At 42.5% G+C, this 144,179-nt stretch overlaps 1 protein-coding gene across 1 annotated transcript; it reads left to right on the top strand.

Moving 5' to 3' along the window:
• Positions 1-1,963: 1,963 nt before the first annotated feature.
• LOC143386921 (alpha-1,6-mannosylglycoprotein 6-beta-N-acetylglucosaminyltransferase A-like) lies at positions 1,964-117,518 on the top strand. The gene is made up of 9 exons (XM_076841694.1): positions 1,964-2,052; positions 51,938-52,014; positions 53,401-53,490; positions 68,799-68,948; positions 76,503-76,649; positions 91,889-92,005; positions 98,588-98,662; positions 110,826-110,983; positions 117,479-117,518. The coding sequence occupies exons 1-9, from the start codon at positions 2,043-2,045 to the stop codon at positions 117,492-117,494; spliced, it is 840 nt and encodes a 279-aa protein (XP_076697809.1). The 5' UTR covers positions 1,964-2,042; the 3' UTR covers positions 117,495-117,518.
• The last annotated feature ends 26,661 nt before the right edge of the window (positions 117,519-144,179 follow it).

Genomic DNA, 144,179 nt, shown 5'->3' on the forward strand with positions numbered 1-144,179 from the left:
ATGTCCATCTGTGTGGATTTATAATCAACTTTTCAGGAGATATTTTTCCGGAATATTCATTTTCTTGACATACATATTCATTTTGGAATACTCAAGATGAACTTCAGTGAATATTGAGTGCTAACCCTAATATTTCTACAGTAAGTGACCCAGTTTAACATCAATGAAAGTATATTCATATGGGACATGATGTGTATTTTGAATTAAATTTTTATTCAAAATTGTTGTATTCTTATTTCTTCAGTATATATACATCATAGGATGTATCATTTCATCCACAATTTACAAATTGATATGCATATGATTCACTTTCATTCACTCCCTGTATCAGATCCCATGTATTTCTCCATGTTGCTTTACTTGCTTTTTCATGAGATTTCTTTTATTTCACATAACTTTTGAATTCCTTCATCATTTTCGAAGCAAAACTCAAACACAGTTTGTTATAATTAGTAACCCTAATATTACCACTACATGTATAACTACTTGGATTGAATGTTTGTATGTGAATACTAGATTTTATGTATTTTTTAAAATATCAATTGAATATTATTAAAATATATTACATTATTTAAAATAGTAACCTGTTATATTTTTTATTCACCATATGGTCTATTTATTCATCATATCTATATACATAAACCCAGGGTACACCTATTTTTATCCCCAAACTCTAAATGATAGGGTTTCAAAACATGCTCCCAGAAATGGTGGAAGAAATATGCATGTCACCTGCTGCATATATTCCTTTCATCACCTCATGTTCTGGACACAAAATGCAAAACTCACATTTTTCTAATTCTTCTCCCAAAGCCTCATTTTAAAGAGAGCATGATTACTAAAATCATCTATGTCTGCATTGCCTATTGTTTTCAAATTTCACTCTTATGGTGAGTATACACTTGATTCTTTCAAGGATAGTGCATTCAACTACCCCCCTGTTAAATTATCCCTGATCTTATCACTCATTTTGTACTTTGCCTGATCTCCTAACATCTTTATTGATATCTATTTCCCCAAGTGCCTTGTTGTGACTGACTCTTCATGTGTGCTGACATTCTCTTTTACACTTCTTCTCTGCATGGTCAGACAGATTTACAGGGAATTGTTGGGCGGTGTGCTAGGTAGGACTTTTGGGTGCAGGTAGACATGGGGCAGCTGTTTTCCTGTGGACAGTGGCTGCTTCAACCCCAAAAGCAGCTGGTTGTTCCCCACCAGAGCTGTCCAGAGTTATGACCTTTTAATTTTATTATCAGGATCATGAGGCTTCTAGCTGGGATCACACCTCCCTAAGAGGTTGTAAGGAATTTCTGTGAATAGAAATCCACATAGTGGTGAAAAGATCTCAGACCAGCAATCCCTTGGGAGGTGGAAGTTAAAGGTTAGTTTCACTCAGTTGGCAGAAAAGTTTTGAGGGAAAAGTTCATTTTCATAACGTTTCTTTTGGCTGGAGATAGGATAAATGGGGCAAAGATGAATGTGCTTTTGTACATTGGGCTAATTGGGTTAGATTGATGAACGTGGTCACATATCCAGGGCACAATATGAGCTACTTTTGTATGTACAGATTCTTTTACTTCCCACTATAATCTCAGAGGGTAGACATCATCACTCCCCAGTTCTTACAGATGAGGAACTGAGATGTGGAGAGATTGAGGAGCCGCCCAGATCACCCAGATGGTAAATGGCAGAGCTAAGATTTGAACTGCAGTCTTGTGACACAGTCTCTGGTTGTGACCAGTATACTGCATTACCTGGACATGCAGGGAGGGTCTAGATAGTATGGCTGGATATGTTCCTGATCTCTATGGCATTCTGTGAAGCAGTGTCCCATTGGGTGTAAGTCATCAATTGCATTTCATCACTTCCAGTAGCCTCCTGGAGGGAAGGGTTCAATTCTGTGTCCTGGCACCCTGCTTGATGCCTGCCATTTAGGACCTGTATCCATTTGCAGATCTCCATGTCAGCAACCTGGTTCAGAGTGGAACATGAAGGCAGAGGGCTTCAAGTGGTCTCCATGACTCTTGCCAGCTCTTATCAGGATGAACAGAGGTAATGTCTTGGATCATTGTTTAGGGTTCACTGATATCAAAGCTAAAAGATGATCTTAAAAAAGAAAAGCACTCATTTCTGATGTGTTTGGTTGCTCTCCCTCTTTATCATTAATGTTTTCCTTTTTCTGGAACCATGTACAGGCAGCCAACCTCCCCTGCTCCTCTGTAAAAGTTAAGCCAGCAAGGTGTTTGGTTATCATTGCCAAATAAATTAATTGAGAACTACTATTATCATCTTAAAGCTTAATTCTTTCCCTTTGTACTTTCTGGATGCTTATAGGATGTTGATTCCTCTCCAATCTGCTGGGCTTCTGCAGGAGTTCCAGATTTTTCTCCCCACTGTGAGAGTTTTGTGCATTGAGTGTAAAGCTTCAGTTATCAAGTGCTTAGTTTAGGTGTGGTTTGTCCACCCAGGGTTCCTGTGTTGGAAGCTTGCTCCTGAGTGTGGTGATATGGGGGATGGTGAAACCTTGAAGAGATGGAGCTAGTGGTAGGTCACTGAGGACACTGCCCTCAGAAAGGGAGACCTGAAGATGCTGCCCTTAGAAGAGACTCTGGTTAGTTCTTGCATCTTGAGAGTCATTATGAAAGAGTAAGACTTCTCCACAGTCTCTGGCTTCCTAGCTCATCATGTGATCTCTCCTTTTTGCTTGTATTCCTGCAACAATGCGATCTGCCATGATGTTATATAGCCAAAGAAGGAACCCTCATCAGAGGCTGAATTAATAAGAATATCTAATTTTTATTTTTTCAGCTTCCCAAACTGTAATATATAAACCTCTTTTCTTTATAAAGTACATAGCCCACAACCTCAAATATACGGGTCACTGGCGGAACTCAGAAACACCATGGAGGAACCCAGCAACACCACCAGGGTAGTGCCAAGGACACATTATCCATCAGATCTCTCATCAGACGAACCAGAGGGAGCACAGGGTTGGACATCTGCACCTTCACCAGCACAGTACTAACACCAGAGATGCGAGTTCAAATCATTCTCACAGGAGTAAAAGGACCTCTTCCCCAAGGAACAGTAGGCTTATTTTGGGGACACAGTTCTTCTACTACAAAAGGACTTATGATAAGTCCTGGGGTAATTGATCCCGATTATGAAGGTGAAATAAAAATTATAGCTAGTTCTCCAAAGGGTATATCAGTAATTTCACCAGGAGACAGAATAGCACAGTTATTAATAATACCCAGCCTACATGATAAATTTTCCAGTAGTACAATAGAAAGAGGTTCCAGGGGATTAGGCTCCACAGTTGTAGATTGGTCTCTGCTGTCTTTAAATTTAGATTCTCGCCCAATGCTAAAACTAAATATTCAAGGATATGAATTTAATGGGCTACTGGTCACATGCAGACCTTAGCATCATATCTCATCAAGAATGGTCAAAACATTGACCATTACAACAAGCCAGTCAAACACTTTGAGGCCTAGGAGTGGCAACTAATCCCCATAGAAACACAATGGTGTTAGATTGGAAGGATCCTGAAGGATGTGAAGGAACTATACAGCCATATTTATTGGATCATCTTCCTATAAATTTATGGGGACGAGATATCCTAGATCAATTAGGTTTGCAATTAACAAATAATAGCAATCCAAATGCGCCCACTATTAGGGCTAGACAAGATTTTAGGAAAGAAAAAAGATTAGGAGAACAAGAACAAGGTATAGCAGCACCAATTCAAATATATCAAGAAATAAATAGACATGGATTGGGTTTTCAGAAGGGGTCACTGAGACAATAAAAATTACTTGGAAATCAGAAAGACCAGTATAGGTTTCTCAGTGGCCCCTGAGTAAAGAAAAGATACAAGCAGCCCATGACCTGGTCAAACAACAATTAACGAAGGGACATATACAACCTTCCATATCTCCCTATAATACTCCTATTTTTGTCATTAAAAAGAAATCTGGTAAATGGAGATTATTGCAAGATTTAAGAGCCATTAATAATGAGATGCTTATTATGGGACCTGCTCAATCAGGGATTCCCCAATAGTCTGCTTTGCCAAAAACCTAGTATGTTTTAGCTATAGATATTAAAGATTGTTTTTTTTTCAATTCCAATTCATCCTGAGGATAGTCCACATTTTGCATTTACTATCCCTGCACTAAATCATGAAGTTCCTATTTGAGATATGAATGGAAAGTACTCCCTCAAGGGATGGCTAACAGCCTAACTATGTGTCAAATTTTTGTTAACAAAGCAATCCAGCCACTTAGAAATATTTCACTATATGGATGATTTATTATTAGCACATAAACTTAGAAACACGTTGCTAGAATATTATGCCACACTTACAAATTTAGTAAAAAATTATAATCTAGAGATAGCAATAGATAAAGTACAATTAAATTTTCCAATTAATTATTTAGGAGTTCTATTATCTTCAACCATGGTGCATTCACCAAAAATTCAAATACAAGTAGATCAACTCAAATCACTGAATGACTTTCAAAAATTATTAGAAGACATAAATTGAATAAGACCTTATCTAGGCATACCAACAGGAGAGTTGCCTGTGTGTGATGGCCTGGGATTCTGCAGCTACTACTTAATCCAATAGCCACAGTGTGACCCATTTGTCCAATAAAACATTTTCCACAGCGGCAGGGAACATAAAGTTACTGCTGTGGGTAGTAGAATATGGTCTTTTGTTAGCCGGAGGTGACTGGAGATTTTGGATGAAGTTAGAATATTATTTTTGTTTTTGTGGGTGCTTTTGAAGATGGTATTGATCCACCTTCTGAATGTCTTGACATGGGGTGCAATTGCTCTTCTCTCATGCCTTGTTTTCCTTTCCTTGTTAGTGACTTCACTCTTGGTCACGACAGAGGATTTAATAAAATAGTTGGCTGTGTATCCACTCTCTGCAAGGGTCATATAAAGGATATGGATTGTCTATAGGCATAAAGGGGATTCAGCGATAGCACTGGCTTGATATATTAACCTTAGATTCTACCTTTGTAGTTTGAAATTCAACTTAAAAAAATAGTTGGTTAAACAAATCCAAGTCACATTTTTCATTAAATGCTGCAAATAACAACACATGATTTGCAGAAAGCATGAAAGAAATGGATTTAAAAACCTTTTTTTAGCATGAGAATATTGGTTAGAATAGATACTTTGAGAAGTGACACTTTTATCATCAGGGTGTCCAGTTGGGATTCAGGTTCTTTTTGTCCTGAACAAAGAATTGAGCAAGACCCAAAGAAGTAACAGACAAGGTACAAATTAAATAAAGTTGAAGTTAGAAGTAGCATTTCATAAAGTAGAGTGCAGCGGACCAAGCAAGAGAGGCTCAAGACCCCAGTGTCTGGGAATTATCTTATATACTGAGCTGTGAAGCCTTTTCTTCCCTATGTGGACTGGATTGAGGACTGTATCCCATTTGCTCTCATTGGTTACCTCATGATACCTGAATAGAATATTGTCCAATATTCCCTTATTGGTTACTTTAGAATGCAGCTCACTTTACCCCCATTGGCCATTTTAAAGTATAGAAACTATGGCAGGAGTTGTCATGGTGATAGCCCTCAATGGTGGGAGTTGTCATGGGAATGGGACTAATCTTAACAGGGACATGATGACTTGTTTGCCTGTCTTGTCCTCCAGTGGCATCTTCTTACACCCTGCCTCCACCAGCTTGGCATTTCTGAACTCTTACCTAACACCATCATTTCTTACATTCTTCTCAACCTCTTTTTATCATACTCACTGTTTATAATGCATTCCAGGCACTCAGGATAAAACAATGGTGCTGGATTTGAGCAGGAGTAGGGATAGGCTTGACCCTTGCTTAAATAAGAAATAAGATCACCAAAAATCTAATTTAGAGTGTTGTAAGGAAGTTCAAACAATTAACCTATTCAAGGAGGTAAGAGAATCTATGTGCAAGAAAAAATGTTTAAAATAGGAGATATGCAGGAGGTAGGAGAAGTTAAGATAGCTTATTGCACTAAGTTTTATAAGTTTCTCACTGTCTCCCTCACACCTTCTTCTTTTTTTATTCCCCAATAGAAATGACTATATAAAATACAGCTACAAAATTCCAGTGTGCATTTGATATATTAGGAAACTGTGAATCTTGCTTTCCAAAGATCCACAGTCATTTTAAAATCATGGTTGTAGTAGGTTGGGGGGAAAAAAAGATAGCAAGATAGCACTCAGAGATCTAGCTTAGTCTCCCCATGGAGTGAGTGACCGTTGTATATCATGATTCTTCAGTGTAAATGGAGATAATGCCCAACTAATAGGTTGATTGTGCAAACTCATGGAGAAAGTGTGTATACAAAATCCTCATAAAATACCTGTTCATAATGTACAATTATTAGAACTTCTACTCCTCCACCCACTCTCTATGTAACCCTGTTTGAAGACTCACATTTGTATGACCATGTTCTTATGTATTCTGTTCTCAAAAGCCAGTGCCTTATAGGCCACCCTGCAGAAGAATGCTATTGAATGCTTCATCTTTTCCATCATAAAATTTATTTTCTTAAATCATAATCTTTCTACACTGAAGTTAAAGAAGGGAGTGTAGTTTACTTTTGTAGTGACAGACCAATTAGGAAGCAGAAAAACTCACCTCAAGAAAACACAATTGTTAGATTTTCTTGAGACCTACCTGCTTTCTAAATATACAACTTAAATATGGAATCATCTATATCATTCCAACTAACTGGTCTTATGACTCCCTGAGGCACTTTTAATAAATTTTATTAATCTCAACAGGTTTCCAGTTAAAACCCAAAACTCATCAAGAGAGATTCCTAGGAAGCTGGATTCTTAATAAAATTCCCTTGGTGATTCTTATTTTCAGTTTAGATTAGGCTACAATGATGTATGTAAAAAGTAATTACAGAGTTCAAGATGCTTAGCTTCATATGTAAATGTATACTATATTTATTCAATTTATTCATTCATTTACTTAGCAAATACAAACTGAACTCTGAATATATCAGGTACTATCTCTGGAGATGAAAAGGTAAATAATGGTCCTTACCCTCAAGGAGACCATATCTGATAGTGACAGATAAAAGATTCAAATAAGTAGGTAAAATAGAAGCATACAGGAAAGAATGTTTGAGAAAATTAGGATTTAACAGAGTGGTTAATGTTTTCATAATATTCTTCACATGCTTTTCATCTGACTTTCTTCTGACTCTTCCTTTGCCCTAATTACAATGGATATATGATCCAACACATTTTTTTAAAAGAATACATTATCTCAGGCAATTGAAATGCCCTATTGCTGAGTGTAACATTAATTACATCACTCAAGGTACCATTCTAGGTTTGAATAATTACATTCTTTTCTGCTGAATAATGTTGGCATTGTATTGGTATCTTGCTGAAGACCTCATCAGCTACACGAATCCTGTGGCTTTAAAAGTAGGATAAGAAAAACTAATAAAAATATTTTAATTTGAATTACTATGGCTTTAATTACTTAGAACAGTTTTTCTACTAAAAGCAGGAGATAATTTTTTTAATTCAGTCCCCTTTTGATAACTAACATTTGTGAAAATTAGATAGAGAAAATAAATGATATTAAAGTTTGGCTTTGTATTTTCCTTCAAGTATAACTATAGTAATTTCTTAAAATAATGTTGGGTATGATCAGTAGCTATCTGTTGACATTTGAAGATGCATTATTCACTTCTTGGAGTGTCATTTTTCTCATACATGTTAACTGATTGTTAACATTTCTCTTAATTTAAAGGTCTACAATATACTATCTACTCAGATATTACAATATTACACATAAAACTGGCTTATAATAAACAAAAATTGTTTTGAATTTAAAAAAAACACTAGCTGCTTTTAAGAGTTTTCAAATGAAGATTTAATTACTGTGTGAATAGCTTTCTGTGGACAATAAAAATTGATATTACATACTAATTTTATTCCATGCAGTCATTGTATGTCCTACATAGAAGTCTAAACATGTCTCTCTATATTCCTGGTGAAGAAGGAATGAGACCTATATGACATTTTGTTTTCTTATCACCCTAGGCTAACTGTGGAGGTCTCAGATAAAAATATGATATACTCAGGTAAAACTGAGAGTATTTGAATGTAAGCATGACCAGTTTGCAAACAACTTGCCATGAGAAGGAGGGATTACTGCCACAAAATTAAGGAAGATAAACCATAAGCAATGAGAAGGAGATGAAGATATGTGGAAATCACTCCTTTTTAAATTAATTAACAAAAGTGTTTTCTGGAATTCTTTTTTTTTAAATTAATTTTTATTGTAGGTTGTTCAAAACATTACATAGTTCTTGATATATCATATTTCACACTTTAATTCAAGTGAGATATGAACTCCCATTTTGGAATTCTTTGTAATATGAATAATTTTAAAAAGATAACCCTTTGAGGAACTTAGTATACAATATTCACAAATGATTGCTTATATGTTGCTCACAAGTGATTCATATTAACTATACAATCTATTTTACTGCATTAGGAAGAATGTCTGTTTGATTAATTCAGAATTTATTTAGCTATAGTCCATGTTAACATTAGTGTTTTCCTGAAGTTTTTTTTTTCAATGTTGGTTTAAGTTGCCATAACTTGAGAACAAGTTTTTAAAATGTGCCTTCCTACATATTTTATAAAGTATCTTTAGAAAAAAAATGGATACTTTCATTCATATCTGCCTTTTTAAAAATTATCTTATTTCCAGCTAGACTTGCCATGGTCTTCAAGGACAAGTTGATGTCATTCTGAACTATATGTGTTATACTGATAATCAGCATCATTGCACCTGAAATGCTGCCATTTTTCTTTTGTGTGATTGACCTTGTTATTTTAAAGGTGGTAGCAGTGGGGGGAGGAATTTGGAAAAGCATCTAAAAATCAAGCACTTCATAGCTCAGCAGTTCATTGTAGACACTGAGGTCAGATCAGGTGCCAAATAACCTGACAAATTTGGAATGAGCAGAGGGACAGCAACCTAGAGAATGTCAGAAGTTCACAATGTCACCACAGCAGCAGAAAATAGGGTAGCTACTAGCAATCCTTTTCATTATTTGGCTGGTATTATTAGTGGAGACAATGAACTCTTCCTTTTTACTTTCCAAAGACACTGTATAGATACATAAAGCATCAATAAAAATGGATTCTTACAAAGTCCTGGAATAGTTAATGCAGTCATTTGTAATATGAATCACATTACTGATGCAATAGCAAGAAGTTGAGGTTCAGAGGGCAGTTTCTAAGTAGATATATTGAAAGATATGTACCAGCACTTCATATTACCTGCTGATGTGCAAGTTCTAACAAGGAAGTTAAGTGCAGTAATTGACATGAAAGTCACATAAATCAACCAGAATCCATTTTATCTTTTTTCCATTTTTTAAAAAAAATGTACCATTCTAAAGTCTATAGAAAGAGTCAAACATTGGATACATGCTACTGTCTATAGATGAGTAATTTAAAGATATAATGTAGAATTTTGAATTCACGATTTTTCTCTGACACTTGAAACTAATTAATTAGGTGAATTTTCTTCCCTCAAATGAGAATGATGAATACAATTTCAGTTATTTTGTTAAGTCTAATCCTCCTCCACCATTTTCTTTTACACATATCTAAATATTTTGCCTGTTCTCTTATGTTTACATCAAGTTTAGAAACTCAAAACTGTGAAAGGGACACCTATAACAAAATTATGAGAAGAACTAATCCACAATTTCTGCCTTCCTGGAGTAGAGAATACTGACTAAACCTAAATATTTCAATTTAGTAAAATTTTTATGAGAATAATATAGTACTGAGATTTATTAATTCAAAACCCCCTTAATGTTCACATCTGACACTTTTCTATGATTAGTTTAATTCTACTCCTAGTTTGACAATATATGTCATAAGATCATTGACACCTTTAAAATGAATGGAACAAACTTACATAATATCTATAATAAAAGCTTGCCTACATTTATCTGTACATTTAATTTTACCTATTTTGTTATTTTCTATATTTCATGTTTTCATAAATACAATAGGACATGGAGAGAACTGATAATTATTTATATTATAAGAAATAAGTAAAATTACTTTTTAAATTCATAAACATTACTTTTCTTCCTTTAACTTATTTCTTCCTTTATCTTATTTATCAATTGAGATTAGCTTTTGAAACGTTGGCTCAATGGCATTGTTATGAGCATTAATGATCATTTAGTGTATTGTCAACATATATAATTTCACATGTACCAAGGTATGTACCAAGCATGAGGGAGAAAGCTCACCATTTACTGACTGAAAGACAATCCTAGCATTGTACTTTTTCAAATTCCAGTCTTGATGTAAACAAAGATCATCTTGCTATGGTCTGGTTGTTTTGTTCTCCTGGGAATGCATGGCCTTAGAGTTGAACAAATGAGAAATATACCTTTTTTATTAAAAGGTTAATGAAATTCTTTCTGACTTTTTGGAGGAAAGTTCAGTTTGGTTTTTTTTGCCAATGTCTGGAAACTTTCCCAGTATGTCCAACTAACCTGAATGACACAAGCCACTTTAAAAATCAATAGTATAACCAAGACTTCACCCAAAAGTGTTCTCCAAAGGTGTCTTCATTTAAATGTGTCAAGTAAAATGAGCGATAAAAATAAAGGAAAAAAGGAGAAATGATAATTATAGGCACAATAAAGATTTTGAATTTTGATCATTTTAATCATTAATTATATATTAATTTTATGACATTATTTTAGCATGAATAATTTTAGTAGAAAAATGATTCTATAAAATATATACTAATATAGTCAGTGTAATTATTTATGAAAAGTCAGAAAATTATTTTTAACTCACTGAAATAACTTCATCCAAAAATAATGTACATGGAGACTTCATAATTTTCTTTTAGTATCTTATATGCCTGGAATGAAGTTCCAGAGAAAAGAAAAAAATCTTTATTTCTTTTGCCAAATGCCACTTCTATTTGTTTTGTGATGTAGGGGAATTAAAAGTATCATCTTTTGAGAGATGCAGCCAGTCATGCCTTTATCAATTGTTACAATAATTAATGTTATGTAACAGTTGGGCAAAAGGCTGTTTATGGAGAAGGAAGCTATATGTCACCAAATGCCCATTTACTAATTTTTACTGGAGTCATTGAATGAATATGCAATGTATTGATTTTAAAATTAGAAACTTATAAGTAGAATAAAGTAATTATGGTAAGCAATCATAAACACTCATCCCTTTGTTCTTCTACCCAGGATGGTTTTTGGGTTAGTGGACACTTGTTCTCACCATAGGGAACAAGGAGAACTTATGCTTTCCTAGGAGATAAATAGCACTGTACCCCTGTGTTTTTTTTTTCCAATTTAATATCATGTCCCAAAGGATCCATCCTTTTTTATTTGTGGGCAAAAATTGCTGTTTTTCTACTATTGTTGAACTAAACTCCAGATAATTTGAACTCGTTAATTCACAAATATTCTTCAGTTTTTAATAACTTCTTTTTAATATGTAGTTGATTATCATACTTTTTAAAAACAGAAAATTTCCTAATGCATATTTAAGTGAAACTAATTAAATTATGATGCACATTAATTGAATTACAGAATCATTTTTAGCTTTTCTTCTCGTCATTCAAATATTTCCCCTAGCTATTAATTGTCCATTGTCTCTCATATGCACAATTTATCTATTATTTTTTTAAGCCTGACAATGTCCCAAGCTCTAATCTGGATATGAGTTCACAATACTGAATATTAGCTCCTCAGGGTCTTAAAGAGTTCACAAGTTACCATGTATAACTTGACTATAAAAATAAATGAGAACTGAGTATGGTAACAGAGACAAGGAATGGGTTGAACCAACATTGTCTATTTAAGATAAAGTTATTTATTTATAAGAAAGCAATTCCCCAAAAAGCTCAAGAAAAGCAACTCAAAGTGAGGATTAGGATAAAAGTTTTAAGGACACAGGTATCAAACAGGTTAGGAAAATCAAATACTTACTGATTAGAAATCAGTAGGACTGTGAAGGGAGAACAGGTCTGTATTGAGACAGCCCATGGGGATCACAGCAGATGAAATCATTGAATCTTCCTCATAAGTTACACTTTAAGGTTACTAACTCTAACTCCACAAGAATGTTTCTGTCTTGCTATCAAGTTGTTATGACTTCCTCTTTATATCTTAGTTAAAATTCTAATGTGAAAAAAATAAAATGATTGGCATTGTTCACACTCTGAATAAACTTCTTAAATTCAATTGGCTAGTTTAATTCTATCAGATGGGGTGCAGACAAGTGGCATTTGCCACCTGGCTCCATATATTCAGCAGGGACTCTGGACAGCAGGGTCAGGCACGATCAGGACACCACAGCTTAACTAGGATGATACCTAGCAACTGAGCAGATGATGAACACTACTCCCAACTGCTCAGTGAGTCTAGAATCTGGCAACTCCTCCACATCAATCATTTCAGCCTGATCTAATGCTGTGTTCTTCTTCCTTGGTCTAGTATTCTCAGAATCAGTGTCCATGTGTATCCCTCAGATTGGTGCTTTTACAAATTAGCAGGATCTCACAACTCATGGATGAATAAGTTTTTCCCTTTCTAGTTTACCTTTTCAATTGACCTCTTGGAGCATGCTGGGATCTGAGGTTTCAAGACCACACCCTCTGCCTGCTTGTTATAGGACCTCAATCAACACAGCAAGGACCTCATTATTGCCTTCATTTGGTAAGGGAAGCCAATGTAGAATTTGAGGGGTATGGAATACACCCAGTCATCTGAATTCTCCTATGTGTCTCCAGTCTGTCCTCAGTTCTACTCTGTTCTAATTGGTGTCTTTGGTTTCAAATTTGAGAGTGACTGTGAATTCAAGAAAATTGTAATTTAGTAACCCATGGTATCTATTTCTTTTTTACCTGTCTTGGCCTCTAGTTGCTAAAAATAAGTTTTATTGTTTATTGTTGTTAGTTTTTGGTTTGTCTGTTTCAGAAGTCATAGACAATCTCTACTCTATATGTACTTTGACCTGAAAATTCAGGACTTTGAGCTTATTATTCTTTCTTTAAGTTGTCCAACTGCATAAAAAACAAACACCTTTCTTTCCCAGTCCTTACATTCCTTAGCTGCCACTTGGTTTCTCTAAAACTTGATTTCAACAAGTACTTTATTTTGGGTAACTACAGTTGACATTTTAATGAACTCTGTGTTTGTGTGTGTGTGTGTGTGTGTGTGTGTGTGTGTGTGTGTGTGTGTGTTGATGCTGGGGATTGAACCCTGGGGATTTAACCCAGAGCCTTGCACCACCTCTAAAACTGAGCTACATCTCCAGAGCTGAATTTAATAAATCGTTGCCACTACATGCCACAGCTGCCTGCATCAAAAGCTTTTAAACCCACTGGGTTTTCTTTATTATTATTATTTTCCCATTTTTTAAATTGGTGCATTATAATCATACATGGTGATGGGTTTTGTTGTTACATATTTGTACATACACACAATAAAGAAATATAATTTGGCCAATATCATTCCCCACTGGGTTTTCAGCCCTAGCAGGCCTTAATGAGACTAGATAACCCATCCTTGACCCCCCACCCCCCACCAAGTCCTGTGCCTCTTGATTCTAATGTCTGCATCCCTCTGGTTACTTCAGTACTAACAACTGAAACACTCTGATTGTTATTAGGAGACAAGGAATTTATTTAAGGGAAAATGGAGAGTAAGGCTCAGAGGCATGCATCTAGAAACAACTCCTAAAACTGTGTCATAGAACTGGTAAGGTGAAGATGCTGTCACCTTCACCACTAAGTGCCAGACATTGCAGCCTACATCCTCATGCTATGGATCAGTCTCTGGGTACTGCTGCTAGCAATGGTGCCCTAAAAACTTGGTCAGAAGCTTCACCTTCTACTAGGATTATGTAACAGATAATTCCTCCAGCCATTAAAGATAGTCAAAGTCCTAGGCAGGAAAAACATATCATTTGTTTATTTCAAAGAGAGCTGTTCCAAGACTGAGTTACATGGGACCCAGATTTTTAAGATTTACAAACATAATTGTTGCTTATAATTTTCATACAATTTGAATAGACCAAGAAATGTGCTTTAGAAAAACTACTTTAGAGTAGTTTACACCCTAATTTTCATTTCTTACATGTTGTCTAATGTGGGCAGTATGGTGTAAAAGATTCTGGACTTTAGAGACATACAAACTTTGGTTTCAATTCTCGCTCTGATCTTTATCAATTGTGTCTATTGATGAATATATTATTTATCTTTTAAAGTCTAGTATGCTGTTTGTATCAAATGTGTATCATAAAATCTACTCGTAAATTATTATGAGGATAAATGTAACTTACATAGAGATGCTGAAAAACAATGGACTTGATTGTATGGACAGAGATGTTTTTTATGATTATAATTGGGCAATTTTCTAACATAGAGTACCTGTGACAAGTATATGGGAAGGCATGGAGCAACACAGAGAAGATTTAGCAATACCAAAAGATACTGTGGTATTGTTGTGAAATAATTCCTAACATCTCTCTTCTTTTAACCTAACACTTGTTGCTCATAAGTGGTATACTGTTAGAAAGAGATACCTGTTCACCAGGTATGACCTTGACCATCACTTGTCAAGATTTTCACTATTGAAAGTCCACTGTGTTATTTTCTTCCTAAGTTTGTAACGAACCCTCTCTTGAAAGGACACGATGAAACAGATAACTCCATCCTAGTGAGCATCTTTATATCTATGAGCAGTGTCCTTTGGCAGTTATTAGTATAACAAATTGCAATACTAACTTTGTGGGGAAAAACAATTGAGAAAGTATTAATTTCTTCAAAGGTGTTGCAAGTATATTATTTATATAAATAAGTAGACTATATAATACAAATATAGAAAATTCATATACATATACAAATATGGATTTACACTGTTTTGTTCTCTCTCTACGTATACATATACTTTTTGTAAAAAAAAACTTTCTGAGAAAACCATCTGTAATAACCATAAAGTTTAAATGATTAATGTATTTTAGAAATCTTTAGGCAACCAGGTGGTACAATTAACCACCTGTGGGAACTTGGCTTCCAAGCGAATCTGTAATGATTAGAATCTGTACTATCCATATTCATCACAGAAAGGCCTAGCCACCAGATGTCACCATTCTTTTATTTCCCTCCTGGTGCCTGAAGCAAGCTTGAGACATTATTTTCTTCCAAGGGACTAAGGGAAATACGTGCCTTGGGATTCCTGGGATTTCAACAAAAGGTCTTTTTCTTATGAAGAGGAATTGTTTTGTCCATGCAGATTTCCTTGTGGTCCTTGAGCACTACCTGGACAATTCCTGACAGCTGAGGACCCAAGTGGCTGATATTTTGTGGCTCATCTGATGGGGAAAAATTCCACTTATTTCTTCCAGGTTCAAGTTATAGGGAAAACTGACCTGGTGCCTCAAACTCTCTGTGCAAGAGAGGCCACAGGGTGTGTTAAGGTCCTGGAGTCAGGAGACCTCCCTAACTGGGTGTGTGGTCCTGAGAAATTACTTACAATATGAAGATGAATTGAATTGTTTCTAGAGTTTAAACTTTCTACAATCCTCTCTCTCTAAATGCTTCTGCTGAAAACCCTGAGCAGCAGGATGGGGTGATCTTAGTCCAAGAATGAAGACACCCAAGGAGGACAGGGAAATGGGATGGAGAAATCCTGCAGGGAAGGTTCAGAGGAATTTAAACATAAACTCATTCACTGTAACCTGAAGTAGTGTTAAAAAACCTGGAACATGCTGGGATTACAGACCTTGTCATTTTCACCCCTTGGTAATCCACCAGCCCACTCTTTCTCCATTACAGATATGACTTAATATGGATCTGTAATGCTTAGTGAATGTAAGGCATTCTCTCTGGAGGTTCAGAATTAACATTTCATGCCCGTCAGTGTTCTTTGTGGTCCCTTCAGGGCATGGGATGTGTTTCATTTCTTTTTGAATTTACAACAGTATAATGGTTGGGTATATGTCCAGAGTGTTCCTAAAATCAGGGGCAGGAAGCAGGGCAGAGAAAGAGGAACCAAACTCATTATCTAGGTGCCTACTATATGCCAGGTATTACTAAATACTTTACATTTATTTCATCTTCACAATAGCCTCATGAATCTGTATTTATTATGTTCACAGATAAAGCAGCTGAATCCCAAATGGTTAAGTGGCTTGCACAAGGTCACAAAAACCAAGCGGTAGCAACTCTGACGGCCTCATTTAAACCATTCTACAAAGGAAGTAACTGAGCCTCAGGGCATTTATTAAAGTTGCCTGCACCACTAGACAGTTGAACCTATAATCTCATCCTCATTGGATTTCACCGCTGGATGGCCACAGGTCCTTACAGGCTTGGACTGCACCACTCTGGAGGATACATGGTCATATCAGCATTTGCACGCTGCCCCTAGAACATTATTTATGGCTACAATTGGTCTAGCTCTCTCTTGTCTCCCCTAAGGCGGCGGAATTGCGAGGCTGGAAGTCCTCCTCAACAAGATTGAGAGTTTGCAGACAACCCCTGAAAAGCTGGGGCGTTCCGAATTGGAATTGGCTGAGCGCTCCTCTGGGGAGGGCGGGGAGTTTGCCGAATGTCCCTGGCCGGAATCCCTGCCTCCGCGAGCCAGGAGCTCAGAAGCAGAGAGAAGATGGAGAGGTCGGGTTGCAGAGGGTTTGAAGAAATCGCGGGCAGACTCCCTTGCCCTAGTCCACTGGACCCAGAGGACTGTCTCTACCGCGCATAGGCCTAGTGTGGACGCGCTGTGCGCGGCCCCGCCAGGGCTGGGAGTTTGCAGACCGTCCCTGCCGCGGCCTGCTCAGCTGCGGCCCTGCAGCTCGGAGGCGGCGGTGGCCACCCCGGGCGCGATCTAGCCCAGGTACCCACGCCTCAGGCTCCGGGCGCCACGACCCCCAGCCCAGCTGCGCCTCGGGCCCTGTGGGCAGGGTGGCGGGAGGTGATCCCGGCTGCTGCTGCTCCTGCTCAACAAGAAGGTAAGAGCTGCTGGGTCGGATGATCATGTCGGAGCTCGCCATCCCCGGGGGTGGGGGGAGATGCACACAGAGGGGACCGCGGGAGGATGGGGAGTCGCACACCTGTGCGCTGGAGAACCTGCACCGGGGGCGGCACAGCCCCAGGCTTTGCCTGCCTCCTCTCCCGGGCTGCATGGGTTCCCCGGCCGCAGCCGATTTGCGGGACCCAGGAGTGCAGCCGGGGGGCGCGCCGTGAGTCTCCCACCTGCCCCGGGCAGCCCCTCCCAAGGGGAGAATGAAGCCCTCCAGGCCGCGGGTGGAGGAGGCTTGAAAGCTTTCCTTGGACCTGTTCAGAGGAGGCTCCGATGGCACAGGCTGGAGGCGAGCGGCCGGGAATGGCAGATGGGCGCTCGAACCTTGGAGGAGCCCGATGGGGTCACGCTGCAGGCGTGGGCCGTGCTGGACTCCCGGGGACTCAGGCGCGCAGGGTGGGTTCGTCTATGGGCCAGTGGGGGAGAAGAATGAGGGGGACTGGCCCCGGGCTCCTGGGGAGGAGGGAGGAGGCGAGCAGGCTCTCTGGGCCAGGAGATCAGGCAGGCCCTTCGGGCCCCAGGGCCCCTTGGGGACTAAGGGTTGGACCACAATCCGGCCAGAGCTCTGAGCGCGGCTGCCGGGTCGCTGAGGCTGAGGGAGCAAAGAGCCCACACCCGCGCACACACTCCCCAAGAGCATGCTCAGTGCGGTCTTGTGAACTTCCTGCCGAGTAGCGAGCAGCCCTGGCCCCCAGCTCCAAAAGTTGGGGGCAGGGGGGTGCGTGAGTCGGGAGCGCTGTGCCCTCCTGTCGCCCTTCTGTGCCCCTGACCCCTGCCTCGCCTTTGCTGAGCTCCGGGTTCTGCTCTCTCCGGCCATCCCTGCGGTTGGGCACTGGGGCGTGGATGTCATTCCCTACTCCCGAGGCCGTGTGGCCAGAGGCCTGGTGGCGCGGCTGTCTGCCAGGTGGATCCTGTCTCAGTGCGCCCCTCGCGCGCACAGACCGGGAGCTGCAAGCAGGCTAGGTGGAAGGGGGTGTGTGAGCCTGGGGAAGTTCGCGCACGCACACTCGCTGTCACACACAAAGCCGCGCTTTCCTAGCCACCCTGTCGAAGAGCAAAGGGGTGGCGCTTGCATTGTCCAGCAGCGTTAAGAATAGCCAAGCATCTCTGGGCGGCACAGACAAGGTGATGCTATGGTTTTCTGAGACGCTAGTGGAGGTCTAAGGCCTTCACTACTTCTAGCTCTGCCTGCCAGGACCCAACACTGGGAGGACGCCAATGTCTGCACCCGGCCCTGCTGGCCCGGTTAGGAAATGTTGGGCATTACTGGGGCTGTGAAGTTGGAGGGGAGGCAAACTGTTCCTGTGGGCTGGCAGCACATCTGTCAACAAAGGGTTAAGAGTAGGATCTTGTTCTAATAGTCTGTAAGTGGAGAACAAGTTAATTAAACCCAAAGCTCCCCAGCTCTTTGTCAGGACCTGAGCGACTTGGTTGGTTATTACTCCTATCGGATATTGGCCTCTGTCACCCACATTTTGATTCTTGACGTGGGATCAGAACTCTTGCCTGATCCAAGAAAATAACAACCTGGGATAAACCATCTCAGTTCATTCATCTGAAGGGATTTTCACTCCTTTCTCCTTTGCTATAAATTATTTTTGTTCTGATTGTTCAGGGCTGAGATGGACACCTTTAAATTTATTTGACAGTATAGGATCAGAGTGAAACTCCTCCTTTTAGAGGATTTTATAGTTTTCTTCAGTTTTCAACTTAATGTACCTGTGATCAAAGTGTTGAGGGGGACCCCTGAAAATCAAGGTGGGAAGAGAGTGACCTTTTTGACCTTTTAAGGAACTGAACTAGAGGAAGGAAGTTGCTCTGCCAGCCTACTGTTTGTGGTGGAGATGGGTGTCTGGAGATAGGGCTTGGGCATTTTCTTTCCTCTCCTTCCTTTTTTCCAGCCTGAACTTCTGACTTTTGGACACTGGTGACTAGAATCACTAGGAGAAAGCGTCTATGGACTTTTGCAGGGTTTGCAGCTACCCAAATGGCCACCAGTCAGTTGGTTTTAAGGTGAACTGCAATGTCAGGAGAGCTGCTAGGCTCTGCCCAGATCTGTCAGTGGTATCTGTGTGCTTCAGTCCCAGCTGCTGCAAAGCAGCTCACTAGCCTTTTGATCTCAGCAGTGTGCATTTCAAGTACTTTGTGTTTGGAAGTGTGAATACTGTACTCATTTATATATATATATATTCACACACACACACACACACACACACACGCATCCGTATACATTTTTATAAAGAAGCGTGTGCATATGTATGTGCATATGCAGTGTTCCTTGGGAGAATCTGGAGGCTGGAAGGGGCCTTAAGAGATCACAAGAATTCAGGTTTTCTCCCTTCCCATTCAGTTTTCTCAATTTAAAAATAACCAACCAGTCTTCTGCTCATCTGGTCTCCAACGGCATTGAAATGCCGGAGTCCCCCCCTCCCCTGTGGCCCTAACTGGGGGTGGGGAGGGTGGGGAGTTGACTCCTCTCCTGAGAAGTATAGCTGCTCAGGATTTGTCCCAGATAGCAAACTGACATTTGACCTTTTCCTTATGTTCCACAGGTTTGGGGGTCCAAGTCACTGCAGGGTCACAATGGAATAAGTTTTGTCAGGAAACACGTGTGTTCCCTGCCAAGATGCCTGGAAAATCACAAAGAATAGTCATCAGTCATCAAGCCCTCTGGGCTTGGATGTGTGTACCCTCTCTCACTCTGTGATTATCCTGATTGGGTTTTACCCGATTCCAAGAGGCTTAAAGAGCACCAGGGATTCATTTTCTTCTCTCCTGTCCTCCTGTTTGTCCTGTCCTCCTGATTCTATGAGGGGTGACGGGGCTGGGTGGGGTGGCCGTCTATGTTGATGCTATTATAGTGAGTCTCAGGAAAGTGGTTCCTTCAGGTTTGTCTCTGGGGGGTTGCTATGGTGACTGTCAGTTTGTAGAAGTATGTATCCTGGTGCCAGGTGAACAGGTGATGACTGAAGGAAAGTAGGTATGTTCCAAAATACAGGTACTTTAAAAAAAGGGAGGTAAAGATTTTATATTTTCTAGGGGCAGAATTGCCATGTAGGTGACAGTGGAGCATTAGGAACTTGTCAGTGCAGGTTTTATTAGGCTGCCTTTAAAGTTAATAATTGCTTTGAAGTATAGAGTCACTCCTAATAGTCTGAAGATGGCTCTACTTTGAAATTTCTGTTGAAAATTCAGTAAAAATCTTCTCGACCCTTAAAGTTTTATAAAGTTTCTCAGCTAAGCTATTGTCCTGTATGCACTTTACAGCCTGTGTCCATATCACTAACACAAATACGTGCATGACCCTGATGTTGTCTGTAAGTGCACTCAGTATATATCCAGTCTTTACCATGTGTCATGCATTCTGCTGTTGCTTAGTATGAAGATGTCCTTTCTCTGAATTACCTTCTCACTTTTAATTCATCTGACCTTCTCTTTCAGTGTGTTAATGCAAACTAATAGCTAATAGCTCTTGGAAAGCCACCAAGGTGAGTCCCAGGAGCCTTTAGTACTGCGACCATGCTCTCAGCCGAGAGTGGGGACTTAAGCTGTGTTTGCCCATTTAGGCTATTTTATTTTTTCCATTGCCAGAATTAAATGGACCTTTCTCTGACTTTGTTCTGTATGTTGTATGCATGCATAAGAAGGGTTGAAGGATTCGACTCTCTTGTCTACACACACAGTCTCTGGAATCAGAGTGGGGCCTTCATCTTGGGGCTCTTTGTCTAGCCTTGAAAGTCTGGAGAAGCAAGGGCTGTAAGCTATTGAGTCAGGTTTGGAGGGAGCAGTTCTCCTTGGAAATTAGCACTATCCCTTTGTCACCTCCACTGCCAGGCCCGTGTTAATGCCTGCTGGACCTTGGCCCTGCTGAGGATGGATAAGAAACTCTACCACTGAGCTACATGCCCCAAATCCCCTTTCCATACATATTCTTTTAAATTTTGTTTTGAGACAGGATCTTGCTAAGTTGCCCTGGCTGATCTTGTATTCACAGTCCTCTACCCTATTGTCTGTGAGTTCAGAGGTGAGGTGTAGCCCAAATATTTCATTACTAGTAAGAGTTCAGTATTGCTGTTTGCAATATACTTAAGAAGTCAGCCTTACAGTGTTATCCCTAGAATAACAAGAGCTCACTTGTTTGCTTCCTCTGTGGTTGCGGCTGGCCCTGGAGGTGTACCAGCCCCTACTCCTGTCTGAGCTCCTTAGTGTTGTACTTCTGCACACGAACTGCTTATGGGTCCTGTCATGCTGGTATAAAATTCTTTTTATTAGTATCTCACACAGAAAAGTCTTCCACTCTGACAGTTTTGGTTCTTTTCTACATCTCTGTCCCTGCCATGGAAGTATGTTGTAATGGTGATTGTCAAAAAGATTATATGTCTTGGTAGAAAAATGTCAAGAACAGGTAATCAAGAAAATAAGAATGATAACAATGAAAAAGATTTATCTTCCATAATTGACATTAGTCTCCATGCTTCCTTTGTATTATCTCATTTAATCCTTATTACAACCCTGAGGCATTGTTGCTCCTAGTTTTTATACATAGAAAGACTGTAACATGCAGGATCATGAAATCTGGCCAAAGTCTTGAACAGCCTCAGGAGGCAGTGTGAGGATTTGAACCCAGAACCCATGCAAGATGGACCATGTCTAGTTACTAATGCTGTCAAGGATATCATATACTTAGCAGGGCCTCCTTTATAATCCCAACCAAGAAGTCTTAAGACACTTGGGGTTTGGAAGGGCAGCAGTGGAGTTCTTCTGGACCCCCTTCCTGTCTAGCTGAGAACACAGACCTGCAGAGAGGTTGACAGACTTGCTTACCAGCAGTTGGAAGTGGCAATGCTGAGCCTCAGCCCTGACCCTGGGTCCCCTGGAAACAATTGATATCAATGTGTGCCTGCTTTGTTTATAGAGATGTTCTGGGAAGAGAATGTGCTGGACTTTTGGGTCTTCCTAGAGTCCCCAAGTGGACTCACATCCAGCTTCACTTTGGAATATGGTGGGGGAGCAAATATGGGAGTGGCACAGTTCTCCCCCTCCTGGGCTGGGGGTACGTAGGTGATTTATGTCCCTTTGAGTGATATGTTCTCTTGTTGCTTTTCCTGTGCAATTTGACATCTTGTTTTGCCAGGGATAGAACCCAGGGCCTTCCACAGGCTATGCATGTGGCACTCTACCACTGAGCTACATGCCCAAACTCCCCTTTCCACACATACTCTTTTTAAATTTTGTTTTGAGACAGGATCTTGCTAAGTTGCCCTAGCTGACCTTGTATTCGAAGTCCTCTTGCCTCAGTTCCTGACATAGCTGGGATTACAAGTGAGTTGCTGGGATTACAGGTGTGTTCCACCCTAGCAGTCTGACATTTTAAGGATACTGTCTGGGCTGAATGTTATGTTTTACTCTTATTAATTAATTCTCTCAATGTGTCATTGGGTTCCTGCTCCTCTAGGCATTGATTTTTCACCTTTAAGAGCACAGAGTGATGTGGCAGTGGTGTCAGAACTGTTCCTGGACCAACTAGTAAAGGTTGCCTGTGAAGGCAACCCCACAGTATGAGGAATCCTAGAAAGAGTGCAGAGGCCCTGCAAGATGTTCCTCTGATCCCTGAGATCACCCACTTGGTGGAGTTTTGCTGCTGGGTCTACCAGTGGGCTCCATTTCCTTTCCTTCTAGTCCCTTCTTGTGCTTAGGAATGGATCCAGCATCAGTTCTCTCACCTGCTCCTGACGTCAGAATGTTTCTGCTCAATGAATAGAACTTAGCTGCTCAAGGGGTTTGGAGTTCCTTGAGAAGCTCTGTGGTTAGGTCCTACTCCAAGAGTTAAGTTCAGTCATGAAGACAAATGCAAATGTGAATACACAGAGTCAGCCTGTATGACCACTTTGGGCCTAAGGTTGGAAAGTAAGGGGGTTGAATGGACTCCAGAGATCTGTTCAGTGCTGATGTTGTCTGATTCTACACCTCTGGCAAAAATGGGTGTAGAATAAACAAATTCCCTCAATGAATTAAAAAAAAAATAAAAAAAGATTGAGAAAACATTCAAGATTCTTTTGTTCTTGTATAAACTCCCTTTAGCAGACCGTGAAATGCATACCTAAGAACCAACCCTTTATTATCGCTATCTTTTGGGATGTTTACTTTTATATGTTTAGAAATGAAAAGCCTTGATCCTGTATCTCAGCTTAGAAATAACCTCCCTTCCTCTAGTGAAGCAGTATTTTTCCCTGGGGAAATTGAAGTCCAAAGACCAGAAGATGATTGGGCTCACAAAATTCTGTGGTTCTGTGCCACAGCATCCTGGGAAATGTGACTCTGCATTGACACAGCCACGAGCCGGGCCAAATCCTGTTTACATGACTTCTATGCATCCCTGTGAAGCAACTACATTTAAAGGATAAGGGTTTTATATCAGTCTCCTTGAAGCTGATTTTTTTTTTTTAGGAAATTTGTTATTTTCAACTCTGATTTTTTTTTTAAATTTACTAGTATTCATAGCAATGAGTTTTCTAAATGACCAATTCTTTATGTTGCACATCTTCTTTAGGGAAGCACTTTCTGATGCCCCTGTTAATCTCATCTTTCATCTTTCTGTTTTCCTTTGGTACCTTTGTTAGTATTTCTGGTTGATATATTTCTGTCATTCCTTCTTTGTATATATATTTTTTTCTTTAGGTACTGGGGATGGAACCCAGGTGCACTTTAGCAACGTCTTTTTGTTGTTGTTTGTTTTTTTAATTTTGAAACAGGGTCTCATAAATTGCAGAGGCTTGCCTTGAACTTGTGATCCTCCTACTTCAGCCTCACAGTCACTGGAATTGCGGGCCATGCCACCACACCCAGCTTCCTCCACTATAATTGTTAGAGCTAGTAGAGGTAGAGGCAGCAAAATGTGGAGGGCATGTAGGGGAAGGGGAGCTTTTTTCTATCTTCTCTCCTAGTAATGTACACTATGAAGTCTCTGCTGTCCTCTGTGAGACCCCTGCAACACAGTATCAGGCCTCTCTGTTGCTTTCCCCCTTTAATGCAATTTTCTACTCTCCCCTAAGAATGATACATCCTTCCCACTTCTCTTTTATTTTTAATCATTATGCTTGCTAGATGTAAAGATGACATCCATTGTTAAGTGGGCAGTCTACACTGTACATTATTTTGTAGGTGCAAGTGTCCTTCTCTTGGGTAAATACGGTCACTTTTCATAAGTTCACCAGGCCTTATTTGTTATTCAGATATTCAAAAACTCCCACAAGGGCAAATTTTTCCCCCCACTAGGCTTGTTCCAACAAAACAAAACAAAACACCCCCCCCCAAAAAAAAACCCACATCTAACCCAAGAAATACACAGAGAAGAGTTTGGAACTCGAGTAGGCACAGACTGAGAGCTCATTGCCTGGCACAGAGCCTGGCATGCTGGAGTCACGAGAGAAGCCTGCTGGTGGGGTTGGTGAGTGAACCCCAACTCTGGCTGGTGAGGCCTCTGAGCTGGGCTGCTGTGGCCCTGTGGGCTGGCTCTGTGCTCCTGAACCCAGCTTCTCATCTGTCAGATGACCTGTCACTCAGCTTCTCCTGTCCTGGGGGTGTGGGAGGTTTTACTAGTGTATCCTTCAAGGGAACTCTAGCTTCTCTAATCTATCCTTACAAATATTCTTAGGTGTGTTCCTAATTTTAAGGTCCTATGTGATCTTTGTGCCTCTATAAAGTTCTGTTTTTCACAAATCACTCTGTGGACTTTTTGTTGACATCTGCCTCATTCACAGTGCATGTAATACATGGGCTCATGAAGATCAACAGATTTAAACTCTCTCTCTCTCTCTCTCTCTCTCTCTCTCTCTCTCTCTCTCTGTGTGTGTGTGTGTGTGTGTGTGTGTGTGTGTGTGTGTTTAATACTTAACCAGGGGTTATAACCTTATTGTCATCTACAAAAAAAAAAAATGGAGCAGTAAGTGTTGTAGTTCAGGTCTGGAATAGCATCATATAAATGAAATCTCCAGAGTTTCTGTGGAAGACTTTATTAGTGAGGCCTTTCCCCTAGTCATAAGTAGGGGGTGCTTAGATGCTGAGGATGATGATTTTTATTGTATTTTCCTATAAAGTGTACTAGAAGTTTTTCCATGATATCCTGAGTTGCTATTTCTATCATATTGCCTTTTCTCTAGCTGCCCCTAAAATCAGAATCAGAAACAGCTTCCATTTTTGATGCCATGTCTAGTTAATATTCTCCAAGTTCCAGAAATTCTTCTTACCAGTCCTTTTGTTTCAAGAGGGACTTTTCTTTCCTTTTTCTTTCTTTCTTTTTTTTTTTTTTTGGTACTGGGGATGGAACCCAGGTGTGCTTAACCACTGAGCCCCATCCTCAGCCTTCTTTTGTATTTTATTTAGAAACAGGGTATCACTGAGTTGCTTAGGGCCTCGCTAAGTTGTTGAGGCTGGCTTTGAACTAGCAATCCACCTGCCTCAGCCTACCCAGTGGCTGGGATTACAGGCTTGCACCACTGCACCTGGCTAAGAGACTTTTCTGCTTCCTCATTGTTAGATTACATCATCCTTGTATTGCTGTTGTAACAACCACAAACCCAGGAGCTTAAAGCAACACTCTGTCACTTTTAATTCTGTAGGTAAAAGCTTTAATGGGATTCTCACCAGCTAGCATCTTTTCTGTTGGCTCCATGGGCAAATCCATTTCTTGTCTTTCCTAAAATCTAGGGGTTGCCTGAATTCTGAGCTTGTGTCCCCTTCCTTCAGCACCACCAACCCTGAGCTGAGACCTGTGCTCTGCCCCCATGCTGGTACTCTGGAGAGAGCTGAGAAAGGTTCTTTTCTTTTATGGATCCAAGTGATTAGATTAGACCAATCAGGATAATCCACGATAATCACCCCTCTGAAGGTCCTTAATTTAATCACATCTGTCTTGTAGGGTAATATGATCATAGGTTCCAGGGATTCTGTTATGAATATCTTCAGGGGACATGTTTGTGCTTACCACAGTCCTCAAAATTCTTTGAAAGGAAACGATTCTTTACCCTTTATGAAAACTAGCTTTTTGTGAGTGTGTTTGTGTGTGTGTGTGTGTGTGTGTGTGTGTGTGTGTGTGTTTGAAGGTGTTTAACTGTTATAGAAAATTTACCTGTTTCCTCATTCCCCTTTTTGAAATAGTCACACCAACTGTTTGCAAAGCATTTTAGTATCTAAATAAATTTTGAGTTCTGCTAAGGCTAGAGAGAGAGCCAAGTACTCTTACATGTCACACAGTATGTAATTGTCCCTGAACCTTTTATTATAATGAGTAAACGGAGGAGTGAAGCAAACTTGTTCAGGGTTACATAGCCAGAAGTGGAAGAGCCAGGTTTCAAAAGCCTACATTTTAAAGCTGTTCATTCTTTTCATTCTGCTTTTCTGCCTTACAAGTGATTATGAACAAACAAAATGAGCAATAGTAATGGAAAAACCTGAAATAATGTCAGATCTCTGTGCTTCTGCCATAATAAACAATGAATATCACTGGTGGTAGATTGATTGCACTAATGGCTCTGATTAATGGCCTGTCTATAGCCACATTCTTCCCCCAGTAGCTTTGTAGTACTGCTTCCTTCCCGTTCCCCATCCCTGGTATTGGTTATGTGACTTGCTTTGATCAATGGAATGTTAGTAAATACTGTGTATAAACAGTTTTAAGAGCTCCTATGTGTTTCTGATTGGCTTTGTAAGTACTGGGTTTATTCTCAGATCTCTGCCCCTACCATGAGAATATGCCCAGACTAGCCCAGTGGGGTGAGCCAGGATATGCCAGCTGATTCCATCCTAGAACATCCAGCTTTTTTCTGACCCATCAGCTGCTCACAGTCTCCTGAGCATGTCTGGCCTAGATCAGCTCAGCCTGGCCTGTGTCAGCAAAATCACCCGTCTAGCCTGTACCTTTGTGTACAAACATGCTTGTTTTAAACCACTGAGTTATGGAGAAATTTGCAACAGTTGATACACAGCTCCTATTAGATATTTGAAAAACATGAGAAGTAATTTTAGTGTCCTCTGGAAGATCATTTTGTATTAGTTGTAACTAATTAATATTCTTTTAAGATTATAATTTTAGCTGTATGAATGTCCCATGATATCTGCTCTTTCCCTGTTTTTAGCACAACATTAAAGTTCTTTAAATTCTCACCAGTTTCACTCAGAAGCAGACTCTGTTCTTGAATAGTTAAGAGATTTTTTTTACTCTATATGCTATTATTTTTTAAAATATATTTTTATGTGGTACTGAGGATCGAACCCAGTGCCTCACATGTGCTAGGTGAGCATTCTACACTGAGCCACAACTCCAGCCTCAACAATGTATTTTTTTTCAAATCTTCTATTCTGGCAGCTTTTGATTTGAATCTATAGTAACACATATATTGACTCAGAATTCACATATGTAACAGCAAGTAAAGTTTTACGAAATAGTACTTATCTTTATTAGTATGATGTCCTCCAATATTTTCTATTCTCTTTTTATTGCTTTTAAAAAAATGCTGGTCAGGGATCAGCAGACTATGGCCAGCTGCCCCTGTTGTAAATAAAGTTTATTGGAATGGGGCCCAGGCTTTCTAGTGGAAACTAATTGGAATTAAAATGGACACAAATTCCATTCCAGTGCTAGTTATTTATTCATTAGATTCCAGCAGGGCCTTTTTTGTGATATAATGGAGTCCATTAGTGGAAGAGGTAGAGAAACAGTGATCCTGCCTTCTTTTAAGAACATCTCTGGCAAGTGGTCCTTATTGCCACATTTCTGATTTATGGTGGTAGTATTTCTGAGCATAATACAATTTAGAGACATTAAATTATGAACTTTTGCAGTTGAACAGATTTTAGGAAAAAAAAAAAATTTTTTCACTCAGACCTAATTGGGCCCTTAAAGGCCAACTTTCTTTAATACCTACATTTTCCAAGCTGTTAGGAAGGACGACATGGTTATTTATGTTGTGTGGCTCATGGAATTGATGAGCAAGAGCTGAGGCAGAAAAGACTTCAGAATGATCTGGATATGTCTTTTTAGAATCTGAAATGCCAGATGATGAGTGGCCACTGACTCATTTCTTTTATTGGCAGTGAGGGTAGAATCAAAATGCATGAGGTTTGACTATAGCATGAAAAGCTTAGGTAAGATCTGAGGGACCTTCCTCAAGAAACATAGCTTCTTTGACAGCAGAGTAAGTTCCCTTGAGCATTTATGTTGTTGCTGCTGTCCCCTTAGTTCAGGTAGGTGGGTGGCTTTCCCTCTAGGTGGTTGGGTGTGTGTAATTAATAAGGATTCTTCTGGGCACCAGCAGTAGAAACCTTTTGGAGCTTGTTGCAGCCAAAGTGGAGAATTCACATCAGGGACTGGGAGAGGTTCCAGGAGCCACCTGCATCCTGGGATCTAGGCTCCTCCTGCTTCCATTTGCCTGGCTGCTTATTTTCTCTCCCTACTATATTCCGCTTTTCTTCTCCCAAGGGCAGAACTCTGGGTAAAGGTACCCGCTATACAAGCCTAAGGTTTCTCTTGTAATGCCTGCCCCAGTCACCCAGGGAGTGTCCTCTTTGTGCCAGCTTAAAATCACTCAGAGGTAGGCAGGGTTGGGACCTAAAGATGGGACTCTAGTCTAGCCTCAGACCCAACAGTGTGGTTATAGGCATTTCAGAAATTTGTGGGGGCAATTTTCATTGTCATTCCTTGAGAATTGCTATAGCACTTATTGGGTGAGGACCACGAGTGCTGTGTTAGTCAGCTTTTTATCACTCTGACCAAAATACCTGACAAGAACAACTTAACAGGAGGAGAAGTTGGTTTGGGCCACGTGGCTTCAGAGGTCTCAGTTCATGTCAGCCAGCTCTGAGATAGAAATATTATGGCATAAGGGATGGTATAGGAAAGCTGCTAAACTCATGGCAGATGGAAAGCTGGGAGAGATGGGTTGGGGGAGACGAATATGATGGGACCACAGATAGATTAAACCCAGGGCATGACCCCCAGTGACCTACTTCCATCTATTTGATGGATTACTCCACTGATCAAATGGAGTAATCCGCTGATGAAGTCAGATTCCTCATTATCTAGTCATTGCCTAAAAATCTACCTTTGAACCTTCCTGCATTGAGGACCATGCTTTTTAACACATGAGTTTTTTTGCGGGGGACATTCCAGATCCAAACCATTATAGATGTAAAACATCTATGTGGGAAGAACAGTCTTGTGCCACAAGCTGTATGCTACAACTAGGTTATCATGGGCAAGCAAACTTCAATCTACACCTAACTTCCATATAAACATCATTTTTGTATATTTTAAAAAGGCATCGACTTTTCCAGTCAATGAAGAAAAAGATTGCTCCCTGTTTTGTTGGGGAAGTTACCCTTGGAGATTCATACCACCCATATAGCATTACCTCATCTGCGATGATTTTATAACCTCTCAGTTGGTTGTGACTCTCCATTTCACATTTCACATTAACATTTTCATCTGCCCCCCCTCCTTTTTTTTAACATAAAGTGCAGGCATCTAACAATGCTATTATGCTGCTAGAGTAATCCTGCCCAACTAATTTCATATTGAAATACATTAGGTTTGTCATAATTACTTTTATTCCCATTTATGTTATTCTTATGGCATTCAGCAAGTATGTTTGAAACTATGTCTAGATAGTTTATGTAATAATTTGACTTTAGACAATAAAGGAGTATTGGAAATTTGCTATAAGCTGGAGGCTTTGGGGTCCCATAGGTTTCAGTGTTAGGGGAGATGGTTTATAAAATAACTTTTCCCTTCTAGTCAATACTTCAGCTGAATTACTACTGCTAATGTCAAGCATTTTAAAGAAACAACCTGTGACCCATACATTGGATGCATCAGTAATATAATATAGATGTTGCTCCCAGTCATACTGCTTCTCTCCCAGTCACACATACATGTCATAGACTCTCCTTGGTGCAGACCTTCTGCTCTCCCACATATGTGGTTTAATTGTTGTTTTTGGACAAAGGCTCCCTTGTGGGTATTTTCATTATTCTGGTAAGACCACAGGAATGGGAGGTTATATTAGTCCACATTGTGCTGTTACAACAAAAATACCTGATGATTGGTAATGCATAAAGAGGATTTGACTCACATTTCTGGTGGCTGCAAAGTCTAAATAGCATGGTGCCAGCATTTGGTGAGGATCCCCTGAGTGCATCAAAACGTGGCAGATGGTATCACATAGTGAGAGCACATGGTGGGAGTGTGTGAGAGAGCTCACATGATGGAAAAGGAAGCAAGGGAGTGTGAGCTGAGAAAGCCAAACTCACTTTTGAGCCAAACTCACACAATCCATTCTCATGGGAAGGAATCCAGTCCTATGAGACCTGACCACTCTTTTGAGATAGCATTAATCCATTCACTGGGGTAGAGCCTCCTCTTACTTTTCACTAGGCTCCTCCTTCACTGTTCATTTCTACCACTTGGACAGTGGGAAGTGGGGGGGACCATTGTGAAATCATAGCAAGGATTAAATCAGATTATCACATGATTTTTCACATGAGCCCACTGCAAGGCTTCAAGGAGATCTGTGAGCTTTGGTGGCAAATTATTGCACTTTGATGTTTACTAATTTGTAGCAAAATTTAGCAAGTCCTTCATTTGTTGTTGTTGTTTTTCCATACTGGGGTTTGAACCCAGGGGCACTTTGCTACTGAGCTACATCCCCAGTTCTCTTATTAGGACTGGATCTCCTCAAATTGCTGAGGAGATCCTCCTGCCTTAACCTCCCAAGTCTCTGGGATTATAGGTTGGCACCACTGCACCCTGCTGCAATTCTTTCACCTTTAAATGTTGGCCTCAAATTGCTGCAGTATGAGTGTTATTTGTGACTTTTTCACCAATAGATATACAATATTTTGATTTCACACTGTACATGGTTAGCAGATATCTTAAAATATCAATACTCATCGCCACTTGGAAATTATAGTGGTTGTTAAACCTGCTGCTAGACAGTGTTATTAATGTGCTAAATAAACATGTATATGTATTACTATATCATAATTTAAAAAATATTTTGTCAACTTTTTAAATATAATTGATTTCCTCTTGAGATCCTATGTATTTTATGCATTGAAAAAAATCCTTCTGTGAGGGGGTCCATATGCCTCTTCAGTCTTCTGGGGGGGGTGGTATAGAAATTGTAGAGCATTGTGAAACATTCAGCCTGCTGCTCCCCTGTCCCTTCCTGTCACCAGGAGTCCTTCTCTTCCTTGGCTTTCCCCAAGGCTGTCAGACAAGGGTGTGGAGTGGGTGTGAGCTTATCTCCACCTGGCTAGTTTTCTTCTTAGACTTGGTCAACCAGTTGAACTATATTTGTGACTCACTCTTCTATCATATTTTGAGGAGGAAAGTTTGTTAGAATATTCCCTTGGTGAAATTGACAAGTTGTATAAGGTACATGAAGCATTTACTTAAAAACATACTGATTATGTGAATTCTAACCAGAAGTGTGATTTCTGCTTCAGTTTTTCAAGGGGAGAAAAACCAGACATTTTTTTCTTCATATGCTTCTAAGTTACATAATAACCAACACAACTGTAAGAAGTTACTCTGTTTTGCAGATGGCTCCTTGCCTGTGAATGTGTGTAGGGGGTTGTGTGTATGGCTTATGTGGGAGAAGAATGTTCTCTAGAAATTAGGACTCAGGGTAGAGGTAGACAGGTCCATAGGTATGTACTTGACTTGGTTGCTAATTTGCTACCCAGTGAGTCCAGCTTGCAAGGTGCTGTGTTGCAGCTATAACTGGATTTCTGGAGTGCTGTCAGCCCTTTTCTGTTTCTGGAAACTTCTGCTGATAGGAAGTGACTTTGTCAGAATAGCTTTCTGCACTGTTTCTCACTGTCCTCCAGACACTAAGCTATTGTTGCAATGCCATGAGCATCTTTTTCTTCTTATAGCTTCTAAGTCTGTGTTTAGAGCATGAAAATGCTGAACATTTCCTTTCTAATTCTTTAGAAGTTATGGTAGGCAAGGACCTTCACATATTCAACACAAATACCTTGGACAATTATATTAAATGATAATTGGAAGAATGACTTTTCATTTTTGTTTCCAAAAATATTATGCTGAAAATTGGGATCAAATAGTCTCATGATTTTTTTCTTCATTTTTCTATTGGTCTAGTTATTACTCACATTTCTCCTTGAGTATAAATCACCTCTTAAAGAAGTGGAAATTGTTACTATTCATTTGAAATAGGGAGAACATATGTGTATTTAACAAGCTTAGCAATGAAGTGACAGCATCTCACCTCTCTCTCTCTCTCTCTCTCTCTCTCTCTCTCTCTCTCTCTCAGTGGTAATAACAAAATTCTATTGTTTTCTGGACCCACTGATTGATAGTACAGATTCATGTTTGAGACTGTGAATGATTAGGCCTCATTTTTAAAGTGCGGTATCTAAGATCCTTTTTTTTTTAAACAAGCTGTTCTTCCATGGGATCTATATAGCCAGCTGTTTTTGGCTTAAAAAAGCAAGAAACTCACCACAGTCAATTGACTAAGAGGTGGTAATCACACTTACTTCAAAGGACCTCTTAGCCTTCTGTATCTGTACCACATTCACTTAGCCTGTTTTATAGAGGTTTGATTTGGGTTGACTTGATCTTAACCCCACCTTTGTAGATTGAGTAAATAAAATCCAGATGATCTAGAATGTAGGCATTTAAATATCCATGAATGAGTCATCTCCTAGTCAGGTGGATGATGGAATTAATGTGCAGCTGTGGACCCAGATCTCATTCCTATTTTATAGATATTATTGCAATAAAAAGTGGGAAATACAGGTTCTATATTCAACCTGCCCGGAAGAGGTGAGTCCATGATGTGTATGGATAAACACTTTCTCCTGAGAGCTGACCTTTTGGGCATGGAAACTGGTATTCTGGGGAACACTAGACACTCTGGAAACAAGACTTGTGCACATTGTCTGATTTCATGCTTGTGACAGTTAGATTCCCTTGTTTTCATTTAATAAACTTGAGACTGTGTGAAGAGTCTTATCTGCAGTAACTCCAATAATAAGCAAGGTGACCACATAATTTATCATTGAAACCTGGACTCTTTGAGAGGTAAAAGTGGTGCTATTAATGTTTAGGCTAAGATAACAGACATAAAAGGATATAAGATCACCTGCAAATCAGGTGCTGATTGGGGGTTCAATGCAGATCTCTGATTCTAAAGCCTGCCTGTTCTCCATCACAGGCTGTTGACTCAAGCCACCCATCTACAAATGAATTCATGTGGTGCATGTCAAATGCCCTTCTGAGGATGAGTCCTGTTCTAAGTGTGGAGCCAAAGAAAAACACCCCTAAGCTAGGTAAAAGGTTTTTGGCAAGAGAAAGATGTACTAGAGGTCTTTCGTGTAGAAAGTGTTTTATCAAGAAGGCAGGTAATTTTTCTTTTTCTAAAATAAATGGTTTTTCATTTATTTTTTAAAAGAACAGATCTGCCTTAGCATTTACAAGAAAAACAAAGTAAGACTCCTAACATCTCATATCCAGGGCAAACATCTTTATAGCCAGTAGTAAGACAGTGACATTTGGTTGTCCCTTGGTGTCCAGAAGTTATTTGTTCCAGCACCCAAAACATAAAGTAGCATAGTGTCTATATCTCACCTATGCACATCCTCTCCATGCTTGAAATAATCTCTAGATTACTCATAAAACCTAATACTATGTAAATAGTATGTAAATAGTTGTTATATGGTATTATTTGGGGAATAAAACATGAAAAAAAGTCTACATGTATTCAGGACAGAATTTTTTTTTTCCAAAATGTTTTTTTTTTCTGAGTGGCTGAGACTTGAACCCAGGGCTTCCTGAATGCTATGCACATGCTTTCCTACTGAGCTATACCCCCAGCCCTTTTTTCAAATATTTTTTATCATGGATGATTGAATCCACAGATGTTGAACCCAAGGATTTGGATTGTAGTAAATTCTTAAGTAGTAAGGCATGTGCATACAAATTTACCACCCACTTTTAGCACTGTGTCCATGGCTGTTATTGTCAAGGCAAATTTGTGTGGTATAATCATTTCTAAGAGATGTAGTCTAAAAATCCCAGCCCTTCAACGTAACTACATTCCCCGTCTTGCCCCACTCAGGCTTGTGATGAGCTTTGTGCTCTGGTGAATGTCAGACATGTGCATGACAACTCAGCAGAGGCTCAGCCTTAAACATACATGAAGTGCAAGGCTTTTTAAATGCCATTATAACCCAACCATGGAAAGTAATCAAGAGCTTTATGCAGCATACCAGGATTTATTTGTTCACAGTGTTAAGTTCACTGGCTGCCTTCTAAGCCTATGGAAGTGTCCAAGCAGAAGTTTCAGAGTAGAGCAGTTCTGTAAATACCACAGCCTGAAAAAAATAAAAGTCCTGTTGGAATGCCACTTGTCATCAGTCTGCAGTGCCAAAGTGACAGGCCATGTAGAGGCCACTTCTTGGAAGCTAGAGCAAAGGGGTGGATGGGCGAAATTTATGTATGTGGTTGAAACTTTAGGATACAGTTTTGAACTGAGAGCCATTACTTGCCCTTTGTTGTATATCTAGATTAATGTGGGATCTGCATGTGTGTGATATGCAGGAATCCCTGGGTTCAAGCCTCAGCCATTCAGAAAAAAACTTTTTGGAAAAAATAGTTTCTGTTCCAAACATGTGTAGACTTCTTTTTCTTGTTCTTATTCCCCAAACAATACCATACAACAACTATTTAGGAATCTTGGAGTATCTAAAACATCTGAATCCCAGAGTAGCAAAATGTAACTTTCTGGTGATGAAGAAAAATCTCCCTCCCATTGGGAGTGATCAGGAAGTCCTGGAGGGGGACTGGAAGGCTCAGGGATTGCACCTGCCCCATGCTTTGTTTGAGCCACATCATGAAGAACATACCCATATCTGGTTCACTTTGTGAAAGGGTAGACATTTCTTTGGAAGAATGAGAACCCCCAACCATAAGACAGGCAGAAAAACAAAACTAGTTTGGAGGAGAGGCATGAGAAAGGGAACCAAGGGAAGAAAAGAGCATGGGTGGTGAGCAGCGGCCGTTCAAGAGGGAGACTGAAGATGTAAAACAGCTGGGCTGCTGGGGTGACATGAAGCTGCTTGCATTAGGCCACCACAAGACACCCACCAGGAAGTCAGGAGATCTGGAGGCCGGTCCCTATGACTAACTAGCTGGTAAGCCTCTGCCTCTTTTGCCAAAGTGGGAGGGTTGGGTCAGATGTTATCCTGTGTGACTTTAAGCTCTGAAAGTCTTTGGTGCTAAGCCAATGAACTATTCTTGAAGGGCTCTCCAAGACCTGGCTGGCTCCATAAACATTTCCCAAGGTCTTATACTTAAGACACTGGCACAAAGGCGACTACAGCTCCAGAATCCCCATCCAGAGTGCGACCCGCCATAAATGCTTCCCATTGCTCCAACTACAGGAAGAATAACTAACTCTTAGAAAGCAGGCATGATGTACCAGACTGTTTTATAGATCCTTTCTGTCAATTTACATCTCTTAGCTCTCAATCTTACCAAAAAAATGAAAGTAGTAGTTAGGCCCTCCTGTTCTAATTTTACACATGAGGAAACTAAGGCATTTAGAGGTGAACTAATGTACCCCATGTTTCATTGCTAATCTGGCAGACTCTGGTGGAAAGGCATTGTAGCAGAGGGGGCTGTGTGGGCTGACTCTAGCATTGCCTTGAGCTGTCAGCATTCCCAGAGCACCTCATAGATGGGATACTTTAGGGACAGCTTTCCCTGGGAAGGCATTTGGACTTGATCCTGAGAACAGTGGAGAGTAGACTCCTGCAAGAATTTAAGGAGGAGTGTGGCTTGGGCAGATTTGGAGTTTGGATGGCTGTTCCTGCCACTGTATGCAAAACAGGGTACAGAATACGATGGGACAGGAAGGGCAGGCTGATGTCTTGGTGAGAGATCATGGAAAACTCAAGTCAGGAGGGGAAAGGGTGGCAGGCAGGGAGGTGGTGAGAAGTGCAAGGTCAGGATGATTCTTAATTCAGGGAACGCTTTATTCAAGGCACTCTGGGGGTGCTAATGTGTGCAGAGGTGTTCCCATATAGGTGCAGAACTGAGCCCCGGAAGTAAAGACAAGAATAAATGGGGGGTTGTGGCCTTGTCAGCATCAGGTAGCAGTGAAAGCCGGGAGAATGGATGATATCACCTTGAAAAAGTGTTACCCTGGAAGAGCCAGTCCTTTGAAAAATTCTTGCACTTATAGGCTACATTGAAAAGAAGTTGGCCACCAAAGTTGAAAAATGGCTGCTAAAGCAGCCATTCCTGAGCAAGCAGGGCCAAGGGTTTTATGAGATAGGTAATCCTGACCCTGGTGATAACATTTTTGAACCCTCACTGCATGCCTCACACATTTTTTTTGAGCACTTTGGGTACTCGGTATACTCATCTACTCTTCAAAAAGACCCAATGAGGGGGCTGTGGTTTTGGCTCAGTGGCAGATAGCTTGCCTTGCACAAGTGAGATACTGGGTTCCATCTTCAGCCCCACATAAAAATAAACAAACAAAATAAAGATATTGTGTTCATCTATAATTTAATTTAATCAGTAGTATTCTGATTCCCATTTTACAGATAAGAAAATTGAGAAGGCATGGAGACACTTCATCACCAGTTATCCATGGTCACATACATCATTTGACCAGAGGCACCTGGGAGATATGGTGGTGTTGTTTGGATATGAGGCGTTCCCCCAGAACTCTTGTGTTAATACAGGACTGTTCAGAGGTGAAATGATTAGATTATGAGGAGCTGTGACCTAATCAGTGGATTGATTCATTCGAAGAATGAATAATTTGAATGGATTACTGGCTGCTAACTGTAGGCAGGTGGGGCGTGGCTGGAGGAAATGGGTCATTACAGGTGTAATTTGGGGATTGTATTTTATACCTGGACACTGGAACTCTTTGCTTCCTGGCTGTCCTGTACTAAGCAGCAAAGCAGCATTTTTTTTTTTAACCATGCCCTTCAGCCATGATGTTTTCACTTTGGGCTCAGAGCAATGGATTTGGCTGACCAGGGACTGAACCTCTGAAACTGGGAGGTTGGAATGAACTTTTGCTCCTCTTTCTGGTCAGGTATTTTTGTCACAATGATGAAAAGCTGACTAACATATAAGGCCTTCGAGTTTTTATTGCTTGTGTCCATTTGGAAATCTTTGAGGACCTTCCCAAATTCTGCTGAATGAATCAGAGGCTGAGAAGGGAAGGAAGGTGTTGGACCTGTACTGACAAGAGGAAGAAGGTCAAAGGAAGTATGGGATTGTTTTTAAGGGGTCAGAGAATTGCTCATAGGCAAGATCAGTTCACAGGGAGATTTCCAAGGCATAGGCAGGAGGGGACTGGGCATTTCTGGACAGATGTGAGACGCGGACCAAAAGCACTGAAGAGAGAGAGACTGGAGGAACAAAGCAGGAAGGGCAGAGCTGTTTCAGAATTGGAGAGGGCATTGCTGACTTCATTGATATAAAATGTCCAGGAAAGATAAATTCACTGACAGGAAACAGATGAGTGTCATTCCTGGGCCTGGGGAGGAAGACTAGGTTCAGGGATTCTGAAACTAAACAGAGGTGATGGTTGTACAACAAGGTGAATGTACTACATGCTACTGAATTGTACACTTTATTTTTTATTGGTATTGAGGATGGAACCAAGAGCCTCATGCATGCCAGGCACATGCTCAACCGTTGAGCTGAACATCCCTCCCCCATATGAATTATACATTTCTAAGTATGTTATTTGAATTTTAATGCAAATATTTTTTTTAAAAAATTGGAGAAAGCAGAGGTGAGCAGGGAGTAAGGTGAGCCCTACCTCTGCCCATGCTTGCTCCCTATTTTGTAAAGATCTATATTCTCAGCATTGCCTAGTCCCTGGTACTTTCTTGCTTATGGAGAGGAAGCACTGTGAGATTTGGTCCTGTCTGGAAATGCTGACCATACAGTGTGTGCTCAGAGAATGTTTTAACACACAAGAGAATGAGGGAGATCCATTAATTAGCAGGTGGGAGGAAGGAAGGTAGTGCATGTTCTGCTTGGCTGAGGAGGAAGGGAAATGGAGTTGGCTGAGGACAAGAAAAGTCCTGAATTATTATGCGACCTGGGGAAAACCAGGGCCTCATTAACCTGGTCACATTGTTTATGTAGGTACTCTATATTCATTCATTTATTTTTATTTTATTTTTTTGAGCTCCCTGAGTGCAGAAGGGAAGTTAGATTGTGAAGCAAAGCCATAATTTGTTGTTAAAAGGTGGGGATTTTGGTGGGGTGATCAGAGAGGTAAGATAAGGATGTGGAGAAGAAGGCACTGATAGTAGATGGTCCAGGGGGCTAAGAGAATATGGAGGGGAGAGGCGTGGATGACTATAAAATGGAAAGGAATGATTCCAGGACTGTCATGGTGAAGAGCAAGTCACTGTCATTGGCAGTGGAGGTGGCTCAGGTGGAGGGAAATCATTGGGCCTAAGACCTGCATTGTTGCATGTCCAGGGCAGTGAATTCTAACATTTAGTGCTCAGGGGAGAAGAAAACTTGCATTTTTTCACCCTTAAAAATTAAAATCTTAAATTTTACTTAGTTATACGTTGGCAGTAATACATATATATATATAAATATATATATATATATATATATCTATATATATATCTATATATATATCTATCTATATATATATATATATACATACATTTTTTTTTAAATGTGTTAGGGTAATGCTTATTTGGGACTGAAGGGATATATGATCAAAATGATTTTGAAGGAGGTTTTGAAGGTTGGGAGGGCCTTAGATGTCCTTGGGCCATTGAGAGTGATGTCTCACAGGCGACCATGTCGGATGGCTTGTTGAAACAGAGACCATGAGTCTGTACCACCTCTAGGTTGACCAGGCTAAGCATCCCTTCCAGAAAGGACCTGGGTTTACCCTGGTGTGCCTGGCTGTTTACCAATTATTCTTTGTAGGATCATCTTTTCAAATGTTCACAAATGATTTGCTAAATATTCCTGTTTAGAAATTGAATACTCAGGATGTATAATTTCTGGGCTCCACCTCAACCTCCCTAATTTTATTTTATTTTTTAAATCAATCAGTTTGCTTTTATCTCCCTCCTCTTCTCCCTTCCTGGATATATGTTGATATTTCCCCTTATCCTCCAAGAGATAATGACCTAGGAAAGTTCTCCCCCACCACTCCCATCCTTAAGAATCTGAGATACAATTTTCCCGAGTCTTAAAATTTGAAGTGAAAATAACTAAGAAGATCTGAGGGGAGTGGGGGGCAGGAGAAGGAGCCTCAGGAGAAGGACATCCCTTTCCAATTCTCATTTCTGTTACTGACCATGTTTCTTCTGGGAAAGTTGCTTAATTGCTCTAACTTTCAGTTTCATTTATAAATTGGAGAGGTGATTACTGATCTGATAAGGTTTTGGGAAAAAATAAAGGAGTTATGCTTGTGAAAGTCCCTTAAACTTACTAGGACTTAATAATGCCTGTTCTTTCTTGACATACCATTTCTCCATTTGTTTTTAAGCTCTGGCCTCTTCTACATTTCCACCCTGGTGGGATAAGTGGTTTGAGAATATAAGGTAAGTGCTGTGATTTTTCTGTAAGACTGTCTTCAACATGTCCATGTTATTGGTGAGTCTGGTCTTTTCCGTGTGATCTTTCTTTCCTGATTTCGTTTCTCAACTCTTTATCTGGCATTACGGAGGGTTTGGGGCATTCTTAGTTATGTTTATAGTTTTGGTTAGTGTTGAAACAACTCATTAATGATAAGTTGCCACAGTCTGGCTCGGCACAAAATAACTGAGCCACCACAAAAGCCTTGTAGATTCAAACAGCAACTCTTTATTCCCGAACTCTCACCGGCACTCTACACCCACGTTCTGGGAAAATCCACACCTCCACTGGGCTCTGCATCCCAAATACTCTCTGAATCCTGCGGGAACTCAAGGAGCGGGTGCCCTATTCCCAGCAGGATCCACCCTAAACCCGGATCCACTCTAAACCCGGATCCGCCCTAAACCCAGATCCGCCCTAATCCCTGAGCAAGGTCACCTTTCATGGAATGTCACTGCAAATGACCTGGGTCCAAGGCAAGCCCATTTCCACAATGGAGAGTCCTCCCTCTAAACAACATTGGGTAGGCTGACAAGGAAATTGCCATGCGTCTTTCCTACTTGGCTATGGCTCTCAGCAATAAGTCTCCCCCTCCCCATTAAATGGTTAAATGAAGAACTGATTTCATAGCGGGCATAAAGTAAAACTGATGTAACTCCACTTCATCCTGCCCCACTTCTTTTATCATGATGAAGGGAATGAGTTCTGAGAACTTTTAGAATTAAAGTGTTTGAGTAGGGTCATTTTTAAAGTCTCTTAGTAGTGATGAATGAGAACCTTCCTGTTGTCTTTGATGGACATGAGACATTGGGAACCTCCCTAACTTGTTCAAGACATTACATGGGCCAGTGTCTCCTGGTCTATTGGGCACTAGCGTCTGCAGCTGACCTTCTTTGGCCTCTGCAGGGTGGTGACTGCTGTTTTGACTGCCATATGCCTGCATTCTGGGTCTGACAATGCCATTGACTCTTGAATTTTTATAAGAACATTGTATTACTCATGAATGGAAGAAATTTGAGAAGACATTCTACAGTTAGGAAAGTTTGGCTATGAAGAAAGATCAACTTTTGAGCCACTTAATTCTGTCTGCTTCTAGGAAAAGTGAAGTGATGTCTCCTTCCTACCCCAGGACAATATTTTATTATTTACTTACTTAAAAATAAGTACCTTTTAATTTATAGCTGGAATTTCAAACACGAATTTTAATGTAGCTTGGGTTCTCTCTTTCATATACACACTGTTTTTCTCAGAAAATGATTTTGTAACATCAACTGTTTTGAAATTCTTAATCATTTTATTTCTTCATTAGTAAGATGAGATGATGGATGTGAACATTAGAATAATTTAAGAAAAGAGCCTAGTGCCGTACCCAAAGTATAACAATCATTCAGTACATGGTTAATGCTATTTTAAATTCAGATTAAATGGGGGAAAAAACATTCAGAATCTATTCAGGCAGCATAGCACTATATGAAAAGGAGCCTATTGATTAAACACTTAGAAAGTTTCAAAAAAACCCCTTTTAAGTCCCAAGATATCAGCACTTGTGTGATGGATGTCTCCAGGCAGATAAAACAGTTGAGTCTTTTTAGTGGAAGAAACAGGAATCTTTTCACATGACATGGCACTTGAAAAATATTGCTGTAATTAAAACATACAGTATAGTTAATTTTCAGTAAATGTACATTTTTCATGTCTTGAAGAAACTTTACGGAGTTATTTAAGAGAAAAAGGAGGGATAGTCTACTGGAAATTAGCACTTGATGAGGTTGATATTATTGGCTTTTTTCCTCCCTTCTATTGAAGGTGGTCAAATCAATGCAAGGGTGAGCAAGTCCTATAAGTCTGTTTTCACCTCTCCTCTTCCCCTCCTCTGTACGGGAAAGACTGTGAACTTAGGTGGTGAGAAGTAATTCCCTTTTTTTATGGACCAAGTTCTCATTAAAATTTGGCCTTTTCTTCAGTTATGGGTACAGGCATAAACTAAAGTAAAACAGTTATACCTTGGAATCTGAGCAGAATTGGTTCCAGGACCCCTGTAGATGCCAAAATCTGCAGCCACTCAAATCGCTTATATAAAATAGTGCATTCTAGACACATCCTCCCCTGTACTTTAAATCATCTCTAGATGACATATAAGCACTAATGAAATGTAAATAATTGTTATACGGTATTGTTTAAGGAATAATGGCAAGAAAAAATTGTACAAAAATAATATCCTGAGGGGGATATTTTCAATCTGTGCTTGGTTGAATCTGAGGATGTAGCGCCCACCGATATGGAGACTAGCTGTATCAGGAATACTTTGACCTTTGTTATCTGTGAATCCATATCACATTACTATTGTTGCAGAGATTTCTAAATATTTTTTTCAGTCATCACAACTTCAAAATGATGGTATATAACTGACCCATTTTTGGATCTTGTAACTTTGTGTATTCATAAAGAGGCACTCATATTACCATATTGCAACTTTAACGTATTATGATAACAAGTCTAATTTGTTTCCCTTAAATCCTTTGTGTTTTATTTCATGCATTTCCTGCATTATTTGAAGGAAATACCCAATCATCAGATTGTCAGTGGGGTTCAGGGAATACAAAAGGTTAAGACCCTACTCTGTCACCTGTGGTCCAAATTTTATTCTGATATTGTCATGGTTCTCAACCATGTCTGCCCACTAGGATCATCTGAGAGACTTTCAGGAATTCCAGTGCCCAGACCAATTACAGTCATCAGTCCCTTAATCATAGGGATATGTTCTTGAGAACTGTGCCAGCCATTAAGTGATTGTATCATTGTGTGAACATCATAGAGTGTGCTTCCACAAACCTTGTGGGGCTGGAGGTGTAGCTCAGTGGTGCAGCACTTGCCTCAAGTGCATAAGGTCCTGCATTTCATCTTCAGACTGCACAAAACAAAACAAGAACACAAACCTAGTTGGTGTAGGTCAACCACATCATTGATCCTCTTGTTGTGATACAGAGACACTTGTAAACAAGAGATAGATGAGGTTGCTGCCAGTAAAACATGGCATATTCTTTTTTAAAAAAATATAACAAGGAGTACACTAAAATAATGACCAAAGGTATAGTGTAGTAAATACATAAATCAGTAACAGTCATTTATCATGATGAAGTTGTGAAGTTGTGAAGTTGTGAAGATGTGTTGTCTGTAGCTGTATTGCTTTATTTTTACATTCCTGGCAGGATGATGCTTGTTTAAACAACACCAAGTGATGTGTTCTGCAGTACTTACTTTCCAGCTCCTTTATGATCTTAGGAGACCCCTGTTATATCTGCAGTCCCTCTTCAATAGAAATTCCCTTCCATGGTATGTAATTGTAAATGCAGTTCTCTGAGGTGATCCTGGGTGTGAAGTTGAGGTTGAGAATTCTTGCTCTAAATATTCAGATAAATCGGCCAACTGCTTTCTCTTCCTAGTCTTCAGATAACAAATTAAATTTCATGTTCACAATAGAATATTCAAACTGAGAGAAAAGGACAGTTCTGCTACCTTTCTATAGATAACTGTTGAGGGTGGGGGGGGGTGTCAAAACAATAGCTCAGCCAGGCAGATTGTCCTGAAATTTGAGGTCATTTGACATTTGTTCTCACATGTACTGGTCCTGAATTTAATCTTAACCTCACACCTACCTGCAGAAGAGACCCTGACTATGTGCCTGGGTACTTAAGTACTCTGGTCCTATGGAATGAGGGGCAATCAAATTGTTTTCTAATCTAGGTATCTGTATTTCTCTCTGGGAGATATAAATATAACTACAAATATAAACTGGGAGGTTCACAATTGGCCTTGGAAACCCTGGAGGCTTACTGATCCCCCTGGGCGCTAGTCGTGGGCTTCCTCTTCCTGTCATTCCTCCTCATCATCGCATCAGTCCCTCTCTATACATGACATTGGACTTTTAACTGCCTTTCCTGGAGCAACTTACAAATTTTATCCGAGACACCCTCGAGGTTGAGATTATTTTGTGTTGCTTTATTTCTTAGGAAGTTATTAAAATCATTACAAATGGGTGGCAGACTATTAGGGGCTCTGTAACCGCTTTACTGAGATAGAATTCATACAGCATGCAAATTACCCATCTGAAATGTCCTATTCAAAAAAGTTGTAGCATATTCAGGGGGTTCTACTGCTCATATCACAATTAATTTTATAATATTTTCATCACCCCACAATAAACTTTGTGCCCTTTAGCCATCATCCTCCCTCTGCTTCTCCATGTCCCCTCCCTCAAATGCTTATCTACTTCCCACCTCTATAGATTTTCCTATTCTGGGAATTTCTTTTAAGTGAAACCCTACAATGAGTGCCTCTTGTGACTAGCTTTCATCTAGCATGAACTTTTAAAGATTCATCCATGTTAGCACTTAATTCCTTTCTATGGCTGAATGATACTCCACCCTACGAATGGATCACATTTGATCTAATCATTGGCTGATGGGCATTTAAATTGTTTAACTTTTGGCTGTTAACAGTAAGACTGCAGTGAACATTTGTGTACAAATTTTTCTTTTGCATGGACATATGCTTTTGTTCTTTATAAACCAAGAAGTAGAAATGCTAGGTCCAAATGATCACTCTGTCTTTTAAAGGAACTGCCAGAGTGTTTTCCAAAGTAGCCACAGCATTTTATATTCTCTTAAGGTAGAGAGTGTTTTTTATTGCTGTGTTAACTTCTTAGGAAGGTACTGAAGTCATTACAGATGCTTATTTAAGTCCAGGGTTTGTTGAATGAATCAATGGCAGAGTTTTGGGGACTGTTAGAGGGTGCTAATGTTTCCTTATCCTTGTCAATACTTGTTATTATCTGAATTTTTTATTATAGTCATTTTAATTGATGTGAACTCCTGTTTCACTGTGCTTTTGATTTGTTTTTCCCTGATGTCTAATGATAAGCTCTTTTTTTTTTTTCATTTGAGTGGCAGTTATTTAACCCTATCTATTTTCTGCCTACCATGTGATATGCACCTTTTTCTCTGGGTGGACATGTCTAGAAGCAACATCTTGGGGCTTATCAGAATGGAGTTTTGGTGTATGCATGTAGGGTATGGATGTGTATAAGTCCTGTCTCTCATACTGAGAATCTTGGTCGAGGTCCTGTTCTTAATACTAACTTACCAAGAAAAGGAAAAACCTCATTAATTCTTGGAAGCTTAATTAGGAAGATAAAGTTATAAAAAATAATGAAAGAATATGTGAACAAGGGTAGTATAAATAATCTGAGGTTATTTGGCCAAATTATGATAGGAAATATTATGACAATGTTTGTACTTGGCAATGTACTTTTATATGCTTGTTGACTTCCATTACTTCCATAGTATTCATACATGGGCAACAGTGGAGCTCTAGGTTTCCATTTAACAAATCCACAAGGACCTTGGAAGTGCTTTTTACAGAAGGGAAAAATAATTTGTTATTTTATTCCTCTGTGTTGATTCATGGAATTTCCTATGCAGAACACAAATATGGTACTGTTACTGGTTCTTTGTCTTTTAAATTCCTAGAAACAGAATGCTGGGAATGAATTTGAATCAGAAGACAAAGTCCTGGGTTGAACATTCACAGTGTCTTGCACAGGGAAGGTGCTTGATAAATTTTGTTACATCAATGAATGAGGATTGCACTTCATTTCTCTAGGCTGTAGTTTTATGAATCAAGAGTTTTAAGTAAAGAAAGGTCTGACAAATATGAAGTCTCTTGCAGCTCCAAAATTCCTCTGCACAGGGATAATTGCATTCCCAGCTTTTTAGACTAAAAGAACAAGAAAATATTATAAGCCTTTTCAGAGTGTCCAGTACTAGTTGAGCGTCACTAATCTGATGTCCACAATACTTGAAAATCCTAAGCTTTTTCAGTTGTTGACATGATGCCCCCAAGTTTTCAAATTTTGGGACGTTTTTGATTTGGGATTCTCTGATGAGGAATGCTTAACCAGAAGTTTATGCAAATATTCCATTCTGAAAAATCTCTCAGATTTTAAATACTTCCAGGCATTTAAAAGAAGGGATACTCAAGCTGTATACTCTCTGGGATAGAGTCTTGCCTGTTAGCCACATCTTGGCTGCCCCATTCCTTTGGTGATCAAGGACCTTCTCATTACTGTAGAGTCTTCTGCTTGAAATATGTGTACATGGCTCAGTTATAGAAATTAAATTACTTTTCTCATAGCGAAACTGTGAAGCAGCCCTAAGTGAGTATTTGCAAACTGAGAATGACCAGTGAGGTCATTTTAATTGGAGACTGTATTTTACCATGGCTGATTTCTGTTGGCTTTATTGCTCTTCACTCCTGTAGCCAAGCTAGCTGATGGAGATGCTGGCAAGAGCTGGGTCTCAAGTGTGCAGATCCAGCCAGCTCCTGGCTGTTGCTGAGATGCTGAGGCAGTGTGGGTTCACAGGGGTGCACTTTGCTGGGGCCTTCTGATAAGTGTAGCTGCATGTTCATATGAGGTGTGCATGGAGAAATTGCCACCTTGTCCTACACACAGGACAGAATCCCTGGAGACCTTTTATCATTGGAGAGGAATTATGGGTGAAGTGCCTTTGAGTTGAATGGAGCCCGTGCTAGTGTGGATGGTGATCCCAGTTGTCGGTAAAGGTGAGAAGATCAAACTGGGTTTTGTGACACTTCCAGGAGCAAACAGATGGCCATCAGTTTTTGAATTTTGAGAGGTTTATTTTAAACTCATCTTTCTTCTATCTTTGCCCCTTTTCTCTCTTCACTCAGGGTGAGGGATCAGACACTCTTAACCTCTCAGACACCTGGGGGGGTTCTCAATAAAAAAGCCAATGACACTATGTCCTTTGAATTCTTTTCTAAGATGTCATTTCAAACACTTGTCTTCTTTACTGTTATCGATGTACAGAAAAGTGAGCCTTGGCAGAGCAACCTCTCTTCATGGTAGAGCAAATTTCACTCTGAATACCTGTCTTTGTGTGAGGCTCACTTTCAGATACCTGTCCCTCTCCCTACCACTGGTTTTCCTCTATTCCTTCATCACTTTATCATCACCCAGAGCTGATTGAGTTTCTTATGCATCATCCCACCTATAAGCACTGTCTGAATCAGGATTGAGATTGACATCTGACTTCAGTCTCTTTTGTTTGGGAGACTCTTTTTGTGACCTTATTTCCAGATCTCTTTGATTCGGCAGCGAGGACTGGTTATCATTAACTTCAGTGTGCAGTAGATGTTTGAACTATGCTGCATAGTCAAGAGTTGATGTCTTAAAAATATATATATGCATGTATGTCAAACGGGGTAGTTAAGAGATCAATTGTATAGTACCTGATGAACCTTGTAAAAGCATCAGGACAGTTAACAAATGATTCATTAAGATCATATCAAAAAACCACAAGCTCTCTTTTTAAATTCCAAGAAGCTTTAAATATCAGCAATCCACATCTCCTCTCCCAGCAGAAAAGGGTCTTCTCCTGCTGCTGTTTGCCTCATTTTGAGCCCAGGTTCCCTAGGCTGTGGTCCACAACTCAGAGTTGCTGGGTCAGTGATTAGGAGAGAGGATTTCTGGTCCCTTGTTTCTCTGTGAAACGTTCCTCTCCACTTCATGGGAACTTGGGCTCTTTACGACTTTTTGCATTTGTTCATTCAGTTGTTTGAAAAAGCCTGTGGAGTTTGGACCCCTGGACAAAAATCCTGTCCACTCCCCCCCACCACAGGAGGCTGACAGGTACCTCTTTTACTGTTACATGGGTCCCCACCTCCCACACAGGGGTCCCTCTTCCCATATCCCCCCATGAGACCCCTCCTTCCACATGCCACACAAGGTCCCTTCCTCCACACACGTGGTGGTTACCTTCTAGAAGGTGCAGACTATGTCTCAGAAGGACCCATTTCAGCACACAGCAGGCAGCAGGTTCACATCCACTGGGCTGAGTTTGGAGGTTGGTGCTGAGGATTTTAAACATTCTCCTTTCCCATCTATAAGATGAGGTCACCATCTCCCTTGTCTAAAATGTGATCCTGTGTGCGACAACACTCCAGAAAGACAAGTGCTGCATAAGCCTGTTAGTGTCCTCCATCCACCTTGGCTTCCTGCCTTATATCACCGTATTTCCATCTCCTCCATTCCTTCAAAACCTCTTTACTCCTTATTCGTGTCCTGACTCCCTGCTTCCCTCCCTTCTGCCCTCAGATGGGAAGGAAAGCATGAGTGAAAAAAAATCTATCTGGTTCACAGTCATCGTTTCCTGTCAGTGTGTGTTTAATGCTGCTCTTGCCCTGTGCACATGTCTCCCAGCGTAGCTGCATCTGTGTGGCAGTCAGGAGATGCTGCCTACCCTTCACGGGAGCACCCATCTGTGTGTGTGGACTCCTCCATTTGCTACCGCTGCCTCTGTATTGTGTGTTCTTCCCAAGTCTAAGCATGACAGAAAGTGTTTGTTCTCATAGATTAAACCCAGTACCCAAGCACTTTCTACACTGTGTGGGTACCATTATAAAACAGAGGAATTTTCACACCAACGTAGTCTGCCTGTTCTGTCGACAGCTGGGTGACAGTTCTGTAGAATCAGTACAGAGGTGAAGTTTTAGGTGAACCACAATGATGTAGCTTGGCTTTCGTGAAGGTGAGAGGTGAAACTGAATCCTCAACAACAGTTAAGAACTGAGCCTCATTGCTTATATTAACATCTCTTTGTATTTCTTTGCCCTTTCATCATATGGAAAAAAAAATGGCAGGGAGAGAGAACTTGGGTGAATGGCAGGGAAAACGTTCTAGTGACATCTTAGCAGGGTCTGTCCCCCTCTTTTGAAGGGACCTTGTATAGAGTAATTACAAGCATCCCCTGAAAAGCATTAGCATTAACCTTTACTAGATTAAGATTTTGTTTCTTAGCCACACTCAGATCACAGACTCTTCCACAGGTTGGAAAGTTCTCCGTGAGTACAAACTAATGAAAACATTTACTGAGTTTTTTTTCATTGTGATGGAAACAAAATGGGGAGCTGTCCTCTGAGAAAAAGCCCAGAGTCCTCAGGAGCTGTGTGGTGATGGAAGGTTCTGCCCTTGGTCGGATTCAGGGAGCAGCTCTTCCCTGTGGTAGAAGGCTGGAACTTCTGTTTATTGCACTCTGATTCCACCCACCCCACAGCCTGTAGCACATTAGAGCCTTTGGAAACCCATTGTGTATTCAGAACCATCACTGTGTCACAAAATAAGGGACAGGAAATTCATCTATTAGGTAATAGAATCACAGAGGAGACCCTGTTAGATTTGTTGATAAACTGTCAAGAGGAACATTAAAAACTGTGGCCTAGCTGGAGTCTCCTCCCCAGACTAGGAGTCAGATCGAGGGAAAGACGGGAACCTGCCTGCGTTCATTCAAACAGCATTCACTGAGTGCCTGGTGACCCAGCAAAAAGATATTAGCTTCTCATGTTCCTCATGACCTGGGACAGGAGATGGACAGATATAAAGAGAATAGCAGATGGTGGTGGAGAGGTGTACACAGGAGTCCAGGGAAGCCCAAAGGAGGGCAAGGCCAAATCCAACTAAACCCAACCGGGCATAAGAGGGTCAGGTTGAGGACTGTGTTTTCAGGGAGGCAAGCCCTGGTTGAGTTCTATATAAAGGAAGGTGGGCGGAGAACAGAAGAGGCAGAGGAATTCCTGCAGGGCTCCTTAGAAGGACTGGCTTCAGGCCAAGTAAGGTGCACACCTGTCATCCTAGTGTCCTGAGAGGCTGAGGCAGAAAGATCACAAGTTTGAGGCCAGCCTCAGAAACTTAAGGAGACCCTGTCTCAAAATAGAAAGGGCTGGGACTGAAGCTTAGTAGTAAAATTCCCCTGAATATTTTGTCCTTAGTCTTGGGGAAGGAATCAGTTCAGCAGGTGTTCACAGAAAGGAGGAATCTCATTTGGGGAGTCTCCTAGCAGAGCAAACCCAAGGGTCTGTATCTGATTCTGTAAATAAAGTTATATTAGAGTGTGGCCCCACCCATTCTTTTGTGTGGCTACTACATCAGAGAGAGACTGTGTGGCACACTGCCTATATTGGGTGTGTTTTAGAAAAAGTTTAGTGACCTTGGCCATCACATATTTTTGAAACTCTCAATAAGAGTACTCATAGTCCAGCCCCAGGGCTCTATCTACTTCCTGGACCATCTAATGAATTTGCTTCACCCCACCCTACCTGCCACTCAAGTCAGGAGCCTCTGGTCTCTAAACACTCTGGAAGTAGAATAGTGTCTGTAGTGGAGGTAGGGGGCTGAGCATTTCACTCTATATATCTCTTCAAAAACATCTGATCACCCCATCCTGCAACTGTTGGAGACTCCTAATTTCTCAGGACCTCTGCTACTGTTTAGCAGCTTGGTAAGTGTTGCCCAGCAAAACCAGGATTTGCAACACTGATGGGAGTCACAGTCATTGGGAAGTACTCTGTATTCTTTGATGCAGCAGCCCATGCTTTAGTGACTTCTGTGCCCTAGCAAGTGGGAGAGGGAAGCTGCAGGCAGAGCATGAAGAAACACAAAGAATGCATTTCTAAAAGTGGCTGAGCCAGGCTGAACTCTTGGCTAGTAAGAGCTAGAAGAAATAGAGCAACAGCCATTTCCATTTTATAGATAACAAAACAGAGGCCCCGACAATCTAGGTAACTTCGTTTTGACTGCCAGTAGACGCTGCCTCTGATCCCTGATAAGGAGGGTGTTTCTTCCTGTGGAGATGTCCCAGTGAAATGCCTGATCAAGAAGTCATGAATTTCTGTTGCAGACTTTCGAAAGATGTGGCTTTTGAGGATTAGGTACAGCTAAGATCCTCTGTAGGGCTAACTTCTTCTTTTAGTCCCAATAACCACCAAGGTACTATTTATCAAATAATGTTGCAATTTGGGATCTGATTTCTGACTAGTTCTTTATATAGAAAACCACTGGTAGGAAATAAGGGTGACATTTTCCAAACCTTCCTGGAAAATATAGATACAAAATGAGAATGAAGCAGATAGAGTCGTCCAGATTTCCAACCAGCATGATCATTGCTATAGAAAAATCGGTTTATAACTATTCACTTCTTAAAACCTTTCACTATTTATTGCTCTGCTGTTCTTTGAGGAAAAGACCAAAGTCCTTGTCGTGGCATTTGAGGTCTTTCCTGTGTGGGCGCTGCCTGTCTCATCTGTCTCACCTCTCAGTATCTCACATATTTTCCTTCCCGCCTAAGTGGGTTCCTACATTTGGACCCACCTCAGTACTTTGAAAGACATCTTTAAATTGTCTGGCTCATTCCCACATTGTCCTCCCATCTCAGCTAAGTTAGTATTGGATCTGGGAGGCCTTCTCTGAGCTTTGGAGATTGAGTTGGGTCTCCTCCCTTGCCCAGTCCTGAATCATGTCAGCTATACCGTTCAGTTTCTTGTTCACTCTTTCTCTTTAGATTATAAGCTTCTTGTAAGAATGCTGCTCTTTTTTCAGTTTTGATTCTATAGTCACCAGGAAGCGGAATCCACTTGTACTAGTTACTATAAATGGGATTTGTGGTGAGAAAATATATAAAGCAATAAAGAAATCCTGGTGGAAATCTAATATCTGTAAGGAGCTGTCCCTATTGGAACCACAGTGGGAATTCCTCAAGATGGCGCAGGTGTTTTGTGCCTCTCTGCTCCTCTGCACCCAAGTTCTATTTGCCCTTCTGTCTCCTGTTGGTTTCTTGAGCTCATACACATGACTGCATGAAGTTTCTGCATGATCTCACTTTGCCCATGTGGCCTCCGATGCCCCCCACCCCCCAGCCCTGGCAGGCACTCCTAATCTCATGGCTTTATTTCCTGCTCCCCATTCATTTGGTTCTCTGTTTCTCACTTGCAAATTTCTAAGCAAGCACACTGGTCAGCCTACTCACCGTTCTGAGTCAAGGCACACCAGTCAGAGGTCATCATCTTGTAGGTGGGGTCTCCTGGAGTCAGGTCCTCACCACAGACCAATCAAACATGTTTGGAGCTGGTGAGGTTCTATGGGTCAGAACCTGGCTGCCATGATGGGCATCTCTTATTTTGGTTTCTCTTCCTGTCTCTCTGCTGACAAGGATGTTAGGCATGTATATTTTATGGACTTGATGGTATCCTTTGTTGTTTTTCATTTTTTTAGATATCATTAATGGAGCTCGAGAAAAATGTGTATTGCCTCCTATGGATGGCTACCCCCACTACGAGGGGAAGATCAAGGTAAGGCTGAAGCATCACCTGCTCATTTCCATCATCCTCAATCTTCCACCCCACCCCCCCAGATACAAATGAGTGAGTGAGACCTGGAAGTGAGTTATTTAAGGGGTGCCTCCATCCTTCAGTATTGCATTGTGGCCATCATGACCCTTCTTTGCTTATGCCAACCCCATGGAGTTAGTCAACATTTACCCTCCATGGTCACACTGGAAGAGCCTGGCCCGCTTTGGGTGCCTGCCATAATGCTGCTTTCTTTTCCAGCCTCTAGTGGGTGGGTGCTTCCTGTGAGGGTTTCTTAGTGTCCACCTGCCCCCTACCCCTACCTCCCTGCCGTCTTAGTCCCAGGCTCCTGATCATTTAATCCAGGCTATAATTTTGGTGCCACATTTGCATTTGTGGTGAGTACCCAGCGATACTGGGCCACTCTTTCAGAGTTATCATTTTTTATTTTTTGGTGCTGGGGACCAACCCTTGCCTCATGTATGCTACGCTCATTCTCTAACACCAACCTGCAGCCCCAGCCCAATGTTACATTTTTTTAAAAATCCATAGCGACAGTAAAGAGATTAGTGGTTGCCAGGGGATTGGGGGGGTGGGAGACATGAGGTAAAGCAGAAGGGATTATTTAGGCAATGAACTATCCCATTGATAATTTCATGGTGGATGCATGCTATAATACATTTATCTAAAGCTATGGAATGTACAACACCAAAGGTGAAGCCTAATGTGGATGATGGTCTTGAGTTGATATTGATGTGTTCATGTAGGTCACTGATTATAGCAAATGTAACACTCTAATGCAGGATGTTGATGGGAGTGCTGTGTTGTGGAGAAGGGTGCATAGAAGCTCTGTACCGTCCACTCACTTTTGCTGTGAACCTAAAACTGCTCTAAAACATAAAGTCTATAGTTAAAAAGAAAATTATATAGCCTGCCCAGTAACTTTCAGGGAGAAATTTCAGTTTAGGTCTGCAGTTATGACTGTGAGACCAACCTGGCAAGCACTTGCTGATCTCCTTTGGAGCAGGTGCTCCCCGATGCTCAAATTGCACTCAGGCCCACCTGCCCACACTCTGTGTTTCAGGCACTGGTGAAACCCTAGTTTCCAGAAGACGTGCATTTGGCCTTGATAAAACTCTGCTAGGCATGGCCTCTCCTGGCCTCACTCTACAGCTGTGGCCTAGCTGAAGCCAGTGTCTTCCTGTGGGTGCTCCAGGTGTTGAACATCTGGTCATCGTGGCTCAGCAACCACTTGCTCTGTTGTTAAGCTATGGTTTGAACCATTCACCCTGCTATCACCCTTTATACCCCCTCCTTCTCTCAGCAGATGGGTAGGAGCCCAGGGAATGGAGAGCTGAAAGGTGTTCATGTGTGTGCTTGTCATTTCAGTGGATGAAAGATATGTGGCGCTCGGATCGCTGCTACGCAGACTATGGAGTGGATGGGTCCACCTGCTCATTTTTTATTTACCTCAGTGAGGTAGGTAAGTAGCTCACTTCCTGTGGCTCCTGGCGGGGTGCATGTGTGTGGTTAAACTGTTTTGTGGCTGAGCCTGGAATTTGAAAAGTTTCAAAATGTGTAGTGTTGTTTTTATATGGAGGAACTATGGTCTTTTTGTCATTATTCTCCCCACCTCTCAAAAGATTTTTTTTTCATTAGTAGAAAAACAGGCTTGAGTGAGCTGTTCACTTTTTCCTTCAATTTTTCCTATTGTGAAAAACAGGTAATGTGAGATCTACCCTCTGAACCACGTTTAAGACCAATTCAGTGGCATTGAGTACTTCCACAGTATTGTGCAAACATCAGCGCCACCCATCTCCAGAATCATTTTCATCTTGCACAACTTAAACTCTGTACCTAGTTAGCACTAATTCCACACCTCTGTCCCCTAGCATCTAGCAGTCATCATTCTACTTTCTGTCTCTTTGAACTTGACTATTCTAGTTACCCCCTAAAAACAAAATCGTATAATTTGCATCTGGCTCACTTCACTAATCTTCAAGTTGTAGTATGTGTTAGAGTTTCTTTCCATTTTAAGACTGAACCATATGCCACTGTGTTTATATACTACCATTTGCTTATTTATCCACCTATCTGTGAATGCTTGGGTTGCTTCTCCATTTGGCTTTTGTGAATAATGCTGCTTTGAGCCTGGGTGTATAATTTTCTCTTGAATACCTTGTTTTTAGTTCTTTGGAAAGTATATACCCAGAAATGGAATTACAGGATGATTCAATAATTCTATTTTTCATTTCTTGAGGACCTGCTGTATTGTTTCTATGACAGTCATACCCTTTACATTGCCACCAAAAACAAGGGTTCCAGATTCTCCACATCTTCACCAATACATGGTACCTTCTGTGTTTTCGATAGTAGCCATCTCTATGGAAGTGAGTGATAAAACTCATTGTGGTTTTGGTTTGCATTTCCTTTTTTAGTGATACTGAGCTTCTTGTCATGTGGCCAGAGTTAGCCATTTTCTTAAAGGTTGAATTAGTTACTTTTGCCTTCTCTTACTTCTGTTATTGCACCCTTGAATTTAAATAGAAGCTTTGTTTGTTTGTTTGTTTGTTTTAAATAAGGATTGCAGAGCATTTTCCAGACCACACTGGATTTGCTATAGGCTTCAGTGATCTTCATTTCACCTTTAGGAAAGTCAAGGAGTGGAGAGGTGTTAAGGTCTATACAGAAGCAGCTGAAGGGGAAGAACCTCTAGGGGACCAAACCCTGCTACTTCTCCTTCTCCCACTGATGGCCAGGCCAGCCCTCAGGGCTGATGAAACAGATGAAGACCAGATTCAGAGAATGCAGCTCAGTGGGCTTTCTGCTGCCATTTCTTTTTCATCCTATCCTATTTTTGTGTGCTGTTGATATTGCCATTTAGCCAACATTAATAGCTCCCCGGTGCTCCATGGAAAATGACTCCAGTTTTGAAGCTAAATTAAATGTGTTTGCCATAGTTTTCATTGTGATGTTACAGGGCAAGTTCCCATTGTAGAGCTGAGGCCACTAGAGTGGTCCTTTCTTGCTGGCTCTTTCAATCACATCAGACATGTCTCTCAAGAGTACTAGGCATACTTTCATTGAAGGGATAGGAAAAGGGGACACTCTCAAGGAGAGAGTGAGTCCTCTCAAAGAGGAGACGAACAAAATGCCCCTCCTTCCCTCAAGTTTCATTGAGGGTCCAAGGAGAGTTTCCAGAGAGTCCCACCCATGTCTACCTCTTGACTTTTGACTGACAACAGAATGATATCAGTCTTCTAAGTCCTCACTGTGCATGGTAAAGGTCCAGGACAATGTTAGGTCATTTTGGCCCATGCTTGTCACAGTGCTAATTGGGTCCTCTTGTTATAGATTTTATGGTTAGGGTGAATTATCCTTATCTCCCTGACTTCTTTTCTTTTAATATTTATTTTTTAGTTGTAGTTGGACACAATATCTTTATTTATTTATTTCTATGTGGTGCTGAGTGTTGAGCCCAGGGCCTCACTCGTGCTAGGTGAGTGCTCTACCTCTGAGCCACAACCCCAGGCCTCTCCCTGACTTCTGAAACCTGGTCTGTGTAAGGGTCACAAAAGTCCCCCCTTCAGAGTAACTTGTGTTCTTATGGGCATTTTGAATCCACATTTCTCCTGCATACGAAGGTTAGCTTGGTAGGACCAGCTTATTGAATGATCCCTTAACCTCATATTCCCACCACTTGGGTCTCTTAGTGGGATTCAGGTGCCTTTCTTTTCTGCTTCATAAGGTGACAGGAGCAGACCTCTTTTGATTACAGAAGTCAGGTCAGTATTGGTATTCAGCGTGCCAGCATGTATCCCTGCATTCTATGGAGTTTGCCTCTCTTTTTTGATCATTCCCTCTTTCTTTAGTACATTTAAATCAGACTTTTTTTGTATAGTGCAGGGGATTGAACCCAGGGCTTCTCATATGCTCTATCACTGAGCTATACTTCCAGTCCCACAGACTTTTTAAAAAAAATTTTTGACAAGTTGTTCAATGGCCACTCTGTGGCCATCATGAGAACCCCAGAATAAATGAGTTTAGAACCTCTTGGAAATTAAAAGTTCAAGAGTTGGGCTTGTGCTTTGCCTCATTAGCAGGCTGCTAGCAAATACATTTTTATTTTTATGTTTTTATTCTACTGAAGACTGAACCTCTACCACTGAGTTACATCTCCAGGCCCACATCTACCCTTTTTTTTCAATGTTGAGACAGGGTGTTGCTAAATTGCTGAAGCTGGCCTGGAACTTGCAATCTCCTGCCTCAGCCTCCTGAGTTGCTGGGATTATAGGCATATGCCAGGGGCCGTCTGACTACTGGTTATCTCTGTGTGTTTCTTATTTGTGACTTGGGTGGCCTGTGGCCTAAGTTATCATTTCCTTCTGTAGGGGGTTAAGGCTTGGGTCTACAAATTAACCTTCACTCCAGTGAGAAGTCAATTAGAAGTACTTTTCCTGCCCCGAGGGAGAGGCTTCTCATTCAATTTAATTTTCAAGTTTTCTTCCCCTTTCCCTGTGATAGAATATAGCCAGAATCCAACTGTGCACTATGATTGACAAACCGAGCCAATTTCACACCTTCCCAAGAAGGAGAGGACTGAGGACAGAATAGAGGATTTTACATTCCCACTTCAACTTCCTCTCCATCTCTGAGGCAGGAGCTGGGAAGCTGTCGGGGTGCAATAAAGACCACTGAAAAGCCAGGTGCAGTGGTACATTCCTGTAATCCCAGCAATTCAGGATGCTGAGGCAGGAAGATCATATGTTCAAAGCCAGCTTCAACAATTTAGGGAGGCCCTATGAGACCCTGTCTCATAAAAAATAAAAGGTCTGGGGTTGTTGCTCAGTGGTTTAGTGTCCCTAGGTTCAATCCACAGTACGAAAGTGGGGGGGACCTGCTAGAAAGGGACTGCAATTATTCATGACCTGTTTCCTTCCTTTGAGACCACTGCCCACTCCCAGTTCCCAGGGGAGCTGAAAGGAAAGAAAAGCAAGGTTCTGAAGCAAAATTGAAAGGACTGCTGGACAGATTTGGCTCTGCATGGGTCATCTGTACTTACTTTGGAGACAGAGTGTTTCCTTTCAGGACATGATTCTTGTAGTCACAAAGTGTGGAATGGGAATTCATTACTCAATCACTCTTTTCTGAAGATGATCAGGTTTTCCCTTTTGTTTAGGCAAATTCTAAGTGAGCACTTCTTGAACATCTGTCATAATCATCTATTGTCAACTACTGAGAACTCATTTTCTTTCCATCATGCTGTGTGCTCATCCTAAGAGTCAGATGGGAGAGGAAGAATGATCCAGGAAGGATAGAGATGGTTTCTCTTGGGAGAGTGCTAGGAACCTCTTTTTTAAGTTTTATTCTAAAAATAACCCTGAACCAGGACTTTAAAAAATTTTTTTTAATCAAAGCATCATCAAGTTACCTTATAAGAGTTCAAAAGTTTCACTGTGATGGTCACTTCAATAGGATTACTTACTGCCTTAGAGCCTCATAACTAAACTTCAGCTTCCATTTCTCCTGTTTTCTATGTTTTGTGATTTTGGGAAAGTGACTCAACTTCTTCATGCCTGGGGTTCTTCCTTTAGTAACTATTAGTTTTAATTTTTGTTTGGTTTTGAAAGACCTTACCTTGAGTGTATTGTGAGGATTCTCGTTTCTATGAGAAAGTACTTAGAGCAGAGCCTAGAAATGGAAGACAGGCAATCAACATAACTGATACATTTATGGTTTTCAATGTCATCATTATTTGAAGAAAGTTGTGGCCTGTCACTTAGCCTTGGACGTTATAAGTGGGCTTTTGGTTCCATTTTAGAATTAAAATCAATGTATGGTTCTTGCTCACCAAATCTGATTTAACTTTAGATCCTTTGACTTCTGGTAATTTAGAAATTCAACTGTTCCCTTGATGCTTTTTTTTTAAATTGAAAAATAGAAATTGTCTAAGTTTGTGCAACACAATGTTTTGATACACTCATATATTGTAAAAGACCAAATCAAGCTAATTAGCATGCCCTTTACCTCACTTTTTTTTAAATGGAAAGCACATTTCCCCTTACCTGTTTATCTCTGGATATGATGCTTGTGTTTGCATTTAAATTGTGAGCTGGTGGTTGGGGATGTGGCTCAAGTGGTAGCACGCTCGCCTGGCATGCCTGCGGCCCGGGTCCCAGGTTCGATCCTTAACACCACATACAAACAAAGATGTTGTGTACGCCGAAAACTAAAAAGTAAATATTAAAAATTCTCTCTCTCTCTCTCTCTCTCTCTCTCTCTCTCTCTCTCTCTCTCTCCATCTCTCACTCTCTCTTTAAAAAAAATAATAAAAAAATAAATTGGGAGCTGGTGTATATGGAGTCAGTATACCCACTATAATTGTTAATGTGAAATTGGCAGAGATGGTTTCCAAAGCCAATTAATTCCTTCAATTAATTCCCATCTAGTATTTTAAATCCTAGATAATACCTCAGTCATTGTTGGGGTTTGCTGGTCTGGTTTTGGTTTATTTTTTCGTTTTATGTCTCTCCCCCATTTCCCCTTCCCCTCTCTCCTCTCTCCCTGTTTTCTTACTTCATTGAACCCTGAAGATTGATAATTTCCCATATCATATGCCAGATTTCTCTAGCGGGTGATAAGATAACCTAGAGGGATATCCTTATTTGGCTTCTCAACTTGATCAGCATATGCCCCAGTGACTTTTGTTCTAGTTATCCTATTGAAAGAGCCAATTCTTTTTTCTATCTATTTTCAACATTAGAAGTTTGACAGATCTCACAAGGAAATAAAGTAAAATGCCTCATCTTTTTAGTTACCTGGTGAATTGCAGCATCAGATGCAGAACGGTGTTAAAAAAAAAAATTTAGTTGTAGCTGGACACAATACCTTAATTTTCTTTATTTTTATATGGTGCTGAGGATTGAACCCAGGGCCATGCTCATGCTAGCCTAGCGCTCCACTGCTCAGCCCCAGCCCCAGCCCTGTCTTAATAAGTGGCATTCTTTCTTCCTTCCTTCATTCCTTCTTCTTAGGGTTGTCTCAGTGGCCAGATCCCACTGAATTACAGATTTAGAAACCTTCACTTTTGCCCTCATTATGTGTGATCTACAGATCATTTTTGGTTAATCATGTAGGAAGTGAAGCCATCAGAATGACTGACCCCTTATAGTATCCCTGTGACTGCTTGTTATATGTCTGACACTGCACTATTGCCTGGAATGGACAGGACCATTGTGGTGAAAGAGGTGCCCTTGTTTTGGGGGGTCTCTGGGTGGTAGAGAGAATGAAGCATCATTGAGCCCCCACTCTAAGACGGACACCTCAAATATCCAATCTCATTTAATCCACTCATCAGTTCCAATGGTTAATGGAAACCCAAGTCACAGATAGCTCAGATGTCTCTTTGCTGCTCCTTGGTCCCAAAGAAAACTCAGGCATGTAATTTATAGGAATTGACTTTGCATTCAGCCTTTTACTTAAATCGCCTGGGTTTCAAATGTGGCTCTATTTAGCATCTGAAATGCTTATGACCAGAATTTCAGAGAGTTTTGGATTTTGGAATATTTGCATAGGCTTTCCTGATTGAGCATCCTAAATCTGAAAATTTGAAACTTGAAATGCTACAAAATCTGGATTTTTTTTGAGCCTTTTAAATTTCAGATTTGGGGATTAGAAACACTCAACAAGTGTATCATAAGCAGCAGAATTCTTTCTTTATATTGCCCACAGGTAGACCACAGACCAGGCCAGTGGCAAAAGAGCAGAATTCCCCTTGTTACTCCTGCTGTCAGAACTGAGCACCATTTCTTTGCCTAAAGAAAGAATGTGGGGAGGAGGAGGGCAGGTGGGGTAGCCTTTGAGATCCTTGGCTTCTGAAGATTTTCTGGAACCCTCAAGACTTGAATGAGATACAGCAAGGACTGCTCCCCCTCCCCCATACATACACAACTTTCTCTCAGGGGGTTACATGAGATAAATGAGCCAAGAACTGCACAGACTTTAAATTATTCTGCAATGTAAATTATTTCTTCTTCAGTGCTGAAATTCACAGAGATTTTCATTTTAGAGCTTACCTCTAATCTTGGAATAAAACACTTTTTCATCCTTGTTGAATTTTAGCCTTCAGGAGCAGGCAGATGAGGTTGTCTCCTTTTGTCTCCCTTTGCACCTCTCTTCTTTCTTTTTACCTCAAAATTCCTATGAGAGAAAACCTTATTCTTTTTTTTGTGGATCATTTTCCTTTATCTTTTGTTTTTGTTTTTTATTGATTTTTTATATATGACAGCACAATGTATTATAATTCTTATTATACATATACAGCACATTTTTTCATATCTCTGGTTGTATATAAAGTATATTCACATTAATTCGTGTCTCCATACATGTACTTTGTATAATGATATCCATCTCATTCCACCATCATTCCTAACTCCATGTTCTCTCCCTTCCCCTCCCACTCCTCTGCCCTATCTAGTGTTTGTCTATTCCTCCCATGCTTCCTCTCCCTATCTCACTATGAATCAGCCTCCTTATATCAGAGAAAACATTTGGCATTTGGTTTGGGGGGATTGGCTAACTTCACTTAGCATTATCTTCTCCAATACCATCCATTTACCTGCAAATGCCATGATTTTATTCTCTTTTATTGCTGAGTAATGTTCCATTGTGTACATATGCCACATTTTCTTTACCCATTTATCTATTGAAGGGCATCTAGGTTTGTTCTACTGTTTAGCTATTGTGAATTGTGTGCTATAAACATTGATGTGGCTATTTTTCTATAGTATGCTGTTTTTAAGTCCGTTGGGTGTAGTTTGAGGAGAGGGATAGCTGGGTTAAATGGTGGTTTCATTCCCAGTTTTTCAAGGAATCTCCATCCTGCTTTCCATATTGGCTACACCAATTTGCAGTCCCGTCAGCAACGTATGCGTGTACCTTTTCTCCCCACATCCTCACCAACACTTATTGTTGTTTGTCTTCATAATAGCTGCCATTCTGACAAAAGGAAGATGATATCTCAGAGTAGTTTTGATTTGCATTTGAGAGAACCTTATTCTTAGTAGCTATGTTAAAAGGAAGGTGAATCAATTGTACAGTGTACCTTCTAAGGTTCATAATTCTCCTTTTATTTTTTATTAAAAATAAGTCTAGATGGTCCTGAACTTGAACTCCTTATCTAAGTGGAAGGACATGGCTCCTGACCTCCACCTGGGAAGTTGAACAGATCCTTAGTGTGTATCAGGAACTAGGCCTTACCTAAGACTATCTTTTCTATAAATCCATAAATGCTTTGTGGTCTGGGCATCCTCTATCCTTCTTAATCATCATGTATGAGTGCTTGCTCAGTATCAGGTCTCTGCTGAGTTCGTGTCCTGCTCTTTAGAAGTCCACAGTTCCACCTGGGTGGGAACCTCCAGGGACTGTGTTGCCCAGAGATCAAGCAAGAAGATCTTGAAGATACAGAGCTGGTAGCAGTGAAATTCACTTGGGTGAATCCAGGAAATCAGACTTGTCAAGGATGAGGATGAAGAAGTCTATCCAGGAGAAAAATAAAGAGGAAGGAGGGGCATTGCAGGCAAAGACAATGGTACCAGGTGCAAGAGAGGCTGGGAATGACCAGAAGGAAATAAACCATAGAAGGAAATAGAGAAGAAATAAACCATAGAAGGAAAAGTTGGAGAGCTTTCAGGAAAGAAGCCCAGATTGTGAGGGGACTTGTGTATAGAGTTCAGAAAGGAGTCTTTTATCCAAATGACCGGAGGGACCTTTAGAACCATTTCTATAGGAGAGCAAAATTTTCATTTGAGAAACTAGAAGGTGGATTGAAGGAGCTAGAGTTTGGAAATAGTATCTTACCTTCTAGGAAGTAGGGCTTGAGGCAGACTCACACACAGTAGCCCCTCCTCTCTAGGATTGCTGTCCATAAATTCATTTAACTGTGTTACACTGTGTCCTTAAAATAGTAAGTGGAAAATTCCAGAAACAACCAGTTTCTAAGTGTTGGATGACTTTTATGACCATATGTTATTATCATTATTTTCTTTTATTGTAAGCTATTGTCTCTCATTGTGCCTAACTTATTAATTAAAATTGATCATAAGTTCCTATATATAGGAAAGAACACAGTATATGTAGGTTCCCTTTCTATCTGCAGCTTCAGGCATCCACTGGGGTTCTTGGAACTATCCCTCATAGATAAAGAGAGACTACCATATTTTACTGTGGCAAAGGAAAAGTGTGAGAAGATGTGATGGTGAGTGTAACCACGCTGTTCCTCTGTTTTACCAAGAGCCATACAGACATGGGGGCACAGTGGATACTGGACTCCTTTAGGTTTATAAAGATCTCTGCCTTAGCATCGTCTAGGTGACATAAAAGAAGTGGGATAATTTGCCCTGCTCTGCCCAATGTGCCATTGGCCTTGGTTTACCTCACAGTAAACTAAACCCCCATGTCCCACCATTCCACCTTGTGGCTTCTTCCTAGCCTGGCTGATGTGAGCACTGACTGAGAAAGAGAAAGAGAAAGAGCAGGCAGCTGGGGAAATCAGGGAAGGCTCATAATGTATGTGTGTCATCATGCACAATGGAACTTAGCTTACAGAAGTGACAACAGGATGGGACAGGTGCAGAGTGAAAGGAGGAGACCGGGAGCAGCAGAAGATGCACAAGATGGCCACTCAGTACAGTGGACAAGTCCACACATAATCTTTTAAGAAGGAATATCGCAGCACTAGTAAAGGACTTGTATGTCTATTTTCAGTCTAGATGTGCTTATTCTACGGCCTTGTTTCTTAAGGAAAACGTGATGCATTATTGTACACACATGGCCCCAACTTACAGTTCGACTTGGTTCATTGGAGTATTAAATACACTTGTGATTTACCATATCATTTCTTAAGCTGCGCTTACCAGGACGTAGCCCCATTGTAAGTCAAGGAGCATCTATAGTTGTAAAACCATGTAATAGACCAGTTTCTTAATTTGTGGGGAAGGAGGTGGAAGCTACTACTTTAAAAGTGATTGAAACTCCAGGAAGCTCCTGATCACAAGTGTCCTTCTCAGATTCTTTGTGCTGGAAATGGCAGCCCAACTTCCCTGCCCTGGACCATAGCCAGGATGTGCTGACTCTTGGAACCCTGATGGAGGGCAAGGATGCAGCAGGGCTCAGAATTAACTGGTTCTGCAGACCAGAAGCCTTTCAGGGCCACAAACTCTCTCCCACTTGGCCTTGTATGTGTGAGGGCTTCATTTTTCTTTGAGTCTGGTCTCCGCAGGGTAGGATCTGCCCTTGCCTCCATAGCCCAGTTTTGCAGTCCAATTTCTATTGCCTGGAGAGGTCTTGACTCTCCATACTGCCTGGCACGTCCCAGGGAGAATTGCCCTGGCTCAGACTTACCAGGTACTTTCCACTAGACAAACAAACTTGGGGCAGGGCTGTAAATTCTTTTTTTGTTGTTGTTGTTGTTAATGGCAGGTCACCAGGTGCTACATGGATGTGTAGAAATGAAGTAGAAGAGGCTATGTGTGTTTGCAGTGGGGAACAGGGGTATTACTGAGGAAAAATACATGCCATCCGTACTCCAATCTAAAGCTCAAAATACTGCCATTTCCAGAGGTCAAGTCTATACTCCCAGATGAAAGAGAAGTTAGACACAGAGCTTCTGCCTCTCAAGTTCTGCATCCTGCCTCCCCTGCTGCAGCGCTTACCAGTGTTGCTTAGATTGAATTGTTTTCCTAAATCTCTCCATCCTGGCTCTAAATATCTTCCTACAAGTTCTGCAAATGTGCCTGCCCCCAGCTATAGCCATAAACAGCCAAAGACACGCGACTGCGGTGCTCGTTGACTCCATCAGGGCTCTCTTTTCCCTTTGCATCTCCTGCCCCCAGATGAGGTTAGGTAGATTTAAATTTTAATCAGTTAGATCCGTTGTTTTTAATGGGAATTTAAATTGAACTAGGGACTGAAAATATTAGGGGGCTGCAAGTCACTCAGCTGGAACGTGGTAGCAGCATTTCCCCTGGCTCTAAGATGGGTGGTGGCTTGCTGTAGTGTGATCCTCAGTGCAAGCCCTTTCTGACTAGATCTCAGGAATTAGTAGGTGGCAGAGCATTGGGACTAAGCTTTTTTTTTTTTTTTTTTAACTTTGGCCCCTTAAGTCAGAGAAGGAAAGCTTCCTAGAGTGATTTCAACCCACTTCTTTGATCAATGGGACTTGGATTTTCCATCTAAGCCTGGATGACCAAAACAAGGGAAAGGAAGGGGGTATATGCTAGAAGATGCCCCCATCCCTGTATATCACCCGCCTCTTTGGGCCTTCCCATGAGTTGAGGAAAGGCAAGCAGGGACACACTTAATTTAAGAAACCTCAGCCCTTAAACACAAAGGGTAGAGTACACATCACACACTGAAGATAAAAGGGGATCCCTTGAACCCCTTGATGCCAGGAACTAAGCCTTACAGTGTGGTGACAGTGGTGAGGCCTTAGAGTCTTGGACATACTGTGTTTGGTTTATTCATGATCACATCTGTTTTAAATTTTTACATTTTACATGTGAACTATATCAAATATACAAATGTCTTTTCCACATTTTTTTACTGGTGTACTATAATTGTACATATTGATGGAATTTGTTGTTGTGTATTTGTACATGCACACAAGGTAACAATATAATTTGGCCAGTATCACGCCCCAGCACTTCCCCCCTCCCCCTGACTCCCTCTCTCCCTTCCACTCCCTGGTTCCTTTCCTTTACTGATCTCCCTTTGATTTTCATTCCCTGAGATCCACCCCCACCTTTCTTTTTCTTTTCCTGTCCAGCTTTCACATTTGAGAGAAAACATATGACCCTTGACCTTCTGAGTTTGACTTATTTTACTTAACATGATGGCCACTTGTTCCATCCATTTTCCTGCAAATGCCATGATTTCTTTTTTCTTTATGGCTGAATAAAATTCCATTGTGAAATATACAGAAGTCTTTAAAAACCAAGGCATTGTCTTAGTCCATTTTCTCTTAGCATAATAAAATATTTTAGTTTGGATAATTTATAAAGAACAGACTTTTTTTGGCTCATGATTCTGGAGGCTGAGAAGTCCAAGAGCGCGATGCTGGCATCTTCTGGGGGCTTGGTGAGGGCCTCATGCTTCATCATAATATAGAGGAGGACATCCCCTGGGGAGACAGAGCAAGTGTGCCAGCTCAGGCCTCGCTTCTTCTCATAAGACCACTAATGTCATCTGGGGGCTTCACCGTCATGACCTCATCTAATCCTAATTACCTCCCAAAGGCCCACCTCCAAATACCATTAATATATGAATTTCTAACACATCACCTTGGGGAAACACATCTGAATCATAGCAGACATCCAAGTACCACCCAGATTTGTTGATGTTAGTACTTACAGTATTTTTAAACATGGAAATGATATATTACAAATAACACTGAAGCTCCATCTGCTTCTGTAGATCATCTCTCCTCTGTAATCAGTATCTGGAATTTAGTTCCAATCATCCTCCTACATGTTTTTGTACTTCAGCTACAAATGTCCATAAGTGTGAACATTACCCACATGCATAATATTGCTTTGTAGGGTTAAGAATATACAAAAGTTGCATCCAGCCATATAGATTGTTTCACAATGGGTCCCCATACTGTTGCTCTCTTGCAGAAACCACAGACAAGTTACATCCCCTTTTGAGCTACAGGGAAGTATGTGGTAAGGTGCTGCTTATATTAATTGTGGCACAATCCAGATGAACAATCAGGGCCTGGAAAGAGACCAACTTGACATTCTACAGGCAGCATCAGCAGAACTTTGTGATTGATTTGATGCACATATTGGCAGGAATTGGAGTGAGGAATAATGATTATGGTCCAGGTATTGGTAGGGAGATTAATGCTGGTCACTGAACTCAGGGGCAGATACAAGGATACTGCTCAGGTTAGGTGATGGGTCCTCTTTTAGACCTGTTAAGTTGGAAGCAACTACAGCATAACAGATGGAAAATTTCAGAATGCCATGAGATATTTGGACTTGAAATTCAGGAAAGAGACCTGAGCTGGAAATGCCTTGTTGGGTTCCTTGAGCATCTCATGAGCGTTCACTTCAGGCATTATAATAGTTTGGTTTAAGAAACTTCAGTGGCACCTTTACCTGGAATAAATAGTGTGGTTCAGACTCACGAGATTTCTACCAAACTCTGACAAGTGTCAGCAAGAGAACCAAGGCTGAGTTAACTAATTACCATGTCAGCTTCAAAGGTTAGAGTTATACTTGAGACAGTTTTCCCTCCAATCATCCATGGGGATTTTCTCATTTGTGAGATTCTATAAATCCTCTCTGAATATAATTCCTGCTTTCTGACTGCACCATGCCTTAGTGTTAAAGAGTTCAAAGACTTTATTAGCCTTTATGTAGACTTCTTTCTATTTGCCCAAACTTGCCACCTTGTTATGCTTCAAGGTGCCCCAACCTTTCCTGGGATTTGCTGACAGTACATATGTAACCTAGTGTATCATTTCTTTCACAGACATTTACTCTGGGAACTCTACTCTTAAGTCTGCCATGAATGGTTTTCTGCAGGGTGGGAAGCAGATGGACCATTCCCTATTCTGCCTGTAGCTTGCTGCAGATCTTACCTGGGGCCTGTGGTCCACCCTCACTATTTAGCAGCTGACTTTTCATGGGGCGGTGTCTCCTTTTTATAAGGGACAGATGCCTGTCCCCACCCCCAATCTCTGCCTCAAGGCCAGCAGGATGTCCTGAGAGGCCTCCTTTTGTGTGATTGGAATCAGCCCTCAGTAGCTAAAAATGTAGGGTGGGGTCCAGGAAGAGTTTGGGTAGCTGCTGCTGTTGAAAGGGTCCAGAAAGACCTGGCACACTTAGAATAGGGAATGGCTGCTCGTGGGTGGGCCCTAGTTTTCTCTCCATCTCTTGCTTTTATCTTCTCCTCCTCCTCCTCCTCCTTCATCTCCCCCTTCCCCTTTGCCCCTTCTTCCTCTCTATTCCCCTCTCTCCCTCCTTTTCCTCCTTTCTCTCACTGGGATGTCTCAGTGCAATCCCTCTCATTACCATCTGCCCGTGCCTACCCCCTCCTTCCCTTTAGTACTTACTTGATTCTTTTCCCACACCACAATTGGCCTCTGGCTTCCTCGGGGCCTGTTCCCTGGTCTATGACCTCACAGATTCCAACACTGAATGACCTTTTTGCTATAATGTCTATCACCATCTGTCAGGAATCCCTCTGAGTCAGGATTCTGACTTTCTTCATCTGCTTCAGCCTACCACACCATCCCTGGGTCCCCCAGTTCCATTAGCAGGGGAGGAGGCAGGGTCCCTGAGAAGAGGTTGTGTGAGGCAAGAGTTACCAAACATGTCTACCATAAGAACCATATCCCAGAGCCCCTCCAATTAACCTTTCCCAGGTAGATGGCCCTAAGCATGGCTCAAACTCCCAAGTGGGAAGCTGTGATTTATAAATGGTTCCTCATCACTATGCCCAGCAGCCTCACCAAACTTCACCTGGAATTAAACTTGCAGCTCAAGCGTTCATGTTATTTATATGTTAGTCTTCAGGGAGTAGCTTGCTTGATGCCAAGTCATCCTGATCTGTAAAATGGAGAATGTGGACTTGCTGTTGTATCCTTCATGAATATTTCTGATATATGATTTGAAAGTTTTCCCCTAGACTGAGAGTCCTGTGTTATAGTCACGAGGGCAGTGAGTGGCAGAGGGCAAATTGTGACTGGCTGCATTCAGAGCCTGCCTCCTCTTCCCTGTGCTCCATGGCTACTGTTGTCACACCCTGTGTCCCTTATGGGTTTGAGTCACAGAACTTTCTATTAATAGATTTGCCTCAAGTGTCTGAAACAGGCTTAGAATGGGAAAGCCTTGTCCCACCTTCATACAACTGGAAAACATTACAGAACTTGAATTTTTCAGCTTTCAAATAAATAAATAAAACACCAAACAACCAAGCTGTACAAAATCCAGCTTGCACAACTTAGTCACACAGAAACACGAAGAGGAAGAAAAAGTGATCTGGTTTCCACTTTATAGGTGGTTTTGATTCAGAAAATATGCTTCAAATCCAGTTCCTACAAATACAAAAAAAAGGGGGGCTTGGTTTTGCTTCTAGAATAAAAAGTAAAACTACTCTTGAATGTTTCTGGTCTTACCAGAGTTTCCATTTATCCCTTTTTTTACTTTTGCCTACCTGGATATTCTTCTCTCTCCAGCTACTGAGTCAATCGATACATATTGTGGGAAACTCTTCTCTCCCCATGACGAGAATTAAGTGGGATCCAGTTCCAACAACATGAGTTAATCATCACTAGAAATATTGGCAAGAGCTGGGGATGTTTGTATTCCTTGGGGACAGCTTAGCATCTCCGGATAAACATTCCAGTCCAATCTTCTGCCTTCTCTGGGTCTTCCATCTCCAAACTCTCTCCCCCATAAAGAGGATGAGCCAAAAGCAACTTGAGGATCCCTGGTAATTTACAAAGTGAGGACGATACTTCCAAAGAGTGGCAATGAGTTGTCATTGGTACTCAGTAATGTGTTGTAATATAGTGTATTTCTTGCATAGTTATACAGTAGCAATATGACTATTTTTAACCTTAAAAAAGAAAGTCCAGAATTTGGATTGCCAAACTACTGCCATTTCCACGATAAGAATGCCCACCCCTGAGGCCTCTAGCTCTTAGAAGCTCCATCCTTCCAGACAGGTTGTTAAGCAAATAAAACAAGAAATGCTTTCTGCTTGTGCCCTCGTTTTAGAATAGAAAGATCTATTTGGACATCATCCACACATATATGGAAGTGCATGCAACAGTTTATGGCTCCAGCACAAAGAATATTTCCAGTTACGTGAAAAACCATGGCATACTCAGTGGACGAGACCTGCAATTTCTTCTCCGAGAAACCAAGGTGAGTTTTCAGTAGATTTGTAAACATTGACCAGAGTTGCTCTTTACAGGTTTGTTTCCCTTGGCATTAAAAATGCGATCAGATTCTTTCTTGTTTTCTTTCTAACAATGCAATAGCTCTTTAGGCCTTGATTGGGCAGTAGTTTCCTAGCAGCTGTCACTAAAAAAATTAGTGAATAGGGAAAGGAGGTTGCTACTGTTTGTTAATTGATTTTGGCAAAAAAATAATGCAATTAATTTTTTTTTCAAAAATTGTTATTTGCACAATTCCTGAACTAACTAAAAATAAGTGGGGAAGTCAGGAAACTTTATAATAAAAAAAATTTACAGAGGATCTTCTCTGTGCTAGGCAATAAGCCAGGGGCTGGGAGTAGGGCCAAACATGGGAAAGGTAAGGCTCTATCTTAAAGGACAGTCCTTCTGCTAGAATAGGAGCCTCTTCACAGTAAGCCAGGGTTAATGAACTCTTCACTCTGTTATCTGTGTTCAAGGAATCAAATTGGGTCTCTAACCAGCTTTTCCTCATACCTCCTCATTTAGCAAGTATGTCCTGGACACCAGAAAAAAAAAAAGAAGAGGTTCATATGGAAGAAAAATCCCTGCTGCCTCAGGGAGCAGAGAAATCATCATCACAGATATAAGAGATTGCTGGGGTATGGATACACCTACTATTGAACCATATAAAGAGACAGAATCAGGTAGCCAAGGTGCCAATGGCATATTCAGGAGAAAACTAGAAAGCAACCTATCTAGAAAGTATTGGAAAATAGTGGATGATTAAATACAATAGGAAATAAGGGTCAATGGTCACAGAAAGAGGCATGCAGACACTGCACATAGATAGTTGGGGAGCCACTGAGTGTTATTGTACTACACTAGAGCATAATGGTCTGGGGCTTTGTGGGCTATGCCCTTTCTATATTCCTGCATTAAAGTATCACATGAAGTTAGGTAGTTTGTGAATAACAGAGTTGGCAGTGAAAGCCCTTTAATTTATTTAATATGCTTTCTTATATTTACTAATAAGTTTTTTTTATGAATTTTGCATATACTTATTGAACAACTAGTATATACCAGGCATTGTGCAAGGAATGCAACAGTGAACAAAACAAGCAGATCCCTCCACTAGTGTTTCCTAAAGCATAGAGAAGTTTATTATCACGGGTGGATTTCTTAACTCTGGTCCTTGGCTCACTTTGCTTTTATATTCAAGATAGGGCAGAGAGGTTGAACAAATAAACTTTTGTAGCATGTTAGCCATCGCTGATCTTATTTAGAAGGTACATTCATATGTGCTATCCTCTTGGAATCTCACAACAGCTTTAAGAGGTAGACAGTGCTAGTAGGGTTGTTAACTCTGGAGAGCTGGACATGCCTATGGTAAATTGAGGTCAAGTTGAGGAGGTTACTCTAACTCGTGATTGTTTTAATTGCAAATGAAATCTCTGCTAGGCTGTTGATGAACCAGCCTCATAAACACCCAAACTCAATGGAAACCAACCTATCAAAGAGTATCTATCTCCTCTGCTTCAGTTTCTCCATTTGTAAATATATTTTATCCTTTCAACCTTCAAGGTATTTGTGCAATAGCATGAACAAAATATTCTGTCAGTTCTTTAAGTCCTTGTTTTAATGAAGATATTTTTTCCTTGTAAGGTCACCTGTAATCAGATGATTATTTGAAGCCCTCCAGGAATGACGTGTGTCCCATTTTACCATTTGCTTCCCATCACCTCCTGTCTTACGTTGATATTTTAGAATCATCAGGATGTCCGGGCCCTTTAACAGCAGTGCTATTTTTTGCTATTTGCCTCATTTTACTTTTCTCCACATCAGGTTGTGGAAAAAGTTCAAGGTCCTTTAAAATAACATTTGGCAGAGCTGGTTTTCAGGAGCATGTCTTTACTGTCTCACACACTTCTATTAACCCAGCCTCATGAATGTCTTGCTCAGCCTTGCAAATTTTAAAAGAACCCTTACTTACTTACCATCCACTTACCCTGTCATAGAATAGGAAATAGGCCAAAACTGAGGTCCCTGATGTCCAGGAGAGAACAAGAAAAGGCCCATAAAACCCCAGCCACGATGTCAGAGTGGCCAACAGCCAAGGAGGACAGCTTGAATTTTAGCATGAGGGACATGTATTCATCCTTGAAAAAAGGGTAACTTCTGAGCATGTCCCTGAGCCCATTACATAGTGCCTGCTTATCTGAAAAGAATATATTAAAATACTCCAAGTGGAACTATGGCTCAAACAGTTAGCAAATAGGATGAGGCTAAGGCAGTGTATCACTGAGATTCTCCTCACACCCAGAACACACCCTCATGCACTAAAATGAATGGATCTTGGCCTCTGCAGTAGTGACATGGAAGGCCGGTCAGCCTTTGCATTTATAACCCTTTCTGCTTCCAACTCCTTCCTCTGTGTCTCTGAGCAATTTAAAAGCAACTTATTCCAATCCACCTTGGAAGTGGAGACATAGAGCTGCTGAGGACTGTGGAATAAAGTAGATTCACAAGGTCTTCAGCCTCAATACTGGAGAGGGAACAAGCCTGAGCTCCTCGAGAGGTTTGAAGGAATGATTGATGTTTAATCAGCTCTAGACTCATTATTTTTCTTTATGAGCCCTCTTTGAATCTCTGCACCAAGCCCAGGAAACCCTCTGCTCAGCAGAATTTGTCCTGGCATGCCATTAGGGGCCCAGGCATCTCCAGCAGACTCTTGCTTCAGGGAATCTGGAAAGACAGGAGGAATTAATGAAACACTGAAAGAGATGAGAATCTAGAGAAAATGATAAAAATTTGGATGAATGAATTATTTATCAAAGGACCACAGACAAGTCATTCAGTCCAGCAAACTCCAAGAGATCAGTTGAGGTCAGCAAATCAGGATTCGCTAGAGTAGCATGTTTTTAATTTTGATGTAAATCTCCATCTCTTGTAATATATTTTCTTTCTTCACCTTCCTAATCGTAACCTCTTCATGTCCACCTTCCTCTTCTTGCTTCAGGAAGCTTCCTATTACATTTGTGATATTAAATAGGGTATTCACATTTAACACTGGGATGCAAGGGTGTCTGCAGTTCTGACGTAGGAGCCAGACAAGATACCTTCCTTTCTGCAGTCAGAACATCTCTGACTGTGGCCTGCCAGGTGAAGCTGCTACTAGTGCTCATGCTATACCTGTACCCTTCTCTACCCAGACTTTATTTCTTTTCCCCTCCAAGCCTTGGTAAACCATGGTGATCCTGTGTTCCCCACCATGCCAGCTCACATAGAGGCCTGGACAGATTTGGCAAACGGGCTGCCTCATCCTATCCTGTCTTCATGCCTGACTCCCCACCCTCTGCCAAATAGACATTCATTCAGCTATGACTTTTCTTATACAGCTTGGATGGGTTTTGAAACCTCTCTCAGAATCAGGACTTGAGGTTCCACCACCACTGGAACCAGGCCATCATGTAGCACCATGAACTTTGCACCAGAGGTTTTGCTTGTTCTCTTTGTGGGTATATTTCCAGTGCCTAGAAGAACACCTGGCTTATAGAAGGTACTGGATACAGGCCAAATATCCCTCATCCAAAATGTTGCAATCCAAAACTTTTTGGGTGCTGACATGATGCTACAAGCACAACTTCCATACAACTAAACCCCAACTACTGATGCTAGCCCATGATGTGCAGATGTGTGACACTGTAGCGGTATATGAACTTGGGCCACTACTTAGTAAATGTTTATATAGTACCAAGTTTTGGAATATTGAATTTTTCTGTGAAATATTTCACATAATCCTCACAGCAACCCCATGAGATAAAACAATGTTGTTGTCCCCATTTTGCACTTGAGAAGGTCCCAACCCTGAAGAAAATAGATTATGCATGAGCCTCAGAGAATCCAGAGACAGGCAACTTGTCACAGTTATGGAAGTATGAAATGACGGTGTCAGGACTTGAACCCTGTTCTCCTTGACTCCCAAGCTTGTACTGTTAATTGCTACTTTGTGTCATAACCAATTTATTGGGTAACTCAAGGTTACTTCATTGCTCAACTCCCTCCTGAGCCACCTCAGCACGGCTAATTATCATCAGAAAAGTGTATGTTGAGTATACCAGATTTTGGATTATTCTTGATGTGCCCCATCAAAAGTAACTAGAACTGGGCTGGGAGTATAGCACAGTGGTAGAGCCCTTGCCTAGGAGGCTGACACTGACTTCCATCCTCAGCACCACCACCCAAAAAAAGAAAGTGACTAAAACTGACCAAAACCATGCAGTTATCATAAGAACTGCCTTTGTCCATGTTTGAAGGAATCTTTGTTGAGTGCCCCACTTATGGGTTTGAAATAATTCCATTTCTCCTTTCACACAGAGAAAAATTCTGAGAGGAAAAATTTTGCTGGTCTCTGTGTTGGAATGTTTCCACCCTATGCTGTGAAGAAGGCGAATGGTGCTTCATCTGCCCTTTTTCTCTTAGCATTAGTTCACAATTTAATTTTAGAGCATGTCATCCCTCTGTTTAGGAACACTCACTGATGGGGTTAGAGTTGCAGCCATGGAGATGTTCTGTCACCTGAAATATCCTTGTTAGATTCTGGGCTTCTGAGGGCCAGATGCAGTTTAAATAAAATATGGACAGTTTTCTCCTGAGAAGGTTATCCCCAGTGCTTGAATGCTGTCCTACTTCTGTCTCTTTCTCTCTTTCATCCATGCTAAGTAAGTCTGCAAGTAGGTGCAAGGACTGGGGAGTGGAGATTAGGGCCAAAACAATTTGTTACAGTTAAGGTGCTGGTTTGTGGCAAGGCTGTAAGCATGCCAAAGTTTCCAGCTAGAAGTGGTGAATTTTCTGTGCCTATCCTGTTGTCGTTCAACTCTCAGATGTGCTGTTTGACCTTAATATATCTGCTCCATCATAATGTCACAAGTAATGAGTAGACAGGAAGCAAGAAAATACTTGCTTATTGACAGAAGTGACAGAAAACTATTATTTGGTGTTTCCAAATCATGCATTTTCTGCAGTCTTAATTAGTGTGACAGGAAAACCCATTGCCAAGAAATTATGTGGTATTTGCTCAAGCTTCCTTCTAAATAGGCTTGGGAGAGGTAGCCCAAAGTGTTTATTTTCTTCGCACTGAGATATTCTGGTCCCAGCAAGGCAGAAGAGTTGGTGCAAATTGTTATTCAGATATAATTAAACCTAGGTTATATTCAAGTCCATTAAGCCACAGCCTCAAATTCTTTTAATTAATAGGTTCAGATTGGTTGATCTGAAGGAGCTAATTAAATTTTTCTCCAAGATTTTCCATTGAAATAGAAAAGCATTGTGCTTCTTCCATTTCCTCCAAAGTTGTTATTGACAGTTTAGGGTTGATAAGGGTATTGGCATTTCATGGCAGGCCTCAATTTCCAAAGGTCAGGAACTACTGTGGGTGCTGGGTCTCTGACTAAACCCATGAAAACCTAGTCTGCATCTTTTAGTACTGCTTTTAATCAAAAAGGCCCAGGTGTTCTATGCTGTGCTCTGCCCAATCATGGCCTGATGGATGTCATCTATTTTTTCCTGGAGAGTTTTGGCACATTCTTCCTAAAGTGTGATAGGAAGAGGAGATCACAGAAGTCAAAAGCCTTAAGGATGGAAACCCTGGATTCTTCATGCTCAATAAGGCCTCTTTCCAGCAGAAATGTCTCAATGATTGCTCATTTAAAACAGCTGCATGGGGTTGGGGGGGCTGAGGAGAGAGCCTGGAGAATGTCCTGGAGCATTAGTACATCCCAATATTTATTTGCATTTCTTCTGCTGTCAGGCCTCTTCCACCTCTGGGCCACAGTGCAGGGCCACACTCTGTATTCAACAGTTCTCTCTGAGAATCTGACTTCTGTTCACTCTGCACCAAGAATGAAATCCAGAGCAGGAGAGTGGAATAGAGATTTCCCTCTATGCTGCAGCTTCCAGGCCCTCACCCTCACCCCATGACCTCCAGGGACTCTTCCTTCCAAGGGGAAATGACACAGCCAGCAGTAGGAGTTCTGCAGGCCTCCTGAACCTTCTGTTCACCCCACCTCCCTTTCTCCCTCATGGATGTCCCTGGCTGTGTGATCTCAAGGTTTACAGAAAATGAAAGGTTATTTCTTCAGCAAAAAAAAAGAAAGGTTAAGTGCCCTGTCTATACAAAAATTAATAGGATAGGGAGTTTCTTCAGAAAACCTGAAACTTCAGGTGTTTTGCTCCAAAACTCCTTAGGGATCTGCATGATTCTCCAGTGTCACATGTGGACTGCTCTCTGTGCAGCCCTTGTGTTGAGTGCCAGACACATGCATCCTTTGTCTTCCAGGAATGCACAGGGAATCCAGCAGCTTGGACCCGGTGCTTTCCAGCAGAAACATCTCAGTGATTGCTCATTTAAAACAGCTGCATGGGGTGGGGGAGCTGAGGAGAGAGCCTAGGGACGGGAGAACCACACATACAGATAAATCCAGCTCAGCAGACTCCTCCACTCTCAGGACCTTCTGTGGGTGTTTCTCACCATGAAGATGAAAGGAAGCACTGCCCTGGGGCCCACCTGGGCTTTATCACTTGACATGCCTCTTGGGAACTGGAGAGATTTCAGAATTGACTCTGTGATGTGGGTAGGAAGAACACAGGCCTCACTAAACTCAGGCTTGGACCTCACCGTCACCTACCTCCAGCCCTCCAGCAGTGTGCAGTATTCTTGCATGAACATTATGCAGAGTGAGGCATTTGTCTGAGATATTATCTCATTTTTGGACCCAGGAATCAGATCCACTGAACTGTAGCAGCACGTCCCCTTTGTCACAGTGTCTCCCTGCTGCTGTGGTTGTTCCTAAGACTTTGAGAGAGCGTGTTTCTGCTGCCATCTATTGTCTGCCTTGGGGGAAACATGTGGCTTGCTTGCTGGAGCAGGAACATTCATTGCCTTGCAGATTTAGCAACTGAGTACCTTCTTCCCCCACCCAGAGGAAAGTAAAACCAAGATGTTGGTGTCCCCCAGTGAAAACCCCATTATGAAAACCTGTGTTTACTGACCTACCATTGTTTTAAAGCAGTTCCATTTGAACTGTAATCAAACCGCCAAGTGACCTTTCTGTCCCTCTGCCCAGCATCCCTGAAAGGGCCTGTTGTTTGCTGCTTCAATGAAGAAACCTTCTGTTTAGTTAAGCAAGTGTTTTTTCAGTCATGTCTCCTGGTGAGTTACAGAAAGATGATTGTAGGGCCTTGGTTTTTGTTGTTGTTGTTTTTCTTTTAATACTCTAGCCACCCTCAACCCCCCTCCCAACATTTATTTTCTTACTTTTTTTAGCAGAGAGAAGAAGAATACCATAAGCTGAGCCACTTCACAAGGGTTTTAAAAGTCCCTGGTGATGTTTTTCAGATATTGGAACAAGCCCCTTCTTTTTGCCCCACCCCACCCCCTAGGATCTGGGACCCTTCCAGAGTGTCTGAGGCATTCACAGGAATGGACCACAGTGTAGCCCCCTGTGAGCCAGGGAGGCCAGTCCTGACTGATGTGTTTATATATGCATGTTTTTCTGTCTTCCAGTTGTTTGTTGGACTTGGGTTCCCATATGAGGGCCCAGCTCCCCTGGAGGCTATTGCAAATGGATGTGCTTTTCTGAATCCCAAGTTCAACCCACCAAAAAGCAGCAAAAACACAGACTTTTTCATTGGCAAGCCAACACTGAGAGAGGTAAGTATCTATCAGAATCATTCTATTTTTCAATTACAGGAATAATTGGGGGTAGGATGTAGCTCAGTAATAGAGCACTTGCCTAGCGTGCTCAGGGTCCTGGGATCAATCCCCAGCAACATGGGAGGTAAAAAAGAAGAACTATTTACTTAGTGATAATGTAGGTATAGTCTTCTTGGTATCTATGGAGAATTGGTGCCAGGACCGCCCCCCTTGGCCACCCCTCCCCATGCGTGCACACACAGACACCAAAATCTCTGGATCCTCAAGTCCCTTATGTAAAATGGCATAGTATTTGCATAGAATATCCCCTTACATACTTCAAATCATCTCTGGATTACTTATAATTACAATGTAAGTGCTACATAAACAGTAGTTATGCAGTGTTGTTTAAGGGATAATGTTAAGAGGAAAAAGTCTGCCCATTTTCAGAGTACATGAAGTTTTTTCAAATGTTTTTAAATATTTCTGGACCCAAAGATGCTGAACCAGGGATAAAGAAAGCAGAGAAGTGATAGTGTTATTAGCATCATCCAACATGGTTATGTGGGAAGGGAAAAGGTTAGGGACCTGATCCTGGAGCTTAGAGAAACAAATGATTCAGTCACATCACCTCTATGCCAACTGTCTAATCAACAAGGCCATTCTAGCCTTTTGATTGCAGCTGAGCTCTTCTTGTCTGAAGCTAAACTCTTCTTGTTGGGAGCTTAGGATAAGATCAACTGAGTAACAAATTTGTAACATATTTGTGGAGAATCAACTCTCCATGATGAGCTATAGAGAGTTAAAAGTGGGCCATGGATATTCTCCAAGAACCTCAACCTTAAGAGGCAAAACATGTCCCTGGGCACTCAGGTGATATGCCTGAGTTTTTAGCCCACCATCAGCAGGCACCACCCCATGAAGTGGTCCTGCCATTGCTAGAACCATTTGCAGAAGCCTTGCTTCAGTTGCCTTCAGAGATCAGCTTGAAAATTCACAATAGATGATGAATCACCACCAAGGAAAGCTGGATTTGATTAGAAGCAATAAACAAGTCATTTGCAGCTAAGTGTGAATGATCAAGCTGGGTGCTTCCATATCTGGCCAGAAAAAGATGTGTGCAAGAAACTTTAAGAATGATTTTCGGATCCAACATGGCGGCCGGCGAGGAAGCTGCACTTTCAATATCTCCACCTTAACGGGATCAGAAACACCAATTAAAACAGCTACATTCTACCTACTGAGGATCTTCTAGCAAAATTCCGTTGAAAGGAGACCTGCCGAGAATTAGTAAGTTTATTAGACGTGACAGTTTGCCCCAGACAAGTGAAACTTGACCGGCAGCGCGGGCTCAGAGTCCAATCCCGCGGCCACCCGCCACTTCTGCAAGCGGCAGGCGGCCCAGAGCAGCGCGGCAGAAGGGTCCCCGCCCAGCCAGCAGACGGCTCCCGCCATCCTGGCTACCCTGGCGGCCCTGCTTTCGCTCGGCGAACAGCCACCCCACCCGGCTGGTTCTTAGCCACGCGGCTGCAGCCACCCGGCTTTACAAGCACCCCCGGCGGCCCTGCTCCGCGAGAAGGGTCCCCGCCCTGCCGGCAGACAGCTCCCGCCATTCCACTCTTGTTCTGCAAACAGCCACCCCGCCCGCCTGGTTCTTATCCACAAGGCTGCAGCCGCCCGGCTTTACAAGCGCCCCCGGCGACCCTGCTCGGCGAGAAGGGTCCCTGCCGGCCGACAGACAGCTTCCGCCATCCCGGCTACCCTGGCGGTCCCGCTCTTGCCCTGCAAACAGCCACCCCGCCCGCCTGGGTCTTAGCCACGCGGCTGCAGCCACCCGGCTTTACAAGCGCCCCCGGCGGCCCTGCTCGGCGAGAAGGGTCCCCGCCAGGCCGGCAGACAGCTCCAGCCATCCCGCTCTTGCTCTGCAAACAGCCACCCCGCCCGCCTGGTTCTTAGCCACGAGGCTGCAGCCGCCCGGCTTTTCAAGCGCCCCCGGCGGCCCTGCTCGTCGAGAAGGGTCCCTGCCTGGCCGACAGACAGTTTCCACCATCCCGGCTACCTTGGCGGCCCCGCTCTCGCCCTGCAAACAGCCACCCCGCCCGCCTGGGTCTTAGCCACGTGGCTGCAGCCACCTGGCTTTGCAAGCGCCCCCGGCGGCCCTGCTCCGCGAGAAGGGTCCCCGCCCTGCCGGCAGACAGCTCCCGCCATTCCGCTCTTGCTCTGCAAACAGCCACCCCGCCCGCCTGGTTCTTAGCCACGAAGCTGCAGCCACCCGGCTTTACAAGCGCCCCCGGCGGCCCTGCTCAGTGAGAAGGGTCCCTGCCCGGCCAACAGACAGTTTCCGCCATCCCGGCTACCCTGGCGGTCCCGCTCTTGCCCTGCAAACAGCCACCCCGCCCGCCTGGGTCTTAGCCATGCGGCTGCAGCCACCCGGCTTTACAAGCGCCCCCGGCGGCCCTGCTCTGCGAGAAGGGTCCCCGCCCTGCCGGCAGACAGCTCCCGCCATTCCGCTCTTGCTTTGCAAACAGCCACCCCGCCCGCCTGGTTCTTAGCCACGAGGCTGCAGCCGCCCGGCTTTACAAGCGCCCCCAGTGGCCCTGCTCGTCGAGAAGGGTCCCTGCCCGGCCGGCAGACAGCTCCCACCATCCCAGCACTCCTGGCGGCCCGCCCGCTCTGCGAAGGGTCACCCCGCCCGGCTCTTAGCCACGCGGGCGCCATCTGCCTGGCTCTGTGGGTGCCCCCGGCGGCCCAGCGCAGCCAGAAGGGTCCCCGCCTGGCCCGACAGAAGGCACGTGCCCTTCCGGCTCTGCTAACGGCCCTGCCCACCCGGGAAAGGGCTCCCCCCCTTGAGAGGATGGGAAGGAAATCTAACCAAGCCTCTATGAATTAGCGAACTGGGATCTAAAACCAGAGATTGTGTCAGACCAGAGACAAGCCAGTTCCACCTCTCCCTTCGGTCACTCCTGCAAGGAGCCAGGGGCCCGCCATATCAGAGAGGGGAAGTCACCAAAGATCGGCCAAAGAGATTCCTTCCCAGCGGATTCTAAATTAGCAGGAGCGGCGAGGGAGCCGGCCGGAGCTGGCGGGAACCGCGGCAGCGGCACGGGAACCGGCGGGAGCTGAGGCGGCGCTGACGCAGGAGCCGGCGGGAGCCGCGCGGCCCAGGTCTCCCAGCTACAGCTCCCACCAGTGCTGACAACTGAGGTCTCTTGCACCAGATACGGGGGCGTGGCTACCAGAAGGTAAGCAAATTTGCTGGGGGTTCTCAGCCCCAAGCTCTACAAACTTAGGGCCTGAGGGAGGCAAACAAGGAGAGTGTGCCCAGGCACTAATGAAACAGCTGCTCCACGCGTGTGCAAGGTAGGCGGAACCGTGACCACCGACAAAACAGGCCCAGTGGCCCGCCAGATACATCGCCCCGGTCGGGGGAGGGGCAGGCCGCCACCAGCGCCTTTTAGGTAGACAGATCTGCAACCGACAGACAGAACAGGCCTAGTGGCCAGCGGAGGGGCAAAGCCGCTGCTCACGCCTGCAAGGTAGGCGGACCTGTGACCACCGAAAGAACAGGCCCATCGAAAGTACAGGTACAGCGGCCTCCTGGCGTGGAAGGCACATTGCCTCAATTGGAGGAGGGGCAGAGCCACCGCCAAAGCCTGCGAGGGAGACTTTGCAGCTATACAAGAGCAATATAAATATATAGGGGGAAAAATCAATAACACAACAGTTTCACCAAGCAGAAAGAAACGCGATCAGTATGAAAAGACAAGGAAAGAAAGGACCACAAGCAATGCAGGTCAACTCAACTTTAGAAGAGGTAATATCTGCAGCAGATGGAATGTCAGATAAAGAATTCAGGATATACATGCTTCAGATGATCTGGAGTCTCAAGGAAGACATTAGACAGCAAAATCAGACAATGAAAGACCACTTCGACCACTTCGACAATAAATTACATAAACAAATCCAAGAAGCAAAAGATCAATTATACAGGGAGATAGAGGTTATAAAAAACAAACAAACAGAAATCCTGGAAATGCAGGAAACAATAAACCAACTTAAAAACTCAATTGAGAATACTACCAGCAGAGTAGAACACTTAGAAGATAGAACATCAGACAATGAAGACAAAGTATTTCAACTGGAGAAGAACATAGACAGCTCAGCAAAGCTGTTAAGAAACCATGAGCAGAACATTCAAGAAATATGGGATAACATAAAGAGACCCAACTTAAGGGTCATGGGGATACAGGAAGGTATTGAGGTCCAAACCAAAGGAATGAGCAATCTATTCAACGAAATAATACGAGAAAACTTCCAAGACTTGAAGAATGAGACAGAATCCCAAATCCTAGAAGCCTACAGGACGCCGAATGTGCAAAATCATAAGAGATCCACACCTAGACACATTATAATGAAGATGCCCAACATACAGAATAAGGAGAGAATTTTAAAAGCTACAAGAGAAAGGAAGCAGATTACATTTAGGGGTAAACCAATCAGGATAACAGCTGATCTTTCAACACAGACCCTGAAAGCTAGAAGATCCTGGAATAACATATTTCAAACACTGAAAGAAAAGGGGTTCCAACCAAGAATTGTGTATCCCGCGAAATTAAGCTTCAGGATGGAAGATGAAATTAAAACCTTCCATGATAAACAAAAGTTAAAAGAATTTGCAGCTAGAAAACCAGCTCTTCAAAACATCCTCGGCAAAATATTACAGGAAGAGGAAATGGAAAATATCAATGAAAACCAACAGCGGGAGGTAGTACAGTAAAGGTGGGGGGGAATAATCAAAGAGGAAAACAAACCATGTTTAGTAACATAAATAAACAAATATGGCTGGAAGAACAACCCATATCTCAATAATAACTCTAAATGTTAATGGCTTAAACTCACCAATTAAGAGACACAGGCTAGCAGAATGGATCACTAAACAAGACCCAACAATATGCTGCCTTCAGGAGACGCATTTGATAGGAAAAGACATACATAGACTGAAGGTGAAAGGTTGGGAAAAATCATATCACTCATATGGACTTCGGAAACAAGCAGGAGTGTCCATACTCATTTCAAATAAAATAGATTTCAAGCCAAAGTTAATCAAAAGGGATGAAGAGGGACACTACATACTTCTCAAGGGAATCATACACCAACAAGACATAACAATCATAAATATATATGCCCCAAACAATGGTGCAGCTATGTTGATCAAACAAACTCTTCTCAAGTTCAAGAGTCTAATAGACCACCATACAATAATCATGGGAGACTTCAACACACCTCTCTCACCACTGGACAGATCTTCCAAACAAAAGTTGAATAAGGAAACTATAGAGCTCAATAACACAATTAATAACCTAGACTTAATTGACATATATAGAATATACCACCCAACATCTAGCAGTTACACTTTTTTCTCAGCAGCACATGGATCCTTCTCAAAAATAGATCATATATTATGTCACAGGGCAACTATTAGACAATATAAAGGAGTAGAGATAATACCATGCATATTATCTGATCATAATGGAATGAAATTGAAAATCAACGATAAAAGAAGTAAGGAAAAATCATGCATCACTTGGAGAATGAACAATAGGTTACTGAATGATCAATGGGTTATAGAAGACATCAAAGAGGAAATTAAAAAATTCTTAGAGATAAATGAAAACACAGACACAACATATCGGAATCTATGGGACACATTGAAAGCAGTTCTAAGAGGAAAATTTATTGCTTGGAGTTCATTCCTTAAAAAAAGAAAAAACCAACAAATAAATGATCTAATACTTCAACTCAAAATCCTAGAAAAAGAAGAGCAAAACAACAGCAAAAGAAGTAGAAGACAAGAAATAATTAAAATCAGAGCTGAAATTAATGAAATCGAAACGAAAGAAACAATTGAAAAAATTGACAAAACTAAAAGTTGGTTCTTTGAAAAAATAAATAAAATCGACAGACCCTTAGCCACGCTAACAAAGAGAAGAAGAGAGAGAACTCAAATTACCAGCATAAGGGATGAAAAAGGCAATATCACAACAGACACTTCAGAAATACAGAAGATTATCAGAAATTATTTTGAATCCTTATACTCCAATAAAATAGAAGATAGTGAAGGCATCGATAAATTTCTTAAGTCATATGATTTGCCCAGATTGAGTCAGGAGGATATTGACAACCTAAACAGACCAATATCAATTGAGGAAATAGAATATACCATCAAAAGACTACCAACTAACAAAAGCCCAGGACCGGATGGGTATACAGCAGAGTTTTTCAAAACCTTTAAAGAGGAATTAACACCAATACTTTTCAAGCTATTTCAGGAAATAGAAAAAGAGGGAGAACTTCCAAATTCATTCTATGAGGCCAACATCACCCTGATTCCTAAACCAGACAAAGACACTTCAAAGAAAGAAAACTACAGACCAATATCTCTAATGAACCTAGATGCAAAAATCCTCAATAAACTTCTGGCGAACCGGATACAAAAACATATCAAAAAAATTGTGCACCATGATCAGGTAGGATTTATCCCTGGGATGCAAGGTTGGTTCAATATACGGAAATCAATAAATGTTATTCACCACATCAACAGGCTTAAAAATAAGAACCATATGGTCATCTCGATAGATGCGGAAAAAGCATTCGACAAAGTACAGCATCCCTTTATGTTCAAAACTCTAGAAAAACTAGGGATAACAGGAACATACCTCAACATTGTAAAAGCAATCTATGCTAAGCCTCAGGCTAGCATCATTCTGAATGGAGAAAAACTGAAGGCATTCCCTCTAAAATCTGGAACAAGACAGGGATGCCCTCTCTCACCACTTCTGTTCAACATAGTTCTCGAATCACTGGCCAGAGCAATTAGACAGACGAAAGAAATTAAAGGCATAAAAATAGGAAAAGAAGAACTCAAATTATCACTATTTGCAGATGACATGATTCTATACCTAGCAGACCCAAAAGGGTCTACAAAGAAACTATTAGAGCTAATAAATGAATTCAGCAAAGTGGCAGGCTATAAAATCAACACGCATAAATCAAAGGCATTCCTGTATATCAGCAACAAATCCTCTGAAATGGAAATGAGGACAACCACCCCATTCACAATATCCTCAAAGAAAATAAAATACTTGGGAATCAACCTAACAAAAGAGGTGAAAGACTTATACAATGAAAACTACAGAACCCTAAAGAGAGAAATAGAAGAAGATCTTAGAAGATGGAAAAATATACCCTGTTCATGGATAGGTAGAAGTAACATCATCAAAATGGCGATATTACCAAAAGTTCTCTATAGGTTTAATGCAATGCCAATCAAAATCCCAACGGCATTTCTTGTAGAAATAGAGAAAGCAATCATGAAATTCATATGGAAAAATAAAAGACCCAGAATAGCAAAAACAATTCTAAGCAGGAAATGTGAATCAGGCGGTATAGCTATACCAGACTTCAAACTATACTACAGAGCAATAGTAACAAAAACAGCATGGTACTGGTACCAAAACAGGCAGGTGGACCAATGGTACAGAATAGAGGACACAGAAACCAATCCACAAAACTACAACTATCTTATATTTGATAAAGGGGCTAAAAGCATGAAATGGAAGAAGGATAGCATCTTCAACAAATGGTGTTGGGAAAACTGGAAATCCATATGCAACAAAATGAAACTGAATCCCTTTCTCTCGCCATGCACAAAAGTTAACTCAAAGTGGATCAAGGAACTTGATATCAAATCAGAGACATGGCATCTGATAGAAGAAAAAGTTGGCTATGATCTACATACTGTGGGGTCGGGCTCCAAATTCCTCAATAGGACACCCATAGCACAACAGTTAATAACTAGAATCAATAAATGGGACTTACTCAAACTAAAAAGTTTTTTTCTCAGCAAAAGAAACAATAAGAGAGGTAAATAGGGAGCCTACGTCCTGGGAACAAATCTTTACTCCTCACACTTCAGACAGAGCCCTAATATCCAGAATATACAAAGAACTAAAAAAATTAGACAATGAGATAACGAATAACCCAATCAACAAATGGGCCAAGGACCTGAACAGAAATTTCTCAGAGGAGGACATACAATCAATCAACAAGTATATGAAAAAATGCTCACCATCTCTAGCAGTCAGAGAAATGCAAATCAAAACCACCCTAAGATACCATCTCACTCCAGTAAGATTGGCAGCCATTAGGAAGTCAAACAGCAACAAGTGCTGGCGAGGATGTGGGGAAAAGGGTACTCCTGTACATTGCTGGTGGGACTGCAAATTGGTGCGGCCAATTTGGAAAGCAGTATGGAGATTTCTTGGAAAGCTCTGAATGGAACCACCATTTGATCCAGCTATTCCACTACTCGGTCTATTCCCTAAAGACCTAAAAAGAGCACACTATAGGGACACTGCTACATCCATGTTCATAGCAGCACAATTCACAATAGCAAGACTGTGGAACCAACCTAGATGCCCTTCAATAGATGAATGGATAAAAAAAATGTGGCATTTATACACAATGGAGTATTACTCTGCATTAAGAAATGACAAAATCATAGAATTTGGAGGGAATTGGATGGCATTAGAGCAGATTATGCTAAGTGAAGCTAGCCAATCCCTTAAAAACAAATGCCAAATGTCTTCTTTGATATAAGGAGAGTAACTAAGAACAGAGTAGGGAAGAAGAGCATGAGAAGAAGATTAACATTAAACAGGGATGAGAGGTGGGAGGGAAAGGGAGAGAGAAGGGAAATTGCATGTAAATGGAAGGAGACCCTGAGGGGTATACAAAATTACATACAAGAGGAAGTGAGGGGAAAGGAGGGAAAATATAAGGGGGAGAAATGAATTACAGTAGAGGGGGTAGAGAGAGAAGAGGGGAGGGGAGGGGGAAGGGGGGATAGTAGAGGATAGGAAAGGCAGCAGAATACAACAGACTCCAGAATGGCAATATGTAAATCAATGGTTGTGCAACTGAAGTGATTCTGCAATCTGTATATGGGGTAAAAATGGGAGTTCATATCCCACTTGAATCAAAGTGTGAAATATGATATATCAAGAACTATGTAATGTTTTGAACAACCTACAATAAAAATTAATTAAAAAAAAAAAAAGAATGATTTTCTTTTTATTTCCATGTAGTTAGTAGGTGGTTCTGCAAGATGTTCTCCATCAGTTAAAGCAACACCCTTGTCCTTCAGGGCCTTCAACAGGGGAATTACACTGATGGACAGTCCTCCCATGACATAACCATGACTTTTTAAAGCATTTATTTTTTCAGTGCTGCTGCTTTGAAACCCTTCTGGGTCACTTTCTCTGAACCTGTCATAACTGTATAACAAATGTTATATAGCACATAAAATAAATTGTTTAGTGATGTTTATTAATGAATCGGGAATCCTATCAGTTCATAGAACTGATTATTTTTAAGAGTTCTTTTCTCCAACCCCCTGTATCATTGGTGAAATGGCCAAAGGAGATGGAAAATCAATAAGAACCATAGATTATCTCAAAGAGGTTAACTGTAGCCCAGATAACATCTGACCAGGGTTAACTGGATGTTTGCTTACTATTTACCTTTTACTCGTATAACTTGAACTCTTCATGGAAGTGGTTTCATTTTGAAAGGTCAGTTCATTCACCAATATTTAGCTCACCTGTGTGCCAGGTGCCAGTGCTGTGGGAGGCACTAGACGCAGAGATCAGGAACAGTCTTGAAGAGCCTATTTATTTTGGAAAGGCTTAAAAGACTTTTCCCAACAGGGAGATTAACTTCTCAGTTTAGAAATCTCTGCTACAGCACGTGACTGATTTTGAAACTTTAGAGTTTGAGGTTGAAAATAGACTTCAGTCATCCCTAGCAGTTTTTGTTTGTTTTTCACAAATAAGAAGTATATATATAAGATAAACAACTTGATATTTGAAATAATAAACATTGCAAAGTGATCACCATAATAAAGCTCATTAACACTTCTATCACTATTCATTGATGAGACTGTTCTTCTCCATTGTGTATCATCCATAGGTTTTCCTTTGGGTATAGAAAATCTCAGAAGTTCCTTCTTCTGTCCAAATTGATTTTTTTTTTTTTGTAATTTCCCCTATTTTAAAACTTTGTGATAAATCATACATAATATAAAACCTTTTAGCCATTTATAAGTGTGATTCACTGGCATTAAGTAAATTCACAGTGTTATGCAACAATCACTATTATCAATCTGTAGCCTTATTCATCATCCAAGCAGAAACTCTGTCCCCTTTAAACGGTGGTAACTCCCCATTCTCCCCTCCTCCTCTCTCCTACTTTATGTCTCTATGAGTTTGCCCACTCTAGGGGCTTGATGGAATCATGTTATATTTGTTCTTAGGTCTGCCTTATTCACTTTGATGTGATGTTTTCAGGGTTGATCATGTTGCAGCGTGTGTCCGAATCCTTTTTAATTTTTTTAAGGCTAATTTTCCATTGCATGTATTTACCATGTTGAACTTATCCTTTCATTTGCTGATGGACATTTGAGCTGTTCCCACTTTTTTTTTCCTTATTCTGATTAATGCAACTATGAATAGTGGTATACCCCTGTCTGTTTGAGTTCCTGCTAATAACTCTTTTGATTATATGCCTACAAGTAGAATTTTGCATTTTTTACTGATTTTAAGATAGTCTGCAGAGAAGTTGCAAAAGTAATATAGCATTGAGGTATATTCTTTATCCAGCTTCATCTTCTGGTGACATTTTACAAAACCATACTACAATTATCAAAATAAATAAAATTAATAGCAGTACCCTAGTATTATCTGAACTAAAGACTATATTTGCACTTTGCCATTTTTTTCCGCTAAAATTATTCTTCTGTTACTGGATCTGATTCAGAATCCCATGTTGCATTTGTCAATTGTCATGTCCCCTTAGTCTCCCAGTCTGTAAAAAGCCAGCCTTTCATCGTCACTCATGACCCTCACTGCTTTTAAAGAATTCAGATCAGCTGTTTGTATGCTGAGTGTTTCCTCACAACACTGAGAACACTCCAGACACTTGGCCAAGTCAGTGATGTCACGTTACATGGCCCAGATCAACCAGTACGAAGTTATCAAGAAAAGTATGTTCATTATTTTCTGTCAGTTAGTGCCATCATTTAGTCATTTGCTTACTGCCGAGGTCACAGAGGGTTTTCATTCTTTATGCCATAAAGAGAGAACAGACATTGGAACTGCTGCCTGGGATGATGCCACCAGGCCCGAAATGAGATTCCAATAGAAAGACAGTGTGGACTGCTTTCAACGGTTGCTCAGTGAGTGACCTCAGACAGATGACTCCATCAGCCCTGGCCTCCCACCGGAGGGCTGGGAGGCAGAAGGGCAGTTGACAGATGTTTAATGCATCCCTACAGAGTCCATGGTACTATTTGCTGCGTTAATGGAATTCAGCAGGACACATTTTCTGTTTTCAGAGCTCTAGATCTGATCTGGAAGAAGGATAAGACAGCTGCATAATCAGTGGGAGTGCATAAGAAATAGGGAGATGGATTAAGGAGGGAAGTTAACTTGGAGTTGTGCCAGGTGGAAGGAGAATGTGCAGGGTTAACTGACAAAGATTGACAGATGGGGCTTGGCCTTAAAGAAAAAGGAGAAGAAAGGACTTCAAGCCTGAGAGGGATGAATGTTGATGAACTTGGGGGGAAACCCAAGAAGGTCAGGTTTCATCTGTAGCTCCCTCCAGCAACACCAGGCAGCTTTGAGAGGGGCTGCCTCCTCTGCTCTTTCAGCTCACAGAAGCTGCCAAATCCTCCTACCCAAAGATGCTTTTAATTAGAAAAAAGCTGTCAATAGGTCTACAGATTTCTAAGGGTCAAAACCTCTTAGAAATTATCTTTTATTTTTCCCCTCAGGAAAGGGGAAATTTTTACAAGTATATATATATAATTATAAATATACCTGAGTATGTATAATTATAAATCTCTATTTTGCCTATGTTAACCTTTTATGTCAATCAACAATTCATCCAACATAAATTGGCCCATATCAATTGCCTATGGGTCTCTTTTTTGCCTTCACTTGAAGGGAAAGTCTAGAGTTCTAACTGTAAGTTTAACTTTGTTTTTATTTTTGCATTGGGCCAAGTTTTTTAAATACAGTGTATACTCAGAGGGGAAAACATTTCACAATGCCTTAGGTTATACTTGGTTCTTTATACTTTAATATGAATTGGATTTTTATTTTTATCTTCATATTTGGAAACATATTAGTAGATTCCCAGTCATTATTCTGACATTTTGTAAACTATGAGAACTTCTCTGAGTTCAGGGTTTTTTTTGTTGTTGTTGTTTTGGGTTTTCTTAACCTATCCAATAAAGAGAACCCATGTTCTCCTTGGAGATTTAATAGCTACTCTGAAGTAATGTCTCATATTTAATAAGATTTTCATTACTTTTACAAACTATTCTATAGTAAATTTCCTGATTGATACATGATGAAGTAGCTGAGATCAGACGGTTCTCAATAAATTAGCAAGGAAGAACATAACATTCAAAAGGGGCTAATGAATCACAAAATGCCTCCCTCATAAAATTAAGCAACCCTCAATAAATGTAGATGAATGAAATTATAATGGCTCAACATTTTGTATTTTCTTAGTGCTTAGAGCAACCTGTAAATATGCAGGGACCTTAAAGAGTAGGGAGGGGTGAGAGACTGCTGCTGATATATTACTTGCTAAATAGTGACGTTGATGGCAACTCTAATTTACCCTGATTAGAGCAGAAGGGCTAATTAGTTTGTCCTCTAAGCCACAAAATGAAAATAATGCAACATTTTTTGCTCATCTTCACAAAAGTTCTAATAGGGGCATAAATCCAGTCCAATGAATTTTGTTTTATGTTGGCAAGTTTTAAAAGGCTTTTGTTTGCCTTCAGTCATTGACATCCTCTAAATTGTCATGCTCTTTCCTTTTCAAAGCTAATAAGTTGTTGAAGGATCTGGATTTGAACATTCTGGTTGTTGGGTCTATACCTCAGAATCTTTACGACTACATAAGAAACCCGATAAGTGATGTATGTGCAGGTGATCACGCAATGCCTGGCCCCACATGGGATTTCACTGATAGGGATTGAATCCAAATATGTGCAGAGAAAAAAAACAGGTGTTCCCAGTTCCATGGAACTGCATATCATCTGTAGCCTTCCACTGACCACAAAGCCCAGTGTGCAAAAGAACAAGGCACACATCAGGAGGGTGGAGAGTTGAAAAGGCTAGTGCAGGACCTGACCCAGGGCAGAAAAGCAGGAGCAGAGCGGGGAAAACCTTCTTGGACTTTCCTCACATGATTTCCCTGAGTGACTGGCAGTGAAAACTGCAGCTGGAGCCCAATGACTTGTGGCCCATTTTTCCTGTCCTTAGTCATGTTTTTGCACACCACTGCTGCAGCAGGCTACCAAGACCAGTGACTGAGAGCAAGAGGGAACATCCACTCCTCCAAGTATATCTCTATATCAGAGTCTAAAGAGAAAAGGAAAAAAGAGAGCCAGACCTTTTGCTTCCACAGCAAAGGTCTTAACACTCCAGAGCTAACAACTCCTTTTACGATAAACATGTTATAACATCTTTTTTTTCTCCTGAAATGAAAATCTTAAATAATGTAACCTGCCTGCCTACATAATTAAAAAAATATAGTTTCCTAACTCGAATATGAAGAATAAATAAAAAGAAAATAATTCATAATAAAGTAATACATATTTCAATATTATGTAGCCAAGACCTATCCTAGCAGACATGATTTTTCATTCCCTCTTACCATGAACACTTGTATTTAAAAGGAATAAAACATTCAACTAAGAGTTGTCAGCCTTTTTTGCTTGTAATTGACATTATGAACGAGAAACTAAATATAAGAGTGTGTACACATATCACACATATATACATAATTGCCATTAATGTGATAGCTACAAATATAGACCAATTTGGGGACATTTTACTGGCAGTTCTGATATCCTGAGTGGCATTGACTTCACTGCCATGATTTTTCCAAAATGGTGACAGCTCATGGGCGAAGTTCCAAATAAAACAGTACAAACATTTCTTGATTTACATGGTAATTATGCTCCTGGGAAATTTATTGTATATTAAAACTGTATCAAAGTGTTAGATGCTATAAATCCACCTGAAAGCCCAGCAGGGCATTTGGAAGTTCTTTGAGCTGGAGGAGGAGATCAGTGGTAAAGAGCATTAACAAGGTCCTGGTTCAATTCCCATCATCAAAAATGATGAAAATGATGATGATGATGGAAGTTGAACAATTCCTCCTCGTGCAGGTCTGTCCTAGACCTCACTAGATGTCATGTATCCCTAGTCCCCACCCACAGGCTAAGAGTAGCACCAGCTCTTGTGGTAACTAAAAATATTCTCATAAATGTCTAGAACACTCCTTTACACCACTACCTTAAGGGGGTATAAGAATAGAGGTGGCAGCATGATCGAGGGATAAATTTAGCTGTCCTGAAGAATGGATTTTTAAAGAACCCAGAATTGTCAATATATATCTTTGCTTCTTTGACCACCCTGTTTTATAAAATAAAACCTCCTTTAGGATAAAACTGCCATTTCTTGCTTTTCCAATTACAGATTGCTTCTAAAAATTTCAGGCCCCAATGTTATGCTGATGATTATTCCCCAAACCCTAAAGATTCTGTTTTATTCTGATGGGATCACTTCTGTTTCTATCACCTTTTGTATGCACCATTACTCATCTTCTTGGGACTGTTGCAGCCTTGATTTTTATTGCAATTTTTTATGCTTACCTGTCTGTCCTAGCCAAGAAAATAGATACTGGTTTGAAAGAGGTTATTTTCAGGGGTGAGTATGGATGAGCTATGCTTATTTTGGTTGAGCATAAATGTTCATTAGGAATTAAAGTCACCTATAAGGGCTGGGAGTGTAGCTTGGTGGTAGAGCCCCTGCCTAACATGCACAAGGTCCCAGGTTCAATCCCTGGCACACCCACACGCCCCACCTAAAACAGCCACCTTGTCACCAGATTGCGACATTCTCTTATTTCCAAGAGGGATTCAAGATGTGCAGCCATCACTATTTGTTTCTGAACTGCTATGTTTGCACAGGATGTTTCAGTTGTCGAGGGAGAGGATGAGTGTCTTATTACCTGCGCAAGTACAACTCAGTGCGGTAAAATGTACAACACTTCATCTAGCCCAGAAGATTTTTTTAAATCAGTGTGAAACTGAGGTGTTGTTTCCTCTTTTCCAGCTGACATCCCAGCATCCGTATGCTGAAGTTTTCATCAGCCGGCCGCATGTGTGGACTGTCAATCTCAACAATCAGGAGGAAGTCGAGGATGCAGTGAAAGCGATTTTGAATCAGAAGGTTGTTTCTTTAATTCCATTTCACCCCCATTTGTGATGGGACCTGATGTGTGGAAAGCATCACAGTCCCTTGGATTCAGTCAATAGCACTTTCCCACAGTAGCTGGAGTTAGAAGAGTAGCCAGTCTGTAGGACTTGGCCTGGGGATTTCATGGATGTTGTGTGACATGGAAAGCAGAGCCAGTGTCCACATGTGGCCATGGATTCTACTGAACTGTCATGGCTCCTGTGTACCAGGCACAGAAGGAGGGGCTTGAACTAGGCTAGCTTCCAAGATTGACTTAGGTCACTCTTAGAGATCTGAAAAGATGGGCCTGCTTCTTTTACCTTACCCCAAAAGAGGGGAGGGGGAGATGGGGAAGAAATCATGAAAGAAATGTTTTTGCATAATATCTGTTTATTTGTTTCTTTCTACCAAAATATTAGGTAGGCTCTTGTAAAATAACTTACTTTTCTGGACTCTTCTCATCAATTCAGTAGACATTTATTAAGCACTTACTGTCTGTGAGAACTGTCTGAGTCACTCTGGGGAGGGGGAGGGGTGCTTGTTCCATAACCACAGGTGAGGCTGTCTCACCACCTGTGGGAGTTGACCACCCACCTGGGATGAGTTCAGTTGTCCTGATCCTGCAGTTAACTGTCTCAGGTACACACTGCCCCTGTGCTTCTCCTATCAGAGCACTCTTCACACTTGGTTGTGATATTTAAGAGAATCATGCAGGTGTGTTGTGAGGGTGGGCTGGACTTACACACTTTGGGTTTGGCTTCCAGTGACTAGTAGAGTTCCCTCCTCTGTAATGTAGAGCTGATATTACATACTTGACTGGTAACCTGAGTGGACTAAATGAGATCACATATACAAAGTGCTTGAATACAATGTCTATCACATAGGAAGTGTTTAGCCACTAAGAAGTGTTTTTTATTTCTTACAATAGACCATCTGAGTTTCTGCTAGACTATAAGCAACATGAAAGCAGCACATATATGTCTGCCTGCTATCTATGTCTGCCTGCTATATTCCTAGTATTCAGCACTGTGATTTACCTGGATCAGAGATAGGAGTTGATGTTAGCAACAAACACATGCTCAACAGCGCAGATGATGTTCAGTGCCAAAATCAACATGCAGAAGATCTAGGGATGGGAGCAGGGGTCGGGGGCGCTTCTGGTGAATGCTGCATTTTGAGTTGTCATTTGAGTAGGAATTTTCAAAGCAAAACTGTGAATGGCATGGATAAGGCATGGGTTCAGTGGAAGGGAAAGATCCGAGAAGGGCACATATCCTGGATGAATGGCCAGTTTACCTCTTTGAAACAACATCTTTCCCCTTTGGGAAATAGAATGGGATGATAACAAGTCGGTGGCCCACTAACCTGCCAATTTCAGTTAATTGAGAGCATCTCCAGGGGAGCAAGGGCACTCTGATGTGCTATCCATATTCTGTCCCCTTGAAGATGGTCTGGGTATTGGGCTTTGGCATAGCTGTCAGCTTCCCAATGGTCACATGTGTAGTCCCAAACCCAGTCTCAACAATTGTAGGCAGGAGTCCCCGAACTCAACTGACCCATTTGATAGAAGTTCCTAGTGAAGTGTGGTCGTACTGGGCTGCCTGAAAATATTTGCTCCACACCTAAAGTTTTACCACCAGGGAGTCATTCCTGAGGAGATTTAAAGATCTTCCTTCCTGTGTCCCAGAGTTACTTGTGTATTAGTTATCTAGGGCTGCGTGTGACATAGTACCACAATTTGATGGCTTGAACAACAGAAATGTTGTCTCTCAGTTTTAAAGGCCTGAAGTCTGAAATTAGATGTCAGCAGAGGATCATGCACACTGTGAAGTATATAGCAATTCTACTGGACTATACAGTAGTTCCTTATATCTGAAATTTTACTTTCTATGATGTCAGTGACCTATAGTCATCCATGTTACAAAAATATTAAATGGAAATTTCCATAAAAGTCATATATTTTAAATTGCATACCATTCTGAATAATATGATGAGTTCTCACACCATCTTTCTCCATCCCACTCATGACATGAATCAGCCTTATGTCCAGTGTATCCATGCTATATACACTATCCACCCTGGTTTAGTCACTTAGTAGCTATCTGTTATCAGCTAAGCTATTGTGCTACCACAGTGCTTATATAGAAGTTTGTGTACTATCCTCAGTTTTAGGCATCTACAAGGAGTATTAGAATGTATCCCCCATTGATGAGGAGGCTATTGTATTCTTTCTTGCCCCTCCAAGCTTCTATCAACCTCAAGCATTACTTGGCTTAAAGTCTCTGAGCTTTATTCTCTGCCTACGTGACAGTGTGGCTTCTCCCTGTGTGTATCTCTGCTTCTCCTCTACTTATGATAAATTAGGGTCCACCCTAAATCAGTGTGACCTCATCTTGAGTACATTTACAAAGACCCTATTTCCAAATAAAGTTACATTCACATTTTAAGTGGGATTATTTTCCATGATACAGATGAGAAAATTAAGGCTTAAAAAGATGTTTTGCAAGATCATACTAGTAACTAGTAAAGCCTGGAATCAAATTCAAGTCTTTTTTATTAGTTTTTTAAGATAATAATTTAAAAAAAACACAAAATAGAATAAAAGGAAAGATAAACTGTGAAAGAGTAATGGAGTATGGAATAAGGAAAGAGATTAATATAAAAATTATTGTCATAAAAGTTGTTAGAGATGGATCAGAAATGTGGTAGTGTTTTCTCATATGTAATTCCAAGATTTTTAAATTACATGACACCCAAAAAAGAAAAAGAAAACATGACCTTTCATTAAGAGAGGAAACAATCAACACAACCAGAACTTGAGATGGTCGAGATATTGGAATTATGAGATAACAACTTAAAAATTTTATAATAACATGCAAGGTTATGTACTCCTGTAATCACATCATCTCAGGTGGCTAAGGCAGGAGGATCACAAGTTCAAGGTCAGCCTAGGAAACTTAACAAGACCTTTAATGGTCCACATAAAAAATAAAAAGGGCAGGATGTAGCTCAGTGGTAGATCACCCTTGGGTTCTATCCCCAACACCCACAAAGAAAGAAAAAAAGTTCTATGATAAATATATTGAACAATTTGGGGAAGAAAGTGGACAACATACGTAAATGGATGAAGAATTTCATCAGAGAGGTGGAAGCTATTTTTTAAGTCAAATGAAAAATTCTAGGAAAAAAATACAATGTCAGAAATGCATTCCTTCAGTGGCTTCTAAGCAGACTGTACAAAGCAGAGGGGGAAAAAACAATGAAGTTGGAGACTCCTCAATAGAAATTATTCAAACTGAAACACAGAGAAAGAATTAAATGGAAAAGGGTACATGATATCTTTGGGACAAAATGAAGCAGCATAAATTAGGTGTAGTTGGAATCTGAGAAAAGGGAGAGACTGGCACAGAAGAAATTTCTGAAAGAGCAGTGGGTAAGAATTTTCCAATAAATGAATGAAGAATTTTCCAATCAATTTACAAATGCTAAGGGCACAGTGGACCCCAACAGGAATAAATACAAAAAGAAAAGCACATAGTCAAAAGGCAAGAAACAAATAAAGGAAAAAATCTTGAAAGCAGCTAGCTGGAGGAAAAACATTACGTTCAGAAGAATGATGATATTAAAGACAGCCAACTACTCATCAGAAACAATGGAAACCGTAAAACAGATTTTAGAAACTAGAAGATGTATGGGGCTTTTAAATAGGCACTCTTGGGGACAATGAGGAGGCTATTGTATTCTTTAAGTATGGTGTATTTAAGTATGTATTTTTAAGTATGGTGGGAAATTTTGAACAGGACAATGACATGACCTAGTTTATATTTGGAATCCTCCAGAGAAAATATAAGATCTCCCTAACTTAAAACTGTATGGCTAGTAAAAGAGGAACCTAGACTTAAACCCTGGTTTTCTGGTACCTACTAAAACCATGTCTTCATCAGATGATGTCAAGCCACCTGTTAGGTGGGACCATTCAGGCTTTAGCTGATTTTTGAAAGCAATTTGCAGTAAGATTTGCAAAGGTGAGGGGGTACCAGTGGACACAGGAAATCTCACAGGAAAGCAGGTCCAGAGGAGAAGATGGAAAATTCATAGAAATTTTCCAAGCCAGCAGGCCAGTAGCCTGCAAACATCCTGCCTGCGGCCTTAGTTGGATGAGTAACAGGCCTTTTTCCACAAAGGAGGATGACCACAAGCGGGCCCTTGTTTTTCCCTTTTGGGCCCTACTTGGGTTTCTCAGGGATTGGGTGTGGTCAGCATTCTCTTTCATTCATACCCCAAAGTGGCCTTCACTTGTTCCTGAAGGTATATTAGGCAGAAGGCTGTCCCTTCCCTTCAGTCCATGAAATGGCTTTCACTTCTGGGGTGTGCTGTTGCTCTCTGTCCCCTAAGCTCAGGGTCTGGAGAGCTTTCCCATGCAGAGGAGGTTGTACCCATCCACACTGGAATGGCAAGGGGGACTCCCTGGCAGTGAAGTGGCATAGGAATGCAGTTTCCTTTTTTTTTTCCTTTTCCTTTGTAGGAAAACTGTCTGGCTTCATATCCTTTAAAACAGTGAATTGGCCCTAGAGCAATGAATGAGTCAGCATCTCTTTGGTTAAATTGGGCGTGACTGGGAGAACAGGAAGAGCCATTTTCTGTATTTACTGCATTGAATCATTTGAATTCATTAATTTATGAGTTCTAATGGATGCCCTTTGGAATATATTGTCAGAATCGCCATTGGGTGCTTCCTTCCACAGAAGTAGATCTCTTGGTCTTGTGACAGAAGAACACCAATGTATGTTTAATTCTGAATTCTACTTGTCTACTTGTAAATAATTCCAGATATGCCATGTCCTCTGCCTTAAATGGTTTCTTTTGGTTCCTATGTATCCTTTGAGAGGAGACATTTCTCTAGGCCTGTTACACAAAGCTTCTTGAATCATCCATGAGTTCAGTAAATAAATACCTTTAAAAGAAAAGAAAATTTCACATTTCATATGAAGAGCTATATCTAGGTCAGAAATGGCCCTGCTGAGGTTCAGAAGCTTGAAATGGGGACAAACAAGCTGAGAATATGTTCTTCAAAGAAGGTTGAGCTCTTTAGAGATGAGGAAGGTGACCTCTCTGTTCTTGTGGAAGAGTGTCCATGATCTTACAGAGGCTCAGCCTCTCCTGATTGTCCAGACAGATGTGGACAGATATGGCTGAGATCCAACCTGTGTGATGAAACTGGCATCCAGTTGTCTGTAAACACACTACTGGCATTTAATTGTGTATAAATAAAGATATGTTATCAATTTTTTATAAATCATGGCTTAAAATTTTAAATATAACATAAACTTAGAGAAAAGGGGAGAGGATGTCCCGAAACCAACTATGTGGCTGCCTACTAAGGAATATCCTCTGTCCATTTTCCCACGTTTAGCAGGCCTCAGATCTCAGGTACTTTGTCCTGTTCTCTACCCCAGAGATCTGAGGTAGGTAAGTGTAGACTCAAGAGGAAGAGGTGAAGGTGCTCCTTCCCACCCAGAGATCCCCAGGGGCTAAAGGGCTCTGTGAAGCTGGTGATTTTCTCCGAAGTGAATTTCCCATCTCAGATTGGTGCGCTGCTGAAGATGCAGACCTCAGCATCCTAGCAAACATTGTGCAGTGGAGATCCAGACGCACCTATCTTCCCCTTCCCTCCAGGCTCAGTGTAGATTGGAATGCCTTCCCCACAACAGTGAGCACCTCCCAGGGTTTTCTGCCCTCCTTGAAGTTCAAGCAACTCAGTTTAGAAATCTCAAGACTTTTGGTGACATCAGTGAGTCTTTCCTGCATCCTCTCACCAAGGTCCACAGTCCTGAGCTGCAGCTTCCTCTGTCTTTACACATCAAATCTCACGCTACTCCACCTGGAACAGCTGCCATCTCTCCTCACTCCCCAGTCTTGGCTCTCTGAACTCATAAACATAGTCTGCTTTGCCCTCTGACCTCCCAGAATCCTCTAGCTGGGCTCTTCAGGACCTTATATCAGTTAGTTTTGTACCATGAGTTCCATGCATATGTGCTGACCTCACCTAAGATTGTAACTCAGTTTTCCGGTCACTGTTGTGGGTCTATAAATAGCTCATTGTGTGGTTTCCTCAAAGCAGTGTAACCTTATCTTCATTCAACAGATTCATGCTAAGAGCCTACCTGTCCTACACTGTGTGCACACAGGGGTGCAAATGACACAGCCATAACTTTACCCCAGGGGGCTTACCTGCTAGCAAGTGGTAATCTCCACCTTCTGTTGAGTGCCTACTGTGTGCCAAACACTAAATTTAGTGCTTTTCCCCTTATATAGTCTTCACTGTAGCTTAAAAAAAAACAGTGGCTTTCTTGCCACTGCTTCATTCTTGGGTGATCTGAGACTTGTGGATGGTAGACAGTCTGCTCAGGGACTGCACCTAGGGCAGACAAGGTGACATTGGGAAACTGGTGACTTCCAGCTTCTCCCAAGGCTGCCTGCAGGCATTGGCACTCATGCATTGAGAGGTTCTAGGAGAGCTGGTAAGTGGTGTGTGTTGTGTGTTCTCCTCATTCATGGAACCTTCTGTTTCCGCAGATTGAGCCATACATGCCCTACGAATTCACATGTGAGGGGATGTTGCAGCGAATCAATGCATTCATCGAAAAACAAGTAAGTCTTGTCAAAGAGTCCGTCTTTCCTTGCTTCCCATTCCCTCATCAGGTTCTCATCAACAGTTGTGAGCTCACAATATTTCTGTGGTTATTTGCCTGCTTTGGAAGTCTCCAGAATCTGGATAATGCCTTGTTGGAATTCTAAATGCAGCACCATCATGGTCACCCAAGGGAGCAGTCTTTCATTGGGGGATGTTCTTGGTGACAGTGGAAGGTCACATTGACACTGACAGCAGGGAAGACAGGATGATCAGGTCAGAGTTTTCCCTGACCAGCAGGGCTTGTGTAGTAAGTGGGCTCTGGGGGCATCACAAGGACTTAGGAGGGGTAGACAGACAGCTGTCTGTCCTGCCTTTGTTTCTCACCCGCAAGAAAGGCAAGAACTGAAACTGTTTTCTAAGCTTTCTTTTAATAGTATGTGCTCAGTAATTCTAAGCATTTTAGGACTTTTTAGTGGTTTTTCAAATATCTCTTCACACAAGACCTCTTTCAAACAAATCCTATGTATATAAAACAGATAAAAGAAGGACTTCAACTCCAAAGCAGGGGAGAGTGCACACAGTTCCACCACCCCCAACAGGGCTTGGAAACTACAGCTTGTGTCCTTAGAAGTGAAGGCCATGAGTGTCACTACCTTCCTTTTATAATGTTTTAATTCCTTGGGCTTTGAAAGCAACCCAGAGCTAGAAATAGACAGACTTGGAACCCCTGTGGGTAGGAAAATCTAAACTCCTTGACCAGATTTCAAATATAAGGGGCTCCCTTTAAAGGGCAGGGCAGAGTGGTCTAGGCCGTAAACGATCTTTACCCAGTGGGGGACCAACAGAGCCAACTGAAAATAGAAACTGTGAGTTGAAAATTTAAGTAGGCAATAGACTGAAGGCCCAGTGGGAGTTTCAAAAGGAAGAGTTGGTGGTTTGAGGAAAGTAAGGCGGTGGACGGTGGCCGGCAGCGGGGCACTGCTGTTGGCAAGAGCACCATGGCACATCGGCTTCAGGATGGCCTATCTAATCATCTCAGGTTTTGAGAGCTGCAAAAGGATGTGCCCTCCAGTCCAGCTGCTAGGTTCAGCTCTTAGCACCACGAGTCTGTGGTTATATGAGCTGAACAGACATTACTCAGCTTCTCTGTGCCTTCTTCCCTCAGTAACATAAAAATAATAAGAGGACCTTACTGAGCTAATGGGAAGATCACACAAGTTAATACACAGAAAGTATTTGGAACAGGGCCTTGCACATAGTGCTCAATAAATATGACCTAGTATTGTTATTGAACATGTTATGCTATATTATAGTATATTAAATTATGTGATATCACATTAATAATTATATATCTCATACACTAATTCTCAGGCTTTTCCAGGAGAGTGTAACATTGAACTCATCATCTCATTCAGTCTGTACATGACTACAGAATGGTGGCATTATCATAACTAACTGCCATGTATACACAGATTCTATGCCAACACATGAAACACATCACAGTACCCTACACCCCCCCCCCGCCCAATCTGCAGTTTCACTTTCCAAGGTTTTGATTACCCACAGTCAACCACAACCCAAAATACCAAGTGGAAATACCATTACAGTGAGATATTTTGAGAGACAGAGATAATTCATATAAATATTCATATAACTTCTTTTACAGTGTATCATTATTATTGTTTTAATTATAGTTAATCTCTTGCTCTGCCTAATTTATAAAATCAACTTTATCATAGGAGAAAAGATATATAGGGTTTGGTACTATCTACAGTTTCAGGCATCCAGTTGGTGTTCAGAACGTGTCCCTGAGGACAAGGGAGAACTATTTACTGGGTAACATCTCATTTAATCTTCACAGTAGTCCCAGGAGGTGGCAATAATAACTCCATTCTCTGCATAATGGGAACCAGGACTCCCAGGCAAGAGGCTCACAGGTGGAACAATCAAGATTCAATACAGGGGGCTGGGGATGGGCTCAAGTGGTAGCGTGCTCGCCTGGCATGCGTGCGGCCAGGGTTTGATCCTCAGCACCACATACAAACAAAGATGTTGTGTCCGCCAAAGACTAAAAAATAAATATTAAAAAATTCTCTCTCTCTCTCTCTCTCTCTCAAAAAAAAAAAAAGATTCAATACAGTTTGGTGTGGGGCTAAGTCTGCACTGGAAGCATTTGCTAGGGACTCAGGAGGTGGCAGGTGTCCCTAAGCTCAGCTTCTCACATTCTCCCTGGTGAACCTCCCTGAAGGTTTGGAGAGGAGCCACTGACCACTTTTGGCACAGGGTTTTGATACCTCACAGCTGTGCCTACCATACCCTCCCTCTCAGAGGCTCTCTTGAGCTCTTACTCCATTTCTGTGGCTGATTCTGAAACTCTCTTCCTTTTTTCCTGGTTCTGCCTCCTCTTAGGAGAAAGTCACCAGCAGACATAAATGTCTCTTGGCCAGGTTTATTTGAAGATCTTTACTTCTTTCCTCCCTGAGTCAGCTTATGAATCCAGCCAGTCCTTTTGAGGTCTAAGCTCCTCCATTGAGTCTAATGCTAGATTTCCTTTTAAGCAGGAAGGTCCCATTTCCCAAACAGTCCTTGTTAAGTGCTACTTAGCACCAGCTCCTCCTGGCTTGTTCACCTCACAATCCCACGCGCCCAGCACCAGCCTGGTACTAAAATTATAAATATTCTAAAACATACTACTAAAATTCTCTTCTGGAAAACATGCTAATGAAACTGCTCCTTCCCATCACTTCTGCATAGAGACTTTTCTACAGGGATATGCTGGCCACGGAAATCCAGAGATATCTCTTTTTTTATCTGCCTTATTGATTCTCTCATCAACTCTGTCACTACTTGTTAGTACAGCACGCCATGCGCTGTGCAGGCAATCAAGAAGAGAAGTCCAAGGCCTTGGGTGGGTGAGGTTTTATAGAGCCAGTGCACCCCTGCAGGTTAAACTCTGTACAAGTGATAGAACCAGGGTGCTTTGGGATCATGTGACTCAGCCCCCAGGAAGGATGGGAAAGATGGCAAGAGTAATGGAAGGCATCTTGTAGGAGGTAAGTCCTGAAAGAAAGTGTGAGAAAGAAAATGGGAAGGGCCCACCAAGTCGAGATGTCAGGGCCTAAAAAAAAAAAAAAAAAAGGAAATGACGGTGAATTTTAGGATGCATACGTATGTGTGGCTGAAGAGCACAGTGGCATGGGAGTCAAGGCTGGAGGAGGAACCAGTGTGAAAAGACCGAGGCTCATCTGGAGGGTCCAAATTTGATTCTTAGATAAGCTAAAGAGAAGATTTACTACAGGGTGAGCAGCAATGCTGCTACCAGGAGCTCTAGAAAAATCTTTCTAGGAATCTTGTATTTAGGGAATTTCTTGTAAAACATTCTCCCAGTGCTGCTAAATGGGCAATAAAGGAGACTAGTTTGAGTTTTTGCCAGGAATTCTATCAGACCCAGAATACTCTCCCGATGCCAGACCAGACCCCATTGACCCACAAACTGAGTCTCCAGCCTCTCACTGTGAGCTCCAGGTCCCAGTCTTGTGCAGCTTGGGGCATCGGTTATTTTTACAGCCAGCAGAGTATCTTCAAAGAGCAGCGAGGATGGAGAGAATGTGCCTCTGGTGTAGGTGGAAAAGGCTGCAGCCATAAGCAGGAGCTTCCTGTGTGTGAACCAGGGGAGCTACAGTGCTTGTTAGGCTGATCTCAGCCTCAGAGTCCTCCCTGTGATCTGCAAGGGGAACACAGGGTCTTCTATCCCAGAACACTTTCAAGGTCGTCCATCATGCTTACCCAAGGTGGCAGGCACCAGAGGAAGCCAATTGACAGCAATCGATAGCACCCCAGGCTTTAGTGGACAGTTGAACAGCCACTGACAGGAAACCTTCCTCGGATCCAGCCAGCCCGGTGTGCAGGCACCCAGAGGAAAAGAAGCCTGGCTCTAGGAGGAGTGCTTGCTCTACTCCCTCCATGCACCCACCCTAAACACTTTGCTAATACTACAAATGTTGATTGGGTGGCATGCTCTTTGAGATGAGCACTTTAAAAGGCTGCCTCCAGCAAAGGGGTAGTGAGTGCCAAGGGGGAAGTCCCTTGTAATTGAAGATCAAGGGAAATTATTCCCTGAGTGTGTCCAGGCTTGTTAAGGTTTTCCTTGTGCATTTCTTAGGAAAGTTTTGTATTTGCCTCCAGCTAGATAACATAACAAGGAAAGGCAGTGTTCTCATGGGTTTTCTGAAAGCCACACATACACTGTCTTCAACCCTATTTTCCAGTCCCCATAAAGACTGTGAATGTGCAGGATGGTCAGTCACACTCATGGTTTGTAAAGAGCCTTGGAATTCATGTGAAAAGCATGCTGGAGATATGGAGGGACAAAGAATCAAGTCCAAAAACAGCAGTGGAAACTGATTAAGCTCCTAGGATGTCTTGCTCCTCTGAGTCCAGGTGGAACTTACTGGGGTATGTTCTAGGTACAAGGGAAATCTCTTAGTGAGTCTGGGTAGTCCCAGGGCAGGAAGATGGTGGAGGTGACAGAGGTTGCCGAACAAAAGAGGAAAAGGAATTGGCAGGGGGAGAAGATGGGCACTGGCTTGAGATGTCTTTACTCTTCAAATAACTGAGGCTGCTATCAATCTGCTCCTGGAGCCTGGTTGGGCGTCAATGGAGTGCTGGACCCTAGAATCTTCACACCTGCTCTGCTGCCACTGACTTTGACCTTGGGCAGGTTATCTACCCTCTTTGTGCTCTTTCCTCTTCTGTGAAATAGGGATAATGCTTTTGCCTCATGGTGTTGGTGGAGGAATCAATAGATTAATACATGATGAGGCTAAGAACTGTAGCTGGCCCACATGAGCACTCTGAAAGCCTTAGCTGCTTGCTGCTGCAGGAGCCCAGAAACCAGCCAAGGTATCTTTTTCTAACAGCCTCACTGAGGTGTAATTTACAGACCATAAAAATCACTCCATATAAGGACGCAATCAGTGTTTATTTAGCAAATTGATCAAGATGAACAGTAACTACCTCAGTCTAGTTTAGCAACATTTCTATCACCCCAAAATGATATCTGTCCACAATCAGTTCTTGTTTCTGCCTTTGCCTCAGAAATCACTTATCTATTTCCTTTCTCTGCAGCTTTGCCTTTTCTGGAGATTTCTGGCCTCTCTCACTTAGCATATGTTGTTGGGGCTCCTCCGGATTGTAGTGTGTATCTGAATTTAATTTCCTTTTATTGCTGAATAGTCATAGAGTGTATGTACCAAAATGTGTTGTCCATTCACCAGCTGACGGACCCCCACTTATTTTGATTGTGTGATGAGTGCTGCTATAACATCCGCTGTTCGTGTGGATGTGTTTTTTTATTTCTCCTAAGGAGACTCCCAGTGTTCCAGGAGAATGAAATATGGTAGATTTATGCGTCACTGTCAAGGTCCATTTTGGGCTCAGATGATTGACATGCGTAAGGATGCTCTGTGGACATCAGTCCTTATTGCTCAGCTTCACAGTCACATTGTTCGTTGCCTTTATGAAAACAAATGGACACCTCCTTTGGTGAAGCACCTGGGGACAGTGTTCACTTCCTTTTGAGGGTCATGCAGGCTAAGAATGGTGGGTGCCAACAGGCAACTGAGCTGACTTAACCCAATCAGTCATCAGTATTTATTGAACATTCTGTGCCAGCCCCTGGATTTCACTACTATTACACAGGTAACAAATGTGTGCCTTGGCCCCCAGGTAGCTGAATGTGAGCCACATCCCCCTTTCATGGTCTGAAACCTGTCCTATCAACCCCCCTTTTATTCATTTTTATTTTTATTTTTTTTTGCAAATTCCTGACCTTATTCCCTGTAGCTTCTGCCTTTAGTCCTGTACATCTGAACCTGTCTTCTCAGTTCCAGACAATGTGGGTTCCATAGAGATCCATGTACACCTAACGTGTCAGAGCTTTAGTAACTCCATTATTGATCTGGCCAGGACCAGGTGGGTGGAGGGTTTGTGGCGAAGGCTGTACATTCTATAGATGGTATTCTCTGCTGTTCCCGCACCTCTGCTTTGTAGCTAGCAGGTGACCCTCCCCACCTGGCACAGATGGCCCCTCCACCTGGTGCTTCTCCCCTGGGGCAGCCCCACCCTGTCTTCTCTAGCTCTTGGGGTAGTTTGTGAGTCTCATTTTCTTTGTGTCACCAATTAGCCTCCATGATAGAGGTGGCACCCATACCCTGCCTCACGGAGCTTGCATTTACCTGTTTTCTCATAGATTTTCTTGGTGAATAAACCTTTCTAACTGTGGTTTATGCTTACTGCCTGGAAATTTCTGAATAGTCAAGCACATTTAGTAGAAATTTGGTGACTAGTTGAAATAATTGTTAGAGAGGAATGCAGATGGTGTGTGTTCTAAGTGGGCTTGTTAATCAGATTGGAAATTACTGTGTATATCTCATTTTGGCTGCATAAATGCCTCATTAGGTTGGAATAGTCTCCTTTTCTATTTCTGTTGCTATCAGAGTTCCAGGATGCCAAGACCATTTAGTTCTGTTCAACATCTCTTTGATGAGCACCAATTATATGCAAAACACCTTGTTAGTGGTAAGCCACTAACTCCTATTCAGCCTGCAAAACCCATCCTAGAAAATCCTTATCTTCTGAAAGCCTTCTCTAATTGCTACCACTGTCACTCTTTTGCTCCTCCAGGTGACCTCATTCTTGGGCATGAGTTTTATTCTGTTCTGTAATTTTTTTAAGTGTCAGCCTCTCTTACTAGCCTGTGCACTGAACCTCTGAGTCCAGAGACTGTGTCTCTTTCGTGTTCCTATTTCTAATACCCAGCATAAGGCTTGAACGGCCATTTGTGAAGTTGTGAATGAATGGTGCTTTTCTATCTCTTAGCAAATATGTGTTGAATGAACAGATGAGTGAATGTGTGCCTGCAGCGAGGAGAAAAGGTGCCTTGGTGTTGCCATGTTAGCCTGTGCTGAGGTTGAATGAGACAGAAGACCTCCAGCCTCCTGTGAGCACCCAGTAGGGGTTGCACCTTCAGTGAGGGGAGGCTTCTGGCAGGGACTTCCATTTCCACCTGCGAGCATCTGGGCCCGGAGGCTGTCCTGCATGAATTGTCATATGTTACCCCTCCTGCTTGGCTTCAGCCTCTGGACCAGGGCAGCAATGGTCCAGAGGCTTTGGCCCAGTTCTTCTTCCCGGGGGCTTGTTAACCAGATTGGAAATTGCTGTGTATATCTGTGTATATCTAGAACACACTGCATCTGCATGCCTCTCAAACAAATATTTCGACTAGTCACCAAATTTCTACTAATTGTGCTTGACTATTCAGAATGGTCCAGCCTAGAGCATTACCTTGAACATCTCAGGGACCTTCTCCTTAGTCCTCTCACTTCCATTCCACAGAAATTATCCAGGGATGTAGGGCAGATGGTACTATCCCAGTTTTATGTGAGAGGACAGGCATAGAAAGCTTGGGAGACTATATCTATAAAGCCCTCCCCCTCGGGGGGCCAGGATCTCAGCCCAAGCCCCCAGGTCCCTCCTACCTTACTCCTGTTGTGCTTTCTGATAACACCTTCAGACTCCCTCTGTTCCATCTTATCACCTTCAGGCTTTCCAGATGGTTCCCCAAGCTTTAAGAAGGTCCTACTGCTATTTTTATTATTCCTGATCTTCTGGGCCTCCTGGGAGGATGCCAGACAGTCTTCCTGGTGAGCAGCAGCAAGGTGCCTGGAGCCCCCACACTGCTGTGCAGAAGTGAGCTGAGCAGGCCTGTTGCCAGGGACCCAAGAAGGGTGGCTGCTGAGGTTGATGAAGAAGCAGGAAGCTCACAGTGTAGCTTTAAGGCCAACTCCCATTGCCAGACCCCACAGCCCTGCCCTGCCCTGCCCTGGTCTAGACCAGGTTTGGGACATCTGTTTATTTGGGGGTGCCTAGTCTGTTTCTCCAATGAGGTGGGCCTGAAAGCTGCACAGGGTGGAGGCAGCTCTTCCCAGGAGGAGCCCAAGGATGGAGACAAGTGTTCGTGGTGCACCTGACATTTGCCGCCATTCTCACACCCTGTTAACATCATTCTAATGAAGGTCAGACCTGCTGTGTAATGTGCCACATGGTAGGGCCTCAAATTTTGTCCATCCAGTCCTTTGCCACATCATCTCCTCTCCAACACAGCGGGATCTGTGTTCTAACTTTAGTTCTGGCCTTGTACAGGCTGAGAATAAATACAAAAGAAAGTTTCTTAATCTTCCTCCTACTCAAGAGGTGCAGAGAAGCTCTCCTCAGCTCTGAGGTGCTCATGGAGAGAGATGTCAGTTTTCTTAGAAAAATAAATAAAATACAGGCTCCACTTTATCCTTCATGGGTTTTTAATCACCCAGCCTAATCCAGGTGTGTTAGTTAGCTTGCTGTTACTATAATAAATGCCTGCAATAATCAACTTACAAATCAAAAATGTTTCCTTGGGCACATAGTTTCAGAGGTTTCTGTCCATGATTGATTGGCCCCATTGCTTTGGGACTGTGTTACTACTTCATGCCACATACACTCACACAAAAGCCAAGCAAAACCTCTTACCTCATGGTCAGGAAGCAAAGAGAGACAAGATGGGGCCAGATTATTAATATCACCTTCAGGTCACACTTCCAGTTACCTTAGGACTTCTCACTAGGTCCCAGCTCCAACATGATCCAGCCCCTCCCAGTAGTGCTATACCAGAGATCGGGTTTTAACAGATGGGACTTTGGGCCTATTCAAAAAGAAAGTCCCACTTGGCTTCATCTGAGGCAGGTATGGTCTGATGTCATTTTGCTGGTTGTTTGCCTGTGCTGTAGACTTTGGAGTGTGCTGGATTTCACATCTCTTTATTATTATAGTTAAAAGCTGTTGTAGTTATCCATTTTTTCCTAAGGAATTGTAAGCAAAGATGCTTACATTAGCCAGCCAGGCAAACCACATTGGTGGCAGGTGAACGGAGTGTCCTGAGACCCACACGGAGTGTCCTGAGACCCACCACTAGGCAGGGAGACCCATCTGACTTCTCATGTTCACAGTGCTTTTAAGTCCAGTCTAAGCTCTTGCACAGCCGTGAACAGCACAGTAATGTCGACCTGGACATCTTCCAAATGCCCCTGCAGCTCTCCGTTCTCATAACCAATAACTTCAGGTCATGGTGTATGTTCATTCTTCCTATCTGATGACGGTCATCCTGGTGGAATGGACAGGGTATAAAATGCAAGGCTTCCCTGTGCTGTCATACAAAAGAGCAGTGGCCAGCAGTGCACAGTGTCCCATTTGGATAACGGGTCTGTGCAGTCATGCTGTCACCCTTAGTGACAGTGTCCAGGCCCACATTACTGCTGCCGCCCTTGGCTGAGCAAGGGCTTAGACTGTACTCAAAAGCACTGTGAATGTGAGAAGTCAGATGTGTCTTCCTGCCTAGTGATGCCCAGGGCTGTGTAGGTCTCAGGACACCCTGCTTACCTGCCACCATGCCTCACTTTCAGAAGATTAGGCTGCATCTCAACATTCCTAAGTAATCCAGTGTATTTCTCCCTATCTCTGAATTATTAGACCATTCTGGAGTCTTGTGCTTTCCGTGGCTAGGAATCCGGCTCTAGGTTTCCTACCCACTGTTGGGGGAAGCGTTTCTGTTCTTTCTCCACAAACTCAGACTGGTGGAGTCAAGTTCCCTATCAGGGGAGAGTGACGTGGAGACCCGCAGTGGGCCTGCCTGATGCAGTCCTTTGTAGAGACTGAAAGAGAAGGTCCTGCCAGGGGCTGGCCACCTGGAGACTGCCTTTCTCAGCAGCTTAACCTCCTTTAAGAAGGAGGCAGCACAGGTAATCATCACTGTCTTTCTCTCTGTTTTTTCTGAGGAAGAAACTGAAACTCCAAATGTTAAGTATTTTTGCCCAAAGATTCACATAGCTAGTAAACGGGAGAGGCAGGGTGGACCTTGATGGCTGCTGGCTGCAGAATCGGGGAGGTTACTTTGCTCTCTTTGCTGTGTCTTGGCTTACTCATTAAAAAGTAATACAGGCATAAGGTTTAAAAAAAATGAAAACACTAACACACAAGAAGTGCCAGAGGCCCCTGTTGGATACAGTTTGTTGGGGAGCCACACCCTTCTCATTGCTAGAGGAACTGCCGGGCAGTAGGAGGTCCCTCATGCAACACTCTCTGCAACAAACAAGGGTGGGACAGAACGTTTCCTCTGTGTGCCCCAGTGCCAGGAGCTCTGGGCCCTGAGATGACTAATTTCCTCATCCACACCAAAGTGGGTAAGGAAACCTGAGGAAAAATACAGTCTTCCAGAAGGACACACATTGCAAAGTGAATCTCCTGAGCCTAGTCCTGCATTTCCCTTCTCAGCAGCATCATGACCAGCAGGAGGTGTTCTTGGAATAGCACACACACGTTTCTGTATGTCTGTGCCTCCTCCCCTCAGCGCCTGCCACAGATGGAAACACACTGGGAGCCCCCGTTACCTGGTTCCTCTCACTGCTCAGCATGCCTCAGAGATGTTCTTACATCAGTGCATGGAAACCTCCTCATTTGGTGTATTATTTGTCCTAAATAGGTGTCTGTGTAAATACAACCTTTGGATGATATGGAGCTCTTTGCTTCATCTTTCCAATGCTGCCGTGCTGTTTCAGATGGTTTCTTTGCATGTGTCCCCTCTTTCTGTGGGGTGCATTATCAGAAGGCACGCATGTACCCAGCATTCTAATCGTCACTCCTGAGGACTGGCACTTCCCTGAGGGAATATCACACACAGGTCCTCTGTGCTCCTGTGCAGGTAGCATCTTCAGCAGGTTGTGTCATCTGGGGACTTGAAGCCATTCTGCCTTGGGTCCATTCACAGGTCCATTCTGCCTTGGGCAAGCAGAACCAGCTCTGGGCACCAGGGTCATGCATCCCAGCACTGGCGCTTACATAAGGTTGCTTTGGGCACAGCTGACAGGAGGTCCCAGGTCAGAGAGTGGCTGCCCCTCCCTTCTCCAGTTTCTCATCATTCATGATGCCCTCACCCCTGCGTCTCCCTCCAGCGTGCTGCTTCCTCACTCTACATCCCAGAGAGACTGGCTTTGCCCCACATAACCCTGTTGTTAGGGGTACTATGTCCTTCGCATATGTCTCTACTTGTCGAGTTCCTGTGACATAGTAGTCACTATTTTCAACCAATAAGCACAGAGTCCCTGGAAAAGATGTTGGACTGTGTCTGGTGATGCTCTGGATGCCTACGGGTCCTTGGTGGCATCCTCCACCTCACAGCCTCAGCATTTTCACAGCCTCAGTCATTGAGTTAAAACAAGGTCATACTAGGTAGCTGCAAAATTTTGGTTTATCCTTACCAAGACTTGAGACTCAGAGAGGGGTGAACTGGCCAGCTGGTGCAGGTGGGTGAGGCTGTGCCTTCAAGGGCAGATTGTGATAGCCTTTGGGGCATTAGTGATGTGACGATAGTGAATAGCCACCCCTGTGGGCCAGTGTGTTACTGTGTTAGTAAGCTTTTTTGTCATTGTGACCAAAATGCCTAAACAAAGAACTTAGAGGAAGAAAGGTTTATTTGGGGCTCCTGGTTTCAGAGATTGAGTCCATGGTTGGCTAACTCCATTGCTTTGAGCCTGAGATGAGGCCAAACAGCATGGCAGAAGGGCAGTGGTAGAGGAAAGGGGCTCATCTTATAGTGGCTGGGAAGCAGAGAGAGAAAGGATTAGGGGCAGCAGGGAAAATGCACCCTTCCAGGACATACCCACAGTGACCCACCTCCTCCAGCCATATCCCACCTGCCTATAGTTGCCACCCATTCAAATTAGGACAGACCAATGTTACAGTTCTCATAAATGAATCATTTTGCCTCTGAGTATTCCTTCACTAACACAGGAGCTTTAAGGGGACACCTCATGTTCAAACCATAGTAGGTTCTGTGTGCACTGCAGATGTCACCTCTCGCCCCTCATCCCTGCATGGGAGATGCTGCTGTCATCCCCCTTTATGGTTGAGGAAGCTGGTAATGAGACAAATCAAGACCTGGCTCAGGGTGTGTCCAACTGGCTCCCAACTATCCTGTTCACTCTTCTTTCACAGCATGGTGGGTCCCTCTCATCTTCCAGATGGTTTGGCAGAGGTGGAGATGCCCAGTTGCATCCTTGGTCCCTTGGCTGATGGCCGTGTTTTCATTTTTAGGACTTCTGCCACGGGCAGGTGATGTGGCCGCCCCTCAGTGCCCTACAAGTGAAGCTTGCTGAGCCTGGGCAGTCCTGCAAGCAGGTGTGCCAGGAGAACCAGCTCATCTGTGAGCCGTCATTCTTCCAGCACCTCAACAAGGACAAGGACCTACTGAAGTAAGTGCCTTGGGATGGGGAGAGAGAATGGAAGGGGGTCAACTCAGCCTCTGTGAGCTTTCTGGGTTAGAGTCAGATTGAGAGGTGCTCATTCTCAGTTTCCAGGCTGTGGGCTTTAGGGGAAAGATGAGGTGAAGGCAGCAGTTTGCAGCTGGACCCCTACATTTTCAGTGTTCAGTAAGATGAAGTCACCTGGTATACTTGGGATCTGTGTAGGGACATTGTATTTGCATAAATAAAGCCACATCTGGCCTTGGAGATCATGGGAGATGTTGGTTTTGCTAATGCCATACCCATGAACAGGGAATGGAGGTGGCACAGAATCATAGCCATGGGTGGACCCACCCCTGAGACCTCTGGCAGCAGGCAGATCCCTAGATGGCCCCTGGCAGAGTCTGAGCAGCATAGGAAAGAGGTGGCATCTTCAACTTTGGAGTCAGAAAGGATTGAGAAATGGGGAGGAGCAGCTGGCACAAAACTGCCCAAAACAGATTCCAAGTGCCACCTTCCCCTCTTCTGGTCCCCTCCCCTCTCCAACTTTCCTCGGGAACCTTTGGTGCATCATGCATCAGGCCTCAGTAGACCTGACTGCTGGGTCCCTCCCCAGCACACAGGTGCAGGCCTGGGAATGTTGGCCAGGGCTGTATCAGGGGGGCCTTTATGTTCCTGGAATTTCTTGCCTCATACTTGCAATTTGTTTAGTGATGCCATTCATTTCCCTTTGCATCAGCATTTGAGTTTGACATCTACAGTTCCAAGATTTCCACATGAGGTTTTTTTTTCTGGCTTCTGCCTCCTGATCCCTCTCAGTATGAATTCTGCTCTCCTAAATTTTATCACTCCCCACCTTGGTCCACCATCTAGTCTCCCACCTTAATTTCCCTGATAAGGGATTTTCTCCAAGAAACATGTCTATAAACAATAAGGACTGCTATCTTAACTGTGAAGATTCAGTCCAATGGTTGTGCTGTCCTAGGCTTGAAGGAGATGTTTCAGGAATAGAGTGGTCTTGGGGATCAGTTATCCCCCATTCTGGCTTCCTACCCGGCCACTGCCGTTCTTGTTCATGGTGGTCTGAGCTGGCCTGCTTCCTCCTGTGTGTCTTGCTGTCCTGAAACATGGTATAAAACTCCCTTTGGAATGCATGGTCTCCAGCATCACTGGTAGGAATGCTCTCCTGAGCAGGACTCTGAGGGATGCTGTTTTTTCTTTTTATAGGGGAACCAGGCTTTTTATGGGGTAGGTAACTAGAGGCTACCTTGATTCCACCATCAACATAAAAGCACAGGCCAGAGAGGGAGGGGAGGGAGCTTCCTAAGAGGGCTGGTTTTGACATGGAACCTCCAACTCCACAGCAGAGATGTTGAATTCTGGGGCTGGCTTTCCACTGGCTCAGTTTGTAGATATCTCCCAGGGCAAGATGGCTTTTTGAGAACCCTGAGCACTGTATTGGAGTTCTGAAATTGCTTGGTACAGATGTGGCACTGTACTCCTAGTTCTGCCTGTATGCAGCCCCTTCTGGAAAACGGAGGACAAGAAGGTGCCTCCTGGGAATGAGACCTGCATGGGACTCCTGAATAGTGGGTCTTCCCTCCAAGCCTGGGAGGGAGTCATGGTACTTAGTACAGTGACTGATATCTGGCTCAGAACTAGCCTGGAGCCCATGCAGGTGGCCTGCCTCTAGGGAAAGGGTCTGGGTCAATGGGAACAGAAAAAGGGCAACCAACTGCTGGGAAAGGGGCCAGTGCCCTCTGTTCCATCAGTTTCTCAGCTGTAGAGTGGGGACATCCTGGGTGATAACAGGATGATAATGGATAGCTCTTGCTGAAGAACAGAATGGCCCCTCCTTCCAGGCAGTTCTAGGTGATAGAGTTCAAAAACCAATTTCCTGGCCAGACTGCCGCCTTTTCCTCCTCCTTCATGCCCCATGCAGATCCACAGAGTAGAGAGGGGCATGGTGTGGGACAGTCCTGCAGTCAGACCCTGTGCCAGGCGATCGCTGTCTCCTCCACGCCTCCCCACAGTGGATATTTGGGTTTTCTTACCAGGAGGCTGGAATGAATGGTAATTTTGTAATAAAGCCGTCTAAAATTAATTCTGTGAACATAACAGCCCTACTGAATAACTTGTTCATGCATTTGTAAATACAGATAATGTTGTAAAAAAACCCCAGCTATCTGACAGTCTATTGAGTGCCTCCTCAGCGTGGAGGTAATCCTGGCCCATCCATATTCATGGCCAATTAGCAATTAGCAGCTCCACGAACTAGGGCTGCTTTTGCTTCTCCAACTTGGGACTTGGTTCTAAGCTGAGCTTACGCTTTTTCCATCTTGGGGTGTCCACAACCTTTAAGAGCCACCTGTCCTCACTGTATAGTATGAATTTAACAGATTACATAAATCACGTCCTTTGGAGCATCCATGTGGCCATCTTGAATCAGGGAGGAGCAGGCCAGGGGTCTTTGAATTCCTATATGTGCAGGGAACTGTTAAATGCTGGAGAGACCACCTCGGAGCATTTGTGATTCCTCCTCTGGGCAAGACTTCACCTAGATCAGGAGTAGAAGGATCCAGAAGGCAAAAAGCCCCTGAAGTGCCGAGATCATTCCAGCATGGCCCAGTGGAGAGGACTGAGCTCCATAAAAAGGAGCATGTGTTAATATGAAGCCCACTTTATATTTTGGTTACCTCTGTTTTTCTGGGGATAAAACCTAGGGCCTCACACATGCTAAGCAAGTGTTCTACTGCTGAGCCAATTCCCCAGCCCTTAGCTACCCCTTAAAGGTGTATCTTCCAAAATTTTAAAATGCAGGTGACCCCCTAACATAAGATGGGGCAGCTTATAATTTTTTTGACTATAGGTTGATATGAGGGTGTGGATGTTCAGCAGAAACTGTGCTCCAGATTTGAATTTGGATCTTTTTCCAGGCTTTGTGCAGGTAGTTTAATACTGTCTCACGATATTGGGCCGTAGGGTTAAACTGAGACTCCAGTCAGCCACACGGTCACCAGAGGGAACCACCTGCTTCACAAGGTGCTGTGTGGCTAAGCTGGTGTGGTCAGTAGGTTGGGTATTCAGTGCATGTTTTGATATATTTTCAGCATAGGATGGATAGATGGAGGCATAACACTGTCTGAAGCAGAGGTGCATCTGTGTTGGCCCTTTAGGTTTTCTGAGCTGTAGAGTCTAGACTGTGTGTGCCTTGGCATCAAGAAAGGAGATGGCCCTGAATCAGAGTGGTTACCAGGTCTTGGAGAGAAGGCAGGCACTCTGGGGCAGGGACCAGTGGGAGGAACAGGAGCAGGATGTAGGACAGGCTTGTGTCCTGTCTGGGAGGGGCCAGAACCTTCCATTCTCCACCTAGTGCTGGGGTTCCTAGCCTACCTAACTCCTGTGGTAAGGAGAAGGTGGCAGCCCCATGGGAGGAGAATTTGCTCTCTTATTCTTCTTCAAGAGCCAAAAATTGTTCACTGAGTACTGAGGGGTCCCAGAAACTACCAAACTCAACCTGTAAGAAAAGTGTCATGGGCCAGTCCGAGAGAAGGTGGTACTGTGGGAGAGTGGATGGGAGGACACACACATGATGCTTGGAGTCTCTGAGAAGAAGGGAAGGGTGTGTGTATCTGACAAGATAGGACAGAGAGGCACATGCAGCCCTGTGTGTACCCTGAAAAGGTCGGGGATCCCTTAGGGATTGAGGACCCCTGGACTAGGGAGGCTGTCTAATCCAGTGAGGCACCTCTCTTGTGACTTTTGCTCACTAGTTACACAAGGATGATGGAGTAGCCTTTTTGCCTGCCCAGGGCTGCAGAACAGGTACCTGCACACCCACAAAAGGGAGCCCCCCCCCCCACCAGGGACCTAGGAGATGCTCAGGCCAGGGGTTGGGTGGTGTTCGAGAGGGGGTAGGGTCATACATACCCCCAACACACATCAGTGAACCTTTGGGGAGCTGCCTGAGGTGTGCCTTCACTGTGGCCCCAGGAAGTGACAGTTGCTGCAGCCCTCAGTGGGAGTCTCTGCTTCTCCCCAGCAGGTGTCACCTGCTACAGCCTCAGTTGAGACCCATTCACAGGTTTGCACTCACAAGTACACGCACACGAGCAGACTGCACAGGAGCCTGGGGACAGGTGACCTGGGAGGGCATAGGAAGACTTTTCATGGCTCCAGCAATTCCACCCCTACCACAGGGTCTGAGAGTTGTGGTAGAGATTTCCATACTTCTTGTTAGCCACATTCCAGGCAGCTGGTCTGAATGAGGTCACAGCAGCTACTGTAATCCACCCACATAAATAAGTAGCATAAACATAAATCTGTGTCCCAAAGCCACATTCTACATGTAAGCTTTTCTTTTTTTTTTCCAAAGAGAGACACACATATCTGTTTATTGTAGCACCATTCACAATAGCTAAAATTGGAAGGAATCAACCCAGGTGCTCAACAATGAATGGATAAAGAAAATGTGGCACATAATCACAATGGATCATTCTGAGTCATTAAAAACTGAAATCTTGTCACTTGAAGCAAAATGGATGGAACTGGAAGACATTAAGTGACATAAGTGAGACCTTTAAAGAGAAATATTACATGTTCTTTCTTACCACATGTAAACTTTTCATTCCCAGCTCAGCTCCAGATGCCCCTTTCTCTTTGATGGCCAGTTTGGTACACTGACAAGGACATAGTCTCTGACTCTTTTTTCCTTTCATGAAATCCATGAAATGCTCACTTTAGCCTTCTTCCTAGTTCATCACTATCTCCCAGGTGGCACCAAGGCCAGGGATGTTAGGGCACTTGAGAAAGTGTAGAACACCCCTGGTGACTGCAGGGACAAGTCAAGAGGGGTGTTGGCCTCCGGAGCAGGCATTCGAGCTGGGTCCAGTTGGCATGCATCAGGGAAGCCAGAGCCCCAGGGAGTGCTGGTTCCTGGAGCAGTGGGGCTTCAGCCCTGGCTGAGCAGGAGCCAGGCTGGTAGCCTGGAAGAGTGCCCCAGAAGCCATAGCAGATGTGCTGGTAATCGCCAGATAAACACTGGCCAAAGGAGGCCGGGCTCAGGCCCCTTGGTTGGCTGGAGAAAGAAGGAGGGCGGTGCTTTTCCCTGCCACCTGGAAGCCTCCCAGAGGTAGTGGGAAATCTCAAATTCACTGTTCTAATCTCTCTCCGTCCAAGCAAGAAGTGAGACTTCTGTGAACAATGCAATGGAAATAGCTGGTGTGTGTAGATTCATGCCATCTACAAGGGAGGAAGGTGACATAACCCATCCAAGGCCTGCCAGGGTTGTGATGGCAATGGCAGTAATAATAGTAATAGCTAATATTTATTGACCACCACTCAGAACCAGATTCCACCAAGTGCTCTAGAAATGTTTCTCTAATTCCTGCAGTTAAGGACTATTTATCCCATTTTACGGAAGAAAACACTGAGCCACACAGAGACTCAGTCCTTTGTCTGGGATTACACAGCTCTTAAGAGACAAAGCCAGGAACTGAAACCCAGGTCTGCCCGGCCCCCTACACCTTGTTTCTGGAACTTGAGTGCAGCACCAGGTCCTAACTGGCTTCCACACAAGACACCAGGCTAAGCCTTGTTGTCCTGGAGAAGCCACGGTGGGGTGAACCAGTGTATCCCAGGTGAGAGGGAAAGCCCTTGGAGATAGGTGGCCAGTACCTTTGGAAACAAACAACAACCAAAACAAAAAACAAAAAAAAACCCAGAATATCCTTTGCAGCCCCTCAGACAACTCTGCTGTGGGGAGAAGATGGCGAAGAGCACAAGCCTCAGGAGCAGGGCCTGGCTCACTGGCTCTGCACATCCTGAAGCCTTGGCTCCTTCTTCTGTAGCTTAGATTACAATCTGCTGTATTGAAGGGTCATGTGACACTCCAAGATTCTGGGCAGGAAGTCCCTGGGAGAGCACCCAATTGCTCACCAGTAGAAACTAAGGCCATATCATGGGAATCTTTTTGAACATTTAATCAAAAAAATACTTAAAAAACCCAGCACTAAGCCCCAGTGCCGTTCCTCTGCTCGCCGTCAACACTTTCATGTGCAGCCATCTTGGCTTGGATAGTCACACAACACACCAGGTTGACCATGTTGTATGTCCTATTTCATAATTTGCCCTCCTCTGGGACATCTCTCATGCCGGGGCACACTTTTCATGTTTGGAGTTCTGTGTGGAATTCCACAGACACAGGATGGCCATGGTTTATTTGGCGATTCCCTACTTGGTGAGAAGACAGTTGGTTCCAGTTCTCCTTTATTACAGAGCAGCCTCAAAGACACCCCCCTGTGTACACCCAGGCACACCTGTGTTTCCGGAGCTGAGGTTCCTAGAAGTGAAGAATTGCAGACTTAGAGGGGCACCATTTCATTTCTGCAGCAGGAGAACTGAATGCGTCTCCCACACCTCAGCAAGTGGGCCAATGTGGCCAGTGACAGGGATGAGCTCTGTCCCCTGCATTTCCAACCCATGTGCTTTTCTCTTCCTCTTCAGGTATGAAATGATCTGACAAAACTCAGAGCTGGCCAAGGACATCCTGGAGCCCTCCTATGACCCCAAGAGCAATCACTGTGTGTTTCAAGGGGACCTTCTGCTCTTGAGCTGTGCAGGCGCCCACCCCAGGCACCAGAGGATCTGCCCCTGCCGGGACTTCATCAAAGGCCAAGTGGCCCTCTGTAAAGACTGCCTATAGCAGCTGCCAGCTCAGCCCCACATGAAGTCTGCTGGGGAAGATGGTGGCTCCACTGGGCAGAGACAGGGGGGCAGAAATCATTCAGGGACTCTGGCCAGAGCCTGAATTTTTTGTCTAAGGTTTGGATTTGGGATTGCTCCCGCTGAGGTTAACGCCTCCCCCAGGGAGTTTTCACCAAAACAAACACAAGAGCAGTTGTGAGGCAAGGAGCCTGGCTTCTTGTGGTTCAAGGAACATCCTTCCTATTTTGTGAGGAGCAGCTGTAGGGAGATTGTCAATGAAGGTGCTCCAGGGTGGGGGAAAAAAATCTCATGATTCATTTAAAACAAAAGAGGAGAAATGAGCTGATTAGAAAGAACTTTGGGAACCTTCCTAAACCCATTAACTTATTTATTTGGGAGGGAGGGAGGGGGACAGGGAGGGAGGAAGGGGATTGATCACACGTTTCTTCTTTTATTTCCCACTGTTAGTTATTCTCAATACTGCTGTTCCTCTGTCTGCCTCAGGCAGGTACAGTGGGGCCAATGGTGTGCTCAAGGGCAGCTATGGGGACCTGACTTCTGGAAGCAGGTGGCAGCAGAGCAAAAGAAACTGTTGCTTTGAAAACACAGGCAAACTGTCCAGGGCATTGTCATCAAGTGGAGGCATCCTGTGTGTACTTGGCAAATGGCAGCTAAAGGACATTTAACCCCTTTGGTAGGGGGGACATGGCTGTCATGTCCAGAGAACCCAGTCATGGACAGAAGACAGCAAGGGACATCTGCTTTATAGTCAAGAGAGACCCTTTCCTGTGTGTTCCCACCAACCCACCCACCTTGGCCCTAATTGGGCTAGAATGTCCTTAGAAAAGAAATGCAGGATTGTAGAATTTTTGTTAGCTAATTTATGGTAACTTGGCCCTCTCTGATATGCTACTATAAGGAGAGTAGAGGTGTGGGACTCAAAGAACTAAACTACCTTTGGACTTGGAGGGATGGCCTTCTAGCATTCAGACAGCTGAGCTTCGGAAAGAATGAATTCGGCTCTTAAGATTAGTGGAATTATCGAAGAACACCTCACAGGTGTTCTGGTGTTATATTCCTTCTGAAGTCTGATATCACCAAAGTCCAGGGAATGGGGCTCTCAGTGAACATTTGATGTTTGCTGGGAGAGCAGGAACAGCTCAGGATGAGTGCCCTGCACTGCCCTGACCACTCTCCCATTGGTGTCACTTGCAAAGGGTGAAAGTGTTGGGCAGACTTTACTCCAGGCAGAGTTATTCTGAGAGGGCTGAGCAACCCCACTGAATGAGCTCACCAGCAGGCTGGGCAGACATGTTGCAACCACCTTCCACACACCCTGGAGCCCTGTGCTCTGTTTTTTTGTAAGTTCCCATATCTGCTGAAGCACTGCTTCCATGCTCTACAAATGTTTGTGGGTTTCTCATGAGGCCCCTGGCACCTCCATGCCTGTGAGAGTGAGCCATCTTCTTTTTCCGTTTAGGAGCTGCCAGCATCATCCACTCAGCTCTGACTGGTGGTTTGGTGTACTGAAAAGCCTGCAGTACACACCAGAAACCGTTTCCTAGCACCCTGCTTGTGGGGGTGCAGCCAGGTGGAGCCTCTGCCAGGTTGAACAGCTGGGCGAGGCTAATGATGGAGTAGGCCTTCAGGAAATGAGGGAAGGGAAAAATTCTGCTTTCGGGGGAGCAGGGAGCCTCTACATCTGGAAAATTGAATTGCCTACTTCTCAGTTTCTACCATGGTGCATAAATAACAACTGCACATCCAACCTTCTTTTTTTTCCCCTTAGACCCTCAGATCACTGCTCAGTGGATCTGAATTTCACCTCCAGTTCCAGAGACAGAGAGAGAGTGGGGAGGGGCAGCCAAGGTCTCCACCCCTCAGGTGTTCCCTGAGCACATCTGCCAGGGAAAGTACCAGTGAGAACACCTCTGCCTAGAGCACTGATGCAGGGGACTTGCTGGAAATAGCCTTTGCCTGGGCCCAGCACCAAGGGTGGAAGTCCAGATAAAACCCAGTTTGCTATGGTAGCTAGTGCACGGGCTTTAAGCTTTGAAATGGCAGTTTCTGCAGTAGGAAGGGGAAGAACTGGCATCCTTACTCTGAGGAAGGACATTTTCCCTGTGAGTGGACCTCTTGGCTGCTCCCTAGCAAGTGGAAGTTTACTTGGGTTACCACACCTGTTATTCCTAGGCCAGCTCCGCCCTCTCCTGGGCTCTTCAGGGAATTTCCCAGGCTGCTGATGACCATGTGGGAATCCCACCAGCAGGGGGCGCCTGCAGGCTGAGCTTGCTTTCCCAGGCAGGGCTATGTCAACCACCTTAGCAGACAACTGTTTCAAGAAGCCTGGGAGTTCAGAAAGCAGAAAACCTTGTAAAGCAACATTGTCCCTGGCAGAAGCTTCAAGCATCACTCCATATCTGTCCCTGGACTCGGGGGGTCTCTTCACCTTTCTGATCTTCTTATCAGGCAGCCCAGAAGAGCACTTTCTCCCATTTAAAAATTCCTCTAACTTCCTAAGTCTAGTCTCAGCTGGAAGTAAACCTAAGTTCCCTGGCTGGGGCTGCTGCTCTTGGGGCCAAGTAACCCACACTCCTGTTGTTAAGGGCATTGTTGATGGAGTTGGTGACACCTGAATGTGTACCAGCCTCGAGACCTCCTATGACTTGTTCCAAGTTGGGTTCTCCAGGGCAAACTGGGGAGGGGTTTCCATTGGCCCAGTGTGGGGTGTGAAGAAGAAAAAGGATGGTGCCTCTGATAGTGTGGGCTGGGCGCCTGCAGCAGTTTTACCATTGCTATTTTTATATGGAAACCTAAACTGATTTGTAATTGATAACCAATCCACAGGGAGAGATCCGAAATCAGGATTGATGTTTTCCTGTGCTATAATCATATCTTGCCTGGCCTTTGGAATTATTTTTTCCCATTGTGATCTTGAGACAAAAACTTAAGGGAAAAACATCTAATTTATTAAGAGAAAGCTTTCCTTTGTAAGGTAAATATTTTCCAGAGTAAACACTCCAGAAAGGGAAAACACACTTCTTTGAATGCCAGTAAACACCTCATTAATTTTGTGTATGCAATTTGATTTGCACATGTACAAATGGAGATGCTTTTTGCATTTTTGCTTTGATTGGGTTTTTGTCAGTGCTTATTATAGTTTACTTTTTGTGTTTGCTGTGTGTTTGGAATGTTAGAGTCTGTCACTTGGTGATGTTTATTTTTCTGCTGTGCCTTTTCACTTTTCTTTGGGGTTGGTTTTTGGAATCTGGGTGCTGTTGAGGAGTGTTAGGTCCTTGAGTGACTACAGATGTTGCGGCTGTGCACCAGAAATGGCCCCTAGGCCACAGTCTGTGTATCAGGCACATTCACCCCCCCACCCCTGAGGAGGGTATGAAATCATGAGAAGTCCAAGGGAAGGGCTGGCTTCCTCCAGACTGGGCTGCAATGTGGGTATGTCTTGGGACTGCTAGTTACCAAGCTGCCTGCTACCCTGTCACTTGCTGAGATGTGACTGAGGCAGGAGGCCAGCCCAGGGAGGGATTGCATTGAACTCATTGGAAGCAGTAGCCCGGTAATACTTGGGCTGGTTAGTATCACGAAAGGGGAAGACTCTGTGCCCCTCTCCCTCTTTTTTATTTCCTTGGTGGATGAATGAATGATGGATTTAATGAAGGTAAATAATTACTCCTTTGGGAGTACAGCTGCAGTATATTTCACTGGAAGTGTAAGTGTCAATGAAATGGATTTGACTGAAGCTGTAGTTTATAGGTGAGTGTGTGCTTTTTAGATCAGACCAAGGTGGTTTACCTAGACTGTATATAGTTAGACACCACTACCTTCTCCTATGCCCCTCAATTTTTTTTTAATTAAGTACTGGGGATTGACCTAGAACCTTGCACATGCTAGGCAAGTGCTCTACCACTGAGCTACATCCCCATTTCCCCCCATCTCTTTTTAATTATTTTTTGAGACAGGGTCTCGCTAAGTTGCCCAGGTCGGCCTTGAACTTGGTGATCTTCTTGCCTCAACCTCCCAAGTAGCTGGGATTACAGGCATGTACCACTATACCTGGCTTCAAAAATTCTTGATTAAAAGAAAAAAAAAGATATTTTGTTAACGACAGGCCATGTTGTATGTGTTACTATCCCAAGCCTGGATTGTTTTATTTATTTGAAAAAGTTTAATTTCCATATTGGCTTTATTCTAAATCCTATCCTTCCCTATGAGGTTGCAGAGCATCTTCATGTAACTAAGTGGGTGAACATAAATAGATCCATACTCATTTAGGAAGCTGACAGTTCTGTAAAGCTGAGGGTGAGTTCCTTTCATTCTTGTTGGCTTCAACAAAAAATGGAACACCAAGTTTTTACATATAGCAAAAGACCAAATTAGCTGTATAGTCCTGGATGCAGAAAAAAGTTACCCTAGCTTTCTTAGCACTTAGGGTTTTGTGAGGATTCAGTGTTTTAGCACAGTGTCTGGCACCTAGTAAGCCCTAGTAAATGTTAAAATATTGTTATTAGCAATTCATAAAGCCTGAGAAATAAAGAGCTCACTCCCTATCTGTTGATTCAAAATAACACCTACATAAAAATATTATTCCAAGTTGACCAAGTATTGTAGGAATTACTGGTTTAGATTGTCCAAGTTCTGTGCCTACCCTGATAGTTGTAATCATACTGTATTCCTGAATGCACTGATTTGAAAATATGCCAGACTTCAGCTCCCAATGAAACAAGGCTGCAAGACTTTATTAACTGGGATTGAAAAAGGTGAAAGTGACCTTTGGCCACATACTGGACCTCACCCCATTGATGTCTTCTGGAACATTCCAGGGCTTTCTTTGAAGAACTTTTTGAGTTGGAAATTTAAAGGAGATCTCAGATAGATTGTACACTTTGAATTAAAGTTAATCCTATGCCTCTGCAATGCAATAATGGAGACTTTCCTGGGTCATTTAAGAGGAAAGAATGACCAATGAAATTTATACATTCCCCAGAAAATCCCTTTGCTGCCCCCTGCTGGTTAGGGTGGCTCTTAACAGGCTGGTTACCCCATATTTCCACCAAATGAAGGTTAATTCCAGGGCCTGGTCCCAGAGAAAGCCCACCTCCCAGGGAAAGCCACCTGATGCCCAGGGCACAGATTTTGGCCCTTTACAGAACATTCCCCCAGAGGCTACTCTTGGTTTAATGATGTTTTCCCAACTCACTTAAATATCAGTTTTCTGTTTGGGGGCTGGGGAGTGGATTTAGCCTCTTGCTTCCCTGGTGAATTGTAAGGTTTTATCTCCTGTCCGTCCATGTCGACTCAACTCTGGATAGATTGTGATTATGGAATATGGGGGAATTTTCTGGATTTTGGTATCTTTTTCAAATTCCTTTGGTTTCTCTTCAGCTGATCGGCAGTCTTACAGTTCTATGGTTGCGATGATTGGAATTTACCTCCTTCAAAGCCTCACTATCTAACCAAGATTCTGCCACGCCTTAAGACTGTCCCTCACCCCTTCCCTGACCCCCACAGCAGGAAAGGCATGTGCCCATTTCGCAGGCAGGGTCATTGACTATGGAGGATTAATGGGAGGGGGAGAGTGGTAGTGGGCACTCAGATGCAGTGGTGGGTCAGGAACCTTTCATCTGTCGTGTCTGCCAAAGCTGAGATGGTACAAACGTGAGATGCATCTTGCTCACTGTCCTGCCCAAGTATTAACAGGACCATAGCATAACAATTGATGCCAAAGGAGATGGTGTATCCCTTCTACTGTAGTTGCTGTCACAACCTTGATGTTGTTAGCTAATGGTCATTAGCATCTGTGTCTTCAAACAAATCCTGGTACAACTGTTTTCTACTATTCACTTCTGGGGTTAAGTCTTCCAGGATTCTGCAAATAAGGTGTCACTGTCCAAATGTTACTGTACTGGCATAGAGAGCTCTGCTTTGTTTTCCACTGTTTTAGAGGAAACTAGGGAGAACTTTATTTTTCAATAAACTTTTCTTGTGTGACAGGTGGGAGTGGTGTTTGTGAGAGCTGGCTGGGTACAGGGTCAGCCACAGATGCATGCTGTCCAGCTGCACCTCACAGTTTACAAACTCAAAAAGGCTGATAGAAAAGAGGTTGTGGAGGGAATCGTTTCAGAACTAAGCATTCTCTCCTTTATAGCATATCTACCAATCAGGTCAGACCACTCTCCCTGCCCTGTACTCACTTAGCAAGGAGCTGAATTAGTTAACTGCTAGACTTTTCTTTTCTTTTTCTTTTTTTTTTTTTTTTGAGACAACTGTCAATCACTGCACCAAACATTTAAAAATCTTTCCAAATGGGCTAGTAAAATGGCCCTAAAAAGACTACCTAAGTGCAAGAACTTGCTGGACCTATACCACATTTCTCCCTTCAAAAACAGCATTGTTTGAACCAGGAATCAGTGGACCTTGAGGGCTTGGTCAGGCAGATGTCTTGGAAGCACAAGGCCACATCAAGGAGCTGGACCTAGCCTGGACTCTAAAACCCAGGCACTGCCTGGTGACTGGCTACAACAGAGAGGCTACACAAATCCTTAAAAAAAAATGCCAAGGAAATACAGAGAACCTCAGTTTGGGGATCGCTACCTCGTCATCTACTTTCCCTAAACTTCTACAATGTGTATTAGCTATTAGCTACAGTGAGAAAATCTACAGAAAAGAAAAATATTAAATCCTGCATCTATCACACTTGCTCACAGACTTTTTCTGTGCTATGTGCAAACATCTCGCAGAAGGCCCATCTGAATGCTGTGTGACTTGGCAGAACAAGCTACAGTTAAGTGTCCCTTAACTGAAATGTTTGGTACAAGTGTTTCAGATTTCAGATTGTGGGATATTTACATGTACATAATGAGACCCCTCCCGGGTGGGACCCAAGTCTGATGAAACTCACTTGTTTCTTGTATATCTTAGACACAGCCTGAGGGTCATTTTGTGCAGTACCTTCAGTGCACTTGTATTTTGCACATGGGGTCAAAAGAAATTCTCTACTTGTGGTATCATATTGGCTCTCGAAGTATTGTGGATTTCAGAGCATTTTGATTCCAGGGTTTATGGATTAGGGGTGCTTAAGCCATACCTTCGTTTAACCAGCCCAGGGGGAGACAGGGCACTGAAGGTTGGAGTGGAGGACCCAGGAATCAGCCATGCTCTGGTCCAGGAAATTGAATGTGCAGTGGTCATGCCTTGTAGAAGCAAAAACAGCAGTTCAAGGTCTCTGCTCTCCCACTAGAAGCAAAAGCAACCATTCCCATATCATCCTTCAGCTGCAACAGAAAACCTGCCCATAATGGCAAGCCCTGATTTTGTTGGTGTCGCATGATGATGACTCTCAAAGATTGCCTCGCCGTGCCGTACAAAACAGGTAAAGATCTTTATTGGGCAGACAGTTCTGTGAGAGGTACAGAACACTGCAGGGTAAAAGGAATGGAGTCTACAGAATCTATACCTAATGTTACATAAACGGAGAACATCTTGTTCCTTACAGAGGAGTAAACCATCTCTCACAGTCTGTAATGTATCATTACCACTTGACACAGCATATAGATATATGCATGTACGGATAGATTATATAATTATTTATTACAAATAAACTAGTTTCACATCTCTCAAAAATGGATCCTGTTTTACATGGATGTGCAGGTTCTGAGTGTATGAGAAAGGGTCATGTGCTTATTTACCTCGTCCATGCAAAGCTCATACATATGTCACTAAGTACTTTAAAAAATAGAATGGTCTTCTTTAGAACAAATCTGTTTAGATTTAGGATTAGTAAAACAGTATGAAACTAATAAAACACACTGAGAGAAATTAGTGATACACTGATGGTTCTGGTTACGTAAGGGGATGAGGGACTAAAGGGCCCAGTCTTCCATTAAAACCTACCAGGAGAGAAGAATCCTTAGAACTAGGAGGTGGCTGGGGCCACACACAGTCCAGAGGAGAGGGACCTGCTTGCTATCTGTTTCAGGCTAAGAGCACCACAGTTGGGCTTTCTGCCAAGCAGAGATCTTTTCCTACCCCAAGAACTGTTTTACTCCAGAAAACAGAAAATGTCAGTTCCAGCTTGAGATGGGGAAGTGTGTCCCCTCCTGCAGGCATTGTCCTAAGTGTGTGATGGGGGGCAGCGGACTGAGGGTACAGGGCAGATGCACCCACTGGGCAGACCTTGTCCTGTGATGACAAACTGTATGAAAGAAGACTTTCCAAAAAAAGAAACTGATGTTCAGTTAAATATTGGCACAGTCTGCCTATGTGGAAACTTGTCGTCATCCTGAAGGTCTTCATGTGGAGCAGCCCTCCCTGGTTGCCAGGGCCACCTTCACTCAAACATCTCATAGTGACACATCTGCCTCACCCTTGGCACCATGTTGATGAGAAGCCTGCAAAGAGGAAGACAGACACCGTCACCGCAACACCGGGCCCACTGCAATTTGGGGAAGCACAGAAGAGACTCATTTTCTGAGGTCATTCATGTACCATAGGTGTCCAGTCAGTGGTTTCTAATATATCCATGAATTCGTGTAATCATGTCCATTATCTTAATTCCAGAATGTTTTTATCCCAAAAAGAAACCCATTCCCACTAGCAGTCCTTCACCCCATTAGCAACCAATACTCCACTTTGGGCTGAAATATCCAGAGTAGGCAAATCCAAAAAAATCATCATATAGTATATGGCCACCTTTATCTGGCTTCTTTCTTTTGGTATAATGTTTAAAGTTCATCTAAGTCATACTGTGTACCAGTTCTCCATTCCCTTTTAGGTATAAATAATAGCCCCCTGTATTCTTCAGGTAATGGGTGGTTTCTACTTGTGCCCATAATAAAAAACACTGCCATGAACTTTTAGGTACAAGTTCTGGCATGGATTTGGCTTCAGTCTTCCAGAGCACAACCCAAGGAGCAGAATTTCGGGGTCGAGTGATAGCTCTATGTTTAACATTTTGAAGAACTGCCAAATTACTCTTCAAAGCAGGCTCACCATTCATGTTCCCATCCTCCCGCTCCTCACCAACACTTGTAACTGCTCCTGGTTTTGAGTATAGTGGTCCTAGTGGGAGCTGGTAAGGGTTTTAACATTTAAAACACAGTGCCTTTCAGAAACAGATGCTGGATCCAGAGTTGGCCATGCCAGTGTGCCACTTCTTCAGTGAGTGCCCTCCATGTGGGTTTTTCCTCAGCATGCACTGACCATCCCTTTTAACAAAGGGTTCTCTAAATCTACAGCCCAGCCTTTGGCCCAATGGTGCTACCTGCCCTCTCCCAACTCATTTAGAGCAGGAGGCTGCATGGGTAAGGAAGCCACCCCAAGATGCTAGCCTGGGCATCCTGAAGATCAGCATTATAGAGAAAGAAAGTCTCTACTTCCAAGTCATGAAGGACCATAAAGACATCAGACAAAAGCAAAGGAGACCCTTTGTGGTTTTAAACACTTTAATGCTCTTGTTGCGATCTTTGCCTCCTGTGCCAACCCCTAGGAGAACTGATCCCTGGTAGGGGCTTTTCCAACCACTTGACAGTTCAGGATCAGGAGAAGCCTGATCTATCATTTTCTGGCTAGGGAAGCAGGTGGCAAGAGTGGCTCTCCTCCTGGCCACCAGGAAAACAAATATAAAAGAAAAAACATACTTGACCCCGTAGGCAAATATGGTGAGGCCGATCAGCACGCCTATGCTGCCATCCAGGTACCAGACTGCCACATTGTGCTTGAACACCTCCGCACTCAGAAGAATGGAGAAGCCCATCATACCACCCACGAGGGAGTTAAACCCTGCAAAAGGAGGAGAGATGCTGGATGTCGTGCTCAGATATCTGTCTTAGCCACTAGCCTGCCTCAATATCCTGGAGTACACGCAGAAAGGATGTGGCCCAGAGCTTTCTCATCACCTAGGACACCAACATGGCTCAAGTCCCTCCTCAATTGTCACCAGGGACCTCCCTGGAGATAACCATCCCCAGTCTCCACCCTTAACCTGCTTTCATCTCTAAGCACTTATGCCCCTATGAGACAGTGAGCAGGGGAGTGGGGCTCAGCATTGGTACCTACTAGAATGCAGACCTCAGGAGAAAAGCAGGAGCTCAGTTCCCTGTTGAATCCAAAGAGCCCAAGACAATGCCTGGCACACAATAGACATTCAAATCCTGGCTTAAACACACATCTGTTGAGTGTATGCTGAGCCAGGTACCCATCTGGGTGTTATAGATACATACAAACTTTGTCAATTTGAGGGTATATATATGCACTTTACTGATGAAATCACTAAGTAAGGGAGGTTCAAGAATTAGACCAAAGTTATCTAGAGCAAGAAGGGAAGGGATGGATTCTATCTGAGGCTGTCTGTTCCCTCCAGCGTCTGCACTAACATCCCAGAAGAGGAATGCAAAGTTTTGAACTGATGACATAACTGAAGAAATGTCAATAAAAACCAGAAAGGAAAGAAACACAACTTTTACAACTTGAACATCACACTTCCATTTTACCTATGAGTTGTCACAAGCCACACAGAAAGGGAATGATTTAGGGCAGTTTCTGGAATTTCCCCATGACATAAACCACAAGGGTCCTCACCTGTTTTACCATCATGGTATCCCTGAGAGGAGCCCCAAGCTCCACCTCCTTCCTGGGGTAGCCTCCCCCGTTGTGTAACAGAGCCATGTGTCAAAAGCCCTCATTCTGGCTACAAGTTAGAAAATTGAGATAATACATTCATGCAGTCTGTACTCCTAGGAGAGAGGAGGCAGGTGGGGGACAGGGATGATCTGTGCAAAGCCTGGGTCAGTCCTATTCAGGGGCCCCTAGGACGGACCTCCAGGAGCTGCTCCCCATTCGTGAGAATGAGACAGCTAAACCTGAGACCTGCAAGGGCTTCTCAAGGACTGGCCTGGGACACAATGCAATGACCTTACCATCACTCAAAGCGTCAGCTGGTGACTCAGCTGAGCACACAGATTTAGACAAGAATACCTCATCTCACCAGCACGAAGCCCGACACTCACCTGGAACAGCAGCTTCTCTGTGCAAGGCCCACCCCCATTCACCTGGGTCACTATAGCTGGGGTGAACACCATTCATGCCCCCCCACCCAACCTCTTCCTTGATTCCCATTTATGTCCTCCTCCTCAACCTCCATGAATTATTGCCCTTTATGAAATCTGCTCAAAGTTGCCTTCTTAAGCCAGTTTCATTTTTGTGCCTCCTATTTTGCTCATAAAACCCTTGCTGAGATCATCCATGGCTCCATATTTCCTCATAGATAGGTAAGTCCCCCTCCCTCTGTAAACTGACTTCTTCAGCCTCCATCTCCTGGTTTTCCTGCTTCCTCTCCAGCAATTTCTTCTCAGCTTCCTTTTCTGCTCCTCCTCTGCATGCCTACTGGAGTCACTTGGGCTCTTCCTCTGAACTCTCCCTCCATCTAAACTCTCCTCCTATCTCCTAGGCCAGTTCTCTAAAAGTTCTATTTTTTTTAACAACCCTTCCCTTTAGCTACAGACACACATGCTTCTCAAACTGAAAATGCACACATCTCAATTCTTGCCCCTAAACATCTCACCCTCCAACCACCACCTTCTCTGTGTTCAGTGCCACCCTCTTCCCAGGTAAGGAGAACAGAAATTCAAGAGCCCATTCTTGACCTATCCCACACCTAAAGTCCAACCATCAGGTGAGTCTTGCTGTTACCTCCCCAGTGCATTTTCAAATCTCCCCCACCTCTTGCCACCTCCAAACTCATCTGCACCCACTCCCCTCCTGCCCAGAGTTCCCATAAGCCATGGTCCTGCCAGCAACCACTTGGAGAAGTGGACAAAGCTAAAACTTTCTAAGGAAAGCCAACCATTACCTATTTCAAATCTCACCCAAACTTTTCACAGCTGACACCACCAGCTCCCTTCTGCCTGTCCCATGCCACCTCTACTGCTCCTCTCTCACTTCACTGTAGCCACCCTGGTCCCCTCAGTGTCTTAGAACTCACTGAGACCCCTTATATTTGGGGATCCTTCCCAGGTAGCCACTCAGAGCCCCTAAAGTACTTTGTCTACCTACTGTGCCTACTTACCTCTTCACCCATGCCTGGTATTTTCTCATAATCCTTGACCACTTGCTATTTTTGCCATTTTTCTTTTACCATCTTTCTCTCTTCATTAAAAACTAAGCTTAAGGACAGGAAATTTGTCCTTCAAACTTGCTATCTATATTCCAATACAGTCTGGCATTTATCAGAGGTGCAAATGTTAGCTGCATTAATTAAGTATCAGGGAAGGTGTGGAAGATGACGGTAGCTTTGCTGTCCCCTGTGTAGAGGAGACAGCCCTTGCCTAGACCAGTCACCTGTGGTCCTGACAATTTGAACCCCAATGATGCTTAGAAAAGATGCAGAGGCCTGAGGTTCCCCAGATGGCCACTAGATGTCCACTTAGCTCCACCAAGTCAGACCTGCTCTGCCCACCAGCATCAAGAACAGCCCAGGGGCCAGGTATCAGGTATCTGATTCATGCTGATGATTTCACCTCCTTTGCCCACATCTTCTAGGAGGGAGCTGCTCTCTGCTCTGTTTGGCCCACTGTTTTGTGATTACAAAGCCTCACATCTTAGGATCCTGCAGGAGAACACTGGGACAGGCACACAGGAACTGGGGACAGATTCCATGTCTGCTGCCACATCCCTTAATCTTGGAGGCTTCCCATTCACCCAAAGGGAAGAGCCTGGGCACCAGCCCTCTCACCAACAGCAGCACACCAGGCTCTAGCAGTCACTCACTTGAGCTTGGCCCTGTCCCCTCAGAGCTGTTTTAAAGAATTCTGCTAATGATGTAGAGTGGCACAAAACAATGGTGGGGACCATCTTGGTTAGAAGCTTTAATAACAAGATCAGAATCTGTAATTAGGCACATTAACTTGATGCAGAATATTCTAATAGTTTTTCATATGCTTGAAAAATTATCAGAGACTCTTGTTAAGAGTTGGAAGAGAACAGTCACTAGAGGCCCCTAGGTCAGAGGGGTTTCCTGACTTGCCACAACTGCTCCTATGGACAGGACCAAAGCTGGGGCTCTTGTTCAGAGTTTTCCCCCAGGTGCCCACTCACAGTCTTCATCCATCTGATTTGGCTACAAACCCATTTTACTCCTAGTCCTGATAGGCACCATATGCATATTGACTAAATATCAAGCAACAAAAACAGACAAGACCACACAACACAGAGTGAGCTAGTCTGGAACTTACCATGGTCTCCCTCATCCACACCTTGCAGTCCCCTTTCCTTAAAGACCCACTTCCAGGTGTAAGAATGTGTGGGTCACAAAGGACCTGGAAGAGTCAGTCTGACCCAGTTCACACAGCTTCAGCACAGGATCTAGACACCCACCAGGTGACAGGTAAGGGCCACCCTCCCTCTCTCCCTGCAAGGAAAGCAGTTTGCCAACTTGCTTCCCCTGGAGAGAAAGTGCTGGGCTCAGCTCTGACAGGGTAGCAGTCCAGGGGTATGTGTTCCAAACCCATCCTTCAGGGAATACCCAACATTAATGATAGCCATGGCTCCCCACAGCCACCCTGCCCACCTCCCAAAGGGATGGAAGAACAGAGAGGAGGTAATTAAAGATTGCTCTCCAGTTCTGCTAATCAACAAATGAGTAAAGCCCAGATCCCAGACAATACAATTAGCCAGAGGCTGTAATTACTACTGCATATTTTGCCAGAGACACCTACTCCCACCAAGCTAACCAGGGGGCCCCTTCTGGTTAATAGCTTGGACAGCTTCTGGGACAGCACTCATCTCTCTGTATCCTCTCTTGTTAAACCCCCATGGCCATTTTTTCCCAAGCCCTACCCATTTTAAACCACTTTCCTCTACCAGGGCCAAGGTCTCATCTCTGCAGAGACTTTCCTGCTTCCATCTCACCTCCTTCAATTGTTCTCCACCACAGACATCCAGAGGGCTCTTTAGAACATGCCAGTGATGTCACGCCCTGTGCCCTAAAGACCTGGACCAGCACTATGTCCTTCAGAGAGACATAAAGGGACTGCAACAGAGGCTGGAAAATCCAAACCCAGACATATGGCCACGCCCACTCATTCTTCCACCGGCTCACAAGCCCCTCTGTGCTGTTCCTTCTTAAGAAAAGCGGGACTCTGCAGCAGAGGGAGGCATTTTCTTTTTCACATTATAAAACACCAGACCACAAAAATCACCCTTGGGTGAACACTTGACCCAAGTTCTGGATCTGCCCCAGGTAGGAAAGGGCACAGTTCATCCCAGGTCTTATAGGACACTGTATATTAGGGTCAACTTGATACCACTAATGCCATGACGTCTGGGTGGGTGACAGACCTCCTGGGTCTGCTTCTGTCCTTCCCATGAAATGAGAAACATAGGGGTTATTTAACTAGGTTGCAACCCTAGTTGGAGTCCAGGGAAGGACACCTGAAAGGCAGACACCTGAAAGGCATGACTCTGCATGGTGAGCTGGTCTCCCCAGCTCACACAGCACCTAGCACAGCTCCAGACACAAGAAACCAGCGTTAATCCTCAGGATCCTCACTTTTTCCCACCCTATCGCTGACGAAGGCAGTATCAGGGGCTCATCTGGGCACAGGGAGAACAAAAGCAAGGCACTGGCAACTCAATGAGATCCTGTCACTAAATAAAATACAAGGGTTGGGAATATGGCTCAGTGGTTGAGTGCCCCCGATGGGTTCAATACCCAGTACCACCCCCCCCCCCAAAAAAAAAAGACAATTTAAATTAATATGAATTTTGAACATATGAAAGATGTTCAAACTCACTTATAAAAGCAATGAAACAATCAAAACTACAATAAGATATCATTTTTTACCTAAACAAAACTATTGCAAGACTATGGAAAACAGGCTCTCATACAACTCTGATGTCAGTGCAAAATGGTTGAATCTATCAGGTAAACAATTTGGTAATTTCTCTGAAAAGTTCAAGTATATCTACCTTTTGACCAAGCCATCCATATTGTGAGTTTATCTTACTACTATTAAAAAGACAATATATACAGCAGCATTCACTGATAGAACTGAAGAGAAAATGAAAAATTTCAAAATTGATTGTTTCACCACTTAGCCACATCAGTGGTAGCATGCTTGCCTCTAGATAGAGATGAAGATTCTAAAGAGTCACTCTGAGTAACTGATGAAGTAAATAAACAGAAAATCAGTAAGCATATAGAAGACTTCAACAACACTGTCGACCAACTTGACGTGACAAAGGATCCATCTTCCCTACCAGAGCAAAATACACATTTGTTTCAACAGCACATGGAATATTAATAAATGGAAAACACATTCTGTTCCAGAAAACAGAACACAGCCAATGAAAAAATTCAAATTATATGAAGTATATTCTCTGACAATATTGGAATTAAGCTAGAAATTAGCAACAGAATCATATACCTAATAGCACCATATTCAGAAATATAGAACAAAACAACTCACTTTTTAAAAGCTCATAATTCAAAGAAGGAAGCACCAACTTTCTAGAAAGTTATAAAATATTCTAAAGTAAAAGAAAAAAACAGCATATTAAAATTAGTGGGGCAAAGCAAAAACAATTGGTTTAGAGGGAAGTTTATACTAAATAGTTCATAAGAAAATATTCAAAGGCCTCAAATAAATGATCTAAGCTTTCCCTCTAAGAAAGGATTAAAAGAAAGTCAACTAAATCCCAAAATAAGAGCAGAAATCAATGAAACAGAGCTGAAGGTATAGCTCAATGGTAGACATTTGCTTAGCATGAACAAGACCCTGGATTTGATCCCAGGAAATAAGGAAGGAGAAAAAGAAATCAATGACACAGAAAATGGGTAAACAATAGAAAAAAATCAATAATACAAAATCTGATACTTTGTAAAGACCAATGTAGAAATGTTTATTCATAGAGTAATCTGTCATCTTGATCCTTATCTTTGTCCATTCGATTGTTACAACAACATACAAGTTAGGTGGATTATCAACAACAGAAATTTATCGCTCATGGTTCTGGAAACTGGACTGTCCAAGGGGGCAGCAGATTCAGTGTCTGATAAGGGCCCATCTTCTTCTCAGAGACATATGTTCTAGCCGTGTGGTAGAAAGGGCAAGGAGCACTATCCCCCTCACAAGAGCTCTGCCCTCACAACCTAATCACTTCCCAGAGATCCCACCTCTTAGTGACATCATGCTGCAGGTTAGGATTGCAACTGATGAATTTGGGGACATAAGCATTCAGAGGATAGAGAATGCTCAGTAGAAGTTAGGATTCTAAGGTTGCACACCTACCTCAGGAAAAGCTCTTAGGGACAGGGAAAGGAGAGGCCTCACTTGTATCCCAAGATACCAGACAAGAGCTGGGTATGAACATGTCCCTTCCCTCCCCTCTCTGCCAGTCAAGACATGGGCAGACAAGGCTTGACAGCAATAGCCCTCCCCATGCCCATCACAGGGCTGCTGAGCTCAACATGCCCTTTGTGAACAGCAGCCCAAGGTCCCTGCTAGAGAGTCAAAGCCCAAAATTCATTTCTTAAGCCAGGCTCAGTGGCACACATCTATAATCCCAACTACTCAAGAGACTGGGGCAGGATCATAAGTTTGAGACCAGCATGGGCAACTCGGTAAAAACCCTGTCTCAAAATTGAATTTTGCAAAGGGCTGTATGGCTTAGTGGTGGAGTGCTTGCCTAGCACATGCAAGGACCTGGGTTTAATACCTGGAAGGAAGGAAGGAAGGAACGAAGGAAGGAAGGAACGAAGAAAGGAAAGAAGGAAGGAAGGAAGGAAGAAAGGAAGGAAGGACTTCCTATGTTGAAGCCTAATACCCAAGGCAATTTGATACAAGGAGGGAGAGTACCTGAGAGGTGACTAGGTCATGCAGATAAAACCCTGATAAATGCAATTAGAGACCTTCCTTATAAGGTCTCCTTCCCCATGTGAGGACACAGCAAGAAAATGGCCATTTATGAACCAGGAAATTGACCCTCAAAAACACCAAACCCACTGAAGCCTTGACCTTGGACTTCCCCACCTCCAGAACTGTGAGAATGCCTGTTGTTTAGGAGCCCCCTCAGTTTATAGGATTCAGTTACACCTCGAATGCTCTAAGATGGTCCCCCGAACCCAAACATGAGGACATAGAAGTAGCCACCTCACCTATTCCCAATCTGCTTTCTGCTTTACAGATGGCAAGCAACAGGGGCCACTGATAAGTCCACCTATGAACTAATGAAGCTTGGACTCAAATTTCCCAACTTCATTGGTCCATATGAAAAACAACATCCTATTCTGATGGAATAAATTGTTCATAAAGGAATACCAAGAACCTGACAGACCCCAGTGGTAAAAAAAATTTCACATCCCAAAATCTTTGGTCTATGTCAAGAATAATTCTGTCTTACCTTGGAGAATAAGTCACAGAGACACACTTCTGGGACTCTGAATCTGACTACCACCAAACAAGGAAGAGTATAGCTTCTGCATAAACAAAGGGCGATCTTAAAATCACATAATAAGAGAAATGCAAATCAAAACCACCCTAAGATACCATCTCACTCCAGTAAGATTGCAGCCATTATGAAGTCAAACAACAACAAGTGCTGGAGAGGTTGTGGGGAAAAGGGTACTCTTGTACACTGCTGGTGGGACTGCAAATTGGTGGGGCCAATTTGAAAAGCAGTATGGAGATTCCTTGGAAATCTGGAAATGGAACCACCATTTGACCCAGCTATTCCCTTTCTTGGACTATTCCCTGAAGACCTTAAAAGAGCATGCTATAGGGACACTGTTACAACAATGTTCATAGCAGCACAATTCACAATAGCTAGACTGTGGAATAACCTAGATGCCCTTCAATAGATGAATGGATAAAAAAAAAATGTGGCATTTATACACAATGGAGTATTACTCTGCACTAAAAAATGACAAAATCATGGAATTTGAGGGAAATGGATGGCACTAGAGCAGATTATGCTTAGTGAAGCTAGCCAATCCCTAAAAAATAAATACCAAATGTCTTCTTTGATATAATGAGAGCAACTAAGAACAGAGCAGGGAGGAAGAGCAGGAAGAAAAGATTAACATTAAACAGAGACATGAGGTGGGAGGGAAAGGGAGAGAAAAGGGAAATTGCATGGAAATGGAAGGAGACCCTCAATGTTATACAAAATTACATATAAGAGGTTGTGAGGGGAAGGGGAAAATAAACAAGGAGGGAAATGAATTACAGTAGATGGGGTAGAGAGAGAAGATGGGAGGGGAGGGGAGGGGAGGGGAGGGGGGATAGTAGAGGATAGGAAAGGTAGCAGAATACAACAGTTACTAATAGGGCATTTTGTAAAAATGTGGATGTGTAAATACTGCAATCTGTATTTGGGGTAAAAATGGGAGTTAATAATCCACTTGAATCTAATGTATGAAATATGATATGTCAAGATCTTTGTAATGTTTTGAACAACCAATTAAAAAAATATTAAAGTGGGGAAAAGGCTTAGGAAGCATGTAATTGATGCTTCAATTAGGAAACTAAACCTTTAAAAGAGACCATGTCTCCCCAGAAAGCAAAGAGGTATATGATGGCAGGGCCATATTCCAAGCCAAGGATCCTGTCCTCTCCAGCTCTGCTGTGAAGCCTGACAGTATCCATCCTTTCCAGTTCTCTCAGCCCAGCTGGAATGTGGTGAGAACCAGAGGCTAATTTTAGAACTCAAAGGCAATTAGGGGAGAGCTGACAAAACCTGATCTGGGTGAGGATTCTTGTGCTGATGTGTGGTATTTGTTGTTGTAAGCTAGCTCAGGAGACCTTGGTCAGCCAGACCAGGGCCTCTGTCAGCTTTTCTCTTGGAAGATGGAAGACACATGACCTATGCACTGTCCCATATGCAGTCTAGTGAGCTGGTGAAGAGTTCCCATGACCTGTTATACAACAATAGGATGATATATTTTCCAGTTTTTCACAGAATAGTCAAACACAATCAATCTGACTGGATGTCCTTTGTGTCTTATCACTATGCCCTTCATTTATTCTGCTTCAGTTATCCTGGTCTCTTCCCTGATCCTCAATAATGACTGGCATGCTCCTACCTCAGGGCCTTTGCATGTGCTATATTCCCTGTCTCTGGAGTCTCTATACATCTACATGGCTTACTACCTTGCCTCTGCTAACTTTTTCTGCTCAAATATCAGCTTCTCAGGGAGAAGCATAAACCCCCTTCATACCCTGATTTTTAAAAAGTATGCTTGAATTTAAAATGAACTAGATGTGTGCTTAAATTTAAAATTAACTAGAATGAAAAATTAATGCAACTGAAAACTCAGTTCCTCATTTGACTAATCACATTCAAATATTTAACATGGCTCTGGGCTATCATGTCAGAGTGCAGTTCTAGAACTTTTCTATTGTCACTGAAGGTCACATTGGATAGTGCTAATACAGAAACAAGCTGGGCTTCCCTCAAAACTTTACATAAAGCAAAGCAAAGCAGTAAGTACCTAGAGAGAGGTGCAGAAAAGAGCAGGACAGGAGCAGTTAGTGATCATGACCTGGGAAATGGCCAAAAAGTAGCAAACAAGGTAGGTCCTTAAATTCAGCAAACCACAGGGATAACCTCATCCTGACAGAACAACACCACAGATGGTTCCCTCATTCCTTCTCAGCCTTCTGCAACCACTTTCTGACTTCAATAACCATGGGTTCATTTCTCCAGAAGGTATGTATTAGTTTTCTAAATTTGGCTTCTTTAGGAACATGTTCTGAAATTCATCCATGATGGTGCAGGTATAAATGGTTTGTTCTGTGTGGTCCTGGGGTCTAACTCTAGTGATTTGTTTCACAGCCCTCCCCATGAAAGGCTTCTCATAATTCAATCTAAATGCCTTCTACTGACATTATTTAGGTTCCCAATGGAGTTGGGCAATCACTGATGCCAGGTTCCCAATGGAGTTGGGCAATCACTGATGCCAGGAGCAGAAAATTAAATAGGAGGGAGGCTGATAGGGTCTAATCATTTCCCCTGATTTGGGAGACCATCTGCCTTCAGAAGAGATGTACCTTCAGGTCAAAAGATCAGAGTGAAATGTCAGGAGGTGAAGAATCTTCTAGAACAACCTCCCATCCGGGCCTACAGCAGTCTCTAAAAGGGCCAGTCCAATCACTGAGGAAGACCTCAGCTCTCAGGACATCTCAGTGCAATCCCTCTGCCCTTTCCAACCTGCTCTGCCCATCACTCCCACCCAATGCCCTCTACACCCCAAAATAGGTGGGGGTGTGAGTTAATATCTGTAAAGCTGATTCATCTTCTCATCCATTATCATCCTCATGCAGAGCAGGGGGTCTTTGTTTCCAGCAGTTGTCAGTCTGCATTAGTTTCTAACATAGTAATGCCAAGTTTCTCTGTCCTACTGGCTTCCACTCTCATCTTCCCATACAGCCTCATCTCAAAATATTTGTATTCATGGTATTATTCACTGGAAAACCTTGGATAGATTCCCCCCCCCCCCATCAGTACCAGTTGTCACCTCCTATGTTGAGCTTAAGTTGCAATTCCAGATCACAATGAACTGTGGCCTCTGACACCAGACAGAGACCAAGAATGAAAAAACAACAGGCCTTTCGTCCACACACCCACATGTTTCTTTTCATAAGCTGTGAGACAGCAGGTGGGTAGTTCAGAGGACTCACTTGCTTATGCCTGCAAAAAGGCATCCTTTACCTTCCTAATGAGAACAAATTTCAAACCATCCTGACACTACATGTGCTTGAGTATCATCCAGGGAAATGCTACTGCTGGCTGAATAATAAATGAATATTGATTTACAGCCCCAGGTGAAATTAAAACAGTCACTCTCGTCCCCGCATCTTTTCATCACCCCCCTGCCCCACCCCCATCCATGAGAAAAGCTGGCAGATGTAGAGAAAATTATACCAAGCACCAGCCCCCAATTTCCCCTGGTTATTAAATTATATTGACAAATTGCAATGGACTCATATTCAATGACTTCAAAATTTTGAATTAGCATCAGACCATTTGGATGAAGGGGATGGCAAGCACTGATGCTTTGACAAGCAGGTATGCAGACTGGTCACTGGGGGGAGGGTGCTAATGGGCATACTGGGGAGCCCCAGCCCCATGTCTCTCCTGGCCAGCTGGCTAACCTGAGAGGTGAGGCCCTGCACAGTGTCAGGAAAGGAGCAGATGCCAGCTCCCCGGGCACCACGAAGCTGAGGTTGATGGTAAGGTCATGGGAAGCCACAAGGAAGGGTGCAGCACTGTCAGCCATGCCCTGACTGGCCAGGGACACGGAGGGCACCTTGAGGCACATGGCTGCTACTCCAAGATGCAGCCTGACTTCTGTCAATTAAGGCATTTGTCAGATTGCTGTTTTCTAATGCAGGATAAGTACTGCAAGAGTCTCTGAGGTGAGTGCTCTGATCCCTGAATGTGGCCAGCAAATCTGAGAAGAGCCACGCTGGTGATCCCACCTTCCTCCCCTTTAAATGACCATAGGTATTTAAAGCAAGTGTTACCTTTGGGGTTCACTGAAACCATGACATCCCCTCAGCAAAGCCCTCATTAACACAGAGGCACTGCCATCCCTGAATAACTCTGCTCTTCGACAAAGTGGAACCTCCTGGCTGTTGGTAGGAACACCACGTGGATGCCCTAGTATCAAACTAGAGAATTCCTTAAATAACAGTAGTAACAAGATAATACCATCTGTTAATTCCCATTACAAATGGGGCTCTTTTCCAAATGCTCAATGCACAATTCAATTTTATTTTTATTTAACCATCGCAAGATCCCTGTTAGGTGGAAATGATGGACCTTAAACAGAGTGGTTCAGTAATCTTCTCCAGGGTCAGGTCCCACAGCTATCCAGGGATGTTGAAGGCATTAAAAGCCCTATCTACCCAATCTAAAATCCACTGCTTTTTAAACCTTAAAAAAAAAAGAATTTTTTTTTTTTGTTCTAAAATGGCCATCAGGGCTGAATTTCAGTTTTAGCTAAATAAAAGAAACTCAATCTACAACGTTAGAACATTTGAAAGTGCATGTGCATTCAGCTTTTGCAAGTCGATTAAATGATAGCAGTGTTTGTTGTTTGTTTGGTTGGTTGGTTTTGATTTTTTTTTAAGGGATGAACTCACAAGGAAAAAGAAAACAAGAGAAGGACAACAGCCACAAAATTATGTGAGGCAGGAAGGTAGATAGCAAGAGTGGTAGCTGCCTTCATGGAGCAGGGCAGAGAGGGGTGGTCAAGAAGCACCATGTCAAAGCATACCCCCAAATTCCCTGAGGCTCAGGAAGAAATGCCACAAGTCATTCCCTAAATGAGGAAGGCACTAAAAGCCAAAGGATTTATTGACAAAATCTTAAGAAGCCCAGACCTGCTCCACCACTACTCAGGGTATATTCATGCTGGTGTCAGTAGAGGAGAGAGTACACTCATCACAGAGAGAAAAAGAAAGACACCCCCACCCTTACCCAGTCCCCTACCCTCTGCTCACACCCCACACAGGACATATTAGGTTCAGCTGAGGGTGGGGTTACTGCCTGGTGTAGAGGGGGACCAGGGGACCTGCTGCCCAGGGGATTCCTCTAACTTGAGAGAACAACAACAAAAAAACAATAATAAAAATAAAAATAACTGAGAGTATAAAATACATAGATTCTCAAAGAAAACCAATTATATTAACATACAGTTAATAAAACATAAAAAATTGTGCCTTAGTAACTAAGTATTTCTAGATGTGTTAAATTGTAAAATCTAATAGCAGATCTAATAAGTTCATAATTTTGAGTTATAACCAGCACAAACATTTTGAGATATCCACCGAAACTAATTTCAGATGAAGATTCATAATTTATTAGTGACAAATAATAATGCTCTAGTATATTACTGTGTTTTATTGTCTAGTTTTAGGACTGAAGAGATTGCTAAATTTCCAAGAGGTTAAATGAAAGTAAAGACATTTTCTTCTCTATTCAAATTCACATATGTCTAAATTCCATCCAAATCCAAATGCCAGCTTAAAAACCCTGCCCTACAATTAAGATCACATTTAAAAAGCATCACCCATACACACACAATATAATCAAATAATAATATAATCAAAATAATAATCTAAATATATTAAGAGGATGGAATAACACACTATATATATATATATATATATATATATATATATATATATATATATATATATATACACACACACACACACACACATATATTCATCCATTTCCAATAATTCCTAGAATTTGGGAAGTCATCTAATATGGAAAAAAAAGAGACGAAAACAAATAGAAAAATGTCACTAGGTAAAGTGATATCCAGGAGAAGAAAATGTTTTAAAATATTATCATTAAACATCATCAGATATAGGTGATATTCTAAATATCAGGAAAATTTAAAATATTTTTAATATTATCTTGCAAATACTATTTTAAAAAAGAATAAACACAAAATAAAGTTCTTAGAATTTAAAAAAAAGAAATAAACAATTCAATAAAAGCATCAAAAAAACCAGCTGGGTTTTGTTTTAAATAAAGTATTAGTTATTTAAATAGCATTAGACATCGCTAAAGCCACAGTGGAAATGAAACAACAACATATGAAAGACTTTAAAATTCTAAGAATAAACTCATTTCCATCCAAAATTCTACATAAAATATGAGAACAGAACATTTTCAGATATTCAAAGTTGAATTAAAAAAATTGTTTTCTTATATCTGTTCCCAGGAAGCTACCAGAGGGTATGTTCCTCCAAAACAAGGGAGTAAATCATGAAAGACAATAACACAGGATTGAGTGAGACACATCCCAAGAGAAAAGTAAAATGAATTCCCAGGATTGGAATGGATGGGATCCCAAGATGACAACCATGGAGTTGATTGGAACATGCCCAGCTCAGGAACACCCATTTATATCACATACTTATTTATTAGTACCAGGAAACACAAAACAGAATGCAAGAAAGGAATAAAAGACTTAAGAGCTCAGCTATGAATAACATTTATAGTCATAATAACAACATTGAATGCTGATATAATCTAAATATACCAGGAGGATGGAATAATTAGTCAATAGGGGTCACCCAGAGTAGATAGTCAATAAATCATGCTTATAACTGAAAAATCAAGAAGCAGAAACATCTACATGTTGCTGAGAAATTCAGAGGTTGAAGGAGCTATGGTTAAAGGCTTAGTGGTAGAGAGCTTGCCTAGCACAGGTGAAGCCCTGAGCTCAATCCCCACTATGGCAAAAATTAAAATAATTTAAAAATTAAAACAAGGGATGTGGAGGTTGAAAGATTTTAAGTGGTTGCCCTGAAGAGGGGGTTGTTTTTTTTTTTTAGTTTTTTTTTTTAATATGAGCCTTGAAGAACAATCATCTATTTAAATCACATACATGTCAAACAAGGATAAAAATTAAAAGCAAACAAAATACTTCAGGGCAGTAATTTCTGGTATATCTGTCAGGTTCAAGCAGAGAAAAAAAGAATCATGGGAGATATATATATTTATAGCAAGGAAGTGGTTAATGTGATCGTGCGGCTCACCAAGCACAGCTGGATGCTCAAGCCCTAACAAAGGGCAAGGCTAACTTTAATAGGGGTGCTTGCTTCACCCAGCAGAAAGGAGAACTGTCAAACACCCGGCTCCTCAAGGCTATTTCCTCTTCTAACCTTCCCTGGAGACAACCCACCTCTTTCAAACAGTCAACTTTCCAGAAAATAAAGAGGATGGAGACCCCTCCTCACACAGCTCACCTTCACAAGCACCCACAGCCACCCTGGTTTCCTGTTCAACCTGTACTTGGAAAAGGTCTTGGGGGAAAAGAGGCTGTATTTAGCCATGCTGGTCTCAGAATTTCTTTACCCCCCCCCAAGGAACCAGAATGATCAAAAAGCTCATTTTAAGAGAATTATTCAAGGCTTAAGAAATTCTACTTGAGTGCCTCAAAACAATATCTCCGAAACATATCCAGTGTTTCCCTATCGACCCAGTAACAAATATTTACATGTTGATCACCAGGCAGAACATTCCAAAGTAACAGAAGAAAGGAGGATGGAGTGCAAGTCACTTATAGGAGGAGCCCTTGTCATGGGGAAGAACCTATTCTCCACCACTCTGCTGTACTAGGATGTATTGTGTGCACCATATACACAGGCATATTTTAGTCTGAGTTTGGGAAATAAAAAAAGCATTCACTATGATTTCTTCACTATCCAAACAATAAACAAAAAGTCTAGAACTATTATGAGGATGGTGTTCTTCATTATATTTAGAGAAGTGAATAAAAAAAACCATTTACATTAAACTGTTAAATAAATACCCTTTGAAATAATTTCTTTTTCTTCTCTGAAAGAAATCACTCTCAAAACCTCACACAGAGGGGGAAAAAAGTGCTACGTTAGTTTGTTCTCACATTCCAGATGGGAAAAAAAGTACCAAGAGATTAAAGAAGTTTCCCAAGGTCAAGTACAGAGGTATTTGAATAGCAAAGTACTCAACCTTCATACAGCAACACCCATCTTGGATAAACACTCCTGTCCTTAAATACACAGATGCCCCTAGTATAGGCTGGGGGTGAAGAGAGGGAGCAGAGTGAATATTGTAATGATATTTTCACACCCATGCTTTGTGCAAACTTAGAGGCAGGAGGACAAGACTCCCTCCTCCATTTTGTTCCTCTATTCCTGAAGCCCCCTAAGATGGATCTTCATGGTACCAGCCAAGGCAGAACCACCATAGCTACTGTAAACAGGAGGGTTCAGGGGGCTCATTCCCATAGAGTAGAATGTAGGAAAGTCCTGGGCTTGTAATGTATTCAGAATCTTCTGTGAGACTAAGTGTCTAGGCCATATTTCCTCCATTGGAAAACAATGGTAAAAGCTTTTCATGAAGGCTCAAATTCTGTGGTAGTACAGGAGGGCAATTTGTAGACCAGAAAGAACCCTCAACTATTTATCAAGAGATCTAATCCCACCTGCCATGTATCTCTGACACTGGTATTATGTAGTCTAGACCGAGATGTTTTCTTTCTTTATCTGAGGATTTGTTTCCTTGTTATAAAATGGCGGTGGGTCTAACGCCTCTGCCTACTTCAGAAACATCATGAAGGTCTAATGGGACATCAAACAAAATGTTTAAAAAAGACACTTTTTTGAGGTGGAAAATACAAAGAGGTATAACAGACAACATATCCTGATTAGAATTCAAGCTTTCTAGATGGAGGAAAAGAACCAATCAATCAGACTCCTGTACAGTCATGTGCTAGGTAGCACTTAACTGATGAACATATTGTACGCAATAGACCAAAAGGATTAACTGCCCAGGCTTCTAGAGGTTTACTAGGGTTAATGGCCTCAGGAGCCTGAACCACCCACAGGCACTTCATGGGTGTTTCTGGCAACTGGGTGGATCAGTCATGTTTTCACAAAAGCTCCTCTTAATATCTGCCTCTGGTGACAGCTATTATATTTAG

This window comes from Callospermophilus lateralis, unplaced genomic scaffold (assembly GCF_048772815.1).
Source record: "Callospermophilus lateralis isolate mCalLat2 unplaced genomic scaffold, mCalLat2.hap1 Scaffold_182, whole genome shotgun sequence".
NCBI classification, from domain to species: Eukaryota; Metazoa; Chordata; class Mammalia; order Rodentia; family Sciuridae; genus Callospermophilus; species Callospermophilus lateralis.

Excerpts from the sequence above, each read along its gene's own strand:
- LOC143386921 (XM_076841694.1), top strand. Across the intron at positions 52,015-53,400 it reads ACTACGAGGGGAAGATCAAG|TGGATGAAAGATATGTGGCG; the intron begins GTAAGGCTGAAG and ends TTGTCATTTCAG. Across the intron at positions 68,949-76,502 it reads TTCTTCTCCGAGAAACCAAG|TTGTTTGTTGGACTTGGGTT; the intron begins GTGAGTTTTCAG and ends TCTGTCTTCCAG.